This window comes from Sorex fumeus, unplaced genomic scaffold, assembly GCF_029834395.1.
Source record: "Sorex fumeus unplaced genomic scaffold, SorFum_2.1 ptg000043l, whole genome shotgun sequence".
NCBI lineage: Eukaryota > Metazoa > Chordata > Mammalia > Eulipotyphla > Soricidae > Sorex > Sorex fumeus.
Genome location: NW_026606100.1, coordinates 48133680 through 48274029, shown reverse-complemented (window position 1 = coordinate 48274029; position 140350 = coordinate 48133680). Strand labels below are relative to the sequence as shown.

At 54.7% G+C, this 140350-nt stretch overlaps 3 protein-coding genes across 12 annotated transcripts in view; 2 read left to right on the top strand and 1 right to left on the bottom strand.

The window, feature by feature from the left end:
• The window catches only part of TIAL1 (TIA1 cytotoxic granule associated RNA binding protein like 1), a 21920-nt gene extending 14916 nt beyond the window's left edge, over positions 1-7004 (top strand). For 3 of the 8 annotated variants that reach the window (XM_056121034.1, XM_056121036.1, XM_056121038.1), the window contains exons 6-12: positions 268-343; positions 1816-1933; positions 2225-2320; positions 2433-2517; positions 3558-3681; positions 4012-4151; positions 6595-7004. In XM_056121034.1, the coding sequence (XP_055977009.1) occupies positions 268-343; positions 1816-1933; positions 2225-2320; positions 2433-2517; positions 3558-3681; positions 4012-4151; positions 6595-6721 (766 nt within the window). In that variant the 3' untranslated portion in view covers positions 6722-7004. Of the gene's footprint in view, positions 1-267; positions 344-1815; positions 1934-2224; positions 2321-2432; positions 2518-3557; positions 4152-6594 lie in introns of those variants that run through there. The other 5 variants (XM_056121035.1, XM_056121037.1, XM_056121040.1 and 2 more) reach the window with 4 other exon arrangements.
• Positions 7005-33227: 26223 nt separating this feature from the next.
• On the top strand, positions 33228-77667 carry RGS10 (regulator of G protein signaling 10). 2 transcript variants are annotated; one of them, XM_056121042.1, is made up of 5 exons: positions 33228-33387; positions 46975-47093; positions 48324-48410; positions 64965-65108; positions 77315-77666. In XM_056121042.1, exons 1-5 carry the CDS (start codon positions 33339-33341, stop codon positions 77459-77461), a joined length of 546 nt encoding a protein of 181 aa, XP_055977017.1. In that variant the 5' UTR covers positions 33228-33338; the 3' UTR covers positions 77462-77666. The 2 variants fall into 2 exon arrangements, with proteins under 2 accessions (XP_055977017.1, XP_055977018.1); XM_056121043.1 differs by lacking the exon at positions 33228-33387 and adding an exon at positions 41511-41560 and having other exon boundaries at positions 77315-77667.
• A 45705-nt stretch (positions 77668-123372) lies between these two features.
• The window catches only part of GRK5 (G protein-coupled receptor kinase 5), a 141941-nt gene continuing 124963 nt past the window's right edge, over positions 123373-140350 (bottom strand). The window contains exons 5-16 of one of the 2 annotated variants that reach the window (XM_056120974.1): positions 137588-137688; positions 136428-136520; positions 132727-132790; positions 132239-132379; positions 130458-130648; positions 128028-128065; positions 126345-126434; positions 125876-126084; positions 124935-125072; positions 124504-124641; positions 124073-124204; positions 123373-123843 (exon numbers count right to left, since the gene is read on the bottom strand). In XM_056120974.1, the coding sequence (XP_055976949.1) occupies positions 123745-123843; positions 124073-124204; positions 124504-124641; positions 124935-125072; positions 125876-126084; positions 126345-126434; positions 128028-128065; positions 130458-130648; positions 132239-132379; positions 132727-132790; positions 136428-136520; positions 137588-137688 (1434 nt within the window). In that variant the 3' untranslated portion in view covers positions 123373-123744. Of the gene's footprint in view, positions 123844-124072; positions 124205-124503; positions 124642-124934; positions 125073-125875; positions 126085-126344; positions 126435-128027; positions 128066-130457; positions 130649-132238; positions 132380-132726; positions 132791-136427; positions 136525-137587; positions 137689-140350 lie in introns of those variants that run through there. The other variant, XM_056120975.1, reaches the window with a different exon arrangement.

The following is a 140350-nucleotide window of genomic DNA, read 5'->3' as shown; positions in this document are numbered from 1 at the left end:
TCTATTAATCTTCAGATTTGAGCGTTTTAGTTTAGACAGCACAGGCTATGTGATTAGGTTGCATGTTTATTACATGTTTTTGTCCTACTGCTTTTTTCTAACAGGTAAAGAAGCGTTAGGGAGAGTTCAGGAATGGCTGTAGTTAATTAGGGCTAACTGGAATTTTATTTAAAAAAATGCTCACAATACAGTGTGTGTGGTTCCTTTTAGTTTTTATTTTTGAGGATGACTCTTCCTCCCCTCATTGAGCCGTGCTTCTTTTCACAGGGACGCTCGAGTAGTCAAAGACATGGCGACTGGAAAGTCCAAAGGCTATGGGTTCGTGTCTTTTTATAACAAACTGGTACGTTCTCTCGGCCCAAATTTAAATGCGATGCAAAATATTGTCATTAGTCTGAAACGGAACTATTCTTTGATGTCAGCTGTAGACAGCTCTTATCCAAGGTGTGCGTTTTCTTTTTTTCTTTTTTCTTTTTTTTGGGTCACACCGGCAATGCACAGGGGTTACTCCTGGCTCTTCACTCAGGAATTACTCCTGGCGGTGCTGGGGGACCATATGGGATGCTGGGAATCGAACCCGGGTGGGCCACGTGCAAGGCAAATGCCCTACCCGCTGTGCTATCGCCCCAGTCCCTTATTTTTTCTTCAGCTTGAAAATAAGTAGCTAGGAGAGAGTGGGCTGAGGGCAAGGAAGAATATTCCGGTTGCATTTTCACGTGGGGGAGTGGAGGGACGTGTTAGGAGTGAGGCTTAAGTGACCGGAAAACATCTCAGGCCGGAGGGAAGTTGAATTCTGTTCCACTTAACTGAACGTTGCTGTTTTAACTTCTTACAGAACTTTTGTAGCTGGGATGTTCGTGACTAGCAAATTAGGAAATTTAAACAACTCACCTTAATTTTTGTGTAGATTCTTTAAGAAAAGGGCTACCAAACTAATAAGCGTTCCGTGTGAACTTTGTAACATCGAATCGTAAAGTAGATGTTTATGTAAACATTTTAACCTAACCAGTTTTTAAGAGACCATACGGGGTATCGGGGCTTGAACCCACGTTGACCACAAGCAAGACAGGCGCCCTCCCCTCCGGACTATCTTTCCAACTCTAGGTAGACAAGCATTTTTACAGTATTCTGATTCATGATTCTGAAGGCCGTTTTTTTTTTTTTCAAATGAGTTTTCAGGGCCAGAGAGAGATGCCAGTACGTTAAGGTGCTTGTCGTGCCCATGGCTGTCCTGGTGTGATCTCTAGCGTGTGGTCCCCTGAGCACTGCCAAGAGTAACCCCTGGTTACTGGCTGGGTATGGCCCACAATTTTAAAAATAAATAGAATATTTAGAAACGATTGGTGGGTATTGTACCCCTTTAATCAGTGAATTTTTAGTTTGGGGGTCACATTGGCCATTCCTAACTTGGAACTTCGAGTCAGCCCCCACAGTGCTCGGTACTTGCGGTGCTGGGACGAAGCCCAGGACCTTACCCGTGCAAGGGCAGTGCCCCACCACGGAGCCGCATACCTGGCTGTGGGGTGCTGACACTTTTTCAGCCCTCTACATATTTGGATAGGGATCAGTTTCTCTTACCCCTTCTGTCTTGTCTGGGTAATCTGAAATTATGAATCTGAGTGTGTTTTCTGAATCACTGAGGTTCAGATCACTTTCCTGTGGTACTGGGTTGGTTTCCGCGCTGAGAAAGCTTTGTGCTGCCTTCACCAGTCCGCTGTCTTGAGCCCGCAACGTCAGCATTTTCTCTTGCCTGCCTGGGTCTTCCGTACTTGGTGTGTCTCCCGGGTTCCTGATCGCTTTCTTTTCCCTCCTCAGGATGCAGAAAATGCCATTGTGCACATGGGAGGCCAGTGGCTGGGCGGCCGGCAGATCAGAACCAACTGGGCCACACGCAAGCCGCCCGCGCCGAAGAGCACACAAGAAAGTAAGGAAGGTCTGCTGAGTGTGAGAAAGCCTGGGGTCCCCACACATGGTGTTAGTATAGACCTGATTCCTCAGAATTCAAATCTTAGTCGCGTTATAAGATTGTTTCTATTTGTCTGTCATGAGCTCTGAGCCTTCTTATTTTTTATATATATATACATATATATATATATATATATATATACCCAACCTCAAGGAAAAATGCAGTGTTTTTTCCTATCGAGGCGTATCTTATAGTATGTCATGATCGATTTTATAATCCTCGGCAACCACCAGCATTTTCTCTTCTTTCTGCATGTAGATAACACTAAGCAGTTGAGATTTGAAGATGTAGTAAACCAGTCAAGTCCCAAAAATTGCACAGTGTACTGTGGAGGAATTGCTTCCGGGTTAACAGGTACAGTGTTTCGGGTTTTGGTCCCCTTCTCTGGGGAGCCTCAGCACCATTGGTCCCAGTTTAATGATACACCTGACATGCCTGACTATTCTTTGGTGGTTTTGTTTTTCAGATCAGCTTATGAGACAGACGTTCTCACCGTTTGGGCAGATTATGGAAATCCGAGTTTTTCCAGAGAAGGGCTATTCATTTGTCAGGTACAATTAGACACGTGTTGTTGTTGTTATTGTTGTTGTTGTTATTGTTGTTGTTATGTTATTATCAAATCTGATCATTATAATCAGATTTGCTCTGTCATTTCCATTACGTTTATCTCCTTTGAGGCAAGAGCAGTAGCATGGTGGGTAGGGCGCTTGCCTTGCACCTGTCTGACCCAGGTTCGATCCCCGGCATAGGGTCCCCCGAGCACTGCCAGGAATGATCCCTGAGTGCTGAGCCAGGAGTAAGCCCTGAGCACAGCCAGGTGTGACCCCAAAACCAGACCAAACAAAAAAGCATTGCTCAGCTCCTTCAGCTGTCCAAGCTTGTTTGCGTGTGTGTGTGTGTGTGTGTGTGTGTGGTGCGCGCACGTGTGTGCACATATGTATGTGTGTGCTCCCCCTTTCCCGTTTGTGACCGAGATGCCCAGTCACACACTGGTTGTCACGTACGAGCAGCACCACGAGGGTCTCCATGCTGGGGATGGGGTTGGGGGGTCTGACCAAACCCGGGCGCTGAGCTCTCTCCCCAGCCCAGGGTGTCCAACTTTCCGTTCCTCGCATTCCTACCCTAGGAATGTACCCGGTAGACAGAAATGAACGGCTTTCTGCATCACACACTCGTTCTCAGGGGGTGCCTGGATGAGGGCTTCTAAGCAGTGTTTAGGGGTCACTTCGGGCCATATCCGGTGATTTTCTGTTTTGGGGGACCACACATAGCGGTGCTTGGGGGACATGTGGGCGCCCCTGGGATTGAACCCGTGTCAGCCACCTGTGAGACCAGGGCTAGGGAAGATGTTGCTGCTTGGACCCGGCAGTACTGGGGGCCACCATGACCCCAGCGGCGGTGCTTGGGGCACGAGACAGGGCCAGGGGTGAGACGGGGGTCGGTTTCTGACTGGGCACCTGAGAACCTACCTGTGTTGGCTCCCTGACTTTCGAGAAGCAAAGGCCCGAGCTGTGGCCGGGGGTCCTGGCGACCCTACACCTCGCATAGCCGAGGACAGGGAAGACAAACCCTCATTACCTTCCTTTCTTAGATTTTCAACCCACGAAAGCGCCGCCCATGCCATTGTGTCGGTGAATGGTACCACGATTGAAGGACATGTTGTGAAATGCTATTGGGGTAAAGAATCTCCTGATATGACTAAAAACTTCCAACAGGTAATTCCATTTTCCGTACTGCCTTTTAAGGTTTCCTTGCATGTCTACTAAAAGCTTTAGAGACCTCTATAAATAACGAGAGTTTAGAGCATATTGCTGCTTTCGGTTGATTTTGTTAATGCTGTTTCCAAAGTGATTTTGCGGTATTAACTGAATTTTAATACTTTCTTTTCACAGGTGTCACCACCCCAATAAACTTAGACAATGATAAATAACAGAGTCCTATTCACATAAGGGTGCTTACTTAGTTTTTCTCTTCCTTGTCTCCCACTTTCTTCAAATGCTGTGTTTCCTATCTGGCCCCTAAAACTGCCGTTTGCTTTCTTTTAGGTCGACTATAGCCAGTGGGGCCAGTGGAGCCAAGTATATGGGAACCCACAACAGTACGGACAGTACATGGCCAATGGGTGGCAGGTGCCGCCTTACGGGGTCTACGGCCAGCCGTGGAACCAGCAAGGATTTGGAGTAGAGTAAGTTGTTCGGGATTTTCCCTTCTTTTTTTTTTCTTTTTTGTGGGGTTGGCGGAATGCACATCCAGCAGTGCTCAGAGCCTGTGCCCAGCTCTGCGCTTCGAGGTCACTCTTGGTGGGCTTTGGGAGACCATATGTGGTGCTGGGGATGGAACCTGGGTCAGCTGCGTGCGAGGCAGACACCCTCGTGCTGTCCTGTCTCTCTTTCTCAGCCCCAGAAACAGGTTCAGTCCTAAGAAAAATTGTATTTTATCAGAATCGTATCTGTTCCTGTACATTGTATTTTGAACTTGTAGAAATCATCAGAAAAGTGATTTATGGTCAAAAACAAAAATTTGTGTTTTGGGGGGGCTGGAGTGATAGCACAGCGGGTAGGGTGTTTGCCTTGCACGCAGCCGACCCGGGTTCGATTCCCAGCATCTCATAGGGTCCCCTGAGCACCGCCAGGAGTAACTCCTGAGTACAGAGCCAGGAGTAACTAACTCCTGTGCATCACCGGGTATGACCCAAAAAGCAAAAAGTAAAATTTAAAAAATAATTTTTTAACCTAGTTACAAAGGGAATTTTTTGGAAAGTATCTTTGCTAAAATAGGAATGTAATAAAATGTATACCTGTTAGTTTGTATGAAAATTTGTCTGACACAAAGTAATTAACTCTTTTTAAACTGTAGTGGTTTTACTGTTTGGGGGCCAACACCAGGCAGCGCATCAGGCGGTTCATTCCTTGTTGGAGGTGGGGAGGGGTCAGGAGACCGTGCGGTGCTCAGGATTAAAACTGGCCTCCTGTGTGCAGAGCAGTATCTTTGAGCAGTATCTTTGACTCTAACTTTTTTGTTTTATTGGTAGGGTGTTTTCGTCCATTTTTCTCCCTAGGTTAGGCCAGACTTCAATTTTCATTGATTCCCACCATGTTTTAAAAATTCCTTACAAGTTCAAATGATGTTTCAGAGCTGTAGTGCAGTGGTTAGGGCACTTGTCACGGATGCAGATGACTCGATTTGATCCCTGGCACCCTATGTGGCCCCCTGAGCACCACCAGGAGGAATTTCTGCGTGCAGAGCCAGGAGTAAGCCCTGAACATCACCAGGCATGGCCCCAGATTTAAAAAAATAAATCACAGATCACAGATCATCCTGTTATTCGTCAGTTGCCTCGAGCAGGCCCCAGTAACGTCTCCTTCATCCTAGCCCTGAGATTATATTCAAGGCTCTTTAGGAGAATGAGACCCATCATTGTTACTGGTATTTGGCATATTTGGTACGCCACGGGGAGTTTGCCAGACTCTGCCGTGTGGGCAGGCTACATTCTATAGCCTGCCAGTTTGTCCAAAGTAGGAATGAGATAATAAGATGTCGCGCGGCCACGCGGTTCCAGGAGCTGGTTTTTATAGTCTCTGAGTCTTGGCCACTGATGGGATTACACGGCGCCAGGGGGCCAGTTGGTGGGTGTGACCCCCGCCTACTGGAATTTGGAGGATCTGAGTGGAGGATGCTCGACTCCAATCCGAGTAGGCTTGGAGATCTCGGCCCCGGAACCCACGTGGCTTTGTCCCTCTGCCGGTACCTTCAGGTGTGCGGAGAGTGGTCTCAGCATGGTGGTGTCTGGTCCTGGAGGTTGTCGGCTGCTGGAGCCCTGGTCGGGGCGGGGAGGAAAGCTCAACCTGCTCCCTCCAATGGGCCCCGGCGAGGAACAGCCAGGCGCGGGGGCAGGAGACTGCACTGTTCTCCCTCCGGGATCTGGTTTTTATAGTCTCTGAGTCTTGGCCGCTGATGGGATTACACGGCGCCAGGGGGCCAGTTGGTGGGTGTGACCCCCGCCTACTGGAATTTGGAGGATCTGGGTGGAGGATGCTCGACTCCAATCCGAGTAGGCTCCAAATAAATAAATAAATAAATAAATGTATGTCACGTGTGCAATCAGCGTATGATGAAAGGACAGTGCATTGAATCATTTGTTCTCTTTTTTAAAAAGTCACTTTTGAAATACTCCAAAGTCATCATTGTGTTACATTGTGAATATCTTAAAATTTCAAGACTAGGAATTCAGTTCCCGGCGCCATATATGGTCCCCTGAGCACCAGGAAGTGTGGGCCCTTCCCCTCAAAACCTGAAGACTGGTATTAGAATATGCTCTCTACATTGTGTGGATATGTAGCAATTTCTTCTTTGTTGTTGTTTGTTTTGTTTCTGGGCCACACCTGGCCGTGCCTCCTCGGGGCTCACAGCTGTGCTCAGGGATCACTCTTGCTGGGCTGGGGAGACCATTCTAGAGAGGTCACCTGGGGCTTGAACTGGGGTCAGCTGTGTGCAAGGCAAGTGCTATACCCACTGTGCTCTCTCTCGCCCCACATGCAGCAATCCTTTGATCCTTTTTGTAGGTTTTTTGATTCTTGGAGAGGGATTTCTACCTAATAAGTGCCTGTTTTCCTTTCTTCCCTTCCAAGTCAATCACCTTCTGCTGCTTGGATGGGTGGATTCGGTGCTCAGCCCCCCCAAGGACAAGCCCCTCCCCCCGTGATACCTCCTCCCAACCAAGCTGGATATGGCATGGCGAGTTACCAGACACAGTGACTAGCTGGGACTCTGAGCAGAATCACAGTTCACGAGAGCTTCAGTTTCCTGTGACACCCTGAAGACACGAACGGAGACAGCGGAAAGTGGAAATATTTATTTTAAAAAATGGAAATGTTTGGAACCTTTAGGACAGCTTTGCTTGGGTGAAGGACACATGTCTTCTAGTTCTGCCTTTTTAAGTTTTTGTTCATGATGGATATGAACATGATTTTTCTTTGTGTACAAAAACTAAAATAAAGTCAATAAAGACAATTCTGACTAAAAATTTTGATATAAGAAATGGGTAATACATTTTGATTCTTAGATACTATTCCATTTTTATCTTGCTGTTCAGTATTTTAATTCACTGTGTTTTTAAAAGAGCAAAAAAGGGAGGATCGTGAAAATCTGGGAATCACATATAAGTTCATCCTGAGCCTTGATACTCCCCACCCTTACCCCAACCAAGGTGGACCACATTTGAAGTCAGCGGGAAAAGTGAGATATTCAGAAGAAGTGCATGATTTTGGAGTCGCTTTGGAGGAAAATTTTTTCGGTGCCTAAAGAAACTGAAGCCAGACGATAAAGAAATGTTGCCGCCTGAATAAGGACCAGCGCTGAGTTCCTTGAGTGAATGTTGGTGGTCCACAGCAGACATATTTTTTAAATTAAAAAAAAATGTGGGTTATTAAAACTATAGTAAATTATATTTCATTTTTTGGGGGGAGATTCCAAGTATGGTGTTTGTATAAAAATCAGACAGTCCTACTTTTACATGAAGTTTAAATGATATACATTGTAAATACTGAACAATAACTACAGTGTTTTAAAAGCATGCTTCAACATAGAAGTAGCAGCAATATAATTATCTGAAGTAACACTTAAGAACTCACTCCACTGCATTAAATGCAGTGGATTGATAAAAATGTTTAAAACTGACATCTCCAAGGTTGGCTACTATGTAAAATTAAAATTAGACAAATTACAGAAAGCCTTAATTTTAATTTCATACCAATCTTTGATGTATTTTAAATGGTTGGAAATTAGATTTCTTTTGCTTTTTTTTTTTTGCTTTATATCACTTGGTATGTAAATACCTTTATGAAAACCTTATAAACCTATTTCAAGGTTTCAATAGGTTTCAATCAGTTGTATAGTACAAATGTTTTTTTAAAAATTCTTGTGTTTTTTTAAAATCAGATCTATTTTGCCCGGTAATTTTTTAAACAAGAACACTAAAACATCTTGGTTAGTTTAGTGTACCAGTATATTAATTCGATATTCAGCTTAAAATAATACACAGAGTTGCAATTTTCATTTCTTTCTCTCATGGGTATGTAGTGTGCGTGAATGACTAGCCTGACCAGAGACTTTAGTACGTGTGCAGTTTGACTGGACGAGATAAGCTCAAGATTTGTTTCTGGGCTATTTTTCAGGCTATCTGGATAAAATCTGCCTCAAAATTTCTATCAAAACAAGAATGTAAAATAGAGAATATCCTGTGTATTTGAGTTCTGACGAGGGGGGAGGGGTGCAGGTGTTTCAATAGTGCATTTGAAATGGTGGAAACCTGGGCACCAAAATGCAAAAATACTACTTTACTATGAAATAGCAAGATGCAACTGGCACCCACAGATGACTATTTTTTAGACTTTTGAACTCTTAATTAGCTTTAAAAATGATGGTTTTATAAATTGGTGAACAGCACTTATTTTATTATTCCTTACTTTCCCTATTTAGAAGCAGAGCCAAATGTATTCATCACCGTGAAAACCCCCAGGTTCTAGAGTCCCTCATCTTGGAGCCAGTGTTTTTATGCATTTTAGTTTTCACCACCCTCGTCCTCGATCCCATTGTCCCGTTATAAAACCTACCCTTATTCCGTTCCTCCATGACTGATATCTTTGCGGGGGTGTTATAGAAGAGTTACTTTATATTTTGTAAGGAGAACACATATCAATTATGCCTCCTGGTTAAAAATTTCTTGAATACATGTGAAACTTGAACAACTAAAGACTTTTTTTTTATATATATATATTGATAAAAGTCTATTAAATTCTCCATTTGCCTTTTTGGATCTACCAGTAAATCAAGTAGCTTATTGAGATAACAAATATAGCCACAGTGTTTCTTAGTTGTATATTCTATTGATTTAATAAAATTAAACTAGTTATATCGCCATAATAAACGTGACTGAAGTGTCCTTCGTCTTAATCGGAAAGAGCAAGATTTCGAAATAGGTTCAGTTATGGAAGTTATTTCATATGAAAAGAAAAGATTTTTAAAATACAAAGCTACTTATCCAAATGAAGTGCACCATTTTTAAGTATAACTGTCAAGCTAACACAGACTTAAGATTATTTTATAACAAAGTGAAGTCAGTGCTATCTTGATCCAATTTAAGCCTAAGAATCGTTGCCTTTTCCATGTTCATTAAAAGCAGCAGTAGAGATTCTTTGGCATGCAAAAAAATGTTTCTTATTTCATAATACTGAGATTTATTTTGGTGATGTATTTCTGACTGCCGTTTTCCTTGCTCTAATGATCTCTCTCCTAGTATTTCCCACCTTGCCATTCCCACTTGATTTTTCTGTTTGCCGGCAGTGAGAGGCTGAAATGACTGGCCAACTTAAGCCAAAGCTGTAAACCACAGTTGAAGTAAGTCTTTCAATAAAGACTAGACTATGTAAGTGGCTTTTTCTTATTGTCGTTTATTACATCATTATTCCTTCCAGGTGACCGTGAGATACGCAATATGGTTTTCTTTCATTAGTAAGGTAGTGGATTAGACGTCTACCCAGAACTTGCTGGATTAAAGTTTAATTTTCTGAATATGGAATCAAAAACTCGTATCCTAAAATACCTGCTCTGTGGAGTATTATAAAAATCGTTCATTGGAGTCCCCAGATAGAAATACCAGACCATTATCTCCCATATGTGACATTCCCAATGGAGATGTTACTGGTGCCTGCTGGAGCAAATCGATGAACAATGGGAGGACAGAACTATTTCCCATATTGTAGTTGATCTATCTGTGTAAACTGCTGAACAAAAAAAGGAAAAAAGAATAAAGTATCTAGAGGGACTGGAGAGGTAGTCGGCAGGTAAGGCACTTGCCAGGCACTGGGATTCAGGTTCAATCCCCACCTTCCCATGTGGTCCCCCCAAGCTCTGTCAGAAGTAATTCCTCAGTGCGGACCGAGGAGTGACTGGAGCATCACCTGATGTGACCCCAAAACAAAATGTTAAAAATAGATGCTTTTCTGGCTGGTGTCCAAATTAAACCGCACCTATTAAAGCTTTCAATTTTTGAACTGAACTTTCAATTAATATTTTATGTACATTGAATTTGCATTTATAGTATATATTGAAAAGATCAAAAAATGATTTAGACCTAGGCTTTTTTTTTTCTTTTTGGGTTACACCCGGCGATGCTCAGGGGTTACTCCTGGCTTTGCACTCAGGATTCACTCCTGGCGGTGCTCGGGGGACCATATGGGATGCTGGGAATCGAACCCGGGTCAGCCGCGTGCAAGGCAAACACCCTACCCGCTGTGCTATTGCTCCGGGCCCTAGACCTAATTTTTAAAGAATCCTTCAGTGATCTAAATGAATGGGTTTTATTAAGTAGAGTTCTGTGTGTACTAAGAGTGTCCTAATTGGCTTGATAAATTTAAGTGCCATATGAATACCTGGTTTCCCATTTACCTAATTGGGTTTTTTTTTCGGGGAGGGCACACCTACCATTGCTTCCTGTGTGGTACTTCGGGTACTGGACAGTGCTAGGGATCCAACGGTGCCAGCAGGCAAAGTACCTGCTCCAGTCCTTCGGGCCAGCTCCTTGGCCATCTTAAACTCGGTCTGTTTTGAAAAGTAGTTCAGCTAGACCAAGTATTGGAACCCACAAGGTACTGGTATAGATTTATTTTCTTTGAAGTCCTAGAATGACTGCCTAAGGGTGAAAATTTAATTTACATATGGGAAATAGATAAGGGAAGTATGAATTTTATATACGTATGCTTATATAATTTCCAGGATGAGGGGCGGGGGCCCAGCTCTGGGCTCCCACATTCAAAACATGGTCCCTAAAAAAAAAAAAAAAAAAAGTGTTGCCTGCCTCTGAGCCTTCTCCCCGACCTGCCCAGGCGCTTCTGAATAAGATTGTCCGTTGGAACAGTTGACATAAGGTGAAAATGACAGAAGGCCTAGAAAATGCCTTAAAATTCTAGCCCAGTTCTAACATGTCTTCTAAGATTTTAACCGTCTCAGTTGCTGCTTGTTTTTTATTTTTATTTTTTTTTAATTTCAGAAACTGAATAACTAACCCTAACCATTGTTTGTCTGAGCTGTCCCTTTGGGAAAGTGACCCATATCTAATATTTCGAATCCAATACCTTGTTCAGCCTGGAAAATCTGCTTAACGTCAGTCAAACCAAAGAGTGGTTGGATGCTATTCCGAGGAATCACAGGGCGCTTGCCTGTGGAAAACTATCTTCTGGTTGATGTTATTTTCTCAAGTTCCTGCTTTTGTTTATTCATTGTTGCCGCTCAAGGGCTGTGTGACACCAGGAGTCACCTAGGCGCTCCGGTGTCGAGCGCCTGAGGACCTGTCACTTGGACCCCCTTGGGGCTTGCTTCGTCCGTCTGCCCATTTTAATCCTGTTTAGTTCTTGGAAACTGGCGGTTGGTTCTGTGGAATGAATGGTATTTTTACTAGAATTACCTGGATATACAAACAGTAGATAACATAATTTGCCCGGTTGTGATTTTGTTTTCTGTTTCTACATCATTTTCCCTTGGATATCCAAGATTATTAGTTTTGGGAAAGCCAAAACCATCTCGGTATAAAAATGCAAATGTGCCATTGAGCCTTTGTTGAGAACTGATAACAGTATTGTATCAGATCCCAAATATTGTATTGATACTAAATACCAGATTTTCAGAGTTCCTTCTACTAGCTAAAAGTTGAGGGGACGGAAAAAAAAATGTTGAGAGGCTGGAGAGGTAGTGTAGAGGGTAGGGCATTTGTCTTGCACGCAGCCAATCTGGGTTCAGTCCCTGGCACCTGGTAAGATCCCCTGAGCACAGAGCCAGAAATAGCCACTGAGCACTGCCAGGTGTTACATGGAAAGAAAAAAAAGTTGTAAGTTACATTATTCCTTATATGGTTTATGGGATGGCTTTGATTTAGATAAACTAAATTGAACCTGCCCATTTAATCTTAGTTTGTTCTTTCTGAAAGGGACCAAAGTTGGGGAAACCGTTTGTTGGGTGTGGGACTGGGGCAGGAAGCGGGAGGGAGCTACTCCTGGCTCTGTGCTCGGGGGCGGCTCACGGCAGTGTTTGAGGAGATCATGTGTCGTCATGGAACAGGAGCTGGCAGCATGCAGAGTCAGTGCCTTAACCCCTGTCCTATCTCCAGTCCCTTGCAAAAACATTTGAGACCAACTTCCTTGGGTCAGTTTGCTTTTGAGCCTAAGGCCCAAGGTGGTTGGTTGTTTAAGGAGGGCTTGAGCTGGGAAGGGTGCGTGATCAGGGTAATGGAAACGGGGCTGGGGACACGCGACTCCCAAGGCCTGGGCTGGGTGCTCCTGATGTGTGGCACTGTAGCACTGTCCTCCCGTTGTTCATCGATTTGCTCGAGCGGGCCCAGTAATGTCTCCATTATGAGACTTGTTGTTACTGTGTTTGGCATATCGAATACACCACAGGGAGCTTGCCAGGCTCTGCCGTGCGGGCGGGATACTCTCGGTAGCTTGCCAGGCTCTCCGAGAGGGGCGGAGGAATTGAACCCAGGTCGGCCGCGTGCAAGGCAAATGTCCTACCCGCTGTGCTATCGCTCCAGCCCCCGCTCTTGACATGTGAAGTTAGGAATTGGAGATTGCCCGTTTTAGCCAGAAGCCCTGGAGAGAGCAGCTTATGGAAAATAACAATGCCAACTTTGGTTTTGGTTTGGGGGGCACTGTTCGAGCTCTGGGTTCCAAGGGTGCACCCAGCCATGCTTGGCGGGGTTCTGGGATGCCGGGGGTCAAACCTGGGCCTCCAGCTGACAAAGCATATGCCTCAGCCCCCTCGAGCGCTCTCTCTGGCCCCATCTCTTTTGTTTATCAGCTCTGATCATTCCATTAAGGTATTTTATCTATGCATGTTGATCAGAATGTTGCTAGGATGTTTTAAAAGATGGGGCTGGAGAGAAGAGTATAGCAGGTAGGCACTTGTGTTGCGTGCGGCCAACCCAGGTTGGGTCGCCAGCATCTCTGAACCTCGCCAGGAATGATCCGTGAGTGCCAAGCTGGGAATAAGCCCTGAGTACTGCCAGGTCGCTGGAGCGATAGCACAGCAGGTAGGGCGTTTGCCTTGCACGTGGCCAACCCAGCTGACCTGAGTTTGATTCCTCCGTCTCTCTCAGAGAGCCCGGCAAGCTACCGAGAGTATCTGGCCCGCACAGCAAAAGCCTGGCAAGCTCCGCGTGATGTATTCGATATGCCAGACACAGTAACAGCAAGTCTCACAATGTTACTCGGCTCGCTCAAGCAAATCGATGAACAACGGGAGGACAGTGCTACAGGACAGGACTACTGCCAGGTGTTGGTCCAAAACCAAAAAAAAAAAAAAAAGTTTTAAAATATTGTTATCAAGCACATTCGGTAAAATCATGAGTTTAGAATATTCTTCAAATCTACATTTAGTTTATTAAAACCAGAAATATTTTTTGGTTTTGTTTTGGAGCACACCTGGTTGGTGCTCAGGGCTTACTCGTGGTCCTGTGTTCAGGGATACTCCTAGCAGGCTCATGGGACCATGGGGGGTGCTGGGGATCAAGTCCAGGTCAACCACAAATGCCACCCTGCTTTCCTATTGATCCTGCCCCTGGAATCTTGTTTGTGAAATACGAGATTAGCTGCAAGGGAGGTAGGTCAGTATTAAAAGCCTTGCGAGTCGGAAGCCCTGGGTTCAATCCTTGATGCCGCCAATAAATAACGAATCAATGTGGGATGACCTCATTCCCCGATTGCTTTGCTATTTTTGGATCTTTGGATCTGGCATCTTGTTTGGAGTGTAAGCTTTGGGGCTGGAGCGATAGCACAGCGGGTAGGGCGTTTGCCTTGCAGGCGGCCCACCTGGGTTCGATTCCCAGCATCCCATCTGGTGCCCCGAGCACCGCCAGGTGTAATTCCTGAGTGCAAAGCCAGGAGTAACCCCTGTGCATCTCTGGGTGTGACCCAAAAAGGGAAAAAAAAATAGAGTGTAAGCTGCAAGGACTTTGAGTAATTCTACAAACCCTAGGATTACAGATCCATCTCAGCACACAGTAGGTACTCAATACGTGTGGAAGTGCTGGGTGCCTCTGAGGAAGCAGAAGGAAACTGGGGACCAGTACCTCGAATCGTGTCTTCAAACCGGAACACTGCTGCAAGTTCTGCTCAAGGGAAGCTGGGCCCAGACACAGATCCCGCAGCTGAAGCTCCTCTGTAGTAAAATTGACTTGAATTCTTTTTCCCCCACCCAGCTTAACTGGGGAGGGGAGACTCCACTGACCACAGTTATACATTTTCCAGGAAAAACAAGTTTTGTACAGTTCCCCGGGCTCTATTCAAGTACTGTCCCTACTTGGGTGGTCAGAACATGGTCTGGGAGAACCATGTTCTGACCACCCTACTCGGGTGGTCAGAACAACCCCTTGGGGCTGACCACTTGGATGTGGGGGTTGGGGAGGACTGTGCTTGCCCTCGATGTGGCCAGCTTCCAACTCCATCCCTGGCACTGCACAGGTGCCCTGAGCCAAGCAAGGAAGGCACTTGCCTTGCATGTGCCCGATCTGGGTTGGATCCCTGGCATTACCCTACCCCCCCACCCCCACCCCCACCCCCACCCCCAATCCCCTGAGCCAGAGCCAGCTGGGTATGTTCCCCCAGGAAACAAAAAGCCATCTGCATGATACCCTTCCAGTAACAGTATTGCAAACCAGTGACTAAAAGGAAAATAGAGAAAGTGGGGGGGGGGGGGGTACATTAGTGGTGGGAAATGTACACTGGTAAAGGAACAGGTCTTGGAACTTTGTATGACTGAAACTCAGTCAGGAACAATTTTGTAACTGTATCTCACAGTGATTCAATTTAAAAAAAAAATTTTTTTTTAAAGAGCAAAAAAAATAAAAATGTGTAGTGCTGGCGTGTGGTCCCAGGAATTTCACAGTCCTCCCATTGTTCATCGATTTGCTCGAGCGGGCCCAGTAACGTCTCTATCATGAGACTTGTTGTTACTGTGTTTGGCATATCTAGTACGCCACGGGTAGCTTGCCAGGCTCTGCAGTGCGGGCGAGATACTCTCGGTAGCTTGCCGGGCTCTCCGAGAGGGGCGGAGGAATCGAACCCAGGAATTTAGCAAGGGTTATTTTTAGGAAGGGGACTTTGATGACAGCAGATTGGGTTCCTGGACTGGTGGTACATAAGTGTCACATAACTTGGAAGTTGCCGCAAAAAGTGACATCGGAGACTTTAGAAGCAGGTTATTTATCCGAAAACCAAAGTCGCCAGGAGTGATGCCGATCCGTGTTTGAAGGAGCTTTCTCGATTGTTTCAGCGAGAATAAGACAGTTTCCTCATGAAAGACCAGAGCAACCCCCGGAGAACAGTCGTGACAGTCGTGGTGGCTCATAACTGAGCTCATGTTAGCGCACAATTAACGGATATTTAAATTTTGGTTTGCCTTTCTCTCACCAAGCACCAGGATTAAAAGCTGTATCCAAACTCTTTGATTGCTTTCAAAGGGCTCCTGTGGTGTATTGCCACGCACGAAGATTTTTAAAGCAGTCTGGAAATCACTTGTATTTCATAATGTAGCCTTACTCATACTATCTCTTCAGGCAAGTGCCCGAAATACATTTGTTGATTGCATTAGCGTTAATAGTCTAATAGCAAAAGCCCCAAATATGGCATTTAGTAGATCTTACCTGCACTTTCTCTTTCACCCACCTTAGTCCAAAGGTTAAACTCTAAACTATCATATCCCTTAGTTAGTTTGGACTAACTGTCGGGAGAAAAAGAAAATAGTGTCGGTGCAGATGTGGAGAAAGAAGAAATCTACGCTGTTGGCAGGATTTCACAATGGTACAGTCACTGAAAAACAGTAGGAAGTCTCGAGAAAGTAAAAATTAGAATGACTGTCTGTCCATCAAATCTACTTGTGAATAAATACATAGCCCAAAGAATTGAAGCTCTCCACAGAGACGGGTACACCCATATTTATAGCAGCGCTGTGCACAATAGCCAAGAAGGGGAAGCGACTCAGATGTCAAATGAATGGACAGACAAGTACAATGCGATGCCTACGTGGGGACAGTCAGTGGAATAATAAAATCAGCCTGGCCTGCGCCGGCCGAACTGGACCTGGGGTCATCGTGCAAGGTTGGTGAGTCGTCCTTGCCCTCAGATGAGTTTCCTAAAGCTGTTAAATTCTGAGGGATCAAGGCTGGGGAACCCCAGGGTGCAGGGGAAGGGGGAAAGGGAATTACCCAGCCCAGCACTCATTTGCAGAAGGAAAGTGTTGTGGAAACTGTTCCACAACAAACCGAACTGTATGCTTCAAAAGGGTGAAGATGTGAGGCTGGAGTGATAGCACAAAGGGTAGGGCATTTGCCTTGCAGGCGGCAGACCCGGGTTTGAGTCCCAGCATCCCATATGGTCCCCCCCGAGCACAGCCAGGAGTGATTCCTGAGTGCATGAGCCAGGAGTAACCCTGTGCACCGCCAGGTGTGACCCAAAAAGAAAAAAAAAAATAGTGAAGATGTGGGACTGGAGTGAGAGCACAGTGTGTAGGGCATTTGCTTTGCACACGGCTGACCCGGGTTTGATTCCCAGCATCCCGTATGGTTCCCTGAGCACCGCCAGGAGTAATTCCTGAGTGCATGAGCCAGGAGTAACCCCTGTGCATCGCCGGGTGTGACCCACAAAAAAAGCAGCAAAGATGTGGGGCACAAGAGATGTTATAGCAGGTAAAGTACTTGCCCTGCACGTGGCCAACCCGGGTTCCATCCCCAGCATGCTGTAGGGTCCCCCGAGCCCTACCAGGATTGATCCCCCAATGCAGAGCAGGAGTTAGCCCTGAGCACCTCTGGAAGTGATCCCAAAACAAACAGAAAAAGCTAAGATGGCAGGTTTTGTGTCTTCTCGCTACAATAAACAGCACTGCACTGCACTGTCTTCCCGTTGTTCATCAATTTGCTAGGGCAGGCACCAATCACGTCTCACAACGAATTGTGAGACTTGTTGTTACTGTGTTTGGCATATTGAGTATGTCACGCGTAGCTTGCCAGGCCTTGCCGTGCGGGCGAGATACTCTCGGTAGCTTGCTGGGCTCTCTGAGAGGGGCGGAGGAGTTGCACTCGGCTCGACCAGGCCAGTCGCGTGCAAGGCAAATGCCCTACCGCTGTGCTATCACTCCAACCCTATGTCATATATAGATAGCAGGAAAAGATGAGATGGATCATGAGCCTCAGCAATCCTTAGAGGTTCTGAATGTCCGTAGCAGAGAGACTTGTTTACCCGCACATGCCCACATAACCCATAAAGTCGAGAATGGTATGTTTGCACGCAGAGAATTTACTGCTGTTTATGTTAAGGGTGAAAACCTTTGAGGTGACCCTGACTGAAAAAGGTCGAGGGTCGTGGTGCCTGGGAACAGACTCGACCTTAGCTGGCAAGATTGTTTGAGGTTGCAATAGTGCCTGGTAATAAATTGTACCCGAATCCACAAATACCTTCGAAATGTGGACTGGCTCCAGAGTGACCCTTTATAGTCTCATAAATGTGAGTCCGTTATTAAAGTATCTCAGTGCTTATGACCAAAAGCAGATAAAAGCCACGGGGATTCTGCAATCTACAGAGAACCTCCAAGGAAGCTGATAACCAAAATTTTATGGTAATTTATAATCTTTTTATGGAAAGATCTTTGAGCTTAAGGCTCTGGATCTGGGATTTACTAGATCTCAGAGTAGAAATGATACAGTCTCTAAAACGCTTCTTGTCCAGTTCCTAGATCATGTCAACACCAACAACCCTTCATGGCTTCACACCATGCTTACACACCCATTTAAATGTGCATGTGCTACGTGAATATAAGTATGTGCATGTGTGTTCATGTATATATACAGAGATGTATGGAGATTTTTTTCCTGCTCAAGTATCTTCAAAACCTCTGTGACAGCTTTGTTTATTCATTGTTCATTTCTTTATAGTGCCAAAAATTTACATGTATGGACTGAAGTGATAGTATAGCAGGTAGGGTGCTTGCCTGGCACACAGCTGACCTGGGTTCAATCCCCAGCACCCCACATGGTCCCCACTGAGCCTACCAGGAGTGGTTCCTAACCACAGAGCCAGGTGTAAGCCCTGAGCACCTCCTGGTAGGGACCCTAAAATACAACTACAGCAAAAAAAAATTAATAAAATTAACAAATTTGTAGGCTAAGGTATATTTCCTGAGGATTTGATTAAGTCTTTCTAGGAAGAAAAGATTCAGGAAAATTTCCATCTGGCCTAAATAGGAAGCAAGAGGGGCTGGAGCAATAGGACTGTGGGCCGGTCAGTGCTTGCCTTGCACGTGTTTCATGGGGTGCCAGGTTTAATCTCCGGCACCCCATATGGTCCCCTGGACCCTGCCAGGAGTGATCCCTGAGCACAGGGCCATGAGAAAGCCCTGAGCACTGTCAGAGTGGCTCCCAACCCTAAATAAATTAAATTGGGCAAGAATGACATGATTTGCAGACATTTTAGTCAGATGACTTTTCTTTGATGTTTACTACCTTTTGGGGTGGGAGTGGACATCCAGCAATGCTCGTGTGGGTTCCAGGGATCAAACTGATCAAATACAGTCAATGATAAAGAGTTGAAATGATTATTAAGGTATAGATTATTTTAGATAATCAATGTGCAACAGATAGATGGATAAACATACTTGTTGATTTTCTCTTCATAGTTTATTGATAATAGGACATTGTATTTAATTTCATCAATTTGCTCGAGTGGGCACCAGTAACGTCTCACGACAAATTGTAAGACTTCTTGTTACTGTTTTTGGCATATTGAATTTGGACAGGAGCGATAGCACAGCGGTAGGGCGTTTGCCTTGCACGCAGCCTAGCCGAGTTCGATTCCTCCGCCCCTCTCAGAGAACCCGGCAAGCTACTGAGAGTATCTCGCCTGCACGGCAAAGCCTGGCAAGCTCCCCGTGACTTATCCGATATGCCAAACACAATAACAACAAGTCTCACAATGTTACTGGGCCTGCTCAAGCAAATCGATGAACAATGGGAGGACAGTGCCACAGTGCTACAGTATTTTATTTTATTTCTTGAGTGCTTAAAAATATGCAAGGCGAGCACCACAGCTTCTGTACTACCTAACTGGCCCAAAAGGGATTCTTTCCTTAAAACTTTTCTTTGGGGGGGTGCCAAGGGGGGCACTCTGAGCAGTTCTCAGGTCTCTTCCAGCTCATGAGCAGGGGCTTCCTGCATGCAGATCATGTGCTCAGGTCTGTTGAATTCTTTCTGCCCCCACTTGCTGCCTCTTTTTCCCGCTCTTTATACCTTTTCTATGGCTGTGCTTAAAACAAGTGTGAAGTAATGTTTAGGTGAACGTTAACGACTGTTTAATAAAGCTACTTAGAAGTCTGGAGCTGGAGCTATCGTACAGTGGGTAAGTTTGCCTTGCATGAGGACAACCCCGGTTCAATCCCCAGCATTCATTATTCCCAGATGATCCTCACAGCACCACCAGAAGTGATTCCTGAGTGCAGAGCTAGGAGTAACCCCTGAGCATCACTGGGTGTGCCCCCCCCCCCACACACACAAAAGAACAACAACAACAAAAAAAGCTATTTAGAAATCATAAATGGGAAAATTTCATAAAGGAGCTAATCTTTGAAGATTTTTTTTGGTGGGGGAATGGGAGAAAGTTGGGCCACACCAGATTGTGCCTAAGGATTTCTAGCTTCTACACTCAGGTATCACTCATGGTGGTACCCAGGGAACATACCCTGGTATGCAGTACCACAAATCAAACCCAGGTCAACTGCATGCAAGGAGGTTGTCTTACTTCTGTGCTTTCTCTCCAGCCTATAGCTGCATGCTGGACTCAGACAAAGTCTAGATTTATTTCTATATTAATATGGGGGCATTTAGCCAAACCCAGCAGTGCTCAGGGCTAACTCCTGGCTCTGTTCTCAGGCAACCAAGTGTCTCCTTCCCCCCAAATGGTCCCTATAGGGTTCTAAGGATTGGAACCTGGATGAATCATGCGCAAGGTAAATACAGCATTAAAATTACTGTATTTTCTCTCTGCCCACCCCTCCCCCCAGTCAAATGAATTGTTTTGAAGACTCCTTTCTATTTCTTGGTTGGGTTTTATGTTTCTCAAAACGCTGAGAAAAATCTTAGAGATTCGTTTATATGCATAGATTAATAACCAGAAGATAATCAAAATAAATAACAATTAGGTTTGGGTATAAAAATTACCTTTCATTGAATTCTGTTTTATGGAGATGATTAGCTGGCAAAATGTCATCTATTGAGTAGTAAGAAACATTTGTGGGTATTTTAGTTTTAAATTCGATAGCCTGCAAGTTTATCGAATTTACTTGTAGGCTATCGAATGTAGCCTGCCCACACGGCAGAGTCTGGCAAACTCCCCGTGGCGTACCCAATATGCCAAATACCAGTAACAATGATGGGTCTCATTCTCCTAAAGAGCCTTGAATATAATCTCAGGGCTAGGATGAAAGAGATGTTACTGGGGCCTGCTCGAGGCAATCGACGAATAACAGGATGATGAAATGAAATGAAATTAGTTTTAAATGTAAAAAAATCTTATTGATTCGGGCTGGAGCGATAGTACAGTGTGTAGGGCATTTGCCTTGCATGCAGCTGACCCAGGTTTGATGCCCAGCACCCCACATGGTTCCCTGTGCATCACTAGGAGTAATTCCTGAGGGCAGAGCCAGGAGTAACCCCTGAGCATCGCCGGGTGAGACCAAAAAACAAAATTATTGATTGGGCTCGAGAGATAGTACAGCGGGTTGGGTACTTGCCTTGAATGAAGTCAACCCAGGTTTGATCCCCTGAACCCCTTATAGTCCCCAAGCACAGCCAGGAGTAATTCCCAGGTTCAGAGCTAGGAGCAAACCCTGAGCATTGCCAGTTGTGGCAAAAAAATTTTTTTTATTGATTGAGATTTAGTGGTTTACAATACTATTAAGAATGGTTTCTCGTACACATGATTCTGACCCCCACACTACCACCAGTGTATTTCTGGGTATTTTTATAGGCTGACCATACTCCTCAGTCATATAATTTACTGCCTTGATAAAGTGAATCTCTTAGTCATGTAGAGTTTATAGATCCAGAATATGAAATGTGTGTTTATCTTTAAAATTAGGGACTTGGGGGCCAAGTGATAGTACACGCATCTGGCTCTTGCCTCGCAGGTGCCCAACCAGGATCCCATTCCCAAAACCCCAGAGGTCCCCTGAGCTTCTTGAGGAGTGCTCCCTGAGCACAGCCAGGAGTAATCTCGGAGCACCGTTGGGTTTGACGCACGAACAACAACAAAAATGTAGTCACCTAGCACATGTCTCCATGTCTGAGGCTTTGGGTTTTATCCTTTGCATTGTGATTTTAAAACAACAAATTGTCTAATTCTCTTCCTGTATGTGTATGTGGATGTGTATGCATGTGTGTGTGTGTGTGTGTGTGTGTGTGTGTGTGTGTGTGAAGAGTGATCCCTGAGCACAGAGCCAGGAGTAACCCCTGAGCACTGCTGGGTATGGTCCAAACACACACACACACACACACACACACACACATTGTCTAGTTCTTCCCAAATGTGTCCTGTATGTTTGGATCACACCTAGCAGTGCTCAGGGGTTACTCCTGGCTCTGTGCTCAGGGATCACTCCTGGAAGGCTCAGGGGACCATATAGAATGCTAGGGATCTAACCTGGGCCAGCCACATGCAAAGTAAATGCCCCGCCTGCAATACTATCTCTCCATCACCCAAGTGTAGATTCTTCTGAGGCAATTTTGGGGTCATTTTCTCTGCCACAGCAGTCACTTGGCTCAGCTCGTTGATTGCCACAGCTTGGCTTCCTTGCTTTCCCCACCAACATTGCACCCTGTGGTACCTGCCTCTTTGTGCCAGCTTTCATCGAATACCTTCTATAGTTTCCAGGTACCAGTGAGGGGGCCAGAGAGATGGCTCAATGGGCTGGGCCCAGGCTTTGTAGCTGGGAGGGCCCGGCTCCATCCCAGCCTTACGTGGTTCCCTGCCAGGCAAGGGCTCTACCACAGGAACTGTCTCCAAAGCCTTGTTGGTCCAACCCTGTGTCTATATCACAATTTGCTTGGTCGCTTGGTCCTTAATGGCCGTTTGGGTTGTTTCCAGCTTAGGGATATTACAAATAAAGCTGCTATGAACATTCACGTATAAGTCTTTATTTTCATATTCCTAGGACTAATCTGAGGAGTGGAGTATTTGAATTACATGGGGAGTGAACTCAGGTCAGCTACATGTAAGGCAAGTGCCCTACTGTACGATTGTTCCAGTTCCTGACTTAAAAAAAAAAACTTTATTAAACAACCTGGTTTATAAAGTTGTTTTTTTATACGCTCGTTTTGGGCATTCAATGGCCCGACATCAAACCTCACCACCAGCATGGCCTTCCCTCCACCATTGGCTCCAGTTTCCTATCCACCCCCCCTCAAGTCTGCCCCCTTGGCAGACACACAATAATTTATATTGCTTGTTACAGAAAAATGGTAAGTGGAATTATCAAAAAACAATTCCGTAAAAGAAAGTTTATGAAACTTGTTGCATCTCACTGGGGGTTATTAAAGTCCTTGTCTAAGGATTTACGAGGCGTTTGTTGCCAGTGGAGCTTTCTGTGTTATATATATACACACACACATATATACATATATTTTTTTTTCTTATGGAGCTTCGTGCGCCTGCTGAGACTTCAGGCAGTACGAGTGGGGGAGGGTGGGGTGGCTGCCCACCTCCACTCCAAGAAGACCCCAGACTTTTCATCCCCCCCAGATAGGTATATCTGGGGGTTTCATTGACTTGGCATCTTCCAGGGTTAGTCGTGAGGCAGTAAAGTGGGGCCATTTGTATGGTGGTGGCTGTGGGTGTGGGTGCAGCTGCCAGGACTTGGCAGGGTCGGGACCTGGCCTGGACCCTGCCCATGGGCATCCCAGTTTTCAGCCCAGAGACCAGTGTACCCATGAGTTTCACCAGCTTGGATTGAAGTCTCTTCTGAACTTAGTTATGCAGCTGTGAAACTGGGCCATTTACATGATGGCAACTGTCCTCGTTTTTATTTTTAAATCTTTTTGGTGTGTTGTGGTGCTTGTTTGTGGGGGAGAGGCCCGTGTTGCCATGAATCAAGTCCAGGACCCGCATTTGCAGGGCATGTGAGCAACATCCCTGGCCACTATGTTCCACCTTGGTTGATTAGTGGGTTTGGGGGGGAGTCACACCGGTTGCGCCCAAGGGTTATTCCCCAGCTCTCTGCTCAAGGGTCGCCTCCAACAGTGCCCTGGGGGAGTATGAAATGTTGGGCGTCCCTCATGCAAGTCATGCACTGGGCCCCTTTGTGCTGTCTCTCCAGTGCCCAGGTTCAACTTTGGGCCACACCCAGTAATGCTCAGAGTTTACTCCTGACTCTGTGCTCATGGATCACTCTGGCAGTGCTCAGGGACCATATGCAGTGCCAGGGATCAAACCAGTCAGCAGCGTGCAAGGCAAGTGCCCGGGCCTCTCCCCAGCCCTGTCATGCCCAACCGTTGGCATGGCTTTCCCTCAGCTTGCCACGGGGCTCGTACTTTCTTTTCCCACCAACCTTACTCTCACAGCATTTGGTGTTTGAAATTTTATGATGGTGAGCTTGGTGCTGTGGGTTGGTAATTGTGCCCATTCGTGGGGTTTTCAATTTAGAGCTGCCTTTTCTGGAATATCTTTGATCCTTTCCTGTCTTCTTGCTTCCAGATCTTTCTGGAACGCTATTATTAAAATGATTCTCTCCTCTTTTCTTTTCTCCTTTTGTGCATTTCTTCATTTTTTGCTCATTCTTGCCTTTTTCTTCCCAGCCCCCCTTTTGAGGTATTTTGTTTCCACTTTACTTTTTATTCTCCAAGCTGTCTTTTTTGTTTTGTGGGTACGATCACGTCTCAGCTAATTATAGTCTTTAAAAAGAAACATTCGACTCTATTGTCTTTGCCCTACCCTCTGAGATTCTGTTTGTTTGGGTCGCTGGTGTTGGAGGTGATCCCTGCGTGCCCCCCTCAGAGGATGTGTACCCCTCCTCTGAGGGGGGCGGGTGTGGAGCTCAGAGTTGTATGTGTGTGAGAAGCATGTGGACCATGTATTTCTCCATGACTGTTTGGGCTTGAAATGTTGGGAAACTCCTAAAAATGAACAGATCTCTCCTACTTTGTTGTGCGTCTATTTCCTGGGCACAGGGTTTGGATTCGAAAGCCCTCCCTGGGGCCTTCTTCACGAGGCCTGTGCCTTTTGGTGGGGAGCTGGCCTGCCCATACCCCAGCCTGTCCTGCCCAGCACCCAGCTGCCTGGATCTGGGTTCTAGCGGTTTCCTTTGGTTAAATGTTTTCTTTTTTCTCTTTTTTTCTGTGCTCGGGGCTTACTCCTGCTGTCTCTGCTCTTTCTGTGCTCCTGCAGTGCCACCAATCATCAACTCTCTGAGCATTTGGGAGGGGTTGTGGGTGTACCTAGTGGTGCGGGGCTTGCTCCTGGCTCTGAGCTCAGGGATGACTCCTGGCAAGGCCTGGGGGGGGGGGGGACCATATATGGTGCCGAGCATAGAACCCATGTTAGCTGTGGGCCAGGGAAGCACCCTAGCCTCTGTCCCATCTCCCCAGTCTGTTTCTTCTTTCTCTGTTCTTCCTTTCCTGCCTCCGTTCCTCTGGAGCTTGAACCAGAGGAACGGAGGTGAGTTCATACTTCTCACAGACTCACCTTTGCAGACTCACCTTTGGCGGGCGGGGGTTGGGTGCAACTTGAGTCTGTGCGGGGAGAGAGCGTCGCTCCTGGTGTTTGGGGGACCCTGCGGTGTAAAGGAGCCTTCTTATTTTGTTTTTAGGTCACTATTGATGTCTCAATAGTGATGTCTTGGGGCTCTTCCTTGCTCTTGCTCAGGAGTGACTGTTGGCAGTGCTCAGGGGATCTGACGTGGTACAGGGAATTGGAACTAGATTGGCCAATGCAAGGCCAGTCCCATTCTTCCTGTACTGTGTGCCTTATTTTTCACATTTTTCCTGTCAACTGAGTGGAGGTTCAGGAGAGAGGGGAGGCGTCCCCTGCGTGTGGTCATTGAGAGCTTCCGGGGCACTCCCGAGGGTTGGGACAGGAGGGCTTCCACGTCAAGGGGTGGGCTCAAAGCTGGCAAGACAGGACAGGGAGCAGGGGATGGGGGCACAGGAGCCCTGGACCTAGAGGTGCCATTTCTCCCCTTCCTTCCCTTTGCTGATGCTGTGATGACCGGGATCACACATACCAATTGTGGTGCCCACTGGGCGGACGTTGGTGGTGGTGCTTTTACGGTGCCAGCTGAGGTGCCCGTCGGGCAGATGTTGGTGGTGGGGCTCAGATGGTGCCAGATGAGATGCCCATTGGGCAGATGATAGTGGCAAGTGCTTGCATGGTGCCAACTGAGGTGCCCTTCGGGCAGACTATGGTGCCAGCTAAAGTGCCCGTCGGGGAGATGTTGGTGGCGGTGCTCGTACTGTGCCAGCCGAGGTGCTCGTTGTGGTGTCCTGTGCTAGTTGTGCTTGTATCGTGTTTTGGGGGTGCACACAGTAGGGGTGTGTATGCACATTCTTGCTGTAGAGCTCACTGGGGCTCACCTGTCTCTTGTTCCTACACTCACACACGCTGGGGCTGTGACCGTCTGCAGGTGGCGCCAGGCCCTGCTTCTTGGGGTTGCCCTTTAAGCTGCCGCTGATGCAAGTTTAGATACAGGCAGTGCCACTGTGAGCCACTGTGAATCCCAAGGTTGGGCAGGAACAGGCGGTTGGGGGACAGCCGCAGCCTCAGGTCTTTCTCAGGGCGGCCTCCTTGAGGGCTGCCGTTTTGAGCAGAGGGTGGGCGTGGTGGGTTCACTCTGGCTGCTGGGTTGAGAACAGTGCACGCGTGCACGCGGGGGCATCTGGGGGGCACTTGGAGGTGGCTGCAGGAACCCCGGGGATGGGGGCGTGAAGGAGCCGGTGGGGAAGGGAGGGCACAAGCCTGGTAACCAGGCTTGCCTGGAAGGTCCAGCCTGCAGGATGCCTTGGGGGATTTGATGCCAGCAGGGGGCAGGAGGAGGGTGGAGACGTCTCTGGGAGGACTGGTCTGGGCAGCTGGCGCAGCTGGCTCAGTTGGCAGAGGGCTGTGTGTGGCAGAGTGGGGAGGGGCAGGGAGGTGCTCATCAGAGCATCCAAGGACAGTGCCAGTGACCCAGTGGGGTGGGGATTGTGTGTTGAGGGCACCTAGAGGAAAGGTCAAGGGCATCCAGAGGAGGGGTCAAGGGCACCTAGAAGAGGGGTCAAGAGCATCTATAGGACAGGTCAAGGGCATCCAGAGGAGAATACCAGAGGGGGCATAAAAATGACCCCAGGGGCCAGAGCAATAGTAAGCGGGCAGGGGGTTTGCTTTGCACACAGTCAACCCGGGCTTCATGCCCGGAGCCCCCAAGCCTTGCCAGGAGTGACCTCTGGGCGCAGAGCCAGTAGTAACCCAGGAGCACCTCTGGGTGTGGCCCCCAAACAATCAAATGGCAAAACCAAAAAACGGCCTTCAAAGTCAGCTGTGGTGACCCGGGCACTGGCTCGGCCGGCAAGGTGGAGACTGGGGAGCCCGTGCATGTCAGCGGCTGGGGGACACGGGGACTCTGTGCCTCTCTCTCGCTGTGAACCTCAAGGATTCAAGGACTTAAGTGCAGTTGGAGACGGCGGGGGTGAGCCCGGGGAGGCAGTGACAGGGTCCTGGAGCCAGGGGGAGACAGTGACCAGGAGGTTGGAGGGAGGCAGCCACTGAGGTGAGTGTGGACCAGGAACCAGGCACAAGGTGGTCAGGGGGATGCTGCAGGGTGGGACTGAGCCATGGGGTGGGCACGGACTTTTCCTTTTTTTTTTGTTTTGGCTTTTTGGGTGATGCACAAGGATGACTCCTGGCTCTGCACTCAGGAATTACTCCTGGCAGTGCTCAGGGGACCATAGAGGATGCTGGGAATTGAACCCCGGTTGGCCATGTGCAAGGCCAACACCCTCCCGCTGTACTATCACTTTCTGAGAGGCGCTGCGTGAAGTGCAAGTGTCTGCTGACATGAACCAGACAAGCACAGCTTCCGGCTGAAGGGTGAGTCGGCCGCCAGCGGCCCTGGAGAATGTTCTGGATGCGCCACTCCACTCCTGCCCCCGGGCCAGCTGCACAGCCTCTGGTTCCTGCTATGCAGCCCGGCCTGCTGCTGGGTCTAAGGCCGCCCCCACCGGCTGTGCTGGGCAGTGAGGTGCCACCTGAGATGCCAGGGAGCTCAGAGATGGGAGATGCCCTTGGTATCTGCTGCTGCTTCTAGGGGAAAAAAATGGTTTTAAAAAGCAAAATGTGTTGTAAAAAGCAGGCCTAACTATTTGAAGATTGAATCCAGTGAAGTTTTTGTTTTGTTTTGTTTTGTTTCGTTTTGGGGCCACACCTGCCAAGCTCATTGTTTACACTCCTGGCTCCGCTTTCAGGAATCACTCCCGGCGGTGCTCAGGGGTTCATTTGGGATGCCGGGGTTTGAACCTAGGTTGGCCACGTGCAAGGCAAACGCCCTACCCGCTGTACTATCATTTCAGCCCCTCACAGAGATTGTAACCCATTTCTAATTCTTGACTCATCTCTGATGTATTATTTTTATTTTATTTTTTTTCAGTGTCTGGGCTATAGCCAGTAGTGTTTAGGGGCTATCCCTGGCTCTGTAATCGGTGTCATTCCTGGAGGGAGACCAGGGGTCAGCTGCAAATCAGTCAAATCCCTTAACGCCTTTCCAGGTCTTACCCTTGACTATGCACTGCAGAAATGTTGCCAAACAGGAAAAATAAAATAATAAAGATGAGGCACTGTAGCACTGTCCTCCCGTTGTTCATCAATTTGCTCGAGCAGGCCCAGTAACGTCTCCATCATGAGACTTGTTGTTACTGTGTTTGGCATATTGAATACATCACGGGTAGCTTGCCAGGCTTTGCCATGCGGACGAGATACTCTCGGTAGCTTGCCGGGCTCTCTGAGAGGGGTGGAGGAATCGAACCCGGCTCGGCCGGACTGGCTGCACGCAAGGCAAACGCCCTACCACATCCCATCCGCTACAGATGAATTCTAGTAACATTTTGGTCTAGATTCTCACCAGTTACCTGCACAAAAATCAACTCATTCCTTCCCTTCCTGCAGAGAACTATCTTTTCATATTTGTATTCTGATTATTTTCAATGAAAGTGTGGTCGTAAGCATGATTCTACATCATCAAATATCCACCCCGTTATTAAAACTGTCAAATAGTTCATCATACGGAGACACTGTAATTTAGAGCTTCCCACTGCTAGGTAGTTAGTGCTACTTTAAATAGCACCAATAAAAAGTGCTAAGGTCACCCTTACAAATTAGTGGCTGCATCTTTCAGTCCTTCTCTGGGGAGAGTCGCCAGCTGAAGAATTGTTTACTGTTTCAATCAGTCTGAACATGCTGGAGGCTCCTGAGGGGTCACCGAAGGTGCATCTGAAGCCACCTGCCACTCTTTCCTTCCGGAGAGAGGCCTCAGCCGCACACTCTCCCCATCGTCACTTCACTGCTGTTTCGAATCCTGCCTGCCTACCTCTTAGTTTTTAAACCGTCACTTTCCACACATAGCCTAGGGCTAAAATTGATCTTTTATTAAAAAGGCAGTGTAGGGAGGGGAGAAAGAAAGAGAGGGGGTGGAGAGAGAGAGAGGGAGAGAGAAGAGGAGAAGAGAGGGATGAGAGAGGAAAGAGTGGAGAGAGAGAGAGGGAGAGGAGAGGAGAGGAGAGGAGAGTGGAGGGGAGGAGGGGAGGGGAGGGGAGGAGAGTAGAGGGGAGGGAAGGGAAGGAGAGGGGAGGGGAGGGGAGAGAGGAGAGGAGAGGAGAGGAGAGGAGAGGAGAGGAGAGGAGAGGAGAGGAGGGGAGGGGAGGGGAGGGGAGGAAAGAGAGGAGAGAGAGAGAGGGAGGGAGAGAGAGAAAAGGAGAGGAGAGGCGAGAGAGGAAAGAGAAAGGAGTGATAGGGACGAGGGAGGAAAGAGAGAGAGGAAGAGAGGAGAGAGGAGAGAGAAGGGAGAGAGAGATGAGAAGATGAGAGAGGAAAGAGCGGAGAGAGCGAGTGAGCGAGCGAGTGCTCAGGGAGCCCATGCTTTGTAGGTAGGAGGTGGGGGTCTGATCCCAGCTGCACATGTCCCCTCCCCCAGGGGCAGCCCCAAGCACCCAGCCAAGCTCTAGCCTGGGAGCGGGAGAGAGCACAGTAGGTGGGACGCCAGCCTTGCACATGTCCGCTTCAGTCCCGGGCACCCCAGATGGTCCCCGGAGCCCACCAGGAATCATCCCTGAGTGCAGAGCCAGGAGGAAGCCCTAAGCACAACCAATAAAATAAAATAAAATAAAAGTTTTGAAAAAGTCGAGTGTGGCAACAAAATAAGACGAAACAAACAAACAAGCTCCCAGAAGTAGCACTGGAGTGGAAGGAAGAGGGAGTCCAGGTTCCTGTGAAGTTTGTTTACGTCCCGAACATCTCTGCGCATTTATGGGCATGACACCCACTGCAATGTCTCCAGTTCCAGCCTCCAGCCTTTTTTTGCGGGTGGGCTGGGGTGGGGAACACCTGGAGGTGCTCAGAGCTTACTCCGGGCTCAGTGCTCAGAGATTGCTGGGGATTGAACCCGGCTTGGCCACATGCAAGGCAAGCGCCCTACCCACTGTACTCTCTCCAGCCCGGCCTTGTTAAGGGCACACATAGCTGGTCTGCTATAGGCCACAAAGGACGCAGGACTGACCCAAGTCGGGCCCTTACTTTACTTACTTGTTTTACTATCTCTCACCTGCCTCAAATGGCCTAGGAAGTTTTTATTTGAGATTATAAAACATATTTTATATCTTACAGTTCATTGTTAGAGACACACTCCCAACTTACCAGTATTTTTACATTATTTATGGAATTAATAACTTTTTTTTTCTTTTTGGGTCACACCCGGCAATGCACAGGGGATACTCCTAGCTCCGCACTCAGGAATGACTCTTGGTGGTGCTTGGGGGATCATATGGGATGCTGGGAATCGAACCTGGGTTGGCCGCATGCAAGGCAAACGCCCTACCCGTTGTGCTATCGCTCCAGCCCTGGAATTAATAACTTTCAAACTAACGTCACATCATTACTTCATAATCTAAGTGTTAGATGTGCATTATTATTATTTTTACACACACACACACACACACACACACACATATATATATATGATTTTTGGATCATATCCAGTGATGTCCAGGGGTTATTCTTGGCTTGACACTCAGGACTTATCCATGGCAGTGCTTGGGAGATCATATGGGATGCTGGGGATTGAACCCAGGTCAGCTGTGTGCAAGGCCAACACCCCCCCCCCATGGTACTGTCACTCTGGCCCCTCTTACCAATATTTTAAAGTCTGAATAGGATAACAAATATTGAACTCTAGGGACCAGAGATGGTATGCAGCGGTGTCCCCATGTCTCCAGCAGGCAGCCGGCTTTGCTCCTTCCCAGCACTGCACTGGCCCTTCTGAGCATCACAGGAGTGACCCCTGAGCACAGAGCACAGACTTCTGGGGCATAGCATGAGCCCCTGGCACCACGAGGGAATTACTCTTGGCGGTGCTCAGGGGACCATATGGGATGCTGGGAATCGAACCCGAGTCGGCCGCGTGCAAGGCAAACGCCCTACCCACTGTGGTATTGCTCCAGCCCCAATCCTTCGATTTTTTTTTTCTTGGAAATAAAAATTGAACTCGAAGACCAGGGACATCATAGCTTAATGACAGAACATTTGCCTTGCATGTGTGAGGTCCTGGTCTCAATCCTTGACACTGCAATATTTTTTTTTGGGAGGGGTCCCACCTGGCGATGCACAGGGGTTACTCCTGGCTCTGCATTCAGGAATTACCCCTGGCGGTGCTCAGGGGACCGTATGGGTTGCTGGGAATTGAACCTGGGTCGGCCACGTGCAAGGCAAACGCCCTACCCGCTGTGCTATTGCTCCAATCCCGGCACTGCAATATTATTAACAAACTGGACTCTTAAGTCCAGGAAATTCTGCTATACTGGACACATCTTAGGCTCAGGCTCCTGACCTGGTTCCAATCTGAGTGTTATTCTGGCAAACGTGAGGCCAGTGGCTAGGAAGGGGTCCAGTAGCTTGTGAAGGCTGGGTGGGCCCGAGAAGGGGGAAGCCACGCTCTCTCTGGGATACAAGTCTATCAGCCCACCGCAAAGCATAGGCAGCTCGGAATCAGGTGTGTGTGTGTGTGTGTGTGTGTGTGTGTGTGTGTTTCTCCTGAAAACTAGCTTTTGGCTCTTAGGGAAAATTCTACAGAAATTAATGTCCTCCAACAAAAAATTTCAAATTATACGCACAGTTAAACTGAAACACAGATCCTTTCCTGCTACTTATTATCTGATGTGCTCACAGGAGAGTAAAAGTCATTTGAAGCTGTCCTTCCTTCCTAGACTGGGAGGTGGAGTGTGCAGGCCCACGAGCAACCCAGGGTTTTTTTTTCGGAACACAGAGGTGGACCTAACATTCAGCTCTGCACCACCCCCCACCCCCCATCTGCTGCCCCCAGCGCCCGGTCCTGGACTTGTTTGCATGTGGATTGCTCTCAGGACGTTCCTGGATTGTTATGAGAACGGAGCGACCTCCTTCGGATTACAGTGCCCGGGGTTTAAGAGTCCTGGGCAATCGGGCGAGAGTGTGGGAAAACACTACAGAAGTTTGGAGGTTCAGGGTACAGGAATGGAAGCACCAGCCCCGAGGAGGTGCCTCGGTAACACTCTGGCGTTCCTTCGGCTTGGGATGATGTCCCCCTGTGCCCCGTGCCATGGTCTCCACGCCCAGCGCCCCGCTGCCACCCTTGTCAGTTTCAGGAGCCAGGGAAAAAACCCTCCAGCCCAAGGGCGCGGGTAGGGCCAGAGCTCAGGAAAAGTCTGAGAAGTGAAGGGAAGGCGCAGACCGAGGGGGCCGAGGGGCCAGCAGGCTTGAGAAGGGGTGGGGGTGGAGGAGGGGGCTGGGGGAGGCGAAACGGGGGAACAGCGGAACGGGAAGCTCAGAATAGAAGAGATCAAAGAAAGTGCCAACTAGTGAGAACGCGGAGAAAGGGTGGGTGGAGGGGGCCGGCGACGGGCCCGGCTTAGAAAAATAGCAATTAGTACAGCTAAAAATAAAGCCCAATTTAGAGACAAAGCCAGATACACAAGGAGAAAAAATAAGGCTCGCCACAAAGAATCCCTCGCGACCCAAAACGCTCAGGAGAAGGAGGCTGCCGAACACCCACCCACACCCGTGCCAGGGCCGCTTTGCAGAAGAGAAGCGAGTCGGGGGCCCGCGAGGCTGCGGGCAGGTGACGGGCGGCCGCGGCGGGGCCGGGCGCAGCGCGCGCCGTCGGCGCAGGGCGAGGAGGCCCCGCCGGGAGGCGCGCCACGTGTCCCTAAAGTTAGAGACGGGGACCCCCCCACCCCCAGTAGCTGCTGCAGGTGTGCGGACCCCCTGAGGCCCCGGTGCTGAGAGCGCCGGGTTCCAGCGCGCGCCTCGCCAGAGGGCGCCCACCCGCTCCGACTCGGCGGGCTCCGAGCGCCGCCAGCGCGGCGGGGTGCGGCGGCGACGCCCCGGCCGGGGCGGACCGGCCCTGCGCCCCCATCCCGGGCGCGGGGAGGCGGGGGAGCCCGGGGACGGGGGTGCTGCTGCACCCCGCGGGTCTCTACACCGAGTGGTGATCCCCCTGCCAGCCCCCCCGCCGAGGCCGGGGATGCCCACGGCGCCGTGTCCAGCTCCCCGGGGCCGCGGGCTGCAAACGGGACACCGGTGTGTGTGTGTGTGTGTGTGTGTGTGTGTGTGTGTCTGTGTGTCTGTGTGTGTGTCTGTGTGTGTGCGTGTCTGTGTGTGTGTGTCTGTGTGTGTCTTTGTGTGTGTGTCTGTATGTGTGGATGGAGTTGGGGGGCGCACAAGCCCCCGGGAGGCTGCGTGGGGAAGCCCCGCTGGGTCCCCCAGGACTCTCCGAGCGCCCGGGGGAGGTGCCGAAGGCCCAGGCGGCGCTGGGGGCGTCCCCCCCCCACCCCTTCCCGGGCGCGGGTCCGCCCTCCCGGGGGCGGCGTTGGCGGGGTCCGCCCCGGGCCCCCCGCGCGCGCGGGCAGGCAGGCGCCCCGAACGCGCCACGCGGCGCGGGGCCGGAGGGGGCGGCGCGCGGGGCCGGGCGCGGCGGGGCGGCGCCGAGCCGGCTCCTCCCCCGGCGGCCGCAGCCTCCTCGCCTTCCTCCAGCTCCGGCGCGGCTGCTCCTCCTTCCTCCCCGGGCGTCCGCGGCGATGTTCAACCGCGCCGTGAGCCGGCTGAGCAGGAAGCGGCCGCCGTCAGGTAAGCGGCCCCGCGGCCGCGCGGGCCGGGGGTCGGGGCGCCCCGAGGGGCCGCCTGGAGCCGCGCGGGCCCGACCCGCTGCCCCGTCCAGGGCATCCTGCCCTCCCGCCCGCTCTCGGGCGCGGCTCCGCGCGGCCGCCCCGACGGGAGCCCCCCTACCCCACCCCAGCCGGCCGCTCCCACCCGCGCGCGCGCCCCTGCGCTCCCCCAACCGGGGCCACGGCGCTGAAGCCTTCCCCCGGGGAAGGAAGTTTGGAGGAAAAGGGGGAAACCGCGGCGGTTGTCTTTGCAGTGATGGTCTGGGAGAGACCCAAACTTTGGAGATGGCGTGGGCTGGACGCTCTGAAAGCAGAAAGCGCGCCTGCCCGCCCCACCCCAACGCCAGTTCCCGGGGGCTGCGGGCGCCCAGCTGCGCGCGCGCCTCCGACGGGGCGGCTGGGCACCGCCAGGCCGGACTTGGGGCCGGTGAAGACGCGTGGAGACGCGTGGCACCCCGAAGTCCGGGCTGCCTTGACAAGAGGTTCAGCTCGGCTGCTTCTGTGGACCCACCTGCAGCCACGGAGCGGGACCGTGGGAGGGGCCCGCGCACCCGCGGTCGGAGGGTACCAGCTCCCGACGCGGACCCTCTGACTACCTTTTGCTCCGCGTGGTGGGACAGCTGCGTCCCTCTGAGCAAAAACTTGTGCACGGGGGACTTGGGGTTCGGTGAATCCTTCACCCCACGGCGCTGCGCCTGCACAGCAGGGGAAGAAGCCGCACGCTTCAAGGCAGCTGGTCCCAGCCGCAGCCCAGCCGGAGAATCCCCCGGGTTTCGGAGGCGTGGGCTCCCCGCTGCCGCCAGAGTCTGTGCACCGCTGGTCCCAGTCTTGCCCACCTCCGATCTCATTTTTATATGGTGAAGAGCGTGGATGCAATTCAGGGGGGCGGGCTGCGTGGGGAAGCCCACGGTGGAGCGTCTCTGTGAGTTGTTGGGGGCGGCAGCCGCAACAGGAAAGGTAAGGACTGGCTCTTTGCTCCGTGGTGGTGGACGCTGGTTTCCCATCTGTCAAATTGCAGCAAATCACTTCAGGTCCCCTGAGCCCCAGTGAGGGAAGAGCTCAGCCCCCCACCGCGGAAGGACTCCCCGGGGTCATTAGAAAGAGCTGCCGGAGATGGTGGTCACGGCCACTCACAGACCTTCCCAGAGTGCTGGCCACTCAGGTTCACTTTTCCCTCTTGTTGGCTAGTCCCAGCACTGCCGAATCCCCATAGGAGCCTCGGACAGGGCCAAGCTACTGGGTCCCATCCAAGCGCTATCACTCAGTGACCTTGGCCGAGCTGACTTGACCTCCGAGGCAATTGCTAAATGATTAGGAAATTTGGGAACTAGTTACCGAACCATACAGACCTTGAAAGTGATCATGGCGGGGTAGACACAATGGAGGCTGGCAGGTGTTATAATCAGTGTTTCTGGGTAAACCGGAGCCCGGCTCTGCGTTGTGTCTGTTTTCCCACGAGTAAAATGGATTTCATGGGCTTGTGGATTAAATGCACTTAAGTTTAATGAAGTCCCAAGTATAGCACCTGATGCATAATGGCTAATAGCTGCGAGCTCTGGTTTGTTAGGAGTTGCCATGAGCAGACTTAGCTAGTTTGGAGGCTTGAAGTCTTTCGTAGAGAACAAGTGGGCTTGAGGGCAACTCTTGCTTTTGGGGTGCTGTTCGGGTTTGGTTTGGGTCTTGCCCTCCAAACACCAACTTGCTTAGTGATTGGTCGAAATCACTAAGGTCGAAAGTCGACCCCCTAATGGACAAATGTCCCTGGAGGAAGGACACATGAGCAGCATCGGGGACAGGAGGAAACAAAGGGGTGTGGGCCTGAAGGCCACGGGGTCCAGCCTAGTGACCACAAGACTCTGTACTGAATTTCTTTTCTTCTTCGGCATTTTAAAAATTTTGTCTTGGGGCCACCTCTGGAGGTTCTCAGGGCTCACTCTGGACTCTGCATTCAGGGATCATCCTGATGAGCCCAGCTGGGGTGCAGAAGATGGAACTCTGGTCAGCTGCCTGCAAACCAAATTCCCCACCTGCTGTCCTGCCTCTCGGCCCCGGGATTCTTTTTCTTAGAGGCTCTCCAGATTGCAGAAGGCCAGGCCCGACAGAAGCTGGGTCTGTGCAGTAGGAACCTGGTGAGAGCTGACCGGATGCTCCTGCCTCCCAGAAGCGTCTGCTTGAACCGGTCTCTGGTTTTCAGCACAAGATTATCGGAAAGCTGAGGGCTTGGGTACTTGCCTGAGTCCCGTGGTTCGCAGTGAGCCGCCTTTATTCTCCTTCTGGAGGTTTCTCAGAGTTCAGGAACCATTGAAATGGGGTGAGGATGGTTGAAGCGGCTTCATCAGATGCAGCTTTCCAGAGATGCCCACCCCACTCCTGGCACGCCTGCCAGTTCAGCCTTGGGGACCAAGGTGGGAGGACGAGGATGGTGGTTTGTTTTTGGTTTTGATTTGGGGCATCCAGTAGCGGTGCTCAAGGGCTTCCTCTTGGCTCTCTGCTCAGGAGTCATTATCCTTGAGGCTCTGGGACTATATGGGTGCCTGGGATTGAACCTAGGATGGCCGTGTGCAAGGCAAGTGCCCTTCCCGCTGTGCTCTCTCTCTGGCCCCCGAGGATGGTGCCTTTCCAAGCATCTGATTATGATTCTTACTCCTTGAAGTGTGTAGGGCCCAAGAAGGCGCCGTCTCACCCCTGCCTGCACTGTTGATGGCAGCTGCTGCTAGAGGCCTAAAGCCACAGCCTGTACCGTGTCAACCCTCTGTGCCCAGCAGTCACCACCTGCTGGAAAGCAGCGACCTCCAGAAGGGTCTTGTGTGTTGGAACAGTGCTCCACAAGGAGTGATGTCTTTCAGCTGGAGCAGCAGTACAGTGGTTAGGGCACTTGCCTTGCATGCGGCTGTGTCTGCGATAGTCGTCCAGATCTGGGTTGCCCGAGCACTTCCAGGAGTGGCCTCTGAGCACAGAGTCAAGAGTCCCCCGCTGAGCACAGAGTCAGGAGTCCCCCCCCGCTGAGCACAGAGTCAGGAGTCCTCCCGCTGAGCAAAGAGTCAGGAGTCCTTCACTGAGCACAGAGTCAGGAGTCCCCCCACTGAGCACAGAGTCAGTAGTCCCCTGCTGAGCACAGAGTCAGGAGTCCTCCGCTGAGCACACAGTCAGGAGTCCTCCCTGAGCTCCACCATTCTTGCATTGGGGAACTGAGAGACGATCAGAAGGTGCTGCTGGGTTGTTGTCGTTGGATGGAGGAAGGAGGAAGGGGGGAAGGGGAGAGACACACGCAGACAGGGGCGTGGAGATGGGGGTCCTGCCGGCTTCTCAGGACCTGGGTGGGAGGCCTGGGGTTGACCTGCTCCGGAGCAGTCCCTGCCCTTTGGCACCCTCCAGTCGTCCCGGGAGAGATGCAGTGGGCAGGGCTGCAGGGCTGGAACCAGGAGGCCCTGGGGCCAGGCTGAGGGGCATGGGGACGGGGGGCGGGGAGGCATGCCCAGCACTGAAGGTAGGGGGGCAGCCGGGGCATTGGGGCTGGAGGGATGGAGCCCCAGGAGGGGCCCTGAGCACCCCACTGAGGCCTTGAGAGGAGAACTTGTGTGTGTGGAGGGAAATGGGTCCCCGGAAGTCTGTGGGGCTGTTTCGCTCCAGGAGAACCCCTGAAAGGCTTATCAGGCAGCACGGCTGTCACGGCTCCGAGGGCGGCGCGGGGGGGCCGCCAGCCCCGGCCGCTGCAGGGGACAGCTATCTGGGGGAAGCAGAAAAACCGATGAGCATAAATTTAGTGCGGTTTATACCATCCACCCGGTGTCCAGCCAGGGTGCCACCAAGGGTCTTACTCAACTCAGGGTCGGGGGGACATACCCCAGCGGCTTGAAGAAATGACCCTGGCTGAGCCCTGCTTCCGTTTCCAGAATTCCTCTTTCTTTTTCTGTGACCACACCCCGCCGTGCTCCTCTGTGTTCAGGGATCCCTCCTGGTGATTCTCGGGGGGATCATCTGTGGTCCCGGGGACTGACCCTGGGGTGCGTGAAGGCGCTCCCCGCTGTGCTTTGCGCCAGCCCCGGAGGGCAGGACTCAGAGGGGACGTGGAGCCCAAGCGCTGTGCCGGGCGGTGGCACTGCAGTAGTCTGGATGGAGGACGCCCCCTGACCCCCACAGCCCTGCCAGTGATGCCTGCAGAGAAAGTTTCCCAGGGGGCTGGCAGCCAGGGTTCAAGCCAAGACGTTAAATGGCTCTGTCGTCTCATTCGGAAAGAAACACTTGAGCACAGCCATAAATCTGACCCCGTCCCTGGGGCTTGTGGGATCCTGACTGCAGGGAGGCCGGGGGAGGGCAGGGGTGAGGGCTGCGGGCAGGCAGAGGTGCTCCCCTCTGGAACTCTTGAATGGAAGCAGTTGCGGTGTGCAGCCTCAACTCCCCGGGGGGCCGGGAGATCCTGTGGGCGCTAAAACGCAGGCTGCAGAGGTGAGGTGCCGAGTTTGATGCGTGGCACCCTGTGCCCCCCAGTGGCCGCCCCCCATGCGTACTTGCTATGGGCTTCCTCTCAACGCAGCTCCCTGGGGGGCTGCGCCGCTCCAATTGCGGCTTGTGGACAGACAGCCCGGCAGTGGGCCTTGGGTTACGGCTCATGGGCAAGAAGCCCCCCACCCCCGCATTGCTGCTTATCCTCCCCTCCCTACCCCTCCCCTCCCCTCCCCTCCTCTCACCTCTCCTTACCCTCTCCTCCCCTCCCCTCTCACTCCCCTCCCCCTCACTCCCCTCCCCCTCACTCCCCTCCCCTCTCCTTCCCCTCCCCTCCCCCCTCGCTTCCCTCCCTTTCCCTCCCCCCTCGCTCCCCTTTCGCTCCCCTCCCCTCCCCTCTCGCTCCCCTCCCTTCCCCTCCCCTCTTGTTCCCCTCCCCTCTCCTCCCCTCCCCTCCCCTCCCCTCTCCTCTCCTCCCCTCCCCTCCCCTCCCCTCTCACTCCTCTCCCCTCCCCTCCCCTCTCACTCCCCTCCCTTCCCCTCCCCTCTTGTTCCCCTCCCCTCTCCTCCCTTCCCCTCTCACTCCCCTCCCCTCTCCTCCCCCCCTCTCACTCCCCTCCCCTCTTCTTCCATCCTCTCCCTCCCTTCCCCTCTCCTTTTCCCCTCCTTTCCCTCCCCTCCCCTCCCCTCCCCTCCTTTCTCCTCCCCTCCTTTCTCCTCCCCTCCCCTCCCTTCTCCTCCCCTCTTCTTCCCCTCCCCTCCCCTCCCCTCCCCTCCCCTCCCCTTTCTTCCATTCCCTTCCCCTCCCCCGCACTTCCTCTCCCCTCTCCACCTCCCCTCCCCCCTTTCCCCTTCCCTTCTCTTTCCTCCTCTCCCCTTCCCTCCCCTTCTCCTCCCTCCCCTGCCCTCCCTCTCTCCTTTACAGCTGTACCACCTCCAGTGCACCCCAGCTCCTCCACATTCCTGCTTCTTCTTTTAAAAAAGCCAAGGATTTTTTTTTTTTTTGGCGGGACGGGGTGGGGGTGGGGGCACATGTTGAGGCTCGCAGGTGCGCAGGTGGCCCCGTGGTGCTCGGACCATGCAGGCACCTGACCACCCGGGCTGCATCGTCTCTCCAGCCCGGAGCAAGAGGTTTCAGCGCCGGTGCCTCAGTTTCCACATCTGTAGAATGAGCTGATGATGGGCTCAGCTTCGGTGCCTGTTGGGCAGCTGGGGAAGGTTCTGCTCTGTCCACTCGTCTTTCCTCTTCCTTTTGATTCCAGGCGGTGGCGCGCCCAGCGCCCTTGCTCTGGGGCTGCTTTCAGCTGGTTTGTGGGTTGCTCTGGGCCCTCTGAGCATCGCTGCCCCCCAACCTTTTGAGTTTTCTCTTTGGCCCCAGTCCCTTTGTCTTAGCTGCTGTCGTTCCCCTCACTGTCCCCAAGTCTCTCAGGAAGCAGCGGCCGATCCCGGCATGCCAGGGCCACCTCCCAGCCCCCTCACCCTGCCACCTCGGTGTCTGCTTGGCCTCACCTACAAACACCCAGGGGCGGCCCCTGACAGCCCGTGTGTCAGACAGCACCTTGGGGCGCAACGAAGCCAGGGTGCCCATTCCCGTGGGTGCCCGCGTGCTGATGCTCTGAGGGAGACCGGTGCTCGCCCAAGGGGTGCCCAGACCCCGCGGAGCTGGAGGGGGCACAGCGGTGAGGATAGGGGTGCCCCAGGGGGGCTCTAGAAGCACAGGACAGCAGGCAGGCTCTGCACTCCCGCCCCCGGGGGGTGGCCGAGTAGTTTTTTTGTTGTTGTTTTTTTGTTTTTTTTTTTGCTTTTTGGGTGACACCTGGCGATGCACAGGGTTACTCCTGGTTCACACACTCAGGTATTACTCCTGGCGGTGCTCGGGGGACCATATGGGATGCTAGGAATCGAACCCAGGTTGGCCGCCCGCAAGGCAAACGCCCTACCCGCTGTGCTATCGCTCCAGCCCCGGGCCTGGGTAGTTTTATTTCTGCTAGAACGGGGGGCTCTCGAGGCTGGTGATGACACTAGCCGCTTCCTTCCCCCCAGGGGAAACTAGAAACCAGTGGCCATCTGGCGTTTCGGCCACTCAAAAGAGGATGTTGAGGCTTGTTTTGCCTTGGGACCCGAGTGCTCGCGAGCCGTGCAGCCTGGGTCTGTCTGGAGCGAAGCGTTTATGAGACGGCCGCGGAGTCGGGGGGCTGTATGGAGCGTTGAAGGCGGACCCCCAGGCATGGAACGTAAGGAGGAGCCCCAAACCCTCGGGGAGGCGCGCGCAGTTTGCCTGGTTGTCTCTGGGCAGCGGGGGGGCTGAGCCGGGGCCACGGGGAGTGTCCCCTGCACACACGGCCTTCCTCGGGCACGGGGACCACATGTGGACACCGGCCCCCCAAAAACACCCCACAGAGCGACAGCGATGTCGTTTTTGAGCCGAGCTGACCCACTCCCGGCCCCCCCAACTCCCTCCTCCTACCCTCCCAGCCCTTTCCATGCCGGTCGTTGTGTAGATTTCAACTTTTTCAACTTTTTCCTTTTCCACCCTCTGGTTTCCTGCTCCAGACAGTCAGGGAAAATCTCCCCGAGAGGGGACAGCATGCTGCAACCCATAAACACTTTAGGAATATTTAGACAGCACGTTTCCCTGACCCAGTTTCTCCGGAGCCGGGCCCAGATCGTCACTTGCACAAAGTGACTTGTTCTGCTACTAAGGCAGGATGGATGGCCGACTCTCTTCCTTTCTCTCTCCTTCCCACCGTCTCTTTCTTTTTTTCCATCTCCGTTTCTCTGCCTGTCTTTCCCCCTCTTTTTCTTTTTCTTTGCTCTGCCTCTGTCTCCCTCCCTCTCTTTTTCGTCTGTCTCTCTTCAACTCTTTTTGTCTTTCTCCCTCCCTCTCTCCCTTTCTTTTTTCTTTTTTTTTTCCCTGTCTCTCTGTCTCTCTCTCCCAACCTCCCCCGCTTTCTTTCTTTTTCTAAATATAATGTGCTGTGTTTGATGTGGCCCAGGTGATGGGGAGCGGGTGTTGCCTATGTTTTGTGGGGTGTGTACTCCTCCGGAGAATTTTAAAGGAGTCTGGTGTGGGTGTTGGTGTGTGTTGTGCTGAATCAGTGTAGACTTCAGGGGAACGTGTCTGTCCTTCCCGTTTAGTTTGTTTTCTTTTTTTTTTTTTTCTTTGGTTTTGGGGTCTCTCCTGACAGTGTCTGGGGGACTGTATGCTATGCCAGGGGGCCAGCCCAGGTTGGCTGTGTACACGGCCAGCAACCCCACCCCCGGCCCCCACCACTGTGCTGTCTCTCTGGCCTGTTATGTGCATTCTTGAAAAGACTCTGAGTTTTGGGGGGGTTCTGAAGACAGACCTTCAGGTCCTGAGCAGCAAGGACCCGGAGTGTGGAGATATTTCTAAAAGGCAATTTGCAGGGGCAGGCTGGCCAGGCACACACACTCCGCAGATGATGCCCTGTAGAGACCAGACCATGAGCACTAAGCATTGCAGGCGGGTTGGGAATGTGGATGTCCAAGAAATGGGTGTCTGGAGAAGTCTCCGAGAGATCTGACATCATCGCATCAATAAATAATGTGGCCAGGCCATAATCTGTGGCGAGCAGCCTCCCGCTGCCATCTGCGCGCGAGGCCCTGCCTGGCGTGGGGGATAATGGCTTTTGGCTTTCACGGAGCCCAGAAACCGCAGGGAGCGGCCTCAGGTAAGCCGAGAGGGGCTGAGCACTGTGTGTGCGTGGATGGTGCTGTAGAGCACTGTGCGTGCACTGATGGAGCTGTCCCCAGAGCTCGGGTCTGCGTGGACCAGCTCCGCCTGCTTTCCTGCCCTCCCCCTGTAGGCTCTGGCATCCTCCTGCCCGGCCTGGCAATCACAGTGCACAGCTCTAGAGGCCGGCTGAGCTGCCGGAGCAGGGCTGCCTCCTTGAGGCATTGTAAGCCTCAGGGCCTCAGTTTCCTCATCTGCAAAATGAAGGGGGTGATTTAACCCCTCACCATCACCCAGAGCTGAGTGGCTTAGGCCACATCAAGGCTCCAGGCCAAACCCAGCACATTGTCAACGGCCACAAGTGCTGATTTTTAGCGCAGGACAGATTCCCTGAAGACTCGTTTATTGAACAGCGAGAGCTGGGGCTGGGGGTTAGGACCGCTGTGAGGGTGCGGCCTCCTGTGCCCGACCCAGGTTCTATTCCTGGCACCACGTGATATCACCGGGGCCAGGTCTGGACACTGGAACATTTCTGGGTCCCAGCAGACTGCTGGGATAGCGGCGCACACACAGACCTTTGCATTGCATTCATGGCTCCGTTGGCTAGGCTCGAGGACCGCTTGGAAGATCCCTCTGTCCACTGTCCACTGTCCTCCCAGGGGAAGGCCCCTGTTTCCTCCCGGTTTCAGCCAGCACCAGCATTCTGAAGAGATGTCCTCACGGGACAGTTTCTATATATGCTAGGCTCGCGCTGGTTCCTTAGATGGTCTTCTGGCTACGTTATCCTCCTGTCAAAGGGGACAGAGAAGATGACTGGGGTTGGAGGCAGGGGGGGCATTGATTGGGCCATGCCAGGGGTTGCTCCTGGCACTGCTTGGATTGGACCAGGTGGCACCTGAACCTCTGGCCCAGATGACTAGGTGTTGACTGTAAATTTTTTTTTTTTTTTTTTTTTGCTTTTTGGGTCATACCCGGGCTGGAGCGATAGTACAGCGGTAGGGTGTTTGCTTTGTGCGCAGCCAGCCTGGCCAAGCCGGGTTCGATTCCTGTGCCCCTCTTGGAGATCCCGGCAAGCTACCGAGAGTATCTTGCCCGCACGGCAAAGCCTGGCAAGCTCCCTGTGACGTATTCAATATGCCAAACACAGTAACAAGAAGTCTCAAAATGGAGACATTACTGGGCCCACTTGAGCAAATATCGATGAACAACGGGAGGACAGTGTTTGTTTGTGTGTTTGGGTCACACCCAATGATGCACAGGGGTTATTCCTGGTTCTGCACTCAGGAATGACTCCTGGTGGTGCTCGGGGGACCATAAGGGATGCTGAGAATCAAACCCGGGTCGGCCGTGTGCAAGGCAAACGCCCTACCCGCTGTGCTAGCGCTCCAGCCCCAAAGTATGAATCTTTTTGTCCCAATGGCAGCTGGCAGGGGAACGGAACCCGCGAGCAGCGTGACCGCGGCTGAAGGGGGCCTGGTGATGGGGAGCAGGGGGCCGAGGGGCTGCTTTGTTCTGCGTGCTTTGGGCTCTGTGGGAATCCTCCAGCCGTGTTTATGTGCAGGGCTGTGTGGCAACGAACCTCAAGTGTGGTTTGGCTCACTGTTGAAAGTCAAAAGTCGGGGCTGGAGCAATAGTACAAGTGGGTAGGGCGTTTGCCTTGCACACAGCAGATCCGGATTCGATTCCCAGCATCCCATATGGTTCCCTGAGCACTGCCAGGAGTAATTTCTGAGTGCATGAGCCAGGAGTAGCCCCTGTGCATCTCCGGGTGTGACCCAAAAAGCAAAAATAAATAAATAAATAAATAAATAAATAAAAAGTCAAGAGTTGGGGGCACTTTCCGACTGAGGCTCAGATGGGTGGTTTCTGTTGGTTGGTTTTGGGGTCACCTCCGGCCATGCTTGGGGTTTCTGACTCTGGGGTCAGAGATCTCTTCAGGACCAGATGTGGTGCCCGGGATCAAACCCGGGTCAACCCTGCCATCACATCTCGCTGGCCTCCAGCGTTCTGTGGCCGCCAGGGAGAACTGCAGTCACCATGGGCAGGGGTGGCCCCTGGCCCCTGTGCCCCTGTGCCCTGCAGCCTTTCTTTTAGTTCTGTCAGGAAAACGGCATCTGGGGTCCCGTTGTTAAGCCTTGGGGACAGATGGAGGATTAGTCATGAGGAGCTCGGAGGCAGAGATCTCTTTATTGTGGGTGCACCTGTACGTATTTGGGGAGTGCTTCCGGATCTGTGTTTGGGAGGGTCACTCCAGCAGTGTTTAGGGGACCATGCGGTGTCATGTGTAAGGGAAGAGCCTTAACTTTTCCACTTTCTCTCTCGCTCCAACCATCCTTACAATGTAAAAAGTAAAAGTAAAGGCCCTCCCGTTGATCGTCGATTTGCTCGAGCGGGCCCAGTAACGTCTCCATTGGAGACTTTGTTGTTACTGTGTCTGGCATATCGAATACTCTCGATAGCTTGCCGGGCTCTGAATTCAACTTCTCCTTTCTTGGGAGACAGTCAGCGTTCTATTAGCCATTTCAACTTAGCCATTTCAGCATTGGCCAGTTTTTTGTTGTTGTTGTACCCAGTGATGCTAGGGGGTTTAGTTCTGGCTCTGCCTGAGGAAATACTCCTGGTATTATTGTATGACTGAAACCCAATCATGAACAACTCCGTAACTCTGTATCTCATTGTCATTCAATTGAAAAAACAAAATAAAATATAAAATAAAATACTCCTGGTGTTGCTCAGGGGACCATATGGGACCATCAAACCTGGGTTGGGCACCTGCAAGGCAAATGTCTTACCCTCTGCCCTTCGCTGTCAGTTCCATATCTGTGAACTGAATCTTGGCTTTGAGATGCCTCAGGCCCATTATTGGTACACTGGAAGGAGTTGGCTTGGCTGTGAAAACGTCATTCCTGGTTTCCCCATTCTCTGCCTTGCTCCCGTGTGTATTGAAATACAATTCTGCACCAGGCTTCTGGTCTCGCTTTGTCTAGCCCAAGGCAGCCAGAGGGTGTCTAAAATCCAGGTGTCCTCCCAGATGCCGGAGGAATGAATGTGTGTGCTGACCCCAAGGAGACCCCATAAATCGGTGGTGCTGTTACTCAGCCCCACCCAGCCTCCCAAACCATTCCTAGCTGCGGGCACTTGGGGCTTTTTGCAACAGTTAATATTGACAAGATTCATTCATTCTTTGGAAGTGATTTTCTTGGCTGATTTCTTAATTGAAAGCTCATTTCTCTCCTAGATTGAAACTTTTCCAGAAAAGAAAAGAAATAGAAACATGTCTTTACTTTGGAGCAAAAAAAAAAGGCAACAATGAAAGTATAAAAATAGTTCACTGGCTGGAGCGTTCTGTTAGGGAGGGCAGAGAGGAACCAAGGTCTCTTTTATTTTTGATTTTAATAAATTTATTCATGATGATTTCTTACATTCAGTATTCCAACACCAATCCCACCACCATTGCACCTTCCAATCACCAATATTTTCAACTTTCTCACCCACCACCCAAGCCTGCCCCAGTTGCAGGCCCTAAATAATTTATTTTATATTACTTGTTATGAATAATTTGCTAAAAATGATCAAAACAGGTTTCCGGGGCTGGAGTGATAGCACAGCGGGGAGGGCGTTTGTCTTGCATGCAGCCAACCTGTGTTTGGTCCCTAGCACCCCATATGGTCCTCCGAGCATCGCCAGGAGTGATTCCTGAGTACAGAACCAGGAGTAGACCCTGAACATTGCCAGTTGTAACCCAAAAAAGCAAAAAAAAAAAAGTTTCTTTAGAAGAAAGGGCTGGAGCCATAGCACAGTGAATAGGGCATTTGCCTTGCATGCGGCCAACCCGGGTTTGATTCCTCCGCCCCTCTCGGAGAGTCCGGCAAGCTACCGAGAGTATCTCGCTTGCACGGCAAAGCCTGGCAAGCTCCCCGTGATGTATTCAATATGCCCAAAACAGTAACAAGTCTCACAATGGAGACGTTACTGGTGCCCACTCGAGCAAATCGATGAACAATGGGAGGACAGTGCTACAGTTAGAAGAAAGATTGTGAGGTTTGGTTTATCTCACCCAGTGGTTTATCTCAGCCATGAAGTCCTCGTATAGGAGATTCCTAACGTGTAACAGGGTAAGCCTGTGTGGAAACATGGTTTTGGGAGTCCCCCTGCCATGGGCTGTGTTCCTGCAGGAAAGATGGGCATGTTGCTTTGTGTCTACCCAAGATCACCCGTGATCACCCATTTCTAGCCGGCAAACGAGGTTTTAAATCTGGCCTGTGTGGCCTCATCGTGTGGTTTGTCCCCAAGTACTATGGGGGAAGGTACTTTGGTGCTTCCTCCTTGAGCAAAGGCTGGTATATTTTTAACCCCTGTCCTTTTAGCCCCAAACATTTCAAGTGTTTTATACAATAGCAGCTGGGAAAATAGGGGTACAGACATTTTCACATGTGTAGACTTGGGGACGGGCCGTTGGAGACAAGAGTGCAAGTCATACCCACCCCAAGGCTTATTTTTGCTCAGGATGGACTTGCTGGCATTTGCTTTGACTTTTCTTTTCTTTCTTTTTTCTTTTTTTTTTTTTGCTTTTTGGGTCAAACTCGGCGATGCACAGGGGTTCCTCCTGACTCTGCGCTCAGGAATTACCCCTGGCGGTACTCAGGAGACCATAGGGATGCTGGGAATGGAACCCGGGTCGGCCGCATGCAAGGCAAACGCCCTACCCGCTGTGCTATCGCTCCAGCCCCTGGCTTTGACTTTTCAAGACACCGTGCCAACATAATCTTTCCCTGGGTGCCCAAGTGGCACTGCCCCAGATGTTGCACCTGTGGGGGTGTTTCCTCTTCCCGGTGTGGGTCCGTGGTGTGGGTCCCCCCAGGAAGTGAGCTCCCTGCTGGAGAGAGAGATAAGGCTGAAGTTCAGGCTGTGAGGGCCGGAGGTACGAGACGAGGCCGCTGAGTCAGGCTTCCTGGGAGGAGGACTTGGGTGAGCCCCAGGACTTCCTGTGAGCTGAGCAGTGGACAGTGGGTGGGTGGGGGAGAGGTCACAGGTGCCTTCTGAGCCTCAGTTTCCCCATCTGGGAAAGGAAGAGCCTGCCTGCTTCTCAAGGGGGTTTCGGGGCTGGAGTGGGCTCTGGGTGCAAGGTCACGCATAGCTCCTGTGACTCATGGTAACTAGCACAGTGATGGGGGATTGCGGGGGCCTGATGGGGGGTTGCGGGGGTGTGATGGGGTGCGGGGGCGTGACGGGGGCTACGGGGCTGTGGTGGGGGCTACAGGGATGTTCTCTGCAGACATCTGTGGGTTGGGGTCACTTCCAGTGGTGATGGGGTCCCTGGGCACATGCCTGGGGCCCCCACCTGGGCATGCTCTCTGCACGTGGCCAAGTGCCTTCTTTTGGGGTATGCTCAGGCTCCACCTTGTCTTGCAGACATCCACGACAGTGATGGGGGCTCGAGCAGCAGCAACCAGAACCCCAGGAGCACAGCCAAGTGGGCAGCCTCCTTGGAGAACCTGCTGGAAGACCCAGAAGGCGTGAAGAGATTCCGGGTTTGCCTTATTCATTTATTGTCCGGGATGGCTGCAGCATATATATGTGTGTGTGTGTGTGTGTGTGTGTGTGTGTGTGTGTGTGTGTGTGCGTGAGGGCCCGTGTGTGTGCATTTACAAAAACAAAACCACTTTTCCAACTTGAAAGAATAAAATCCTATGTAACCCTGGTTTGGCCCCAGGGGCATGCACAGACTATTTTGGGCTTTTTTTGGGGGAGGGGAGGGGGCTGGTACCTTCCAAGTGATGCTCAGGGGTGCCCAGCGGACCCCTCCTGGCAATTCTCGGCCAATCAAGGCTGAATCACCCCAGGATGCAGTGCCAGGGTGTTGGGACCATCCCCGTGGTTTTTGGGCTAGTTGGAATTCTTCTGAGTGGACTGGGGCTGGGGGAGTGATGAGAAAGAATCCCTCGCTGTGCCCCAGGAGAGGCCTTCGGGATTCACATGCTGGGAAGGTTCTCAGGTGTCTGCGAGTCTCGGGCAGATGATTAGTAGAACAGTGGCAGTAGCCGGCAAGGCCAAGCTGCGCTCCCAGAACAGGGCTGACAGGCGGAAGCATCCAGACAGCCTGGCAGGCATATTTCAGCTCCCAGAACCCAGTGTCAGGGACCACGTGTGCATTTCAGGAATGCTCGGGATTGGCCTGCGAGTGCCACCTTCATGCAGGGCAGACCAGGGTAGACCACAGGCTCCTGGTCCCTGGGGAGAGCCAGTGGGCAGGCCCCTGTGGCCGCTGGCCAGTGCCCGGCACGGAATAGCTGACCCTGTGACGGCCCCCATCATCCACCCAATGGAAACACCTCCAACTTAAAATAGTTCTCCTCCTGCGTTTGTAGACATGCATAATATATTTTCTTTCCTTTTGTTTAAAAAAATATGGGTCTGATTTTGGAGGAATGTAACTTTTGTTTAAACACTGTCTGAAAGGAACTCATAAATCGTCCATTTTAATTTACTTTTTGGTAATTTATTGTCAGCTGTGAATTGTGAGCAGAGCCTCGTGCTCCATTGTGACTCTTTTTTACAGTGTGAAAGCCAAGTTCAAATGCTCACAAAATTCTCAGGTTAATGCTAAACATTGCCCCTCTATTTCGGCCTGGGAACCTGCATTCGGCCCATGCTGAGCTCATCGGGTGAACGTTTTCCTCCATCCTTGACGGGGATGTTTGATTGGTTTTTATTCTTTTTGAAGGGGACTGTTAATATTTTTCTATTCTTTTTATCCCTAGGAATTTTTGAAGAAGGAATTCAGTGAAGAAAATGTTTTATTTTGGCTAGCATGTGAAGATTTTAAGAAAACACAAGATAAAAAGCAGGTATTTCTATTTACTGCTCTTTTTTGTTTGGGGGCACAGCCCAGCGGTGCTCAGGGTTCACTCCTGGTGGTATTCAGGGGATCATACACAGTGCAGGGGGTTGAACCCTTGCAAGGCAAGTGCGTACCCATTGGACTATCTCTTGGGCCCCAAAAAGCAGATTATTTCAATGGATCCCTTTGTTGGCTATTTTCTTCTCTTAGAAACTGTCAGCTGTATTTCCAATAGATTTTGAAACTGACCTAAAAAAGTCAAATCTGTAATGGAATTTTGGGGCAGGTGGTTTGGATCACCCGTGGGGTGCTCATCGCTTACTCCTGGCTCTGCGCTTAGGGATCAGCCCTTGTGGGCTGGGGAGAATGATATGGGGTTCGACCAGGGTTCAGACCCAGGTCAGCCACTTGTAAGACAAGAGCCTTACCCACTGCGCTATTTCTCCGTAATGGGCCTGGGAGCAGGAATGACCCTTCAGGACCTTGACTTGGTGCCCTCGTCATAAATCCAGTGAGTGTGGCGATCCATCTTAATTTTATCTTTATTTTATATTTTGTTTTGGTTTTGAGGGCGGTGCTTAGGGTTTACTCCTGGCTCTGTGCTCAGGGATCACTCCTGGTAGTGCTCAGGGGACCATACAAGGTACCGGGGATCGAACCCAGGTAGGCCACATGCAAGGCAAGCTCCCTGTGGGTTATCCCCTCTCTTAGACCCAGGAATCCTTGGGTCACACCTAGGGATGCTCAGGGGTTACTACTCCTGTCTCTGTATCCACGGCGATGCTTGGGGGACCATATGGGATGTGGGGAATCGAACCCAGATTGGCTACATGCAAAGCAAACGCCTTCCCACTATACCGTCACCCCAGCCACGGGGAACCTTTTTTTTAAAGGGAGTCTTTCTGCTGGACAGATACATAGTGGAGGATTGGCAGTGTGTGTCATTCGGCACTCACAAAGTCTGAGTTCAGGGCTGGAGTGATAGCACAGCAGGTAGGGCATTTGCTTTGCACGTGGCCGACCCGGGTTCAATTCGCAGCATCCAGTGTGGTTCCTTGAGCACCGCCTAGAGTAATTCCTGAGTGCATGAGCCAGGAGTAACCCCTGAGCATCACTAGGTGTGACCCAAAAAGAATACACACACACACACAGTCTGAGTTCTTTAACCATGAAGAGGTTCCGGGCCCATGTCCCCCAGAGCCTGGCGCCACGATGTTGGATAAGATCTCCGGGGAATGGGCTTCCAGCACAGAGTCACCGGTCTGCCTTGGGGTGCAGGGCCACCCACAGGACGGCCCAGGCTGCCCTGGAGGTACATCCCACGGGTGGAGGAGGACGTGTCCAGTGGCTCCCAGCCACATGGGCTACACTGCAGTTGGGGTGAGGGCCAGGGTGACGGCGTGGTTCCGTGAGGCTCCCAGCTGGTACCCATGGTGCCACGGTTCCACTCTGTGTGCATGAGTGAGGCTCAGATTTGAGACTGTGGGTAGGGGTGGGGGGCCGTGGCAGGGGGGGCAGCCTGGTCTCCCCGCAGCGGGCACACTGGGGGCTCTGTGGCCGTCTGGCCTCACTCTGCTTTGAGTCTCCTCGTCCTTAGCTTTGTCCACTGTGGCTTCGCCCCAGAACCCCTGGTGACTCTCACCCCATGCTCAGCCCCCGTGCCGCGGCATCCCAGAGGAGCTGACATCCGTACTCCTCTTGGGTGAAACCGTCTGATTCTGCAGATATTGGAGCTCACTTTTCAAACCTGTCAGACCCGCCCAGCCAAACCAAACACATCTCAGGCAGAGTCCCAGTCCCCGGCTGCCGGGGGCCCCGGGGCCGTGCTGGGCTGTGTTTGCCGACTGCGGCTTGGAAAATGAGCCTCATGGGCTTATTCTAAGCCCCAGCACGCTCCCCCACCCCCGCCCCTGCCCCGGCCCTCGAGAGGAAGCCGGGGGAGGGGGGGAACCTTCCGTCACCCTTCACCCGCTTCCTCTCTGCAGGGGTGAGCACAATTGGGAGAGGGGGTCCCTTGGGCTGTCTCTCCTGGGTGCAGAGTTCTCTTGGGCTTGAGTCTTGGCCCGTGTCTTCTCTCCCCGTCCATCATCTGACCCGTCCTCCTGGTGGGCAGGAGTCTGCCGGCAGGTGGGAGCTGACTCTGGGGCAAGGAGGCTGGACTTTCTGGGGTCATTGTGCCCATTGACCTTTGTCCTTAACCTTCAGCTGCCCCTACCCCTTAATGCTGGACTCGTGACGGATCCTTCCAACCACCTGTAAGACCCCAGCTCTGAGTCCAGCAGGTGGATGGATGACCACTCCTCAGCCGTCACTGTGGCGTGACGGGGGTGAGTGGGGCCTCAGGCTGACCCCCTGCCTTGTGCAGTTCAGGAAGTGGACACCCTGGGCCCAGCAGTCTTGGAGGTGCCCCTGTTGTGTTCGGGTGCCCGTCAGTTTGGTCGCGTTCCTCCCGTCTTTGGGCTACGCTGGCTCAGAGCCAGGCCTGGCCCTTCTGAGATGTCTGGGGACGATGATTCGGGGCCGAGAGCCAAGCTGCTTTGGGGGAACTGCCTCGAGAGGGGAAGCGGCCCCCTGGCTGCTCTCTGCAGGGCCAGGAGCTGAGTTTAGAAACGGGAAGTGTGAGCGACCCGGAGCGGGTGCCGGGAAGGCCCCAGGGGAAGTGAGCTTGAAGCGAACACCTGATGTGGAGGAGGGGTGGGGGAATCTTCTGGAAGAGGGATCCGAGAAGGGAATTTTCTTTTAGTGGGGTGCACAGCTCCAGGGGACCCGAGGGGGTGCAGGAGGAGCAAGTCACATGGATAGTCTTTGAAACTGGGGCAGGGGGCAGCTGGGAGGGGTCTGGAGTCGAGGTTGCAGCTGCCTCTGCTGTGACCGTCTGGCCTCGCTCAAAGCAGAGTGAGGCCAGACGGTCATGTAGACAGTCAGGATTCCACCCCGGGCTCCGACGTCAGAGCACCAGGGTAGGGGAGCCTGGGAGGAAGCTCTCAACCATCTTTTAGTTGAGGGCGGAAGGAGGGGGAAGAGAAAGGGGTGGAGGAGGAGGAGGAGGAAGGGGGAGAAGGGAAGCCTTGGGGAGGGGCGACCCTCGAACTTAGCGGGTTCTGTTCCCGCAGAAAACTGGCCGAGGGTTTATCTCTCCACTGAACTAGGGCTGTGGTGGGATCAACCTCAACGCTTGCCCCCGACATTTGATTTTATTGCTTTCTTTTGTTGGGCCACACCCCCAGCAGTGCTCTGGGGAGCGTGTGATGCCAGGGCCGACTCCCCAGGCTCCCACACATGATCTTTACACTGCAGCCAACGAGCCACCTGCCCTCCCTGGCACCATCTTCAAGCGTGCTGGTTTGTCCGACCACCCCCCCTCATTTGTTTGATTCGGGGCCATACCCGGTGGTACTCAGGGCTGCCTCCTGGCTCTGCACTCAGGAATCGCTCTCAGCGGGGCTCGGGGGACCATATTGCCAAGGATGGAACCCAGGTTGGCCACGTGCAAGGCCAGTGCCCTCCCCGCTGTGCTGTTGCTCCTGTCCTGTTTGGTTTTTTTTCCCCCTCTTTGCCATTGGATTCCCAACCGCTTCTGCCCCTGGCACTGCCACCTGCCCGGTTTCTATCTTGTGTGCGTTTGATTTATTTTTCCGAGTGGCTAGTTAGCTCAGTTTGGTCCAGAAGACGGAAGGGATGCTTGTTTTCTGTCCCTCGCACCCAGCACAGTGCCTGACTTCAGGGTCCTTTACGTCTTCTCCTTGCTCTGCCCTGCGGTACCTGCCATGGTCCTGTGGCCACCACTATCTGCCCACTCGGAGCCTTAGTTTGGGAGTATCTGACACTCTGTGCTGTTGGTGCGATTGGGGGGCTTGGGACTCCCTGCCCACTGGGGTGTTGGAAGCTGTTCTCCTTTCATTAGCAGTTGCCTTTCAAAGTGTGGCTGTGAATTTTTCTCTCAAGTGCCTCTCACCCAAGAATTACCCCCGGAAGATTTGTCTGCTTTCTAAAACAAAGAAATCCTGTTTAGAGATTTTGATCTAAAAAATTTGTCTCTTCTGAGAGAGAATGTATTCATAACTTAGGAAATCTTAGACAAGTTTCCTCAGGGTGTTTGGTGTTTGACTACACCTGAATTCATCCATCCATCCATCCATCCATCCATCCATCCATCCATCTATCCATCCACAGCTTATCTGTGCGTCTGCCCTTCCTCCGTCATTCCATCCCTCCATCCATTACTGGCCCGAGTACCTACCTACTCATCTGTCACCTGTCTATCCATTCACCATCTTTAATATCTATATTCCCCATCCATTTATGTTTATCCACATATATCATCCATCCATCATCCATCCATCTGCCTGCCCATATCATACACCACCTGCGCGTCCACCCATCTCTCTCCTCATCCGTTCGCCCACTTGCCCATCCATCCATCAAGTGCCCATTTGCTCCGTGGTCAGGATTAAAATGAACGGGGCAGTTTGTGCAGATGTGTAAAGACCAAACCAAGAGTTGAGGCAGGGAGGTGTGGAGTAGTGCAGGGTTTCTAAGAATCATAGATGTATGAATGACTTGTACTATATATGTATATATATTATATATGACTTGTACAACATATATAAATATATATAAATGGCTTGTAAAATATATACATACTTTTTAAAATTATATATAATTAAAAATTGAATCACAGTGAGATACACATTTACAAAGTTGTTCATAATTAGGTTTCAGTCATATAATGTACAATGACCTGTCCCTTTACCTGTGTACATTTCCTACCACCAATGTCCCCAGTTTCCCCCCAACACCCCCCCATACCACCTGCATCTATGGCAGGCACCCCTCTCTCCCCACCCCACCCCCACACAACTCCCCAGCTTGGCCTTTCGACAAGGACCTGGCGAGGTTCCAGCCAGATACCCATCTGAGCTCCCCCCTGGCCCTGGGCCTCCACGCGGTGCCCCTGCCTCTCTTTGAGATACCATCTCCTCACTTCCTCCGACCTTGCACCCACGTCCCCGCCGTCTCCTGTGGCTTTCGTTACTGAACCTCGTTCGTTGGTTCCGCTGGACTCAGGCTGCTGAGCTGTCTTCCTGGGCCTTCATTCTGCTTTACTTGTTGCCCGGTCCTTCTACTAGTGCTTTGAGAAGCTTCTTACTCCAGTGGCGGCTCCAGCCCATGGCTCCCAGATTGTGCCTGCGGTTCAGCATCTCCAGGGGCCCCGAGAACCAGCCCTGCCCTTCCCTTTCCCGCTTCCTGCTGTGGTTCCTCCATCCCCTGCCACACCTCCCTCTTTTGGCTGGACCACATGCAGAAAGAGCTATTTGAGGGGCTGGAGTGATAGCACAGCAAGTAGGGCATTTGCTTGCACGCAGCCAACCCGGGTTAGATCGCCAGCATCCTATATGGTCCCTTGAGCATCGCCAGGAGTGATTCCTGAGTGCATGAGCCAGGAGTACATCGCTGGGTGTGACCCAAAAAGCCAAAAAAAAAAAAAAAAAACTATTTGAGAAGGAGGTCATGGCCAGGGGACTCTGAAACCTCTTCCTGAGTGAGATTTCTTTTTTTACCTTCCTACTACCTCTCCCACTTCTCTGATAATCTGGTAGGATATAGAATTCCAGGTTAGAGCGTTCTCAGAATCTTGAAGATGTGATCCCATTGCCTTCCATTAGCCTCTTAGATGCAACTTGTTTTGTTTCTTTGAGGGCTGCACTGGACAATGCTCAGGGCTTACTCCTGGCTCTGTGCTCAGGGGTCCCTCCGGTGATGCTTAACAGACGGTACGGGGTGCTGCTGGGCATTGGACCCAGGTTGGCTGCTTGCAAAGCAAGTACCCACGTGCTGCATTAGCCCTCTGGGTCCAGCCGTCTTGTCTTGTTTGCTTTTGTCTTTTCTTGTTGTAAAGTGCCGGCTTGTCCTTCCATCCCCAATATTTTTTTCATAGTTTTATTTATTTATTTATTTATTTATCATTTTATATTTATTTATTGGATCACTATGGGAGAAGTTACGAAGCTTTCAGGTTTAAGTCTCGGTCATACAATGATCAGACACCCCTCCCTTCACCAGTACTCATTTTTCCCCACCAAAAAGGACTTAATCCAGAGCCCGGCATCCCCAATATTTTGAGCCTGGAGGTCACAGCTGGGGGCCATGGATGGGCTTGCTCCTGGTGGGGGTATTTTTGGCGTCTTTTCACCCTCTGGAAATTCACAATCCTGGGAACTAGTCTTACATTGTCAGTTGTCATCATTATTTACATAATCTTTGCTCTTTTGGGTGCTGAAGATTTATCCCAGGACCTCACACCTGCAAAGCCATCATCCTGCCGCTGAGCCACGAGTTTATTTTTGTTTAAAACTTTGTAGGATCGGAGACATAGTCCAGCAGTTAAGGCACTGGCTTCGCCTGTGACTCACTCTGAATCTGTCCTGGCACCACGCTGCCGGCCAAGTAGCTGAGCCCAGAGCTGGGAGTAGCCCCTGAACTCTGCCAGGTGGGGCCCCATCTCCCCGTGTTTGGCGGGGTCGCACAGTGCTCAGAGGTGCCTCGGGCCGCACACAGTGGGGCCAGGGTCAGATGCGCCATGCAGATGCTCTGCCATGCTGTACCACATCCTGGAGTGGCGCCATTGTGTGTTAAGTGGCATCTTTCTGCCATTTCCGCTGGTCTCTGCCCAGGGATGGCCCCGCAGACGGCACCTGGACTTCTCTTTTCCCCCACCTACGTTTGGCCTTTTGATTCTTCCTTTAAATGGCAGGCTACTAAATGTAACCTGCCCACACGGCAGAGTCTGGCAAACTCCCCGTGGCGTACCCAATATGCCAAATACCAGTAACAATGATGGGTCTCATTCTCCTAACCTGGAAAGAGCCTTGAATATGGCACTTTTTAAAAAATCTCAGGGCTAGGACGAAGGAGACGAAGGAGACGTTACTGGGGCCTGCTCGAGGCTATCGATGCACAACAGGATGGTCGTGATCGTGATCGGTTCTTCCTTTGGACAGTCTCCATTTTATCTTCAGGTGCTCCTGCTGCGTTTTCTTTCCTTCTGCCTCTGTTTCCTCCAGCCCCGGGCACCAGCCTGGTGGGTAAAGTGCACCTGCAGCCCGCTGACTCGGTTCTGCCCCCCTCCTGCTCTGTCCCGTGGCTCCCCTGGGAGTCTCCAGTCTTGGGGGTGACTGGTGGGGGCGGGTAACTACTCGGGTTTGGGGGCCCAGGAGCTGGGGACCTGCCTTTTTTTCTTTTTCTTTTTCTTTTTTTTTGCTTTTTGGGTCACACCCAGCGATACTCAGGGGTTACTCCTGGCTCTGCACTCAGGAATTACTCCTGGCGGTGCTCGGGGGACCATATGGGATGCTGGGAATCGAACCCGGGTCGGCCGCATGCAAGGCAAACACCCTACCCACTGTGCCATTGCTCCAGTCCCCCTTTTTCGGCCATTCTCTTCATCCCTTCCATCTGGTTACCTGATGCCTCCCACCTCCTGCCCTTTCTTCCTGTTTCTTCTTGCCCCCCCCACAACCTTGCAGGGGGCTTGGGGACCCCCGTGTTCTACAGAGTCATCGGCTGCCCCCGGCACTCTCCAGGTCCTGCGTCACTTCTCGGAAATATTCTTGAATCACTGACTTGGTCACTTGGTGGCCTTCTTCTCTTGCTGCTGGGTAATGTGACTAATGTAGCGGTCCTGACCTGCCCCCCGACCCCGCTGGGCCCTCCCTCTCCCAGGGTCCCCAGGCCTGTGGGACATTATGCATAGAGGTCCTGTGGGGTACTAAGGGAGCAGTCCTGGGCAGAGGCAGGGGTGAGGACGGACGGGCACCCAGAAATGTCTGGGAGGGGGCTGACCCTGGTGCTAAGTGTGGGGTGTCTGTGGGTCAACCAAGCCCACTTATCTCAGAATCAGTTGGCTATCAGGCTTGGGGGATGAGGGTTGGAGCGAAATCTTGGCAGACTGTGGGGTTCAGAAAACCAAGGGCTAAGCTCTCTGGGGGACCCCAGAATGTGGGGTGGGGGTAGATGAGATATGGGGATGGGCAAAGGTCAGCTGGGGGACATCGGGGAACCCAAGAGGGCAGCAGAGAAGGCAGAGGGGACAGACTCGGGGTGCACGTTCCTTTGTGATGTTTCCATAAGACGTTGGGGTGGGAGTTCATGGCTGCGGGGATCAGGGGGTAAAAGAGGGGTTTTCTTTGATTTTCCCACACATTTGGTGTGTTTTGTGTGGGGGGGGGAGCGGGGGGGGGGAGATGACCGCACCAGCCCTTAGGAGCCCGGGACAGTGCGGCTTTCAGCTCCACTGAGCCGAGTTCTGTCTCTTTCTCTCTGTTGCAGGGGTGGGTGGACGGGAGGTTCTGCAGTGCTCCTAGAGCTTTGCTCAGGGGGTACTCCTGGAGGGAGGGGCTTGAGGCCCAGGCGGGGCCAGAGTCCCTGACACCTGCTCTCAGGCCACTGGTGAGCACATTTGCTTCTCCCGCGGGCCGCCAGGGCCTGTCCACAGCCCAGGCTCAGAGGGGACGGCCAGGGGCTCCGCCACTTCCCTCGAGGAGACGCCAGACCCAGAATTCCAGACCGGAGACTCCAGGGAGGCCTGAGGGGGTTAATGGGGCTCTGGAAACCCCAGAATAGCCGCGAGCTGGTTCTCCTTTTCTCCGCGCAGTGACCGGGGCCTTCCCGTGACTGGCTCGTGGTCGCCTCTAGTCACGCTTCCTAATTGGCCCAGATAAGCCCAGGGCCCAGAGCTGCCTGTGTGACCAGCCCGAGGGAGGACAGACCCCTAAGGCAGCCCTGGGCCATGGGAGGAGGACAGAGGCCGCCGTCCCTCCTGTCCACCCTCTCCTGCCCTGGCGCCGCTCTTCAGACCCGAGGCAGCCTGACTCCACCTGGTCTGTGTGTCTGTGTGCATGTGTGTGCATTTTTATGTACATGTGTGTACACACGCATGTGCGCACATCCACGTACATGTATGCATGTGTATGTGTGTGAATGTGCAAAGGAGGGGAAGTCTAAAGTGTGGAGGCGGCTTGTCTGGCTGAAGTTCTACTTTTATGAAGTATTGTTAAAACAGGAAGTGGTTTTCCAAATCGGTTCCTTCCCAAGCAGAATTGAGTCTGTGTGTGTGTGTGTGTGTACATATGTGTTTTGTATATGTATATGTATATTTTTGTATGTGTGTATCTGTAGGTGTCTCTGTGTTTTGTGTCTATGCATATATTCATGTGCATGCCTGTGTGTATGTCTCTGTATGTATGCGTGTATATATGAGTCTTTGTGTATGTTGTACACGTATCTGTATATTTGTATGTGTTTGTACTTATGTGTCTTTGTGTGTTTTATGTGTGTATGTACTGTGCATGTTTGGATATCTACGCTTGTGTTTGTATCTGTATGTTTTATGCATGCATGTGTTTGGGTATGTTTGTGTGTCTCTGTGCCTGTGTGCATTCATGACTTTATGGGAGTTGGGGGTCTTTGAGAGACAAGTGGCCTCCAGTGCTCCCCTGGCCCCTGACCTGTTGAAGTTCTGCACACGCACGCACATGCGCACAAAGGTCTACTGACCAGTCTGTGGGACTGCCGTGTCCGTCCTTGTCAGGGGCCCCCTGTGTCTACCTGGCACCTGGTCCCAGCGAGAGCCAGCACTGTGCTGACCCCACCTGCAGCCTTCCCACAGCTGCTGTCCAGGTGTCATCTGGGGAGAGGAGGGTCAGGCCAGGCTTCTACTGACCACAGAGGCTGCCCTTTGGGGACATCATGGCCAGCTCACTGGGGCGGGCTCCTGCTCCAGCTCTTCCATGAAGGGAAATGGTCACACAGAGCCCCCTGTCCGGGAAGCCTTGCTCAAGGACCCCCGGGGTCACGCGTGGTGCGCTGGCCTGCATGGTCCCAGGCCAGCCCTCCAGGAGGAAGGTCCTGCCCCAGCCGAGTGGGTTTTGCAAGCACAGATACACCAGCCTTTCGGGGTGCTCTGGGAATGGGGGGGGGGGGGCTTCCCAGGGAAGTTGTCTCTGCCCCCGCTCCGTCCTGTAGCAGCAAGTGTTCTCTCCCTGGCTTTTTCTCTTTTGGTGTTTTGGGTCACACCCAGTGGTGCCAGGGACCTGTTCCTGGTTCTGTACCCAGGGGCCAGTCCTGGCAGCCTCAGGGGACCATATACGGTGCCAGGGCTTGAACCCAGGTGGGGTGCGTGTAAGGCAAACACCCTCCATGCTGTACCTGCCTGGCTCTTTTCTTAATAATGACATCGTTGCGTGTCATTAGGTATGTGCGGTATGTTGTTTGGCCATTTGGTCCCAGAACTGTCTCTTCACCCCTGCAGAAGCCCCTTCCCCCTTGATCAGTAGCTCCCTACTTCCTCCTCCCCAGCCCCCCACAACCACGCATCTGCCCGTCTCTGAGGGTTTGTCTGTCGCACAGGAAATGGGGTGACCTGGGACATTTGTTTCCCTCGGCATAACCTGCTCAAGGCTCTGCGTGCCGTGGCAGGTGCCGGGCAGGAAGTCCTCACTCCCCCGCTCCCACGGGCTCTTCGACACTGAAACAGTGTCATGAAACCAGTGCGAGCAGAAGCTCATTGATAGAAACCAGACTTCAGTTCCTGAGCATTGCTCTGGCCACAAAACCTCCTTCCGCTTCTCAGTAAACATCGCCCCCCACCCCCCACCCCTGCCCTGCCTCTAGCAGCCAATAATAGCATGTATTCAACTCACTCATTCATTCAAACATTCCCTGCTTGTTTCTGGACAGGATGCCTCTTCTCTTCTTTCTTTCTTTCCTTTCTTTCTTTCTTTCTTTCTTTCTTTCCTTCTTTCAAGCAGTTTTATTGGATCACCGTGAGATACTGTTACAAACGTGCATGGTTACATTTCAGTCACACAATGCTCCAGCACCCATCCTTCCACCGGTGCACATTTTCCACCAATATAGTTCCCAGTGTCCCACCTGCCACCCCCACCCCACCTCACTCCCTGCCTCTGTGGCAGGTACATTTTCTCTTACTCTCTCTCTAATTTTGGGCATTATGATTTGCAATACAGATTCAGAAAGGTCATCATATTTGGTCCTTGGTCTATTTTCAGCACACATCTCTCATCCCAAGCGATCCCTCCAATCGTCCTTAGTGGTTCCTTCTCCATCCCAACTGCCTTTTCCCCCAGCACGTGGGGCCGGCTTCCAAACCATGGATGTCTCTTTCTTGGGGTGCGTCCCACACCCCCACACTCAGCCTAGAACTGTGGAGATGCACCTCTGAATATCACGAACACAATTTTCGGAGTGGCGTTGGGGAGGAAACCTGAGAACTCAGAGAAGAGACGGTGCAGACCCCACGCAAACAGTAGTAGCACCCACCGGGAATCAAGTCGTTTTCTCATCAGCCTTACCAAAAGGTTGGAGCGATAGCACAGCGGGGAGGGCGTTTGCCTTGCATGGGACTTACTCTGTTTGATCTCTGGCATCCCATAACATCCCCCAAGCACCGCTAGGAGTGACCCCTGAGTGGAGAGCCAGGAGTAAGCCCAGAGCATCTCCAGGTGTGCTCCCCTCCTCTAAAAATAACAATGACGAATTGAGGACTTCCTGCTTTACTCTTTTTTGTGTGTGTGGTGGTTGTTGCTTTTGGGGCCACATCCGGCTGTACTTGGGGATCACTCCCGGTGGTGGACTGGGGACCATGTGCGGTACCCACATTGCATCTGGGCTGCTCTGTGCAAGGCACTCTGCTGCTTCATTCTTTTTTGTATGAGACTTGATCAAAGTTGCTCACAATACAGTTGTTTCAGGTGATCAGTGTTCCAACACCAGTCCCACCCCCAGTGTGCCCTCCCCTGCCCCCCGTATCCCATATCCCCAGTTTCCCATCCTGCTCCCTTAGCAGGCACAAAACAGTTTACTGTATATTGCTTGTTCCTCAGAGCTTATTGTCAGATAACCAAGAATTTCTACCTAGGTTCAATTTGAAGGGAAAATCTGCAAGATTTGCACAATCCTTCTTGTGTAAAGCAGATTTAGACTAGTTTTACTTTCTTTCTTTTTCTTTTCTTTTCTTTTTTTTTTTTTTTTGAGGCCACGTCAAACAATAGCATAGCAGATAGGGCGTTTGCCTTGCACGCGGCCGACCCGGGTTCGATTCCTAGGTCCTTCTCGGAGAGCTCAGCAAGCTACTGAGAATATCCCGCCCACGTGGCAGAGCCTGGCAAGCTCCCCGTGGTGTATTCTATATGCCAAAACCAGTAACGAGTCTCACAATGGAGATGTTACTGGCGCCCCCTCGAGGAAATCGATGAACAATGGGAGGACAGTGCTACAGTGCTCGTTTCAATAAGTATCTTGTAATGGGGGGGGGTGGAGCAATAGTAAATAGTCACATGCAAGGGCTTTTGTCTTGCATGTGGCCGACCAGAGTTCAATCCTTAGCATCAGCATCCCATACGGGCCCCCAAGCACTGCCAGCAGTAATTCCTGAGTACAGAGCCAGGAGTAAGCCCTGAGCATTGCCAGGTGTGACCCAAAAATGGCCAAAAAAATTATTATCTTTTATTTTTGTGATTGGGTGAAGGGATAGGTACTCGAACATTGTATGACTGAAACATAAGTAAGTAAGTAAGTAAGTAAAGGCCCTCCCGTTGATCGTCGATTTGCTCGAGCGGGCCCAGTAACGTCTCCATTGGAGACTTTGTTGTTACTGTGTCTGGCATATCGAATACTCTCGGTAGCTTGCCGGGCTCTCCGAGAGGGGCGGAGGACTGAAACATAATCACGAAAAAAAATGTAATCACGAAAGTTTTTAAGTGTAAAATAAATAAAAATTGTTATTTATTTTATTATTATTATTATTATTATTATTATTTGCTCGAGCGGGCCCAGTAACGTCTCCATTGGAGACTTTGTTGTTACTGTGTCTGGCGGATCTAATACGTCACGGGGAGCTTGCCAGGCTCTGCCGGGCGGGCGAGATACTCTCGGTAGCTTGCCGGGCTCTCCGAGAGGGGCGGAGGAATCGAACTCGGGTCGGCCATATTGGCTGCGTGCAAGGCAAGCGCCCTACCGCTGTGCTATTGCTTTTTGGGTCACACCTGTTGATGCACAGGGGTTACTCCTGGCGATGCACTCAGGAGTTACTCCTGGTGGTGCTCAGGGGACCATATGGGATGCCGGGAATCGAACCCGGGTTGGCCGCGTGCAAGGCAAATGCCCTACCCACTGTGCTATCTCTCCAGCCCCCCCAATAAAAAATTTTAAGAAAAGAAAAAAATCTTGTAATGGTGTTGCTAAAGTCCTCGTCTGAGGATTTCCTGAGCTATTTGGTGTGAGTTGAGCCTTCTGTGTTCTTGGTTTCACTCATTGAGCTGAGTAGGCTTCTGTGCAATTTTCCCGTCTGATTTTCCGTGCTTCTCCTGGGCTGTCGGCTCTGTGAGGTTTGGAGGTTTTTCTGTGGCCACATATGCGGCTATTCCCTTCAGGAGCTTTGGAGCTGGGGCCATCAGCGTCCAGTGTCTTGCTGGCCTCTCTGGGGTCAGCTGTGAGCTGGGCTGTTACTCGGGCAGCTGTGGGAGGGTGGAGCACTGGGCCTTTGGGAGGACGGGGACTCTGTCTGCCCCATCCTGAGAGGGCAACAGAGATCTGGCCCACCTGCGATAAATCTGTGCCTGCATCCACCTGATTCCTTTTGAAGTTGGTTGACTTTTCCTTCCAGCAATTGAGTTAGTTCAATGGTAATCGTCTGAAAAACTTTTCTTTCTTCTTCTTCTTCTTCTTTTTTTTTTTTTTTTTTTTTTTTTTTTTTTGCTTTTTGAGTTCCTGCCTTGGCTGGACCCCGGAGGTCTTCAGCTGTTGGGCCCTGGTGGAGACAGTCAGGCACAGGGTAGGAGACCACTCTCCACACACTTGGATGAGCCTCACACATAAAAGAACTGGCAGAGGAACCCAGGTGTGTGGGACCCGGGGCTGAGATCTCCAAGCCTGCACGGTTTGGGACTGGACCTGCCAGTAACTAGACAGTTACACCCACCAACTGCCGTGTAACTCCAACAACGGCCAGGATCCAGAGATTATCACACTCAGCTCCCAGAAGCGCGCGGCCACGAATAATAATGACATCTTATCATCTCATTCCTACTTTGGACAAACTGGCAGGCTACCAAATGTAACCTGCCCACACGGCAGAGTCTAGCAAACTCCCCGTGGTATACCCAATATGCCAAATACCAGTAACAATGATGGGTCTCATTCTCCTAACCCTGAAAAAGCCTTGAATATGGCACTTTTTAAAAAAAAAAAATCTCAGGGCTAAGACGAAGAAGACGTTACTGGCACCTGCTCGAGGCAATCGACGAACAACAGGGTGGTCGTGATCGTGATCGTGAGTTCCTGCACCCAGGAACTCCTCCTGGTGGTGCTCAGGGGACCATATGGAATGCCAGGGATTGAACCCGGGTTGGCCGCATGTAAGGCAAACACCCTCCCTGCTGTACTATCACTCCAGCCCTGTTGTCAGAAACATTGATTTGAGCTCCCCATCAGTGAGGCTGGAGGAGGTTTAAATGAGCTCTGTGTTCTGCCAGGACTTCTGTCCCCGTCTGACAGAGCAGGGGCAAGAAATCTTTCACTCACCATTATTCCTAAAGATTTGTTGGCACTAAAATTTGAGTTTAGGATGCCAGATATTGAGATCTGACCCAATTTGTCATTTTTCAGCCAGCAGTATTCTTTATAATCCGTTAGTCTGACCATACCCGTGCACATAGGATGTTACGTCACTGCTCATACAGTTCAGTCTCTGATCTATCCATTTGTACAGTCTTAAAATAGACACATTTGAGGAGAAAGAAAAATTCACGAACCCTTGAAACTGGGGGTACGAAGGGATGCTGTTGTAGCATGGATGTGTCCATGCAGTTTTGGGTTCCCGAGGGCTGGGAGGAGGAAGGTTGAGGGTCTAGGGGAGCAGAGGACGGTGCGAGACTGGCTGGGCACTGCGCCTTCATTTATTTATTTATTTATTTATTTTAACTATCAAGGGAAATTGCGGAGTTAGGGACAAGAAACAGAATTGAGGTAAGAGCTGTGTGAGATGGCACAGAGCTTGGCCCAACATGTGCTACTTTCTTAGCGAAGTCTAATGATAAATCAGGCTTCTTCGCTATAACAGGTACAGAAGATACCCAGACTAAATTAAGACATATTTCCTCGTGTTTCATAGACACTGGCAGTTCGAATGTTTTCTTAGGCTGGTATCTGAAAGTTTAGTGAAAACCAAGGGCTTCTTTTCATGTCTGAAAGCATACATTAGTTTTTGCTTCAGTTTGGAATTATTACATCTGGGAAACTTATGATTTGAAATAATGGATGAAATAAAAAAAACTGGTTTAAAGAGCAACATTTTTTTTGAGATATACATTTCTAAAAAGGTTATAAATTTGGATATAAAGTTTTACTAAAAGCCTAGCAAGCTCCCTGTGATGTATTCGATATTCCAAACACAGTAACAACTAGTATCACAATGGAGACGTTACTGGGCCCACTTGAGCAAATCGATGAACAGTGGGAGGACAGTGACAGTGACAGTGATTTATTTGGAGAGCCCGGCAAGCTACCGAGAGTATCTCGCCTGCACAGCAAAGCCTGGCAAGTTACCCGTGAGGTATTCAATATACCAAATACAGTAACAAGAAGTCTCACAATGGAGACGTTACTGGGCCTGCTCGAGCAAATCGATGAACAACAGGAAGACAGTGCTACAGAATTGAATCACCATGAGATAGTTACAAGATTTCATGTTTGGGTTACAATCACACAATGATCAAACACCCATCCCTCCACCAGTGCACATTCCCCACACCAATATCCCCGGTATACCCCCCCTTTCCCACCCTCCCCCAGACTCCATGGCAGACATGATTTCCCATAATCTCTCTCTACTTTTGGGCATTATGGTTTGTAATACAGACACTGAGAGGTTATCATGTTTGGTCCTTTATCTTCTTTCTGCACACATCTCCCATCCCGACTGATTCCTCCAGCCATCTTTTTCTAAGTGATCCCTTCTCTATTCCAGCTGCCTTCTCCCCTTTGCTCATGAGGCAGGCTTCCAGCTATGGAGCAATCTATCTGTCCCATGTATCTACTATCCTCAGCTGTCAGCCTCATGTTATGTTATTTTATACTCCACAAATGTGTGCAGTCCTTCTATGTCTGTCCCTCTCTTTCTGATTCATTTCACTTAGTATGATACTCTCCATGTCTATCCATTTACAAGCAAAGTTCATGACTTCATCTCTTCTTCATTCCTTTTAAGAGTGGAATCTGAGACTCCTGGATTATGTTTGCACCGGGTGGGCCCGGGGTGCAGAGAGCTCCTCTCTCTGGGCCAGGAGTCCTGCCATCTCGGTTGCCCAATCCCCAGCCTCCCGTTCTGTGTCAGCAGATGTGGCTGCAGCTGTGTGGGCGGAAGGGCGGGTACCTACTGTAGCCCATGCATGTGGAGCTCTGAGCAGCGGCCACAGCCCCGGTGGCCGACCAGCCCCCACCCTCGCCCTGCCGGGGGTCACAGTGTCTCGCTCTGTCTCTCCAGATGCAGGAAAAGGCCAAGGACATCTACATGACCTTCCTGTCCAGCAAGGCCTCGTCTCAGGTCAACGTCGAGGGCCAGTCCCGGCTCAATGAGAAGATCCTTGAAGAGCCACACCCCCTGATGTTTCAGAAGCTCCAGGACCAGGTACCCTGAGTCCCCCAGGCCCCCCACCCCGACTTACACGGGCTTGTGTTCCACAAATGCTTGGCAGTGTGTACAGAAGATGCTCTGCCAGAGATGCCAGGCTGGGTGAAGGAGAGGCCAGGGTGCCAGGTGCTGGGCTGGCCTTTCCTCCAGACCTGGGGACACACAACCGGGACCCAGCGGGTAGACACATGACTGTGGGTCCCGTGTCTCGCCCCAGCTGAGGAAGGAGGCCAGGACTGAGGGACCCCTGGTTATGGTGGGTTGTGGTGACTGCTGCAGAGAGGGGCTGGTGGAAGGATCTGGAAAGTAGAGCCCCCTCCCCGCCCCCCGGAGCTGTTCTCCTGTAGGTCTCTGAGCATGGCCACCACCATCCAGTGGCCGGTGTCTGGAAGCTTGTAAGGAGACGCCCGAGTCACAGTGCAAAAGGTTGATTCAGCGGCAGATTGCACTGAAGGGAAAGCTTAGGTTCAAAGTCAGTGGCAGGGAGAGGTCAAAATCGTACAGCACTCAGTCACGGGAAATTGAGTGTTATTGATTTATTTTCTGACAGTCCCGTTTGTCATCCCTTTGAGTTTCGTTGGAGCAAGCAATGTGAAAGAAATTTGTTAGATGCCCGCCTAGGGGGCAGCCTTGGGGGCAGGAGGAACCTGGGAATTGGTGCACGGAAGGTCATCGGGAGGTGATGGGATTGGCCCTGGAGCAGTATATGCCTGAAACGCCTCTCTTGTAAACAACTCTGTAAATCACAGTGTCTTAGTAAAAATGAATTTTTAAAAAGTGGACAGGCCGGGAGAGAGAACTCAAAGGGCTGGGCACAGGCTTTGCATGCCGGAAGCCTGGGTTTGATCTTGGCACTGCATGGCTCCCTGGCTGGGCACCACCAGAGGAACCCCTGAGCACTGAGCTGGGAGTAGTCTTTGAGTACTGCAGCATGGGGCCCCCAAATCAGAGCAAACAAAATTACTAGCCAGGCTCCACCCGAGAGGGACCCCCGCCCCTGCCTGGAAGCTGAGCTTTGCTTTGCAAAAACATTTTAGGGGGGGCTACGTTGTAGGTGTTGAGGCTGCCCTTTGGAAACTCGGGGTGCAGAGCTTTGGGTAGCCGTAAGATGTTTGTGCAGGAGCTACTCCCTGGTCTGACTGTCCAGAATCTGGGCCCAGTGGCTGGGGGCCGTCAGGACCCAGCGGTGCAGAGGGCTCTGTGCTGCCGGAATTAAACTCAGGCCTGTGCTGAGCAAATGCTCTGACCCTCACGCCATCCCCCTCGTCCACTTTTTGGTTTTGCTTTTAAATCACTTAGAGGATTTAAGTGCCCGGCTTCCAGGAAGCCTCACCTGTGCTCAGCAGAGATGGAGAACAAATACCAGACAGCAAGAACAAATGGAAGCTTAGCACATTTTCTAACTGACACTGTGCAGAGCATCTCCCTCAAAAATTCTGAATCAGATTTGGGGGTTGGAGTTCTAAGAAGCTCAGGGGACTGGAGGTAGTGATTTTTTTTTAAATGTGTGTGTGTGTGTGTGTGTGTGTGTGTGTGTCTGTGTGTCTGAATGCACACAGGAAGGGTTTCCTGGTCGTGGGTTTGTGGAGGCAAGTGGTGGAACGCACTGGGAGGTAGCAGCTCTCATGACCATGGCCACCTGCTCCCAGATCTTAGAGTCTTTTTTGCATTGTTGTGGGGGCCACACTCTGCGCTGCTTGGGGGCTCCTAGCGTCGTGTATGATGGTGGGTGCTGGGCTGTGAAGTGCTGGGATCGGATCCAGGGCCTTACGCGGCGTGTGCTCCACACTTGGGCCACTTCCTCAGACCTTTTAGAATTTTTTTTCATTTTCGTTTTGTTTTTGCTTTGTTTGAGGGGCCACCCCCACCAGTGTAACTAGCTAACTAACTAGCTCTGTACTCAGGCATCGCTCCTGGTAACCTCAGGGCACCATATGGGGTACCAGGGATCGAACCCGGGTCGGCCGCAGGCAAGGCAGATGCCCTACTCGTTGTGCTGTTGCTCTGGCCCTGCTTTTAGAATTCATTTGTGTGCCGTGTCAGGGGTCAAGCACAGGGTCCGACATGAAAGGCAGGTGCTGTGCCACTGAGCCCCGTCACACCCACGGCCCAAACTCCAGAAGCGTTGGGAAGCTTCCTACAGGGCTTTAAAGTACAGCCCAGGGGTTGAGAACCTGTCCCTGCATTGGCGGCGTCTCGGTAACGGGGATTCTGCGCCATGGCATGCTTCCTTGCCCATCTTCCGTGATCTCTAGGGCGCTGTGTTACCCTGTCATGCTGATGACAAGAGCATCCTCCCAGGGCACTGACTGGTTGGGCAGCCCAGGGCAGGGGCCAGCCCGTCACATGAGCCTTGCTCCACCTGGGGAGACCAGCAGCCCCTGCCTGCGGCCCCCACCCCACTGTCCGGGACGGGCAAGATGGACCCGTGGGCTCCCCAAGGCTCCAAGGTCAGAGTCCCCGTGTCTCCACACAGAACTAGACTCATGTGAGGCGGGCACTCACCCGCGAGTCCTCTATGGACGCGGAGCTGGCACAAAGGAGGGAAACGTGGAGGGAAAGACTCACCCAGCTGTGAATCCAGTATCATCTGCCTGTGCCTGTAGGCTTTTGGCGGAGGCTTCAGAGAACTGCTCCGCAGAGCCGAGGAAGCGTCGGTTCTGATGGGAGAAAAAGGCAGAGCTCATGGGGCCAGCTGGTGGTGTCCTTTCAGGGGAAAACCAGGCTGAGGCCGTGGGCAGGTAACCACAGTTCTGCCCCCAACGCTGCCTGGTCCCCAGGTACCACAGGGAATGACCCTTCCTCCAGCATCACCATAGGACACAAGCCCGACCCCCAAAGAAAGTAAAGGGGGAACCATACACTAGATAGGGAAGTTTGCTTGCCCTGTGGACCAGCATCCAATCCATCTTGGAGAAGTTTGGCCCTGCCATGTCCCTGAGCTCCCCTGCGGGTGTCCGACCAGATGCTGGCTTCCTGCAGGCTACATAGTGGCCAGGCACAGAAGGACCCACCTATGTTCTACACATCTCCTGGCCCCTGACTGCTCTGCCATTTTTGTTCTGTTATCGTGGTGGTGGTGGGGGGGGGGGGGGGGCTGGCAGTCGTACTACTCAGCCACATTGCAATTTCATGATTTGTTTTGTTTGGGGGGGCCACACTCAGTGGTGTTCAGGGAGCACTCCTGGCTCTGTGCTCCGGGAACACTCCTGGCGGTGCTCAGGAGACCCTGTGGGGTGACGAGGATGGAACCTGGATGAACCTCACGCAATGCAGACACCTTGCCTGCTGGACTATCGCTCTAGTCCCAATGTCATGGTTGTCACTATCACTGTCTTCCCGCTCGAGCAAATCGATGAACAATGGGAGGACAGTGAGAGTGCCAGTGACAAGCATGACATTGGGACTTGAGCGATAGTCCAGCAGGCAAGGTGCTTAAAAGAAAAATATTTTAATTATTTGGGCTCGAAAAGATAGAATGGCAGGTGAGGCGCTTACTTTGACCATAGCCAACCTGGGCTCCATACCTGATACTACCTAGGGTCCCCTGAGACTCGCCAGGAGTGATCCAGAGCACAGAGCCAGGAGTAAGCCCTGAGCACAGCTGGGTGTGGCCCTAAACTCCCAAATAAATAAATAAATAAATACATTTTTGTTTAATTGGGGCCGGAGTGGTAGTACAGTGGCTAAGGTATTTGCCGTGCATGTGGCCAACTTGGGTTTGATTCTCAACACCCCACATGGTCCCCGAGCCCACCAGGAGTAAATCCTGAGTGCAGAGCCAAGAGCGTATCCTGAGCATCACTGGGTGTGATCCAAAAGCAAACGAACCAACCGATCTCCAGTTTAATTGTTACAGTGTAGGTCACTTATTTGCAACATTTGCAACAAATGTGCTGACATTTACGGTTTTACACCTTTCCACCACCAAAGTGCCCAACCCTCCACCACAGCTGTTCTGTCATTTCTAGTCCCCCTGTCATTCCCTGCCTAGTTGCTCTCCTGTCAGTTCTTGTAGGCAGGGCCAAGGGCTTCTTAGTGTCTGATACTGTTTATCCCTTGCTTGGTATCTCTGCAGACCACAAACCAGTGAGATTGTTTGTTCTTTGTCCTCCCTCTGACTAATTCAGCTTCCATGAACCCTCCAGTTCAGTCTGAGCTGAGCAAACTGTAGATCCCTTCATTTCTCATAGCTGCATACTACTCCACCGTGGGTCTGTATAGCAAACCTCTTTTTCCCTTCATCTAGCGTTGAAGGTCACCCCTGGCAGTGCTGGGGGTGGGGAGCAGGGAATCTGCAGTGGCACGGAGAGGGGTGCAGGTGGGAAGGTCACGTTTATTGCTAAGGGCAGCCTGAGGCCATGGCTCGGGGCCTGAGCCAGCAGGAGCAAGTGGGAAGGAGCTGGGGCCGCCTTAGGCTTTCCTCGATCCTGGGACTCTGGGGCCTGGGGGGACAGCACGGAGGTCAGGCACGTGCTTTGCCTTCAGGGCACTCTGTCTCTCCCTAGCACCTCTCGGCCTCCTGAGCTTCACTGGGATAGCCCTGGACATCCCTGAGCACCTCAGGGACCACCTCGGTGCCCCCCATAAAGGCCCCAGCAGTAGCACACTCCTGGGTCTGGGTGGCCGAGTAGCACCGGGAGTGACCCCTGGGCCCCTGAGCTCTCTCGGGTCCCCAAGATGATAGAAGGGCAGATTTGGGGCCCTTGCAGGCCGACCTCCCCCCGGCTGAGGCAATGGGGGTTAAGTGAGACCTGGGGAGGACATAGACTGGTGGAGGCGCCACCCCCCCACCAGAAGGAACCCCCAAGCCTCCCCAGACCCCAGGAAGTGAGAGGCGCCTCCTGACCTGACACGGGGGGGGGGGGGGCGGTGGATGGAAAGGAGCTGGTGAGCACCAGTCATGGGGAGGGGCTCCCGGCCTACAGGGGTCCCGCGGGGCCCCTCCCCCCTGACGTCGCTGTGGCTGGGACACCCGGTGTCTCGCGCTTCCCTGGAGCCAGATTCCGGCAGGTTTTTTCCGTCACAGGGAAGAGGTGCAGGCAGAGGGACACTGGGATCACATTCCACACCTCCCAAAGGTCAAAGGCCAGTGGGAACCCTGTCTGTTCCATGTGGGAAGTGCGGGGTTTGAATTCTGGCATGGACAGATGCCCCTCGGACAGCAGTGGACAGGGCTGTGAGGGGCTTCTGTCCTGAGCAGGGTCCCGCAGTCTCTGGGCAGGCCTAGCCCCTCCCCCCCTTCCCATCACCACCACCACAAACACACACACACACACACACACACACTGACTCACACATATACACATGCACACACATACACACACATATACACACACACGTACATATACTCACTCACACATACACATACACACAAACACATATACACACACAAACACACACAAACACACACACTCACTCACACATACACGCACACTTACACATATACACATATACACATATACACATGCACACACATACACACATATACACATGCTCACACACACATACATACATTGACTCACACATACACATACACACAAACACATATACAAACACACACACTCACACATACACTCACACATACATACTCACACACACACACTCACGTATATACACATATACACATGCACACACATACACTCACACACATACATACACTCACTCACACATACACATACACACAAACACACACCATATACACATACGCACATACACACAGGGAGGGAGGGAGACAGTCCAGCTGCGGCGGCACCTGGACCCACGGTCCTGTGCACAGGCAGGCCCAGTCAGTGCTTGACCTCCGGGTAAGGGCTGGCGCCTTCTCCCCCAAACTCCCCGCAGCTCACAGCAGAAACCACCCCCCTCTTTCTGCCATCCCACTGCCGTGCTCACCAGTTCCTCTTGTGGCTGCCAGATGTGGCCCCAACCCTGCTGGGCCACAGCTGTCTTGGCTCCAGAATGTTGAATCAATTCCAGATGAGAAAGCTGCCGACCGCAGATTGAGTTTCCCATTTCCCGGCCATGGGGCTGTGCTGTTGCTCCAAGCCCATGCCCCACTTCCTTCCTTCTCTTCCTGGAAGACAGCTTGAGGTGTGGTGGTGAGGTGAAGCCTCCGGTGAGGCCAGCTCCGAGTCAGAGGGCATCTCCTCAGATGCTGAGGGCTGGAGCGATGCCCTGAGGCCGTGCCTGGTCCCCGGCCCTGCGGGGTCCCCATGCTAGTCCATGTACCAGAAACCCCATGCCCTGCCGGGGGTGCTGCCCCCCAGAAGGAGATCATCCTGGTTTCATAGAATTTTCTGGAAGCTCTGGCACCATCATTTTGTTTGTTTTTGTTTGGGGGCCACACCCGGCAATGCTCAGGGATCACTCCTGGCAGGGCTCAGGGGACCCTGTGGGATGCCGGGGATCGAACCCCAGTCTGCCGTATGTAAAGCAGGCACTCTATCCCCTGTACTATTGCTCCGGCCTTGCCATCATTTTTTTAGGGGAGGTTTTGAGCCTCATCCGGTGGTGCTCAGGGTTGACTCCTGGCTCTGCACTTAGGAATTACTCCTGGCAGTGCTAAGGGGACCCTATAGAACTCTGGTGATAGAACCCAGGTCAGCCACATGTAAGGCAAACACCCTACCTGCTATACTATCACTCCAGCCCTGCCATTATATATATATATATATATATATATATATATATATATATTATGCTCTAGTAGGAATGGAATAGTCCCTCTTGGAGAGCCCAGCAAGCTACCGAGAGTATCCCGCCCGCACGGCAGGGCCTGGCAAGCTCCCCATGGTGTATTCAATATGCCAAACATAGTAACAACAAGTCTCACAATGGAGACGTGACTGGTGCCCGCTTGAGCTAATCAATGAACAAACGGGAGGACAGTGCCAGTAGGAATAGGGTGCCATTAAAGAAAAAAAAAAAGAAGAAAAGCCCACAGTGTTTGTTTTCATAGTGAATGAGTGAGCATGAACTGAGTCCCCTTGGAGGAGACCTTGGTTCTCTCCAACAGCTCCGGAGCGAGAGTCTTAGACCAGCCCCCTCCCCCGCCGAATGGGAACTGCTTCCCCGGCTTCCAGGCATGCCAACTTTCCCTGACACGTAGCCTTTCCCCCCTGTGCCCTCTCTCCCTCCGCCTCATCTTTTCCTTTTGCTCATCTTGTGCTGGCCATGGAAGCCAGGGTCTCAGCCCATCCTCCAGTGCCGACCAGCTCAGCTGTCAGCCTCCAGAAGTTTCTTTTTGAAATGAGAGTAACGATTGGTTTATAAGGTTATGTGGGTTTCAGGTGCACAGTGTTATACATCAGCCTGTCTACGGCAGGTCCCCAAGATCTAGTGTCCACCCCCCCAACACACACACTGGACCACGGACGTCCCCAACCCCCACCCCTTTCCTTTCTGGAAACCAGTGTTTGTTCTTGCCATCTACGAGTTTGTTTTTGTTTAGTTTTGTTTGTTCTGTGCTTTGTTTCTTTATCAGCCACGTTGGAGTGAAGTCATGGGGCGTTTGTCTGCCTCCTCTGACTGACTCCACCAGGCCCAGCACCCCAGGGCTGGCTGGGTCGGATAGAAACCGTCGGCCTGGCTGGCTGGCTGGCCCATCACACTGTGTCTCAGTAGCCGTGACCTTTCCGTTTTCCACGCATCCATGGCGGGCACTCATGGTTGTAAGGAGTGTGGGGCTGGGCACGGGGCATGAATGCATCTGACACTTAGCTGTTGGGCTCAGCTTTGAAGGGTCTGTCCCTCCTGGTGCCCAGTGTAGTCCAGAGTCACCTGAGACCAACAACTGCTTCCAAGTAAGGCTACCTGCGCAGGTGCCGGGGGACCAAAGGCTGAGTGTGTTTGTGTGTGTGTGTGTGTGTGTGTGTGTGTGTATGAGAGAGAGAGAGAGAGAGAGAGAGAGAGAGAGAGAGAGAGAGAGAGAGACAGAGACAGAGGTAGAGAGATGGAGACAGAGAGATAGAGGTTTGACTCTTGCTACACTGGCCTTTGGGGATGTTTATTTCCCATGAAGAGACACAAACACACATTTCCTGGCCATATTTGGTTGCATTGAGGATGCTCTAGGATTCCTAAGACACACACACACACACGCACACACACACACACACACACACCTGTTTTAGTTCTGTCTTCATTGAAAGATTGAGTTCTCCGGGGCCCGAGGAGAACAGGACAGGGGCTGGGTGCACGCATGGCCTGCCGCACCGCCGAGCCCACTCTGAAAGCCAGGACCACGTGGTCCCCCAGCACTGACCACCAGCAGCACCAGGGCGTCTCGTCATCCCAGCAGCCGGGCACATTCTTGTCACATTGAACCCCGACCTGGATGGCCGAGAGCGGCTGGGAGGGACCCCTGGACTTGTACTCAGGCACTGCTTGACAGATGCCCCCCCCTAAACTTATATTCCCACATTCCAAGGCTGGGAATTCCAAGACTTGTGGCTCAGATGTGGTGCCTGTTGGCACCCCCGCTGCCCCCAGTTGAGTCTGGCGGCCTCGCATCAGAGACCCCTCCTCGCACCTTCGAGGTGTTCCAGGGTGGCAACCAAGTGTGGCCCCCAGCCCCCTCCCGACATCCAACTATGAGAGGAACCGGCAGAGAAGAGAAAAACGCCAGAATCCATGGCCTTGGCCCTGGTATGCCAACTTCCGGCTCATGCCACGTCGGGCTGTGTCCTGGCCAGCAGCACGGCTGCAGCGCGGGGCTTCCACCCCTCCGCTCCTGGCAGTGGTCAGCACTGCAGACCTCGCCCCTCGTCCTGGGGGCAGGCAGGAGCTCCGGACCTCAGGGGGCCGGTGCTGGGAGCTGGGGTCTCTGCAGGGGTGATTCATGTGCGGGGAGGTCAGGGGAACTCCACGCCACAGAAGTGCGGGCATGTGACGTTGGGGTCCCGCAGGGAGAGATGGGTCAGGAGACCTGCCGCCCCCTCCCCGGCCCCCTGGTCTTGGTGCCTGATCCCCAGAGACATGAGGGCAGGGTTTTGTGGGTGTGACCAAGGGGAAAGTGTGTGTCTCGCCTCTAGGCTCAGGCTCCAGGTTGGTTCCTGCACCCCCCGTGCTGTGTCTCACCCCAGCACCATCGGTGTGACTGGTAGGGACCCAGCGTCACTGGGCCCAAGCACTGCTGGCAGTGCCTACGTTGTAGACAGAAGCAGGTCCCAGGCTGTGGACGTGACGCAAGGACAGTCTAGCACAGGGTGAGCAGTGCGCCCCTGACTAGATAGTCCCCCCACCCCGGGGTGCCAGGAGGAAGGAGCACGGGGTCAGAAGGCGTGTGTGTCTGGTGGAGGGACAGGTGTTGGAACACTCATCGTGAACAGCTTTGTAAGGGTCTGTCTCACCAGTATTCAATAAAAAAAGTCTTAAAAAAAAAGACATGTGTGCATGTGTGTGCATGTATGTATATGTGCATGGGTGGGTGTGTCTCTGTGCAACTGTGTGCATGTGCGTTTGTGTGTCTGTGCTTGTGTGGATATACACTCCTGTGCATCTGTGCTTATGTGAGTGCATATGTGTGCATGGATGAGTACACGTGCATGTGTATGTGGTCTGTGTAGGCATTATTGTATGTATATAGATATACTTACATATGTGTGCACTGTGTGTCTGCACAAGTGTGTGTGTGTGCATGTGCTGAGTGTGTGTCCATGTGAGACTGCCTCCCTGCTCTTTCACCGGCCTCTGTGCTGCTCGGTGGGGCTTTCTGGTGACCCACCGGAAGTCAGGGACTCATCCACGGTGGCCGGCCGGGCTGTGATCAGCAGCGCCCACTGTCCTGGCAGGGGGTCGGGCCTGGGGGGGGTGGGTGCTGGATTTCACACCCTGTCTGCAGGGAGCCACACCTGTGAAATAGTTTGGTTGTGGCGGGGGCAGCCTGCAGCGAGGTCTCCCCCTCCCTGCACCCTCTCGCCTCCTTTGAAGGGTGACAGGCAAACAGGATGTCCCGCTCTGCGCGTAGACACTGGGGAACTGTACCCTGGCAGCGGGGTTTCCCCTCTGTGGCCACGATGTGGGGGACCTAGAGTGGAGGTGCAGGTCTGGACTGCAGAATAGCACCCTGACCCCCCCCCCCCCCGCCACGAAGTCCCTTTCGTTGGGGCTCTGGGTGCTGGGACAGGGACATTGTCCCTGCGTCTGCCCAGTGCTGTGGTGGTGCAGCCCTGGCGGCTGGAACTCCGCCTCCCTGGGGATGAGCTTCAGATTTCCTAGGAGGCTTGCTTGCTTTCTTCTTTATTTTCATTTTCTCTTGGGGTGCTGGGGGGCTTTTCCCAGCTCATTGCTCAGGGTTCTCCCCAGAATGGGGCAGGGCATCCCGGGACCCCCCAGGAGACTGGGCCATTGCCCACAGCCTAAAGAAAACCCCATCCCGGACCGTTCCCTGGACCAGCCTCTGACTTAGTACAGATTTAGGCTGCAAGGACGGCAGGGTTTTCCCACCCGCTTGAGAACCCCGCCTGGCCGTGTGACATTCTCAGCACGACTGGAACTTTCCGCTGGTGGACCCGGGTTAGCACAGTGAGTGAAGGCAGCGGGTGGGGTTTGAGCTGCAGAGTCCCGGGTGCGGTGAGCAGGTCTCCGAGAGGGAGGCAGGGAGGCCGGTGGCTCCGAACCCCATACCTGGTAGAAAAGCACCTTCCTCTCTTCCTCTCCCTTCTCCATCCTGCGGGGGAGGGAGGAGATGGCAGGGGTACCCTGGCTGAGGGGTGGGTTCTTGGGAACTGCACTGCGGAGGGGTGGGCTCCCTGGAGGGTACAAGGGTACGTGCTCTCCAGTGGGGCCTCCCCCTCCCGTCTAGCTTGCCTTGGCCTCACCCCCCATGGCCCACATGGCTACAGGCTGCAGGTGTGTGAACCTGAAACTAACTGCCCTTAAGAGGCTTCTGGAAGCTTCTTCCTGCTGAGACTGTCACGACACTCCCCTCCCTATCGAGTGGAAGCCTGTTTCGTTTCTCAGCATCAGAATTGTTGTTTGAGGCGGCGGGGAGGCATGGTGGTCCGAGCAGCAGGGTGGGCCTCAGCTGGGCCGCCCAGAGGCTCTGTCTGGCCTTCTTAGAGGCCCTCTAGAGATGGGGACGGTTCTGTAGGGGTGAGTGTCAGCACCTCATGGGGTAACCGAGCTCTTGGGGGAGTCTACTCCCTGTCCGGCCCAGGCTGACTCTCAGCTCTGCTCGGGGTGTGAACCTGTGTCAGTGGTGTGCGAAGCTGATGCCCTGCCGACCGGCCTCTTTCTCTGACCACCAGTTCACAGCTTTCTTGTGTGAGTCTGTGTGTCTGCATCTGTGTGTGTATCTGTGTGTGTCTGTGTGTGTGTTTGCGTCTGTGTGTCTGTGTTCTGGTCTATGCCTGTATTTGTGTGTGTATCTGTGTGTGTGTCTGTGTCTGTGTATGTCTATATGTGTCTGTATGTCTCTGTGTCTGTATATGTCTCTGTGTCTATCTGTGTCTGTGTCTGTGTGCCTATGTATGTGTCTGTGTGTGTTTGTATGTCTGTGTCTTTGTGTGTCTGTGTTTATATCACTGTCTGTGTCTGTGTGTGTCTGTGTCTGTGTGTATCTGTGTGTGTCTGTGTGTGTTTGTATGTCTGTGTCTGTGTGTGTCTGTGTGTTTATATGGCTGTCTGTGTCTGTGTGTGTCTGTGTCTGTGTGCCTGTGTATGTATCTGTGTGGGTCTGTGTGTGTCTGTGTCTATACCTGTATCTCTGTGTGTCTGTGTGTCTCTATGTCTGTGTCTTTGTATGTTTCTGTGTGTGTGTCTGTGTGTGTCTGTGTCTATGCCTGTATCTGTGTGTGTCTGTGTGTGTCTGTATGTCTGTGTCTTTGTATGTTTCTGTGTGTGTGCCTGTGTATGTCTGTGTCTATGCCTGTATCTGTGTGTGTCTGTATGTCTGTGTCTTTGTATGTTTCTGTGTGTGTGTCTGTGTGTGTCTGTATCTATGCCTGTATCTGTGTGTGTGTGTGTCCATGTGTCTGTGTGTTGGTAGCAGGGCCCAGGCCAGGTGGTGCTGGGTGGGAGCTCGTGATCCTGCCGTTCCAACGAGGACCCGAAGCATGCCAGGCGGGAGCCTCAGGAGGCCCTGTGGCTGGCCCACTGTGTGTACTGCTGACTCCTGGGCACAGGGCAGCGAGCTGGTGTGTAGGGACAGGACGGGTGGGCCTGGCCTGATGAGCTGCATCATTCTACTCCCCCCTTAGATCTTCAACCTCATGAAGTACGACAGCTACAGCCGGTTCTTGAAGTCGGACCTGTTCTTAAAGCACAAGCAAACGGAGGAAGAGGAAGAGGAGCCGCCGGATGCCCAGACAGCGGCCAAAAGAGCTTCGAGAATTTATAATACTTGAGTTCCTCCCCTCCCCCAGAGCCGGCAGGACTGGCCACCTTCATAAGTGAAGGAATCCGCCTTCGGGACCATGGGGCTTCTAGACGCTTTGTTATCTAAGGATGGAGATGTACAAAACCCTTCTGCGGGATAAGTGTATTTCATTAACGCTTTGACAAGTAGGTTGTGCATGATTGCTAATCTTTAAAAAAAATTACTCTTCTGATTGTAGAACTCAGACCCCCACACACAAGATATACATAGACATACTCACATGGTGGCAAACAAAAGCTCGTGAACCCCGGGCACTGGTGACTGACGCACAGTTGATTAAACATCACTAGGTCCTTCGGTGGGAACGTGCAGCCTCCTTTTGCCTGAACCGTGTTCCCTGCACCACGGGAGGGGTCGGACCAGCCCCCAGATTCTGGGGCGGATAAGCAGGAGGTGATCAGACAGACTCGGGCCCCTGGGTCGGGTCGGGAGGGGGGCATAAATGCACCTCGAGAGCAAATTCGGTGCTGGGAAGAGAAACCTCATCCCCGGGGCCTCTACGGATGTGGGAAGCCCCATTGTACTGCCTCCCTGGGACCCTCTTTTGGGGGTGTGGGTTTGTCTTGCTTTTGCTTGCGACGTGTGACATTCATTTCATGCTGCACGGATGAACAGAATAGTTCATCTGATGGGAACAACCGGGAAAGAAGGAAGGAAGAAGACAAATGGGGGGCTGTTGGGGTCCCTTGGCAGTGCTAGGTGGTGTGGAATGGGGGTGTGTAGCCATGGCCTCTGTCCATGAAGAAGCTGCAGTGGGTCCCCCTTTCTCCCGAGCCCATCTGGCGGTGCACCATCAAGACTTTTTTCTTTTTTTTTTTCTCTTTTTGCTTTTTGGGTCACACCCAGTGATGCACAGGGCTTACTCCTGGCTCTGCACTCAGGAATTACTCCTGGCAGTGCTCGGGGGACCATATGGGATGCTGGGAATCGAACCTGGGTTGGTGGTGTGCAAGGCAAATGCCCTACCCGCTGTGCTATTGTTCTTTCTTTCTTTCTTTCTTTCTTTCTTCCTTCCTTCCTTCCTTCCTTCCTTCCTTCCTTCCTTCCTTCCTTCCTGTCACACCTAGTGATGCTCAGGGGTTACTCCTGGCTCTGCACTCAGGAATTACTCCTGGCGGTGCTCAGGGGACCATCTGGGATGCTGGGAATCGATCCCAGGTCGGCCACATGCAAGGCAAACGCCCTACCTGCTGTGCTATCGCTCCAGCCCCCAAGCCTTCTCTGCACCCCTCCTTTGCTGGGCTTGCTCCCTCTGGCCCCCAATCTCCCCCTGGTGGGACCAGACACGCTGGGGGGAGGGGAAGACCAGACACACTTCCTTGGAAAGTCTGTCCTCTGGGTGGATGGTCCGAGTGCAGGCCTGCTCACCAGGCTGACCTAGCCTGCCTGGGTACCCCAGTTCCAGAGTGGGGCTCCATCCAGTTCCTTCTCATCACTGCCTCCTGTCCCTCCTGTTTTACAGACTCAGCCACCCACCAGCCTCTGTTCCTAGGAGCCCCCGGAGTTTCTCGTTGACTGACCTTGCTGTTGAGAGTGAGGGCCTCGCACCAGACCAGGACACTGGGGAGGGAGAGGGGGGAGTGCAGTGAGCACGAGGCACCAGGCCTGTTTGGGGGGTGATGCAGTCACGGGCTCACCCTGCTGATGACCCTCCTCGTGCTGGACCCCCATTCTCTAAGCCTGCGGTAGACCCTCCGCTGTCCTCTCGTTGTCCCGAGGAGAAGGAGGGGTCTCGGGGGAGAACTGAGCCCACACTCCGTCCTCTCCAGGGGCTCGTTCTCCAACTCCCGTGTTCTCCTTGTCCCAACCAGGCCTCTGCGCCTCCCGCCCCTCCGCATCCAAGCAGCTGGGCACGAAGGAACACCAAATAAAGGGCGTTGGGAGGATCCTCCCAGGGTGGGAGAAGCATGCTGAAAGTAGACTATAGACCAAACATGATTGCCACTCAATGCCTCTCTTGCAAACCACAGGACCCAAAAGGAGAGAGAGAACAAAAGGGAATGCCCTGCCACAGAGGCAGGGTGGGATGGGGGGGATGGGAGGGTGGGAGGGATGCTGGGACCCGTGGTGGTGGAGAATGGGCACTGGTGGAGGGATGGGTACTTGATCATTGTATAATTGAAACCCAAGCACAAAAAATTGTAAGTCTAAAAAAACAAACAAAAAGGGAAGGACAAGAAGCACAAGGTTCTGTGCCCCCCACCCCCTGCCCAGGGCGCTGAGGGGTTGGAGGGGAGGGTGAGCTGGTCTTTCCGGCACCAGGCTGTGCCCGACAGGCTGCAGTGTCTCCACCTTCCTGCCTGCAGCCATGGCGGCTGCATGTGACGAGGCACGTGCTTGCATCCCAGGTAAGTGTGAGCGTTGCCTCTGTCTAACCGCAGACCCCTCCACCCACTATTGCCTCTCACCAGCCTTTCATGCATTCCTGCTCTGCCAGTAGGAGTCCCGATTCCATCTCCCAGAGGCTGGAGCCCTCCGGCTCCACGCTGCCCAGCTGCCCGGCTTTCCCAGAGTCTGCTGTGCCCGTGGTCCTGCCTCCTCTGAGGCCTGGCAGGACGCCCCGCGCACCCACACAGCACCCTCCCCCCCCCCACACACACACCTGCCTCCAGTGAAAACCCTCTAGAGAGCGGGAGCACAGAGATTCGTCTCACCTGACGGCAAGAATGTGACTCCCACAGCTGCTCCGGATTCACTGGGTTTGTGGCATGGTGCTGGGACCCAACCGCCTGTCCCTTGAGCCCAGCACCCTTTGGGGGGCCAGGCCAAGTCTGGACATGGTCCCCGGGCAGCATGCCCAGGGCTGTGGACAAAGATGTCCCAAGAGCAGCCTGCGACCCTCGAGGCCGGGCTCCAGGCTGAGAAGTGAGTCCTGAGGGGAGCATGGTGTGTGTCCCAGGATGGAGTGTCCCACCTGGACAGAGGGTCTCCCGCACACACGGTGCTCAGGCTCGGCCCCGCCTACCCACGCCTGTGCTCCAGCGGCTGAAGTGCCGAGAAGTGCCTGCTGGTCCTCGCGTAGTAGTCTTCAGTGGGCAGCGACTGCGTCCCCGGCCCAGCGCTGTGGGCAGAAACATGGGCAGAGGGACGAAGGCGGCATCTGGGCTTGGGGTCAGGATGGGAGCTGGGTCTTCGCCTAAATCTGCTGCAGGAAAGGCAGGAGACAGGCTGGAGGGGGGAGGGGGGAAGAGGGCAGGAGATGGAGCGGGAGAGAACAGGGTTGAAGGCATTTGCCTTGCATGACGCCCACCTTAGTTCCAAGCCCGACACGCCTATGGTTCCCTGAGGAGGGACCCCTGAGCACAGTTGGGTGAGGGAGCCTCTCACCACCACCCCTTGAAGAAAGGAGACGGGTGAGTGGCCTGTCCTGGAAGCTCATGGACACTTCCCCTTCCCCAGGAATACCAGGACAGCGGGTACCGCATGACTCTCAGTGGAGACGCGATTTCCGCTCCTGTGTCCTGCTCTGCGGGTGTTCTTTCTCTCCTGCCCTGTGTTGTGACTTCCGGGACATTGTGGCGTGCACACCTGTTGTGTGGGGCGGGAACTGGGACAGACGCTGTAACCCCGAGGGAGAGCTTCTCACTGGGCCTGCTGGGAACTGCAGCCCGGGGGGCCAGTCTTGGTCAGCTCGGGGCCAGCACAGCCAACTTGCGGACATGGTCTGGTCACTGTGTTTCCCGCTGTGCTCAATGTCTCACGGCAGGTGCCGACGGAAGCGTTGAACCTCCGGGGGTTCAACTCCTTTGTGCTTCTCGTGATTAGTTTCTTCTGAGGCATGATAAGAGGTTGGCAGTCCAGGTAGGGGGCAGCTGGGGGCTAGACCAGGGTGGATAGAGCCTCCAAAATGTAGGCAGAACCCGGCGCTCTCCTTGAATCGCTTACCGGTACCCCAACTTTGTCCTCAAGTGGAAACCTGGGGGCCTGCATCCTGGGGGCGGGGCACTGCAGATTGGTGGGGTTCTTGAATGGAGGGGCGTGTGGCGCAGCAAAGACCTGCAGGTCAAGGGGCTTCTTCCAGTTCCCACTGCCCCCAGGAGGGCATCTGGAAGCGGCCCCAAGGGTCCCCTTTGCTAAGAGCTATTGGTTCATCCCCTCAGTTCTCCCAAGTACAGTTCAATGCTTCCCTCCTTCCCGCCTGTCTCTAAGGTCCCGTCACCTTCCCCCCTGTAGACTTGCTCCCCTTCTCCTGCCCCAGTGGCTGGGACAATCTCCTTTTTATTTTTTATTTTATTTATTTATTTTTTTTGATGAATCACCGTGAGATACAGTGACAGACTTACACACTTTCGTGATTACGTTGCAGTCATACAATGATCAAGTGCCCATCTCTCCACCAGTGTCCGTTCTCCACCTCCAATGTCCCCAGTGTCCCTCCCCCCACCCCCACCCCGCCTCCGTGGCAGGCACATTCTCCTTGACTCTCTCCTTTTGGGTGCTATGGTTCACAATACGGGTACTAAGTGGCCGTCATGTTTGGTCTAGAGTCTACTTTCAGCATGCATCTCCCATCCCGAGGGAGCCCTCCAGGCATCCTTTACTTGGTGGTCCCTTCTCGGTCTCAGCTGCCTCTTTCCCCAGCATGTGAGGCTAGCTTTCAAGCCATGGACCAATCCACCTGGCCCTTATCTCTACTCTCCTTGGCTGTTAGTCTCCCGTTCTGTTACTTTATATTCCACAAATGAGTGCAGTCCTTCTATGTCTGTGGGACAGTCTCCTTGCTGCTCCATCTTCCCTCCACACCCACTCCCATACTCACTGGCACCCCTCTTTTATGGTTATTGTGGTATGTGTGTTTGGGGCCACACCTAGCAGTGCTGGGGGCCCCTGCAGTACAGGGGATCAAGCCCAGGCTTTCTGCTTGCGCCACACATGCGCAGCCCATTGAACCATCTTCCTGGCCCCCAGCACAGCTCTTTTTGGAGCCCGTGTCTGGCTCTGCTGCTTCCCTAGAAAAGCCCGCTGCGCCCTGTTCTCAGAGTGAACGTTTAGACCGGTCACCTCCGGGAGCCCAGCCGCTCCCTCCTGCCAGGTGCTCACCTGTAGGGTTGGCAGTTCCCGCGGAGACTGCATGGAGTTGCTATCCAAGAGCGGTTGTGACATCTCTCCCTGGGCACATAGACACTGCCGTGTGTGTGTGTGTGTGTGTGTGTGTGTGTGTGTGTGTTTCTCTGTGTTCCCAGGGGCAAACCCCAGAACCACCCCAGAGCAGGCGCTTTGTAACCAGGACCAAATGGATCACAGGCTCAGAACTTGGTAGCTCTGATAGCTTGGAGCCTCTGTGTGAGCCTTTCCAAGGTCTTGCCCTTGTGACGGGTCATGAAAACCAGAGCTGAGGAGATGGGGATGCCCTCTGGGGCCTCGTGGCATGGAGCTGTGGAATGTATGGCTCAGGGACCCCTGAGAATGAGACGTTTAGGGCCACTATGGCCAGCTGGCACCAGGACAGGAACTGAGATATTTTTTTTTAATTGACTTGTTGGAGACTTCCGGGATGCTCAGAGGTCCCAGGGTCAACCCCAGTGAGGGTCAGAGGCTACAAAAGCTCCCTCCGATGGTGTGGCCAAGGCTGGGTTGCAAACCTGGGCCTCATGCATGCAAGACACGTGCAGTGGCCCTTGGGGTCATCTCCCGGCTCTGGACTCTGCACTCCACCGTCTTTCCCCCACCAGGCCGGGGCCAATGTCAGGGCAGACAAATCTTTGCCTCTTTTAAGCTGAAAAATGGGACTTGGTTCCCTGGGGAGAGAGCCGGCACTATCTAGCAGGTCTTGACCCATTTTCCCTTTGCTTCTTCAGGCCGTGCCCAGGGGCCCTCCTCCGGGCCTGGGAGGTGGAGTTACACGTCTTTAAAAAGTCTGCTTTTGTATTTACACTGGATATTTTTTTTTCCTCTTTAGCAATATATCATCACCATCTTTCCGTGCCAATAAACATAATTATGCACATAAAAAAATAGTCCGGTTTCCAGATTATCTAAGGAAGATAAATGTTTCCCTTGTGCTAATTCCAGCACAGTTTATATGCTGTTTTGCAATGCTGGCCAACTGTTTTCTTCTTCGTTGAGCATTTAAACTCTGTTTTTTAAACTGTTATGGCATACAGAGCGCCTAAGAGTAACAGATGTCTGCGTGATGGAGTCATTCCACGGGAAAGAATGTGCAGCTTCTCGGTTCCCCAGGAAGGATGTGGCCCTGGGCCCAGGTGTCCCCCTCGCCCGGTCAGAAATGATGCCTGGGGCCTCACAAGGCCGGGTGGCTTACAGAGGTGAGCCCCCTCCCAGGGCGTGCTCAGGATTTTCTTAAATGGGCAACGCCCCTCCTCTCACCTGGGAGGTGAAATGTGGACCTTTTACAAATGCTGCAGGTTTCCCTAGAATCTGAGCAGTAGGAGAAACTCGTTTAATAACATCACCATCACCATCACCACCATCACCATGATCATCACCATCATCACCATTACCACCACCACCATAACCATCATCACCATCACCATCACCATCATGACCACTATCACCACCATCACCATCACCATCACATCACCATAACCATCATCACCATCATCACCATCACCACAATCACCACAATCACCATCATCATCATCACCATCACCATCATCATCACCATCATCACCATCACCACAATCACCATCATCATCATCATCACCATCACTATCATCATCACCATCATCATCACCATCATCACCATCAACATTACCATTTCCACCATCGCCATAACCATCACCACCATCACCACCACCATCACCACCATCACCACCACCACCACCACCACCATAACCATCAACACCATCAACATCACCATCACCATACCCACCATCACCATCATCACCATCACCATCATCACCATAACCATCATCACCATCAACACCATCATCATCACCATCATCACCATCAACATTACCATTTCCACCATCGCCATAACCATCACCACCATCACCACCACCATCACCACCACCACCACCACCACCACCACCACCATAACCATCAACACCATCAACATCACCATCACCATCCCCACCATCACCATCATCACCATCACCATCATCACCATGACCACCATCACCATGACCACTATCACCACAATCACCATCATCACCATGACACCATCACCATTATCACCATCACCATCATCACCATCACCGTCCCCACCATCACCACCATCACCAGCAGCATCATTGTCATTGTCATTGTTATGGGTTAGCCTGAGAATTTTGCTTAATATTTCATGGAGAGTGGGGAGTTGACTCAGTGATCCCTGAGGTTTTTCCCTGGCTCCTGAAGGCCACTGAGCATCCCCAAGCCTGGCCCCTATTTATAGACGAGCACAAAGAGAGAACTCCATAAGGTGAGTGCATGAGGCCTGGATTCTCTAAGTGACCCCTGAACACAGAGCCAGGAATAGTCCCCAGCCCTGCCAGGTGTGGCTCCAAAGGCATCCCTGGTCCCCCATCCCCCATACCCCCCACACCCACACATACCAAAATTGCATCGTGGAAGTACCTGCCTGCGTTCTAGTCCAGCAGCTTCACTGTGATCTGGAGCAAGTCTTGTCTTTTTCTGGTGGGTCATTTGTGATCTCAACACAGGACCTGATATGGAGTCTCCACAGGGGGACAGGATCCAGGGAGGGCCCAGAGAGGCACAAGATCTGCTCACAGTCACCAAGGACAGCAGAGGAGCTTCCCGGTCTGGACAATTCCTGCCAGGGCTGCTCCCCAGGTCCTTGGTGAGGCCTCAGCAAGGGCCCGGGGACCAGGAGCTGGGTCCTGATGTGGCTCTGAGGACCAAGTCCAGAGATGGGTCAACCCTCTCAGAACAGGAGAGGGTGAGACTGACCTGGGGGGTTGGGGTGGGCAGGGGCTCCGCAGCCAGGAGGTCCTGGCTCCCAGCCAGGTTCCTAGTTGACCAAGGGGCCAAGAGGCAGGCGGGTGTGATGAGTCCCTGACAGTGATGGAGTGGGCTGGTGTCCAATGAGGGATTGGCTTTGGGAGGCTTTTGCATCAGAAGGAAGAGGATCCAGGGGATGTCTTTGGGGGAACCCCTGTCTTGGTTGGCTTTACCTTGGCACAAGGGAATGAGGCTTTCCTGGGCAACCTGCTTTCCAGAACCTACTTTCCCCCAGCTCCTGGATACTCAGAAGGGCTGGAACCTCTGGTCAGCCTTCTTGAAGTTCCAGGCTCGGACTCAGGGGGGAGCTGATGAGCCATGGAGGGAGGGAGCCACAGGGCTTCCTGCCCGTCGCTGCAGCTTGGGGGAGGGGCCACCAGCACCCAGGGGTCCACGCCCCACACCCCACAGGTGCTCTGTGATGCCCCTCCCCACATCTGACTGTAAAGGGCCTTGGTGCTAATCTGCTTCCAGGAGCTCAGGGCTGGGGAAGAACCCCAGACATGGTCAGGTCATGCCCTGGCTTCCGGGGTGAGTGGCACCCAGGCTGGGCCGGGCAGGAAGGGAGGCAGCAGGGCCCTTCCAAGGCCCCACAGACCTCGCCGGGCAGGAGGTGGTTTGAGTGCCCAGGGGTGTATGTGTGATAGTACCAGTGTCTGACCCTGGTCCTAGGGTTCCAGCCCGGAGAATGAGGTCTCAAGGTACTTCTCAACTCACAACCAGATTTTGTTTTTTCTTTTTTTTTCTTTTCTTTTTCTACTCCTGGCTCTTCACTCAGGAATTACTCCTGGCAGTGCTTGGGGAACCATATGGGATGCTGGGGACCGAACCCAGGTCGGCCGCATGCAAGGCAAAAATGCCCTCCCGGCTGTACTATCACTTCGACCCCTCAGCCAGCTTTTCTTTTGCTTCTTCTCTCTGGTTCTTTTTCGGGGGGTGGGTGGGGGGAGTTGGCTATACCCAACAATACTCAGGGGTTACTCAGGGCTCTGCACTTCAGGAATCACTCCTGGCAGGCTTGGGGGATCATAAGGGATGCCGGGGCTGGAACCCAGATCAGCCTCATGCAAGGCCATTGTCCTCCCCGAGTCCTATGTCTCTGGCCTCATTAGTCTGTTTCAGAAGGGAGACTCAGAAGAGCACATGAGCACCTTTGGTGAGCAGGACTCAGGGGTGCAGGGAGCCAGCAGGTGGGTCCCAGCTGGCACTACTCCCCGGAGGGGTGCTGGCAGTGCCACCCCACCCAGAGGACATGGCTGTGAGCCCCTTCCCGGATGCAGCCCACGACTCACAGGCAGGAGATGGGCGGGCTGGCGTAGGGTCTCCTTGGCGCTGAAGGCCCACTAGGGCAGCAGGTTGTATGGGGCCCGCCCCTTCCACGTGTCCCCAGGACCCCCCTCTCCCTGCTACCTCAGACTCCAGGGAGTGCCCCTGGGCCACCCCCTTTGGGGCCATGGGCCAGTGCTACAGCTGGTGGAGGGAGTCCCCCTTGGAAAGCTCAGAGAATCTTGTGGTCAGTGGGCTGGGGCAGGCTGGGGTGCTGGAGCCGGGTCCAGCTCAGTGACCAGACGGAGATGGGGCTTCCTGGCCCAGAGCTGTTCTTCCTAGTGACTGGGAGGACCAAGGAAGCTACCAGAGGGGCTTTGGAGCCCTGCAGGGGGGCCTTGGGGAGACAGCAGGGATGGGGGTGGGGGAGAGGGAATAGGAAGTCCCTCCCCGCCCTTCTGCGTCCCCCAGGGCTGGTGGGTCCTCACTTGAGCCTCCCGCAGATCAGTGGGAGAAAAGCAGGTGCATGAGGCCATGTGACTGTGGGGTCTAAAGCCAGCGGAGCAGACGAGGGGCAGAGAGAGAGAGAGAGAAAAAGAGAGAGAGAGAGAGAGAGAGAGAGAGAGAGAGCGCACAGTGGGGTCGGGCGCTGGCCTCGCATGTGGCCCATCCAGGTTCCATCTCCGGCATCCCCTAGGGTCCTCTGGGCGCAGGAATAATTCCTGAGAGCCAGGAGTAATCCCGGAGCACAGCTGGATGTGGGCGCCCCCAAAACAGAGCCAAATGAGGGGCTGTGTCCTGCAAGAACGACTCGGCCCCAGGAAACAGCCCTTCAACATGGGCCTAAGTGTGTGGTGTTGGCCCTGCAGAACCCGGGTGGCACCGTCAACCCAGCAATCTCCATGGGTGGTGAGGTCAAGCCCTGCCTCTTCTCCCACCTACCCTGTCCCCCCCCCCCCCCCCGCCCCCCGCCCCAGGGAGGAGGAAGGTTTTTCCTTGCAAATCCCGGAGCACAGGAAGGAGAGGACTGGGGTGGGAGTGAAGCCCAGCTCTTCACAAAGTTCCCAGAATTTGGGGCTTTATATCATTTAAAAGGTGGTTTGCGGGGGAAAGGGAAGAAAATATTTTGGGGTCTGTGTCACCCACACAACTGCTCAGAGGCTGGACCCTGGGGGTCCTGGGCTTTGTATGTCTGACTCAGTTCAGTGACGCTCGCTCAATGGCTTATCCAGCAGCTGAGTTGATGCTCAGAGGGGCTCCGCCGCTGGGTTGACCCCGAAGCCCCCATAAAGATCACAAAGCTCTCTCTCGGTCACCTCCTCAAGTCCGCACAAGCCTAGTGCTGACACACAAGGGAGAAGAGCCTCAGGCCAAGCTGGGGAGGCCCAGGGCTCCCTTCCTTGGCTGTGGTCCCCATCAGCTGCTCTGCGGCCACCAGGCTCCCCATTCATCCACCTGAGCTGGGCCGGGCAGGGTCATCAATCAGGTGGGTCTGCATCCCCGCCTCAGAGCAGCCTCCAGTCTGCAGACTGTGAGGCTGAGCGGCCTCTGTTTGTTGTGTGCCTCTCTCTGCTTGCGGCAGGCGCTTCTGAGACACGGGGGTGTGGGCGGCTGTATCCTAAACTCCATTCTGTGCTCACAAAGGAGCAGCGGTGTGAGTGACATCTGTCCCGCACCGTCGCTGGGGGATTGTTTATGGTGCTGTCAGCTCGGGCTCCTGGGAAGGGGAGGAGGAGGAGGAGATGGAGAAGAAGGAGGAGGAGGAGGAGGAGGCACTTTATTCTTCCGAGGTGTTTAAAAAGGAGCCAGTCTGGGTACCATTGTCGAAGTTCGTCTTTCCATTTTGTTCTGTTGGGAGGCGGCCCAGGGAACAGCAGGAGGGGGTGCTCCTTGGAAGCACGTGGGGGGCGCACACAGTGTGGATGGACGGCAACTCAGAAACTTCTGGGCTGCGAGTTGCAGCGAGTTTGAAGTTGATGTTAGGAAGTGGTTGCAGGTCCCGGTTCTTTTTTTTTTTTTTTTTTTTTTTTTGCTTTTTAGGTCACACCTGGCAATGCACAGGGGTTACTCCTGGCTCTGGCTCTGTACTCAGGAGTTAATCTTGGTGGTGCTCAGGGGACCATATGAGATGCTGGGAATTGAACCTGGATCGGCTGGCTGTGTGCAAGGCAAATGCCCTACCCGCTGTGCTATCTCTCCAGCCCAGGTCTCGGTTCTTTTTTAAAAATCTTTTTTTTTTTAAATTTTGGTTTTGGGGCTCAAGGTAAAGGCCCTCCCGTTGATCGTCGATTTGCTCGAGCGGGCCCAGTAACGTCTCCATTGGAGACTTTGTTGTTACTGTGTTTGGCATATCAAATACTCTCGGTAGCTTGCCGGGCTCTCCGAGAGGGGCGGAGGAATCGAACTCGGGTCGGCCATGTTGGCCGCTTGTAAGGCGAACGCCCTACCGCTGTGCTATCGCTCCACACCTGGCGACACTCAAGGTTACTCCTGGCTCTGCAACCCGGAACTGCTCCTGGCAGTACTTGCAGGTATTACACAGGATGCCGGGGATCGAACCCAGGTCAACCGCGGGCAAAACAAGTGTCCTACCTGCTGGGATACCACTCCAGCCCAGCATCAATTTGTTGAACAGATTTGTCACGGCGGCATTTGCCCGAGACAGTGCCCCATCCCTAGGTTTGCTGCCGTGTTCCCAGGCCACCAATTCTTCAGTGTAGACACTCTGCAGTGGCCGCCTTTGCTGCCACTGGACTTTGCCCCTTGGGATAATTTTCCTCCACAGTGGAGACAAAGCTTTATCAGGTCAGTCTGTGTGCCAAAAAACTGGGTCATGTCAAAGGTTAAAAATAATCTTAGCTGGGGCCGGAACATAGTACAGGGGTTAAGGTGCTTGCCTTGCAGTGCAGCTGACACTGATCAGACCCCTGGCACACACATACGTACCCCCCAGACACCACCAGCGCTGGGGGGCACTCCTGACCACAGTCCCAAATCGTCCCTTAACACCACCAGTGATCCCTGAGCACAGAGAGCAGAAGCTTCCAAGCACCACTGGGACAAAGGTAAAAGCAAAACTGAGAATCTCTGCTGGAGTGACTCAACCCAGTGAACACTGACCCTCCTGGATACGCCTTCTGGGCTGGGGGAAACACTAACCCCAGAATCTGTAAAGAAACTCAGAACTCAACAGTGGGGAGGGGAAAAAAACAATCTGGTGAGAAAATGGCAAAAGATATGCCCAGTTATTTCCCCAGAGTGGATACACAGATGAAATATAAGCGCATTGGAAGATGCAGTGACCATCAGGGAAATGCAGATGAGGACCACAGCGAGACGTGGCATCGGAACGGTTGCCACAAAAGAGTGACAACATCGAATGCCGGGGAGGGCTCGGAAATTACTCATACTATTCTGGTGGAAACACAAGATGATAGAAGAAAATGTGGAAAACATTTTCGCCCATCTTAAAAAACTGCATGGAGGGCGGAAGACAGCCAGAGGGCTTGGTGCTGGGTGTGCAGCGACAGAACCCAGGGGCTCTCCTCAGAGCCGCCTCCTTCCTCTCCTCGTGCTCTTTCTCCTCTTCTTCCTTCCTTCTCCCACTCCTCCTCCTCCTACTCCCCACATCCCCCTTAGGGGGAACCCCATGGTCCCCCTCTCCTCAACACCATGCTGGGAATAGCCCATAAACACAAGGATGGGCTGGGTGTGGGCCCCCACTCCCCAAACACACACACACACACACACACACACACACACTGCACTTACAACTCCCATACAACCAGCTACTATTGTATTCTGGATGTTTATCTCAGAGAAGTGAATATATATATATATACGAAACCCTGCGAACAAATACTCATTGCTAATGGATTTGCTGTAGCCTCACACTGGAACATCCTAGGTACCTTCAATGTGTCACTGATTGATTGATTGGCTTTTTTGGGGGATGTCAAACTCGGGAATGTTCAGGGGTTACTCCTGGCTCTGCACTCAGCAATTACTCCTGGCGGTGCTCAGGGGACCATATGGGATGAGGGGGATTAAACCCAGGTTGGCGTCGTGCAAGGCAAACGCCCTCCTCACCGTACTATTGCTCTGGCCCCATACTGCTTTAACAACCTGTAGTCCATGCAAACTAGGCCGCACTATGCAATCGTGAAACAGGAAGGGTGCTCCCTGAGGATGGTGCTGAGGAGAAAGGCGGCAGTCTCGAGGGTTCTGTCTATGTGTTATTCTCTCCTGGCGGGGCATTCCTGGTTTGATTCCCGGCATCCCTGATGGTGCCTGGAGCACTTCCTGGAGTGAGCCCTGAGCACAGAGGCCCGAGTGGTCCCTGCTGGTAGCAGCATCAAGAGGGCACTGGGTTTCCTCCGGGCACGGCAGGGCTGGTCCTGTGACCATAGGTCAGCTGAGAGCAGCTCCACTCTTTCCTACGCTACACAGCGCTGCCCTCTGCCCCTCTCCCTGAGGGATGGGCTTGTTCAGTCCACGGCCCCCGCCCCCGGGAAGTGCCATGTGGAGACCCCTGGGACGGCTCCCCTCCACGGGACACAGACTCGTGGAAAGGCCATGTGGGTCAAGGGACACTGGGTGAGACCTGGACCCCAGGCCGTGAGCTGTCCCCTCTCTCCCGGGGCATACGAAAACCAGCTCGCTTGGGGAAACCATCCACGGCGACCTCTGAGGACTCAGAGACTGTCCGATGGGGCCAGAGGTCCCCCTCCCCTGCCCGAGTGGACACCCCCCTCCAGTCCTAAGCCCAGCCCAGCCCAGCCCATGACCTTCCTGGGCCGGGCCCCTTGTGGCCAGCCGCCCCAGGGAGCGCGTTTCTCCGAGGCCAACGCCCACTTCCTTCCCTCACTCTCACTTGCAATAACAAGCTCATATTTTAGCTTTACATATCTGGACAAGAACAATAAATTTATTTGGTCTGGTTTATAAATCTGAAAAACACAAAACACCGAAAACCCAGCCCATTTCTCCGGCCGGGCTCAGCTCACGGCGGGGCAGGCTACTGGCCTCTGATGGCCTTGTGGAAAGAGGAGGAGGAAGAGGAGGAGGAGAGGAAGCTGCCTCCATCCCCAGCAGCCCACTGAGAGTAGAGACCCAGGGGGGCTCCCTGCCCCCGAAGTTCATGTTCATCCCATCATGATCCCCCACATGCCCCGTGAGAAGCTGGAATCTGTGAATACGAGGCTCTGTGCCCGGAGCAGAGTAGCCTTTCCCAGTCTGCCCCCCACAGAGCCTGTTCCCTGCAGTTCCCAGCACCCCACTCTGGACCCTCAGAGTGACCCCACCAGGGAGACCCTCGGGGCCCCATCTGGGCAGCCCAGCCGCAGAGCCTGGACTTCCCACTAATTGACCTGCTGGTCCGTCTGCAGTGGCCAACTCAGAGCTGAATTCCGAAGGCAGCACCGCACATCTTTAGGGGGGAGAGACTGGCAAGTGTGGGAGTGTCTCGGACCTCGGCCCAAGGGGATCACAGCGCCGAGCCCTTCATCAGAAGCCTTGGCTTAGGCTGCAGTGAGCTCAGAGGGGGCGCCCTTGCTTGCACGTGTAAGGCAAGTCAGTCTCCAGGGAGGAAGAAAGAAAGGAAGAGAAGGAGGGTGGGAGCCCGGGTCTAGATGTCCAGATACCGTGAAGTGCCCAGGGGGCAGTCAGGAGAAAATTTACTGATCTCTGGCACCCGTGACCGGCAACTTTCCCTCCCTCCCTCCCTCCCTTCCTTCCTTCTTCCCTCCCTTCCTCCCTCCCTCCCTCCCTTCCTTCCTTCCTTCCTTCCTTCCTTCCTTCCTTCCTTCCTTCCTTCCTTCCTCCCTTCCTCCCTCCCTCCCTCCCTCCCTCCCTCACTTCCTTCCTTTCTTCCTTCTTTCCTTCCTTCTTTCTTTCCTCCCTCCCTCCCTTCCTTCCTTCCTCCCTCCCTCCCTCTCTCCCTCCCATCCTTCCTCCCTCCCTCCCTTCCTTCCTTCCTTCCTTCCTTCCTCCCTTCCTTCCTTCCTTCCTTCCTTCCTTCCTTCCTTCCTTCCTCCCTCCCTCCCTCTCTCCCTCTCTCCCTCCCATCCTCCCTCCCTCCCTCCCTTCCTTCCTTCCTCCCTCCCTCCCTCCCTCCCTCCCTCTCTCTCTCCCTCCCATCCTTCCTCCCTCCCTCCCTCCCTTCCTTCCTTCCTTCCTTCCTTCCTTCCTTCCTTCCTTCTTCCTTCCTTCCTTCCTTCCTCCCTCCCTCCCTCCCTCCCTCCCTCCCTTCCTTCCTTTCTTTCTTCCTTCTTTCCTTCCTTCTTTCTTTCCTCCCTCCCTCCCTCCCTTCCTTCCTTCCTTCCTTCCTTCCTTCCTTCCTCCCTCCCTCCCTCCCTCCCTCCCTCCCTTCCTTCCTTTCTTTCTTCCTTCTTTCCTTCCTTCTTTCTTTCCTCCCTCCCTCCCTCCCTCCCTTCCTTCCTTTCTTTCTTCCTTCTTTCCTTCCTTCTTTCTTTCCTCCCTCCCTCCCTCCCTTCCTTCCTTCCTTCCTTCCTTCCTTCCTTCCTCCCTCCCTCCCTCCCTCCCTCCCTCCCTTCCTTCCTTTCTTTCTTCCTTCTTTCCTTCCTTCTTTCTTTCCTCCCTCCCTCCCTCCCTTCCTTCCTTTCTTTCTTCCTTCTTTCCTTCCTTCTTTCTTTCCTCCCTCCCTCCCTCCCTTCCTTCCTTCCTTCCTCCCTTCTTCCCTCCCTCCCTCCCTTCCTTCCTTCCTTCCTTCCTTCCTTCCTTCCTCCCTTCCTCCCTCCCTCCCTCCCTTCCTTCCTTCCTTCCTTCCTTCCTCCCTTCTTCCCTCCCTCCCTCCCTTCCTTCCTTCCTTCCTTCCTTCCTCCCTTCTTCCCTCCCTCCCTCCCTTCCTTCCTTCCTTCCTTCCTTCCTCCCTTCCTCCCTCCCTCCCTCCCTTCCTTCCTTCCTTCCTTCCTTCCTTCCTCCCTTCTTCCCTCCCTCCCTCCCTTCCTTCCTTCCTTCCTTCCTTCCTTCCTCCCTTCTTCCCTCCCTCCCTCCCTTCCTTCCTTCCTTCCTTCCTCCCTCCCTCCCTCCCTCCCTCCCTCCCTTCCTTCCTTTCTTTCTTCCTTCTTTCCTTCCTTCTTTCTTTCCTCCCTCCCTCCCTTCCTTCCTCCCTCCCTCCCTCCCTCTCTCCCTCCCATCCTCCCTCCCTCCCTTCCTTCCTTCCTTCCTTCCTTCCTTCCTTCCTTCCTCCCTCCCTCCCTTCCTTCCTTCCTTCCTTCCTTCCCTCCCTCCCTCCTTCCTTCCTTCCTTCCTTCCTTCCTCCCTTCTTCCCTCCCTCCCTCCCTCCCTCCCTCCCTTCCTTCCTTCCTTCCTCCCTCCCTCCCTCCCTCCCTCCCTCCCTTCCTTCCTTTCTTTCTTCCTTCTTTCCTTCCTTCTTTCTTTCCTCCCTCCCTCCCTTCCTTCCTTCCTTCCTCCCTCCCTCCCTCCCTCTCTCCCTCCCATCCTCCCTCCCTCCCTCCCTCCCTTCCTCCCTCCCTCCCTCCCTCCCTCTTTTCTCTTTTCTTTCTTCTGCCACACCCAGCACTGCTCAGGACTTACTCCTGGCTCTGTGCTCAACACTGGCAAGGCTGGGGGTCCATATGTGGTGCCAGGGATAGAACCCAGGTTAGTTATGCCCAAGGCAAATGCCGCCTTACCCACTGTACTATTGCTCTGACCCCAGCACACACTTTCCCAAACTGCTGGGAGGAGGCTGAGAGCTAGGAGAGCAGGGCAGTCAGCCCACACCAGGAGTAAGCCCTGAGCACCCTCAGGTGTGGCTCAAAACCCAAAAACAAAGGGCCGGAGAGATAGTACAGAGGGTAGGACACCTGCATTACGCATGGCCCACTGGGTCCGATCCCCTGCATCTCATATGGTCCCCTATGCACTGCCAGGACTGATTCTTAAATGTAGATCCAGGAGTAACCCCTGAGCATCTCTGGGTGTGCCCCCAGACACACACACACACACACACACACACACACACACACACACACACACACACACAAAGCCCAAAGCAAAGCCGCAAAAGTATTTCCCAGTTCATTTCCTATATGAACCATTTCTTTCAACCGTTGGTAGGACCCCAGTGCTCCAACCTACAGGCTCGTTGCTGATAAAGACCCTCTCCAGCCACCAGCGCGTGTCCAGACGCATCAAAGCTGGCTCCAGCGAGTACGGTTGCGTCAGTGCAGGTGTGTGGGATTGTGGAGATCTAGGTGGGCCGGTGGATGTTGGGTAAAGCACGCATGCCTGAGCCCAGGTGCTGTTGCCAAGTGCATGTGGTGCCCAAGCATATGTGTCACCCGCCTCTCCCCTCCTGACATGAGGACTTACTTTCATGCTTTCTTATCTAGTGCTGGAATATGCACGGGGACTCCCTCTCCACTCTAGAGAAGGCCATGTTCTCTCTTGAGTGTGCTCTCTGTCTCTGTCTGTCCGTCTGTCTGTGTCTCTGTCTCTCTCTCTTTTTTCCTCCCTCCCCTTCCTCAAAATTTCCAAATAAAACCTGCTTAAAGAGAAAGATATCTATCTATCTATCTATCTATCTATATACATGTATAAATATATCTTGGTATATATTTAATATATAGAGGTAGGTTTCTATCTACATTGGTATCTGCTGTAGATTTTGATGTCAATCTATCTGAAATCTGTCATCTAGCAGGGGGACACCTTTTCTTCTTTTCCCTTTTTTTTTAAAAAAAATTTTGGTTTTATAAAGTTGTTCACAATGATTTATTACATTAAATATTCCAACACCAACCCCCACTACCATTACACCTTCCCATCACCAGCATTTCCAATTTTCCCAACCATCACCCAACTCTGCCCTAATAGCAGATTTTAAATTCACTGTCACTGTCACTTTCGTTGTTCATTGATTTGCTCAAGTGGGCCCAGTAACGTCTCCATTGTGACACTCGTTACTGTGTTTGGCATATAGAATATGAGACTTTAAATTATTCACTAAAAAAATGATCAAAAAAGATTTCCTTCGAAGAAAGTATGTGAAGATTGTTGTATCTCACCCTGGAGCAATTAAGCTCCTGGATAAGTGATTACTAAGTGACTAAGATAAGTGATTATGTTGTTACAGGTTAAGCCTTGTGTGTTAATATTTTCTTAATCGAGATCGGTTTCCTTCTACCTTACATCCCATCCAATGTGGTGTGATACTCCTGGTACATCAGTGGTGCAGCATATGAGATGTCGCGGGGACACATTTGTGGCCACCTGCTGGGGGACCCTTTTTCTTTTATTTGATTTTGGGGCTACACCTGTTGGGTGTTCAGGGGGCTTACCCTTAAATCTGCACTCAGGAATCACTTCTGGAGGTCCTCAGAGGATCACATGGGATGCTGGGGATCGAACCCAGGTCAGCCGTGTGCAAGGCAAATGCCCTCCCTGCTGTGCTATTGCTCTGGCCCCAGAAAGGATCCTTTTGAAAAAGCAGAAATGCTTCCTCTGCTGAGGAGAAACCAGTGGTAAACTCAGAGCTGGGATGCAAGTTGAGAATAGGGACCGGGAGATAAATGCTAACTATATAATAGTGGCTGAGATCTCCAAGCCTGCTCGGATCGGGGCTGAGCATCCTCCACCCAGATCCTCCATATTCCAGTAGGCAGGAATCACACCCACCAACTGGCCCCCTGGCGCCGTGTAATCCCATCAACAACCAAGACCCAGAGACTATAAAACCCAGCTCCGGGAAGCGCGTGGCCACATTTGCAGCCACGTGACATCTTATTATCTCATTCTTGGTCACGGTCACGGTCCTCCCATTGTTCATCGATTTGCTCGAGCGGGCCCAGTAACGTCTCCATCATGAGACCTGTTGTTACTGTGTTTGGCATATAGAGTACTTTGGACAAACTGGCAGGCTACCGAATGTAACCTGCTCACACGGCAGAGTCTGGCAAACTCCCCGTGGCGTACCCAATATGCCAAATACCAGTAACAATGATGGGTTACTCATTCTCCTAACCCTGAAGGAACCTTGAATATGGCACTTTTTTAAAAAAAATCTCAGGGCTAGGACAAAGGAGACGTTACTGGGGCCTGCTTGAGGCAATTGACGAACAACAGGATGGTCGTGATCGTGATATAAAAGTACCGGTTTCAGATACCTGCAGAGCTCAAATCATCCTTTAGAGGATAGGAACAGTTTCATGTGTTTTGCTTGGGGGCCACATCCACCTGTGCCTAGGGGGTGGCTGCATCAGAGGCTGGTGCGTCTCTCTGACCTCAGAAATGACTGTGTAAATCTTTCCTTTCTCCCGCCTGTTTGGAATGGCCGCACTCCTGTTGCAAAGAGCTGGGATGTCACAAGCCCTCGGCCCTCTGGTCCAGCCCCTGCGCCCAACTTAAGACCCACTGGATCCATGAGGCCCTTTCCGGTGTCTCTGCCCTGAGCCAGGGTTGGGGGCTCTGGGGTTGGCTGTTGATTAACTCGCCTGAGCTATCCCCTCGCTCTTGGCAAACACCCTACCCGCTCTGCTATCGCTCCAGCCCCCAAACTACACTTTCTGACTTCAAACCCACTTGTTGCTGTTGGTGATTGCGGCCGGAGGAAGGAGCGTGTGGCAGCCTGGTCAGTGACAGCCCAGAGACTGCTGCAGCCGTAGATAAGTGCTTCTCCTGACCCCCCAGACTTGGATGCCCCTACTTGTTGGTCTGCTTGTTTGCTGCCCTGGGCACCCACTGCCACCCCCGGCCCTCTTGTGTGGCTTTCGAGGTTGGCTCTGAGCGCCTGCAAAGCCCCGTCCTTCCCTCCTTCCAGTGCCAACGGGGCCTCGGCTGTTGGAGACCTGGGCATTGCCCAGTTTGACCCTGGCAGGTCCTGGCTGACTCCAAGAGCCTCCCAGGGGCACGCCTGGAGCATGCATGGGTCCTCTGGGTACGGCAGTCACAATGACATGCCCCCGCCTTGCTAGTCCAGTGGAGGTTAGTTGAGCCGCCAGCCCTGACCGAGCATGGTGCCCGGGGCAGCCCCCTTTACTCCCACCCGAGAAGAGCCATGTCACTGTCACCTCAGGCTCTACAGATGAGGACCTCCCCCCTTACCACCCCCACACATGCTCCCTGGGTTCCAACATGCATGACGCCATTGAAGCCTGGTGTGTGCCCATCTCAGCCGATTCCAACCAAGGTGGGCAGGCAGGGATGCAGGGAGAAGCCGGAAGGTGGGAGTCGTCGCTGAGCCCCCCTTCCCCGCCCTGGGTCCCTCCGCTGTTTGTCGCCTCAGCTTGGGGATGACAGCTCCCGCAGGAGAGGACGGGCTGTGTTTTGTGACCCACGTGGGACAGTCAGAGCCGCGAGTTCAATAGGCCTCAGGAAGGGGTGGCTGAGGGTTGATGGGTTGGCGGGGGTCAGCCTTGGAGTCCCCCAGACTCCACCTTCCTGGAGTCTTGAAGAAGGAGGGCTGGGAACCTGAAAGACACCAATTTTCTGAGGGAGAAATACCCGGTGGGGGGAGATAAGGGAGGAGGGAGAGACTGAGCTAGAGAGATGGAGGATGAAGGGTCAGGACTGACACACAGAAGGGACAGACTTGGGGACAGGGACGCAGAGCAGGACCACATGGAACAAAGCGGGAGTGGGAGAGGGGAGGAGAGGGTGCGAGAGAGCTGAGCACCCCCAGTGAACAGGGGGTCCGCTACCTCCCCCCTCCATGGCACCTTCTAAGATCCAAGGGTCCCCTCAGGGTCCCCTGAAGGCTTTGGGAAGGAAGCCCACTTTCCCTGCATCCCTTCTCTGCCCTGGAGCGCCCCGACCATCTAGGGGTTCGGGGAAGTAGACACCCCCAGTCCTCCTTGGCGCCTCCCTGAGACCTGGCTCTGCCTCAGGCGGTCCCCCCTTGCAGAGACAGTGGGTGCTCCCCAGGTCTGCAGTGTGGTGCTCCTCCAGACCTAGGGGTTCCGGGCTGGGTGAGGCAGGGCGGGTGGGTCAGTGGGGACCCAGCCTTGAAACTGCGAAAGTGGAGGCCAGACACACCCCTAGCAGAGCCGAGACAGACTGTGGGTGTGCCCGGGGCGGGGGGAGGGGCGCAGGGCGCGAATTCATCAATGAGCGTTTATAGCTGGGACCAGCGGCAAGGGGAAGAGGCAGAGAAAGCCGGGAAAGGAACCCGGCGGCTCCCATCGCTCCAGGATGCTCGGGGAGCATCCCATTAGCCTGTCAGTCTCCTGCTACCTCCGTCACCCCTCCCCCCGCGCCCCCCGCGCTCCCGGGTTGTGCAAGGAGCACCCGCACCCTTTCCAACCGGACAAGCCTGGTGCCCAGGGCGCTGCATTTCTCACCGTGACCGCACGAGGTCGCTGTCGCCATTGGATCCACTTAACAGAGGCAGCGGCTGGTAGATTGGGAGCTGGCCTGAGAGCTGGCCTGGGAGCTCGCCCCAGGCCCCCAGCGGGGACCGCACCCCCCTTCCCCCCCACCCATCAGGTTCTCCCCAGCGTGCATGCTGTCCAGCTCCAGGCCAGAAGGCCTCGGCCCCAAAGACTCGGACACACGTGAGAGCCGTGGGGTGGTGTGACTGTAAGGCCATGAGTGGATCTGCATGGCAGGACACAGGCTAGAGGGTGACTCACCCCTCGCAGCCCTGCGGGGTCCTGGGTTCACCCTGGGAGGGGGAGCAAGTCAGCCTTCAGCACCTTGAGGCACTCACGGCCACCACGTCCATCTCCCCTGCTGTGGCCTCCGTGGGTGTCATCCACCATTCAGCCTGGTCCACACAGCTGCTCTGCCTGGGATGAGGACTGTGTCCCAGAGGTGGGGTGCACCCACACTGCAGGTGCTGGAGGTGTCACGGCTCCCGCCCACGGGGACCCTGGCTGCTGGGGTCAGGGCTGGGGCAGGTCAGGCCCGTGGGCAGGGCTGGGGCAAGCCTGGGCTTCTCCGAGATCCCGAGCTGCCTCCCCCGCTCTCTGGGTGGTGAATCATTTGCCCCAGAATCTCGCGCCTCTGCTCTGCTGCCGGGGAAACTGGCCAGAGCACTGCGCGTGACGCAGGCCGGGCCTGTCCTGGGCAGCTGCCGGTGCCCTCGGCCACCTCAACAACTCACCAGGTGGTATTTCCCTTACCCCGTTTTACAATCGAGAAAACTGAGGCTGAGAGTGGACAATGGCTAGCAGGTCAGTCCCTGGTGTGCTGCAGCCAGGGTTCGACCCGGCTTCCTGGTCCCCACAGCCAGACTCTCGGGGTCCCACTCAGAAGGATCCAGGGCTCTGAAGTCCCCCAGTTCCCCCTTTCCAGCTTCTCTTTGTGACTTTGTAGAGCCAGTTAGGGGTCACTTAGGTTCGAGGTCTGGATGGAGGCGGCGTCCACCTTTCATTTAGTGTCCAAATGCGTCCTGTCCCCAGGCCCACTGCAAGGCCATGACTGAGGGTCACCTCCCATGGGAGGTCACGGCCCTGGGGACCCCACTCCCCCGTCACAGTGCTGCAGAGGAACACTAGCAAGAAAGGTCGAGGGGTCGGAGAGAGATAGGACAGTGAGAAGAGCACTTGTCTTGCCCGCGAACAACCCCCGTAGTCCCCCGAGTTCTGCCGTGAGTGAGCTGAGCACTGCCGGGTGTGGCCCCCAAAACCAAAACCAAAAAACAAAGAAGGGAGGTCAACTTGAGGTTCCTAAATTGGAGAAACAGATCAGAGCTCAGGGCCTAGGGGAACGGGTTGCTCAGTGGTCAGGGCACCACAGCCACACTTGGGGGCTGCATGCATTTCCTCTGCCTCGGAGCAGGCGGGATGGTGGTTCCTGTGTGCCTCCAGGAGGACAAGCTACCGGCCAGGGCCCTGCCCTCCATGGACCTTGCGACCACAGGAGGTCTGAGGACTCAAGCCCGTCACCAGCTAGGGGTCAGCGACTGAGACCAGAAGTAGGAGTTCCTGAGAGGTCCCTCCCCGCCCTCAGGGCCCCACCCCACTCAGAGAGGCCGTGTGGGGGCTGGTTGGGGGTGGACACAGCCAGGACAGGGTTTGGGGGAAGAAATTCTGGAGCCCACATAGGTTTTTGTTTTGTTTTGTTTGCTTTTTGGATCACACCTGGCAATGCACAGGGGTTACTCTTGGCCCTGCACTCAGGAATCACCCCTGGCAGTGCTTGAAAGACCACATGGGATGCTGGGAATCAAACCCGGGTCGGCCATGTGCAAGGCAAACGCCCTACCCGCTGTGCTATCGCTCCAGCACCCCCACATAGGTTTCATAGGTAGAAAATGGGCTGAAAGAATCAAAATGACCAGTGTGAAAATTAATACACAAAAATCGTACTAAGTGAGGTTGGGAGGGTAGTGAGTGCCTCCAGGCGCACAAAATCAGCCAACCAGGATCTGATATGCCTTGCAGCTCCAAGGGAATGTGCTTCCCAGCCCTTGGAGGAGGGAAGGAAGAAGGAGGTTCCTTTTGGCCATGAAGCAGCCCGGCCGATGAGGAGAGGGACAGAAGCCAACCAATGAAAAAGCTGCCGTGAATGCTTTGGTTACAACAAAATACCTAAACTCTATATAGGCTGGTTCAGGGGTTTGGTTCTGGAGAAGGAGGTGGGGTCTCGTCGTGGAACTGCAATTTTCATGTGCTTTTTTTTTTTTTAAATCTTATTTATGTCAGGTTCAATTCCTCCACGATTCCTCCACCCCTCTCGGAGAGCCCAGCAAGCTACTGAGAGTATCTCGCCCACACGGCAAAGCCTGGCAAGTTACCAGTGACATATTCAATATGCCAAAACACAGAAACAAGGAGTCTCACGATGGAGACATTACTGGGCCCACACGAGCAAATCGATGATCAATGGGAGGACAGTGCTATTTATTTTTATTTTTTATTTTAATGAACCATCGTGAGATAGAGACCACTACAGACTTTCACAGTTGCATTTCGGTCAAACAATGTTCAAGCACCCATCCCCCCACCAGTGCCCATTCCCTACCCCCAATGTTCCCAGTGTCCTTTCTGCCACCCCCACCCCTTCCCACCTCCTCCTGCCTTTGTGGCAGGCACAATTCGCCCTACTCTCTCTCTCCTTTTGGTATTACGATTTGCAATACAGGTAACACACAGCCATCATGTTTAGTCCATAGTCTACTTTCAGCATGCATCTACTATCCCGAGCGATCCCTCCAACCATCATTTACTTAGTGCTCCTTTCTCCTTCCCAGCTACCTTTTCCCCTAGTGCATGAGATTGGCTATCAAGCCATGGGGCAGTTCTCCTGACTCTTATTTTAACTGTCATTAGGTGTTAGTCTCCTATTATGTTACTTTATATTCCATAAATGAGTGCAGTCCTTTTATGTCTGTTCCTCTCTTTCTGACTCCACTTAGCGTGATACTCCCCATGTAGATCCACTTGTATGCAAATTTCATGACTTCATCTTTTCTAACAGCTGCATAGTATTCCATTGTGTAGATATACCAGTTTCTTGACCCAGTCATCTGTTCTAGGGCACTCGGGGACTTTTCCAGATTCTAGCTATTGTAAACAGTGCTGCAATAAATATACAAGTGCATATGTCATTTCTACTGTACTTTTTCGCATCTCTGGGATATATTCCCAGAAGTGGTATTGCTGAGTCAAATGGCAGCTCGATTTCTAGTTTTTTTGAGAAATGTCCATACTGTTTTCCAAAAAGGCTGGACCAACCAACATTCCCACCAGCAGTGAAGGAGAGTCCCTTTCTCCCCACATCCATGCCAACACTGGTTGTTTTTGTTCTTTTGGATCTGTGCCAGTCTCTGTGGTGTGAGATGACATCTCATAGTTGTTTTGTTCTGCATCTCCCTGATGATTGGTGATTCATGTGCTTTTTTGTTGTTGCTGAAGAGATTCTTTTAAAGAAATGATCGTCTTTAGGTCATGTGTCTATGATGGTGTTAATGTTTATAGTTTTGAGGTAGGGCTCCCACACGTCGCCCCCACCAATGTGCCAAGACCATTGCCAACATCCTTATGTTAATTTGAGTCTATCTCTTCCTTCCAAATTATTCCCCTCCCCCTCCCCCCAGTACTGGGGGTGGCACCCAGGACTTCGTGCATGTGGAGCTAATATTCGACCTCTGAACTGCATTCCTGATCGAAACTCTTGTGCTGTGTGCATGCGCGTGCATGTGTGTGTGGAATAAGAGGCTGCCCATGTCTGAATCAAAACCACAGAGAACGGTTTCTGAGCAGGCAGGGAGCAAGGAGGTGAGTCTGCACGCATGATGGGAACCTCTGCAGACGCTTGGCCAGGCGAAGAAAGCCCCCGGGTGCAGTGGTGTGTGCTAAAGCTGTGCTGAGTGAGAAAGGGAACGCGCTGAGAACTCCTAGTCACACGAGAGAAAAACTCTCTGCTGCCGACGAAGGAGATCCTTGGAGGAGAGAGAAAGGAGGAGGGGGGGAGAAAGGAAAGAAGGAAGGAAGGAGAGAAGGAAAGGAGAAAGAAAGAAAGAAGGAAGGAAGGAAGGAAGGAAGGAAGGAAGGAAGGAAGGAAGGAGGAAGGAAAGGAAGGAAGGAAGGAAGGAAGGAAGGAAGGAAGGAAGGAAGGAAGGAAGGGAGAAAGAAAGAAAGAAAGAAAGAAAGAAAGAAAGAAAGAAAGGGAAGGAAGGAAGAAAAAGAAGAAAGGAAAGAAAGAAAAAGAAAGGAAGAAAGGAAGGAAGGAAGGAAGGAAAAATAAAAGAAAGAGAAAAAGGAAAAGAAAAGAAAGAACAAGGAAAAAGAGAGAAGGGAAGGAAGGGAGAGAGGGTGGGGGAAGGGGAGTGTCCGGGTGGGACTCTCTCCAGCTCTTTGACTCATCTCCGAAGATAGAGGGCTTTGTTTTTGTTTCTTGTAAGTATTGAAGATTTCAGTATTTGCATAGCTCCCTGGCCTGCACCCCTGACTGAGCCCAGGCCTTCAAGGTCTCCCCTGCTCCCCCAAGCCCCAGGGGCCCCCAGTCCCGGAAACTGTGAAGGAAAGAAGGAAGGAAAAAATGGTGAGAAAAGCAAGTGTCCTGGGCAGAGGCGGTGGAGGGTGTAGGCTCTGCTTCCATCCCCAGCTGGAGACGATCCGCGTTTCCCAGGGAGGGCCAGTGTCACTCCCAGTTTGCCATGAGTCCGTGAGGGGCTGAGACACAAGACTTGGGGGTCAGCCTGTAGGACGGGGCGGCCAGAGGAAGGGCAAGGTGGGAAGGGGGCCACGGTGAAGAGGGTCGAGAAGAGCTGGGCTGTATCATCCTGAACCTGTGTGTGTGTGCGTGCATGAGTGCCCATGTGTGTGTACATGCGTATGTGTGCATGTGTATCTGGTGTGTCTGCATGTGCGTGCATGTATGTATATGCATGCCTGTGTGCGTGCATGCTTGTGTGTGCATGTGTGTGCGCATGTGTGTATATGCGTGCATGCATTAGTGTGTGTGCCTGTGTGTGCGTGTGTGTACATGTATGTGCATGCATCTGTGTGCGCATATGTGTGTGCGTGCGTGTGTGTGCGTGTATGTAAAAGAATGCATGCATGTGTGCATGTCTGTGTGCGTGCATGCTTGTGTGTGCATGTGTGTACATGTGTTTATGTGTGCGTATGTGTATGTGTGTGTGTGCGCATGTGTGTACATGCATGCATGCATTAGTGTGTGCACTTGTGTGTGTATGTGTATACATGTACATGTACATGCATGCATGTGTGTATATGTGTGTGCGAGTGTATGTGTGTGTATGTGTGTGCCCGTGTATGTGTGTGTGTGCGTGTGTTTATGTGGACAGCAGACACAGTGACCCCCAGAGCACAGAACCCTGTGCAAGGGCCAGCCCGTGCCTAGGCAACTGCCCACTGCGCTACTCCACCAGCTCGGGGGCTGAAGGCCGGGGACCCAGAGAGAAAGTAGCCCCAAAGTAACGAGGTGCCTCTCACCCAGGCAGGGTGGCCCCCTACCCCCGGCTGCCTTCTGAAGCAGGAGTCTGGGGGTCTCTGTGGGTGTGAGGGGCAGCCCATCCTGGGTTCTTGGTGGGGGGCGTGGATGTTGTCATGGGGCCCTTTTCAGGCTTTTGGGGGCTTCCTTGGGTTTGTCTGGGGCAGGAGAGGAGATACAGCTGCTCACACAGGGAGGGGACAGCTGACTGGACACCCCACTGCCCAGCCCAGCCCCCCACAAGCCCAGTGCGGACAGGAGACTTCACACAGTGCAGCCTGGGAGTGAACGGCCAAGCGGTGAGGTCAGGACCAGGTAATTCACCACGGACGGGAACTAGCCATAAGTGGGCAAAGCCTGTCCAGGGAGGCGGGTGTGAGAGAGGGCACACGCTCCGCACACACCAGCTTAGGCTCCCTGCCCGGGACCAGCCCCGTACCACCAGGCATGACCAGAGACCCCTGAGCCCGCTTGAGGGACTTCCACCCCCCATATGGGCAAAAGAGGAGAATAAACCCTTCTCTGAAGAGGAGGAAAACTCTCAGCATCACTGTCTTGCTTTTGTGTGTTGGTTTGTTTGGGGCCACACCTGGCAGTGCTCAGGGCTGACTCCTGGCTCTGTGCTCAGGGGTCCCCCCTGGTGGTCTCAGGGCACTGTATGGAAATCAAACCTGGTTGGACACGTGTAAGGCCAACGCCCTCTGACCCCTCATTATCACTGTTCCGGCCTTCCTTCCTGCTTTGCTTTATATTTTCTTACACACACACACACACACACACACACACACACACACACACACACACACACATATACACACCCCACATTTAAAGAAACTTTCCATTGGGGATCAGAGAGACAGTACAGCAAGTGGGGCACTTTGCATGTGGCCAACTCTGGTTTGAGACCCAGCACCCCATATGGTTTCCAGAGCACCTCCAGGAGTGATCCCTGAGCACAGATCCAAGAGTCAACCATGAGCACCGCTGGGTGTGGCCCCCAGGCAGATTCAAAACCAAAAATCCCATTTTCAGAGACTGGAGAGAAGCTTGAATGTGCCAAGCACAGGGTCTGCCTGCCAGAGGCCCGGAGCATCCCCGGAATGTCATCAGGGGGACATTCCTGGGCAACTGATATGCGTGTCCCGAACAAACAGACAGACGATTTGGAATTTGAAAATAATCAGAGACTCACCACAAATTCTAGGACAGTGAAGAAGGGCTCCAGGGCAAGTGCTCCCCACCCACGAGCAGGATGTGTCCAGCTGAACACTGTCCATTGTGCATCGGACACACACATACACACCATCGTGGCCTTGGGAGCGGCCTGGACGTGCCACATGTGGGAGGGCTGGTTCTTCCTGCCCACACACGCTCGGACTCTACGCTTTGGGGGGGGGGGGGGACACGCACACTTCCCATCCCCCAGGCTGTTTGCTCCTTCTCTTCTGGGAGTTTTGTCGTTGTCGTTATAGTTGGTTTGGGGGCCTTAGTCAGCGGAGCTCAGGGCTGACTCCTGGCTCTGTGCTCAGGGGACAATCCCGGCGGGGCATGGGGGGCCCTAGGGAGGTCTGGAAATGGAGCTTGGGTCGGCTGTGTGCAAGGGAAGTGCTTTACCCACTGTGCTGTCTCCAGCCCTCTCCTCTGAGCACTTTGTATGGATACACAGTGCACAAGTAGTGTGTCTGGACCCTTCCCTTCCCTCTGTTGGGGTCTGACCACCAGGGTCACATGTCTGTTTGGTGGTGGTACTCACTGGGGCTGACACGTCAGCTGCTCTGTTCATGCAGTTCCTGGGCAGGTTGTGGAGAAGGTGTTCATGCAGTTCCCGGGCGGGTGAGGGAGAAGGTGTTCCTGCGGTTCCTGGGCGGGTGGGGGGGGGAGGTGTTCATGCAGTTCCCGGGCAGGTGGGGGGAAGGTGTTCATGGGGATTGTGCCTTTAGTTGCTGTGTGTGGGCTTGGCCAGAATTGGTTTCCAGTGCCAGGAATCAGGCAACAGGACTGCCTGGATTGAGTTCAGTGCATGTGGCTTGCCCTGGGACTTGAACTCATGACCTTGCGCTTGCAAATCAGGTGCTCTAACTGCTGAGCTACCTCCAGGCCCGTCTGGCTGGTCTTACTTGTTTTCTGGACCCCTGTGGGAGGGAGGCCCAGAGAAAGTTTCCAGTGCCAGGAATCAGGCAACAGGACTGCCTGGATCGAGTTCAGTGCATGTGGCTTGCCCTGGGACTTGAACTCATGACCTTGCGCTTGCAAATCAGGTGCTCTAACTGCTGAGCTACCTCCAGGCCCGTCTGGCTGGTCTTACTTGTTTTCTGGACCCCTGTGGGAGGGAGGCCCAGAGAAACAGGGACTTTTGCTGCTTTGGCTTCTTGTTTTGTCTCTTGGGACAGGGATAGCGACGGTCCCCGAAGGGACTGGAGGAGGGCATGTGTATGCGTGCGTGCGTGCGTGCATGCGCGTGTGTGTGTAGGGGTGAGTTTTGCAGAGGGCGAGAGGATGAGGGCCATGCTAGGGGCCGGCGCCTTCCCCCACCCCAGGCTGGCCCAGCTGCTCCAGCAGTGACCCAGCGGGGAGGGCGGGCAATGTTCCCTCCGCTGAAAGCCCATCAGAGGCTGCTGTTGGGGCTTCACTGACAGCCACGGAGCCCCAGGGACACACACAGGGAAGTGCCAGCACTTAAGAAACAGCGAACTTGAAAAGGAAAATAAAATTCCTTTGAAATGAGGGAAAATGTGATGAGATCAAACACGTCAAACACTTGCAATGCTGCTGGGGGCATAAGGTGTATGAAATAGCCTCCCTCTCTCTTCCTCCCTCCTTCGCTCCCTCCCTCCCTCCCTCCCTCCCTTCCATCTCTCTCTCCTTCCTTCCCTTCCTTCCTTCCTTCCTTCCTTCCTTCTCTCCTACCTTTCTTCTCTCCTTCTTTCCCTCCCTCCTCCATCCCTCCCCTCCTTCCTTCCATTTTTGTTGGACTACCCTTCCTTCCTTTCATCTCTCACTCCTTTTTTCCTTCTCTCCTTTTTTCTCTCCCTCCGTCCCTCCCTCCCTTCCTTCCATTTTTGTTGAACTTCCCTCCCTCCGTTCCTTCCTTCCTTCCTTCCTTCCTTTCTTCCTTCCTTCCTTCTTCCATCTATCCCTTCTTCCTTCCTTCTCTCCTTCCTTCCTTTCTTCCTTCCCTCCCTCCTTCCCCCCTCCTCCCTTCCTTCGTTCCTTCCTTCCATTTTTGTTGGACTTCCCTCCTTCCTTCCTTCCTTCCTTCCTTCCTTCCTTCCTTCCTCCCTCCCTCCTTCCCTCTCTCCCCTCCCTCCCTCCCTCCCTCCCTCCCTCTCTCCCTCCTTCCTTCTCTTCCTTCCTTCCTTCCCTCCCTCCCTCCTTTCTTTCTTCCCTCCTTTTTTCCTTCCTCCCTCCTTCCCTCTCTCCCCTCTCTCCCTCCTTCCTTCCTTCATTCCTTCCTTCCTTCCTTCCTCCCTCCCTCCCTCCCTCCCTCCCTCCCTCCCTCCTTCCCTTTCTCCCCTCCCTCCCTCCCTCCTTCCTTCCTTCCTTCCTTCCTTCCTTCCTTCCTTCCTTCCTTCCATCCTTTCTTCTTCTCTTCCTTCCTTCCATCCCTCCTTCCCTCTCTCCCTCCTTCTCAGCTACTAAGTGCTCACATGTGACTGACCCACGTCCAAATCCGATCCAGTGCTTTATCCTGACTGGCGGCGTTCCTGGCCTGCCCGTGGGGGTCTGGGGAAGAGACAGGTGAGCACCACAGCTATGGGGGGTGGGGAGGCTGCCCAGCGCCTGCCTGGTGGACACCCTGAGCCAGTGCCCCCCCCCCGACTTGCCGTGGGCTACAGGAGCTGGACGATGATGCACACCCAAGGGGCAGGTCACAGAAGCGGAGAGGACCCGGGACTCACCGCTGTCCAAATGGTCTGCACGTGTCCACCCCTCTCCTGCCCGGCGGCCGGCAGCAGGGCAGTCAGGGGACAGAGGGGGCAGGAAGCCACTGAGGCTCTGAGGATCAGTATGGGGTCCGGGGTAGGTGTGCAGGGGAGCACGGGAAGGGACGGGGTGGCCGCCCAAAGGCGGGGAGAGTCACAGGCTGAGCAGGCCCAGGGGGTGGGGGGGGGTGAGCTCCGGGGCCACCAGAGTCCAGCTCACACCTCCTGAGATTCGTATCCGGGACTCTGGACTCCCCGATTCCTTTCTCCCGGTGGTCATGAGCCCCCCAAGTCCCCAGGTCTTAGTGTGGTGCCTCAGGAAGCGAGCCCGGACCTGACCACACACCCACGCTTGATGACAGAACATTCTAGAGGCTGCAGAGGCCGGGGGGTGGGGGTGCGGTGGGACCTGCCCAGCCCAGGTGAGCCAGAGCCCTGGGCAGTGCCAGAGGGGGTGGGACACTTGTGCTGAACCCTGACTATACAGACCCGCCCCCCGTGCCGCCCCCATGGCCAGCCCCTGCCCACCCAGAAGAGAAGGAAATAAAGGCAGAATTCAGGAGACCCCAAGGCTGGGCGTTAGGTGTCACCAATGCTCGTGGGTCACAGAAGCGAGTTCCTGCAGCCCGGGAACTCTGTTCCTGCAGCACGTCCCTCTGTGCCCGGCCATGGGGGCCCTGAGTGTCTGTGGGGCCAGCACAGGGCTGCCGAGAAACGGGGCGTGTCGGGTCAGTGCCCCCCGCCGTGTGCTGTGCCCAGTGCTCGCTCCCGTGCTCAGGGGTCAGCCGGCCCCCTGCCCCAGGGCTGGTTTGTGCAGCTCGAGAAGGAGAGTCTGCAGCAGGGGAGTTTGGATGCACCGGCTCACGGTGTTCCACAGAGCAACTCCTCGGGGCCGGAGCAATAGCACAGCGAGTAGGGCACACAGCTGACTGGGGTTCGATTCCCAGCGTCCCAGATGGTCCCCTGAGCACCACCAGGAGTAATTCCTCAGCGCAGAGCCAGGAGGAACCCCTGAGCATCGCTGAGTGTGACCCCAAATGTAAATAACAAAATGGATAAAAACACGTAGTGAGTGCTCGTACGAAAGGCCCCACACAGCCCTGACCGGGGGTGGGGGGGCTCTCGGCTCCAGCATGCAGGCACCAGGCAGGAGATTTGCTGCCATGGCAGAGCTGGTGAGCGGCTGAGTTAGAGCCGGGCAGAGCTGGGCATGGTCCCCACACTTTTGTCCTGAGCAGATACTGTCGCTTAGGCCTGGGGTGGGGGTGGGACTGGGGGCCAGCAGCGGCCTTGGAGACCCTGGAGTGCTCAGGGGAAGCAGCAGCAGGAGCAGGGCTGGGGTGAAGGCTGGGGCTCAGGGCCTTGCTTGTGTGAGGCTGTGCGTTCAATCCCCAACACCCGGGAAAGAAGTGTGGTGGGTGATCAGGGGGGTTTTCTCTCCCCTGAGCCGCATCCGGGCTGTGTGTGGGGTGGCGGGTTCAACGACAGTCCCTAAGGGTCGGGTCTAGTAGTTGCAGAGAGAACATCCTTCCTGGGGCCGGAGAGATGGTACAGTGGGAGGGGATCTTGCCTTGCACGCAGCTGGCCTTGGTTCTATCCCCGGCACCTCATATGACCCCCAAGTACCTCCAGGAGTAAGTCCCGAGCACAGAACCAGGAGTAAGTCCTGAGTACCCGTGGGTGTGGCCAAACCCAAACTGTGTCCTCAGCAGGCAGACCTGCAGGGGTGTCTGTGTGGAACATGCACAGATCTCTGTTTTTGGTCATTGTTGCAGCTACTCGCATAGTGCTTCTGTCCTGTGGGTCTTCTGTGGTGGTCTCAAGCCTAAGGAGGCTGCGTAGGCGCCAATCAAATGCTGTGTCCCTTATATAGGGCAGCTGAGTGCGGATTTGGGCTCTAGAGTGGGCACAGCTGTGTCTGTCCTGTGTCTGACTAGAGTCCTCTGCCCCCAGAGGGCATTTCCTGTCGGTTCCACCACCTTCCCGTCACTCTCCGGCTCTCCGGGAATGGGGGTGTCTTCTCCAATACCCCAACATCCTTGCTGGATCCTTCCAAACAGAGGCAGAGCTGCCTCGAGACTGTTCCACTGTGTCAGAGACTGGAGAGCAGAAACACCAGGCGGGCGGTGAGCTTAGTGAGCGAGACACCCCGTGCCTGAGTGGGCTGAGTTGGGGGCCCCCCGTGCGAGACAAGTTATAGACAGAACCAGGTGTTTTACTGCTTCTCACACAGAAAGTCAGTCATGGGCAATACGGAGCTATAGAAACAGATTTTCTGGGGAGGTGCCAGTCAGTAGAATGGGAGAGTTTATAAGACCTAAACCACCCTCTTGTGGGCCGGAAGGATAGCACAGTGGGTAGGGTGCTTGCCTTGCATGTGGCCAACTCGGGCTCAATTCCTGGCATCCTGTATGGTCCCTGAACCTGCACTGAGTGATTCCTGAGTGCAGCACTTCTGAACATTGCTAGGTGTAATTCCCAAACCACCATTTCCCTGAGTGTAAGCACTGGGCCTTTTATTTTTTGTTTATTTGGGTTTTTTTTTTGCTTTTTGGGTCACACCCGGTGATGCTCAGGGGTTACTCCTAGCTCATGCACTTAGGAATTACTCCTGGCGGTGCTCGGGGGACCATATGGGATGCTGGGAATCGAACCCGTGTTAGCCATGTTGGCTGCGTGCCAGGCAAACACCCTACCCGCTGTGCTATCGCCCCAGCCCCAGCACTGGGCCTTTTAAAGGGCACGAGAACCTGACGGAGGGCCAGGTGCTCCTCATTAAGCATCTCCAGCGTCATTTTGATGAACAGCCTCGTTCTGGCTGACTTGATTCCCTTGCAAACGGCTGCTGCCTGGATGCTTCAGATTCCAGGAACGGTCTCAGAATAGGTTGTCTGGTGCCAGTAAGTTGTGTGTCTGTGTGTGTGTTTGGGGTGGGGGCCAGGGGGAGGGAAGAGGTTGTGCTCAGGAAAGGTTTGCCAGCATAGGAGAAAAGAAAGTGGCTTTCCTGAGCTTTAGGCAGCAGTGGTGTGAGGAATGCCAAGCCCTCTGACCCCAGGGAGATTTCTATAGCAACGCACTGGGATGCTCGGGCATTATCTGGTTGCTGATTAGAATCAAGAGATTCCCTGGGTCTGCTAGTAAGGGACATCTGCTCAGAGGGTCAGTGGGCATCGCATGAGTCCACCCACCCATTCATCCTTCCTTCCTTCCTCCCTTCCTTCTTTCCTTCCATCTTTCCTTCCTTCCATCCTTCCTTCTTTTCTTCCATCCTTCCTTCCATCCTTCCTTCCACCATTCCTTCCATCCATCCTTCCTCCCTTCCTTCCATCCTTCCTTCCTTTCATCCTTCCTTTATTCCTCCCTTCCTTCTTTTTTTCCTTCCTTCCTTCCTCCCTTCCTCCCTTTCTCCCTTCCTCCCTTTCTCCCTTCCTCTCTTTCTCCCTTTCCCCCTTTCTCCCTCCCTCCCACTCTTTTATCCACCCATTCTATCATCCACCCATTAGGCAGAGATGGGGAACTTTGCCCATCCCCACTGTCTGTAAAACACTCATGAACATTGGGGCCAAGGTGGTCCCCGGAAATGTGTCTCGCCTTGGGCCTGTCTCTTTCCTCTGTCCCATGCAGGAAATGAGGCAGAACCAAAGGTCCTGTGAGTGATTCTTGTTTGGGCTTTGGTCCACACCTAGTGGTGCTCAGGGATTCCTCCTGGTTCTGCACTCAGGAATTATTCCTGGAAGTGCTCAGTGGACCATATGGGATGCCGGGGATTGAACCTAGGTCAGCCACATGCAAGGCAAATGCCCCACCTGCTGTACCTTCTCTCCGGCCCCCTGTGAGTGGTTATTTTGTTTGGTTTGGTTTTGGAGCCGCACCCAGCAGTACTCAGGGCTGACACCTGGCTCTGAGCTCGGGAATCGCTCCTATTGGTGCTCTTGGGACCATGGTACTAGGCATGGAACCAGGCCTGCCACGGGCAAAGCAAAACTCCCTCCCCACTATCTATGGCTCCGGCCCCTCTGCTGGTGATTCTATGAGTCATACGAGTAGAAACAACTTCAGAGACAGTTGAGCCCAGTCACTGACATTCCTCAAGTGGGTGACGTAAGCCTCAAACTATCTCAGAGGAACGCTGGAAACTACACACGAACTACTGGCTAATTATTGATGAGACCCTTTGTCTGCCGAGTCCGGGGTCCCGGGCACAAGTGGCACAGCAGGGTGGGGTCATCACTGTCCTGAGGAGGGCAGGGGACCAACAAAGCGAGAGGGCAAGAGGTCCTGTCTGGGAAGGGCGCGCCCTCAGGCCTCGCCTTCCCCTTGGTCATCTCGGACCCGCCGAGCCAACAGAATGCCTCCACGCCAGTGCAGAATAAACATGTATCGAATATTTATAAACTCATCCATGAGGGAACCAGTAGGAAAGTAAACTAATTCCAAGTGTTACTCTGGGTGGAAGGTCTCAGGGGTGAGGAGTTGGGGGAGGATTTTTAGAGCAGGTAACTGCCCCACATGGGGTGCACACTGGGTCTCAAATCTTGGTTAAAACCCAGCATGGAGTCCTCATGTCAGTCAAGGGTTTCCCGTGCATCAGAGCTGGTTCTTGAAGAAGCATTGCCACCATGCAGGATGTGGAGAAGAGGGGGAACTGGGGAGAGAGAGATGGGACCCACCCTAACCAGTGGGACGCCTGGCCCATTCTCAGAAAATATAAAGCTGCAAACAAGACAAGCTGTTGGTCGTGTTACGGCACTCTCAGAAAACAGCTGCTCCGAGACCAGCCCCGTGGGCGTCGGACAGGCAGAAACCCCACGGCGTTAAGAGCGAGCGGGGCTCCTGCAGGGAATTGCTGGCGTCTCTGGTCTCTGTCGGACAGAGCTGTGGCTCCTCACAGACGTCGGCGGGAAGGAGCCCATGGTGGGTGCAGAGGGGCCGAGCCGGAGAAGGTCATTTTCCTCGGAGTCGTCGGGGCCAGCACACAGGGCACCGGGGCAAGGCTGCGTGGTACCGGGGTGAGCTTCTTGGGGTGCCAGCTGCCTGTCCAGCAAGGGAGGTCCACCCCTGCCAGGGGCCCCAGTTATCCCGCTCCTGCCTCCAGAGCAGAGAAATGGGAACAGTCCAAATGGAGACTTTGGCACGAGGGTCGTGGTCGCTGTTGTCTTCACAGGGCCAATTGCGAACGATACCCAAAGGGCCACCGATGTTTTATTTTTATGAGTGTCCGTGAGATACACAGTTACAATGCCGCTGATGGTCAGGTTTCAGTAAGACAACATTCCAGCACTGGCCCTTCACCAGTGTCTGTTTCCCACCACCAATGTCCCACCCCACACCTGACAGCCTGCCTCGATGGTAAGTTCTCTCTCTCCCTCCCTCCCTCCCTCCCTCTTTCCCTCCCTCCCTTTCTTCCTCTCTCTCCTCCCTCCCTCCCTCCCTCCATCTCTTCCTCTCTTTCTCTTTCTCCCTCCCTCCCTCCCTCTCCCTCCCTCTCCCTCCCTCCCTTCTTCCCTCCCTCCCTCTCCTTCCCTCCCTTTCTCCCTCCCTCCCTCCCTTCCTCCCTCCCTCCCAGGCATTGTGGTTTGCAACACTGAGAAACCGCGAGTCCCTCATGCCTGGTCCTTCACCCATTTTCAGCACGCAGCTCTTGTCCAGACTGACCACTTCCAGCCATCGTTGTCACACCTGCCCTCTCCCCCAGCACTTGAGGCAGGCTTCCAACCATGGACTAATCCTGCTGATGGCCACCAATTTGCAAGCAGGTAACAGTCCACCTTGACCTGTGCATCTGGAGCAGTCAGGAGCCGTTTCATGCAGTGGTTCATGAGTCTCCGTGGCGTTAGGACAGAATGTGGTTTGCTTCCACTCATGCAGAGTCTAGAAAAGGCACCGGATGTGTCTGGAACAATGGTTCTGGGAGCCGAGGAATGAGGGGCTGCTTGATAGCACAGGGGCACAGGAGAGAGGCTGGAGTGAGAGCACAGTGGGGAGGGCACTTGCCCTGCACGTGGCCAACTCGGGTTCGATTCCCGTCATCCCATATGGTCCCCTGAGAACCGCCAGGAGTGATTCCTGAGTGCAGGGCCAGGAGTAACCCCTGAGCATCGCTGGGTGAGACCCCAAAACAGAAAAAAAAAACAGGACATGAGAGAGATTTTCAGGGTATCCTGGTGTTGATGTGCAATTTTCATGCTGGTTAGACTGATTTGTCTGCCTGGAATGGTTGGGCTGCCCTGCCCATTCTGAGCACTGATAAAGCCCACAGAAGTCATCCTAGGGCGGGCTGGCAGTGCTCTCTGGCCGGGGAGCACTCGCTGTTCTCCTGGCCCTGTGCCTCTGTTTGGGGCAGTGTTTATTAGCTGGGGACAAATCCAGTTGGCCCTTCTCCTGCCGACTCTGACACTGCGTGCAGGACTTCTGGGCTTGGCGCGAGTCCAAACCCCAAGGCATTAGAACAACGGGCAACGAGCCTATTAGCCCAAGACGGCAGATGCTGCTTTGGCCTCCGCTCACTGGGACAAACACGGACAGAAAATTTTCAGATCGGATTTAAAGGACTGTCTCAGCTGAAGCAGAAATCACTGCATTTCAGGATTGAGCAACAGAAATCACCCACAAGGAATCACCGACAGAGAAGGAAGTGCAGTGTGGGGAGAAGAGCACATCGGAACAGTGTCATTTATACGAAGACTCCGTGTGTGGAAGGAAAAGAGAGGAGTGAGGAGACGTATTTAAAGAGCCTGGAAAAGAAGTTTGCAGAACGAGTGACAAAATTTCACAGATTTAAGAAGTTCCGAGGAAACAGAACAGGACAAAGCCCTGTATCAAACTGTACCTTCGCATAACACACTTGTGATGTGAGAATCCAAGACAGAGAAAATCTTGGGCAGAGAACAGTTTGACTACGGGGTACTTGCCGTGCATGTGTAAGGGCCGGTGTTCAGTTCTGACACTGCTAAAAAAGGCAGAAGACATCAATAAATTACCCACATAAGCACACCAGTGAAATGACAGCAGCGAGTTCACTGAAGTTCATCTCCAGAGAGAATGGAGCGGAATCTTTAAAGTTTGGGTGGGGAAAGCCCATCAATGCAGATGTTAATGCCCAAATAACTAGCCTTCAAAATAAAGGGAAAATGGACTTTGTCACACAAACAAAAACCTGGAGAGGGCTCATTGCCAGAGGTTCCCTCCACAGGAAGTGATAAAAGAAGTTTGTCCAGGAGAAAGATTCAATGAAGGTCAGAAACTTGACTCTGTACAAAGCAATGCAGAACATTGGATAAAGATGTGAAAAGAACGAACACTTTCGCTGTTTAATTTCCCTAGAAGATAACTAGGGCTGGAACAATGGCACAGCGGGTAGGGTGTTTGCCTTGCACGCGGCCGACCCAGGTTCGATTCCTCTGCCCCTCTCGGAGAGCCCAACAAGCTACTGAGAGTATTCCACCTGCATGGCAAAGCCTGGCAAGGTACCTGTGATGTATTTGATATGCCAAAAGTAGTAACCACAAGTCTCACAATGGAGACGTTACTGGTGCCTACTTGAGCAAATCAATGAACAACGGGAGGACAGTGATACAGGGCTACGGTGCAGAAAATAACTAAATTTTGAGGAGGTGGGGAAGAGTGTGGCATTTTGGGAACATTTTTGGTGCCCAGGTTGATTCTGAGCAACAAATGATTCATGGGTATGGCCGTGTGTGGCCTTAGAGACCCACAGCTCCATCTGGAAACTCCTAGCCCTGCAGGGTCACCTGGGAGACCCCAGCCCTGCAGGTGAGTGGGTAACCTCAGCCCTGCAGGGTCACTTTGGCACTTACTCAGCTCAGCCTCCGAGGTCACCCTGCAGACCAGGTCTCCCTGCAATGCTGAGGCCACACCCGAATTGAATCCTCTGCACTTCTCAGCGTAGACCTGGAGACCCCCAGGTACCACCGGGTCCGAGCAGCAAATAAGGCAGTGGGTTGGCCGAGTCACTCTAGGGGTGACACTTGAGCCCCCCTAATCATTGCTTGGGACACTCTATCCTGAAGAATAAAGAAAAGAAAGGGCCACAGCACTAGTGCAGGGGTTAAAGCGCTGGTCTCACATCCTGCTGAGTCAGGATTGAGTCCCTTGTACCACGTACAATCCTTGAGTAACACCAGGGGTCACTCGTGACTACCACCATGTGTGGTTCAAACACCCACCCCAGCTTAAAGACATTGGGGCAGTATTTATAGCAAAGGGTAAGGTGTTTGCTTTGCATGTGGCTGACTCTGGTGCGATCTCCAGTACTGCCCATCGTTCCTTAAGCACTAGGAGTGACAACTGAGCACAGAGCCAGGAGTAAACCCCGAGCACTGCTGGGTGACTTCCAAAACAGAGGGCAGGAAGGAAGGAAGGGAGGGAGGGAGGGAGGGAAGGAAGGAGGGAGGGAGGGAGGGAGGGAGGGAGGGAGGGAGGGAGGGAGGGAGGGAGGGAGGAAAAGCAAGCAAGCAAGCTCTGTGTGGCGAATATTAAACATATGAAAGCTGAGAAAACCGTGTCATAAGCCTGTCCCCTAGTTTCACACACTCGTGACCGGTTGGATGGTGTTTATTACCCACACTTGCTTTCAACCCCCCTTCCAGCTCACTTTGAAGCAAAAGTGAGGCATGATACCGTTTCGTTCATAAATAACTCAACAGTGCTAACAGATAACTGAAAAACCCCATAGTCATTTGATTTTCCCATTTCAAGTACAGATGTTCAGTGGGCCAGGCTCATTGGCTGGGAAGGGTTCCCTTTCCCTGCTGAATTGCCGGCCCGCTTTTGTCGCCATCAATTGGTTGCACAAATGCCAGTCTATTTCTGGACCGTCTGTTCTGTTCCCCATGTCTATTATCTTGCTAATGCTAGTGGTAGGCGAATCTCAGTCAAACGACCGCTTTATAGTAAGTCCCCAGAGGGGTTGTGCCAGCCTTCAACTCCATTGCGGTCCTATGCTGTTTCAGTTATTTGGAGGATTTTACATATATATATATGTATGTATATATGCATATATATGTATATATATATATTGCTTTTGGGGTCACACCCGGCGATGCTCAGGGGTTACTCCTAGATTATGCACTCAGGAATTAGTCCTCACGGTACCCGGGAGACCATATGGGATGCTGAGAATTGAACCCGGGTCGGCCGCATGCAAGGCAAATGCCCTACCCACTGTACTATCCCTCCAGCCCCAGGATATTATAATATATACTTATATGTGTTGGTTGATCACTTGATATGAAATTTCTGCTAGGACTTGACTCTGTACTGCATGAGATTTAGAGTTCAACTTGGAGAAAATTGATATCCAGGTAGTACTGAGTTTCCCAATTCATGAGCACAAATCTTGATTTTTTTCCTTTTAATTTTTATTAAGACACTGTGATTTACAAAGTTGTTCATAATAGAGTTGGTTCAGAAATACAATGTTCCAACACCAATCCCATCACCAGTGTCCCTCTCCCTCCACCAATGTCCCCAAATTCCCTCCTACCCCCCGCCGACCCCCTTGGCAGTATATAAAACAAGTTTATTTCATATCATTGAGCATGAATATTTTTATGTCCCTTAATTTATTTCAGGAAACCCTTTAGTTTTTAGTGTTGTGGCATTCTGCATGTTGAGGTCCCATAGATCTCTAAGTATTTAGCTTTTTTTTCTTTCAATGTGGGTCGCCAGGGATTTGAACTCATGACCTTGTGTGTGCTAGGCAGGTGCTCTGAGTATGGCACTGTTCCCCTTGACCTCTGCACTGTCCCTCTCAGCCCTGCACTTCCCCCCTTGGCCCTGCGCAGTGCATATTTGATAAAGAGGAAGTTTATTTTGTGGTGACTTACAAGGCCTCAGTTAATGTCTTTGATTGCAGCACTTAATTTTTTTTCCTCTCACAAAAATTAAAACTTTTGATTAAAATATTTTGCTCATAACGACACAACCACTTGCTTTGCACTAGAATGTGTGGATAATTGCAGTAAATGCGATACAGGGCAGGGACAGAGTTGTAGCTGACAGCGCTCCCACTGACCCCTACATGCTCAGGGTGGCAGGGAGCAAACACTTCCCGCCCTGGAGACGGTCCCCTTCTCCCTTCTCAGCCCTTGGCAACATGCCCCAGGCCGCCTTATACCTACTGCGTCCTCAGACGGGACCTTTAGAGATGCTTTCGGGATCTTGGTTTTGGAATTTAGCCCCTCCTTCCTGCCTACCTGCCTGCCTGCCTGCCTGCCTTCCATGCTGGGAATCGAACCCAGGTCTGGTGTGTGCAAGACAAATGCGGGAGCCACTGTGCTCTCTCCACCTGGAACTGAGTGTTTATAATGATCTAAAACATTTACATGCCGTATTGCTGGGTCTCAACCATGCACCTGGAAAACAGTTTTGATTCCAAGAATCCCCCTTTGTCCCTGGGGGATTCTGGAGAGATCTCTTGTTCCCCAAACTGCCTTTCAACCCCCTGGCCTGGACACAGCCCCCAAGATGCCCTGAGGCCCCCAGACCAGGTCAGATGCAGCCCCTCCGATGTGCCCCTGCTGGTGCCCACGGGTGCCCCGGATGTCGGGCAGCTTCTCTGTTTTTCTCCCAGTCTGGCCGACCTTGCCTGCACCCTTGAAAACAGGTTTGCCAGGGGGGCCGAGAGGGTCTTCTCTCTCGACAACAGGGCTGGGAATATCCAGCCTCAGGCCACATTGATCCTGTGAAATCACCACCCCAGTGGTGAGGGGTGGATACGGTGCTCCTATCAGTGACCCGGGGCCCCCAGCCCATGTCGTGTGGCCCTCGCAGGTCATTCCAAACACTGAGAGTTGCTAATACCGAGCTGGGGCTGGGGGTAGCGGCCTAAGACTGGGCATGAGCTGGGACATGGGTGCAGCTGAGGTGGCACCGGCAGCAGGTGTCAGGCACACTGCTGATAGGGGATGCTGTCTGCAGAGGCTGGCATGACCCACGCAGGCGGATGGGGTCCTGCAGGGACCAGGTTTGGGGTGCAGAGGCTGGGGGAGGGGGCTTCTCTGTACAGCCGGTCTCTGTACCACGGCCTCGGGCTATTGAGCATGCAGAGGACACCGGGGCCCGCTCCCCTCCCCCTGTGTCTGCTGGGCGTGACCCAGTTGGAACACATCTTGGTTCTGGAACGAGGGCTCAGTGGAACTGAGGTGGGTGCAGGTGCACCCTATCCTGCAGGGCTGGGTCTGGGCCACTGGCAGCCTGGAGGTGGGGGGAGGGGGCGCGTTGGAGGGAGGCTAGTACTGTGGAAATGTCACCGTGAGCTCAGGGGACCCCCCTGAAGTGTCACCGTGGAGCTCAGGGGACTCCCCTTGGTGGCTGTTCAAGCAGAGAGAGGAAACAAACGCTTGAACAGGAGAGAGACAGCTGTTCTCAGGGAGGGGTTTATTTCGCTCATAACAACAGCAGCAGCAGCTCGACCACAGCAGCACGCCACAGTGCAGAGGGGACAGATGCAGAGCGGCCGCGGGCACCTCGGGCCACCGCCTCCCACCCCCCAGGCACAGCCAATGCTTCTGCGTTAACACAGACAGCCACCGCACCCTCCTACAGATCCGCTACAAACCCACTGGGTAAGGATGCGGGAGGATGCAGGAGGATGTGGGGAGGATGCGGGACGGATGCGGGAGGATGTGGGAGGATGCGGGATGGATGCGGGAGGATGCGGGACGAATACGAGAGGATGTGGGAGGATGCGGGAGGATGCGGGACGGATGCAGGACAGATGCGGGAGGATGTGGGACGGATGTGGGAGGATGCGGGACGGATGCGGGAGGATGTAGGACGGATACGGGAGGATGTGGGAGGATGCGGGATGGATGCGGGAGGATGCGGGAGGATGCGGGAGGATGCGGGAGGCTGCGGGACGGATACGAGAGGATGTGGGAGGATGCGTGAGGATGCGGGATGGATGCGGGAGGATGCAGGAGGATGCAGGAGGATACGGGAGGATGCGGGAGGATGTGGGGAGGATGAGGGACAGATGCAGGGAGGATGTGGAATGGATGCGGGAGGATGCAGGAGGATGCAGGAGGATACGGGAGGATGCAGGGAGCATGTGGGGAGGATGAGGGAAGACACCTCCATTCCTCCTCGGAGAAGCGTCTTTCCCGCACTGAGGCCTCTGTGGAAGGAGCAGCGTGTTTGCCGTTCGCCAGGGCAGTGGGTTCTGGTGCTGAGTTCTGAGGCTTAAGTCTGGAAGCGGGTCCTGGGGTGTTGGCCAGTGAGTTCTCGGCTCATGACTCAGGGTGAGGCTGGACCCTGCACCAGCACTGCACAAGGTCGGGAGGTTCCGCCATGCAGAAAGGGACTGGAACCTCACAGGAGCAAAATGGGGTGTCCCGGCAGGATTGAGTATACAGTGGGCCGAGAGGGGAGCCCTGGTCACGCCGACGGGTGCTTCCACTTCATCTCAGGGGTCCTGGCTGGGAGATGCGGCTGGGCTGCCTTGGCAGGGCACGAGCCCACGTGCCGTTCCTCTGGGGAAGGGCTGCTGGCGATGGGCACAGCGGGGAGCCCGGGGTGGCCCGTGTCCTGCCTTGTCAGCTGCGCCACTTGGAGAGGAGAGTGGAGACCCTCTACCAGGCCCCGCATCCCCCAGACCCTGTTCTCTCAAAGACTCAGGCTAGCGAGCACCGAGGGTGGCTCAAACCCACGTCCTGTCTTGGCCTCATCCCGCAGAAGGGAAGGAAGGAAGCTCTTTCCTTTCCCATCAGAAAACCTCTCTTTAGGGGCCTGAGCCATGATCCAGTGGGGAGGGCACTTGCCTTGCATGCGGCTGACCCAGGTTTGATCCCCAGCACCCCATCTGGTCCCCCAGAGCCACCAGGGGAGATTCTTGAGCACAAAGGCAGGAGTGAGCCCTGAGCACCACCAGGCGTGGCCCCGAACCAAACGAGCTCTTCAAAATGCAGCTTAGATAACAGGCAGGCATGGGGTGAGGGGGCACCCGACTGTTCTCAGGCGGCCTGTCCGGCGGGAAGCAGAGGCTCAGGAAGGGGAGGACAGTGACTCTGGTCCCGGGGCCTCTGGACACTCAGGACCCAGAGGGGTCATGGCGCCACAGGAGCTGCGCCTTGGTGCCCGTGACCCCCAGCCGGCCCACTGAGACTGTCCTTCCTGCTCTGCTGGACTGACACGTCCGGGCAGCAGTGGGGACAGAGGCCACGTCTCAGCACCGGCCCGAAATGCTGGGTGCCAGGATGCGGGGGCCAGAATGGCACCTGGGAGACGATTGTCCTGCTCTCTAATCAGAGGGTCGGGTGTAGCTCAGTGAAAGCATGGAGGACTGCAGGGAGGCCCTGGGCCCATCCCTGCACACATGCGTGCACACATACAGACATACATCCACACACACACACTCATGCACACACGCGCTCATGCACACATCCACAGATACCCCCCCACACACATATTCATACACCCATTCACACACCCACACACTCATGCATGCAGTCACCACCAGACAACCACACACTCATACACCCACACACACCTACACATTCATACACCCATTCACACTTCCATACCCCCATACACACACACGTTCACACACACACACATGCTCACACATACGTGCACACATTCTCATATGTACACACACCCACATGCTTATACACACTCACACACATACATGCACACACATACACGCACACACACTCACACACACGTACACACATACATGCACACACACATACACACATGCTCTCACACACATACACACATGCCTACATGCTCACACACACATGCTTATACACACATGCGCACTCACACACATGCACACATATGCCTGCCAGGCAGGGAGCACTGGGCACTGGGCTCTGCTGTCTCTGAAGGACCAGCCACAACCCCAGCTCCTTCCTGCATTCACATGACCTCAGCACGGGGACCAGAGGCCAGGACCCTAGTCCTGGAGCTGCCAAGGGCCAGGCACCGGGCTGACCCACTGCATCCCCCAAGGTCAGGCCCCAAACAGCTGGGTCACTGCAGACATACCTGGGAGATGGGCAGTGACCCTCCCACTCTGGAACCTTCCATCCGCCCAGGAGGCTTTTAAAGACGCAGGTTCCAGTAGCCCCTCTGAGGCAGGGCTCACACTGGGGGCACCGCTCTGAGACAAGTGAGGGCTGGGCCGGTACCCAGGGGCAGGGCAAGAGAGGCTGGTGGTTCCCCAGGACGGGACCACCCTCAAAAGGCCCAGGGACCCCTAGTCTGACCAAACCCACCAGGGACTCCGTGGGTCTGAACCTTGAGGGACCCCCATAAGAACCAGCCCTGGCCTCCCGTCCTGGGAATGACCATGAATTTTCTTGGTGGGCTGGTATGCCCTCTGGCACCCGGGGACCAGAGTCGATCCCAGGGGCCATGGGTCAGTGCAGTGAGTCCTGCCAGACCCAGCAACCCAGGCCAGAAAAGGGGTCCTGGGGGCTATCCCGCTCGAGGCGGCTGGCCGGCCCATGCCTGCTTTTCTCCGAGAGAACAGAGGGGCTGGAGAGAGACAGCAGGAAGGACAGTGGCCATTCATATGCACCAGCCCAGGCTGGATCGACCCTGGCACCCCATAAGGCCCCCTGAGTCCCACAGGAGAGATCCCTGAGTACAGAACCAAGGAGCGGGCCCTGAACACCACCCAAAAATGAGAGAGAGAGAGAGAGAGAGAGAGAGAGAGAGAATGCATAGAACCTTCCAGAAGGAGAGCAAGTGCAGGTCCAAGACCCCACGGAGCACCCCCCCAGCCCGGGAGCAATAATGGATTCGGGGCTCACAGGGGGTGGGGGACGGGGAGCCCTTTCAAGGTGAAACGTGAATCATTTTCCTCATTTAATAGAAACATTTTCTCATTGAGGCGCTGCAAGACCCCAGTCACATTGTGAGTTGTCCCCTCCCCCGCCCCCACCCCATCCCCACCCTCCTGCAAAGGTCTTAAAACACATGGCTTAGCAGTGGCTACACAGAAAATATACACCCTGGCAGTCTGACTTTCATTTAAATACAAATATACAAAATGTAAACTGAGACAATAGAGAAATTTACAAAACTTTTCTTTAAAAATAATAAAGACAAAATTCAGTTCTAGTTAGGATGCTATGAAAACGCGTGCAAGTCGTATCCGGCAGGGTTGTATTGCGAGGGTCGCGGAGACCCGGCCGCCGGGAGAGCCGCCCTGAGCTGAGTCTCTTGGAGAAGGCGGGGACGGGGCGGGGGGGGATGCCCCGTGTCCCCGGGGCCAGTGCCCACTGTCCGCTGTCCGGGCCGCGTGGCTGCCAGGCCCGGGCTGGGACTAGCTGCTTCCGGCGGAGTTGGAGCGTACATGGTTGGAATGGATGTGGTGGTTGAAACTGGCCTTGGGGGTGGTCGAGCTCTTGGAATTGTTCGGGTGCTGCAAGAGAGCAAGAGAAAGCAACTGAGTCCTTGCAGGGCCGGCTGGGGTGGGGGGTTCCCGCGCTCCGACCTCTGACCCCGACCCTTCCCACCCACGGAGGCTGTAAAAGGGGTTCGGCCAAGGCAGTCCCTGTCAGAGAGAACCTGGGTTGGGCCCGGGGGAATTGAAGGGTTTGCATGCCAATGGCCAGGCCCCTGCGCCCCGCTTCCCAGAGCCCTGGGGTCACCTGCCGCTTGAAGATCCTCTGAAGTAGCCCCCTCCTGGGGGGGTCCGGGGGGCGGCTCCTGTTCAGGTCGGGCGAGAGGGCGCCGCTGGGCCCGAACACGTTCAGCTCCTTGAAGCACTCGGTCTCAATCATCTGTGGGTGCAGGGCATGGCGTGAGACCCCCACGGCCCACCCCTGTAGTTCACGGGGCCGGCAGCCCGGGCTGGCCTTCCTGCTCAGCCAACCAGCCCGGCCTGGCACCCTGAGCCCTGGTGCCCCTCGTCCCAATATCCCCCTAACCCGGTGCCCCCCAGTCCGGTGTCCGGCCCTCTGGTAACCCCCGATCCCAGCATCCTGCCCCCCCCGGTATCCCCTGATCCTGGCATCCTGCCCCCCTGGTACCCCCACCTCTTGGTGCCCCACTCCCGGCAGCCCCTCCCTGCCCCCAGCACCTCGCTCTGCCACGGGATGGACACGGAGCCGGTGGAGAACTTGGAGTAGAAGTCGTCGTCCGTGTGGTCCAGGTTGACGCCCTTCACGGTGGAGAACTGCTCGATGTCCAGCACGTCCTTGCAGTACACGGCCCGGGGCTGCGAGGCAGGACGGTCAGCCCCGTCCTGACCACAGGCCGCAGCCCCAGGCCCTTCCCAGAGCCCTCCTCGGAGCTGGCACAGGGCAGGGCAGGAGGGAGCCGTGTGGGGGTTCCCCAGCCCCCCACCTCCCCTGTGTACCAGTGCCTGGGCCCGCCCTGGCAGCTGGTGCTGAGACCCCTGCTGGGGTTCCCGGGGCTTCTGGCACCGGGCCAGGGTCCCCCAGATGCTGTGGGGCGGGGGATAAGGTCCCATGGGCAGAGGAGCCCCGGGCATCGTGGGGAGACACTCACATCGGGGACAAACGGGGGTTCCAACATCCCGGCTTCCAGGCGCTTGAAGTTGACGCTCCGGAAGAAGGGGTGTCTCTTCACCTCTGCGGCCCCCTCCTCCCGGCACCCCAGCCGCTGCTTGGCGTCTTTGGTGAGCAGCTGTGGGGAGGGTCCGTGAGGGGCGGCACCCTCCCCATGCACCCCCGTCTCCCTGAGACCCCCCAACTGAGACCGGCCCTGCTGCTCAAGGGGCCGCACACTCATGGCGTCTGCACGGGGTCGGGGCACAGACAAAGTGCTGGGACCCCTGTTCCGGTCATTTGTGTAAGGACGGAGCCGGTGACAGGTGGAGAGGGACGAGGGGACACAGGTCTGACACTGTCCCCACTAGCCAGGTCCCCCAGCATCTCCCCATAGTGGCCACCAGGGGGCAGCAGGAACAGCAGTGCCCAAAGCCAGAGAGATTGGGGGTGCGGGGGAGGGGGGTCGGGACCCTGAGCACCACTGGCCCCTCCTGCACCCCCCTGGGCACCCCAACTCTCATTCACCCCCTGGGTCCCCCTCTGGGGGTGCACGTGCCCACTGCACGGCAGACCGAGGTCTAGGCGCATGGGGTGGGGGGGTTAGACTCTCCTTGGGCGGGAGTAAAGTGGATCCTGCGTCCAGCCCCTCACCCCTCATACCCTGAGCTGGAAGCCCAGTTCCTGGGCATCTGACCCTTCACCCCCACCCACTGCTCCCCTAAACCTGGCTCTGGAGGCACTGGGGCGGGGTGGGGGCAGGTCCACGGGGAGAGGAGACCACAGAAGCCTGGCAGGAAGTGACCGTCTCCCCACAGGGGGGCTGGTCAGGAGGGGGTCCCGGCTGTCCGTTCCCACACCAGCCTCCACTGTCACCAGGGTGGCCTGAACCCGGTGCCTGTGGGGTCAGGGGTCGTGGCCGGCGCTGGCCCCAGGACTCACCATCTTGCAGATGGACTTGGCCTCCTCGGAGAACTTGCTGGAATAGACCTCATCAGTGTCCAGGACGCGGCGGTCCACTTCCTCCCGCTTCACCTTCTCCTTGCGGCCGCGGAAGGGCGACTGGCCCTCGATCATCTCGTAGATGAGGCAGCCCAGGCCCCAATAGTCGGGGCTCAGCCCGTACCGCTGGTTGTTCAGGACCTCCGGGGCTAGGGGCAGAGGGCAGCAGGGGTGAGACAGGGCTGGGGACAGGGGCTCCGGCCACCTCACGGCCCAGCTCCCAGGGGCAACATTCATGGGCCAGAGTATCAGGGCAGGGCCTCTGTCCCTGCGAACTCCTACTCACCAGCTGCCCTAAATGCCACACCTCCTCCAGGGAGCCCACCACGCGGGCAACAGTGCTCACCCATGCAGCCCAAGGTGCCCGCATTCACCTACTCACCCAGCAGCCCACAGTACCCGCACTCACCCATGTAGCCGACAGTGCCCACACGGCCGCGGATCAAGTCTCCTTCTGGGATCTTCACGGCCAGGCCCAGGTCGGAGATCCGGATGTGGCCTGTGGAGGGAGGAGTGGGGGGTGGTCAGAGATCTTGGCTCCACCCTGGCACGTCTGTGTCCCCCCACCCTGGGCAGGTTCTAACTTGTCCTGGGGCCCCTCTGCCAGCCACAGTGGGCAACCCCAGTGGAGACAGGCGCAGAGGACACTGGCTCTTAGAGGTACACAGAGGTGCCCGTGGCGGGGGGAGGCCGGCACCTCGCCTGAGTCAGGGGCTGCTTCGAGGGGACTGAGACCCCCGTGAGCCCTGGCCTTTGTCTGAGGGAAACTCTGAAGGTGGGGATGGTGCCGTGGTCCCTGGCCTTTGGGGCCTGTTGGGCTGCTCCAGGGAGAAGGAAAAACTGGGCCACGGAGTCCCGAGAGGGAGTGGGGGGCCCATTCAGGACAGACCCCAGGAGGGGATGCGGGGGGACGAGCTCTGCCTCGGCCTGAGGCTCCCCGGAGGGTTGTGGGCAGAGCGGGCCCTGCAGGAAGGGACACACCACAGGCCAGCTCACACACGACACATGGACATGTGCACACGTTCACACGTGCACACACACACATACATGCACACGCAAACACAGGCACACACTGCGCATTCACACCCATGCAGCACACGCACGCACATGTGTGGTACACTCACACACACGAACCTATGGCACATTCACACACACGTGAACACACGCACAAAGCACACATTCGTACACGCATGCAACCCTATGAACAAGTACACACTCATGCACGCACACACACCCATGAACAGGCCACACGTGCACGTGTGCACAAGCACATACACACATGAGCTCACTAAGCACATCCACAAACATGTATGCACACAGGTACACACATGAGTACGTTCCACACATTTACAATCACGCGTGCACTCCCAGGAACACATACTGCACATCCACACAGGGATGCATACCCATGCATACACACACGGCAACACCCAGGCCCTGGACAGCAGGGAGGGCGCTTGCCTTGCACGTGGCTGACCTGGGTTAGATCTCCGGCACCCCACATGGTCCCCTGAATCTCGCCAGGAGTGATCCCTGAGCACAGAGCCGGGAGTCAGTCCTGAGCACTGTCAGGCATGGTTTGGACCAAATAAACACCCAGGCACTCACACTCACACGTGGACACACAGCGCACACTTGTGTGCATACCTGCACACACAGGCACACAGAAACCACAATGTTCACACAAATGTACACACACACGGTACACATTTGCACACACAAGGGAAGTTCTGGGTGGAGCCGTGCAGAGCCCGTTACCTTTGGTCGGGGTTTGCGCTGCAGCTTCTGGAAGGGTCTTTCTAGAACCTCGTCCCCCCCTCCCCCGGTGCCCCCAGGAAGTGGGCACGTGTGCACAGCCACCATTCCTCACCATTCCTCTTCCCCACCAGGGAAGGGGGAGCACAGAGCAGTGCACTGGCTCAGTCACTGCGTCCCCATCCCAGCCTCTCGACCTGCGGGATCGCTCTGTTCTTGCAAGAAGGAGCCTCCCTGTGCCCGCTGCGGTGACCCACCCTGGCGGGCCGCCCCCCTGCCTGCCCCCCCACCGGGCCCCTGGGCTGCGGCAGTTGCACACAGCGGCTCCCTGACTCACCATAGTCGTCTAACAGGATGTTTTCCGGCTTGAGATCCCTGGAAGGAGAGACGACAGACGTGAGACCTGGCAGGCTCGGAGGCGAGCGACTGCCCGGGGGCCCAGCGCTGCACCCCTGTCCTGCGACCTCCTGGCGCGAGCCGTCTGGTCTCTATCTGGGTCAAGAGAGTCTTGGGCTCATTTCTCTGCTCTCGGTAATTTAAAACAAATGCCGCCGCTTGCCGCAGGCCTTTTCCCAAGCCTGGAGAGGGCCGGGACAGAGGTCAGGTAAGGGCCGAGGAGGCGCGGGAGGCGGGTGGGGGGGTGGGGGCCGGGGCAGCTGGTCCCTGGCTCCGGATGCAGGAGACAGACCAGGGCTGGGAGTGCCATGTTGGGGAGCCAAGAACGGGACACAGAGCTGCCTGGAAGAGGACAGCGACCCCCCAGGAGAAAGGACCTCTGGGGAGTGGCCCCTGGGCTGGAACACGGCCCCCCCGCTGCCCTGAGTTGCAGCCCGGGAAAGAGCACAGCAGTGCCCTCCTCGCCCCCCCCCCCCCCCGCCCGGGAGCGTGTCCCTCCCCGAGGGGCCACTGGGCATCATCTCCAGGATAAGGGTATAGCCTATTGGTGGTGCCTGCAGCTGGCCAGGCGCACAGCAAACTCGGCACCTGGATCCTAGCTCGGGCTCTGGACTGGGCCACGGTCACGGCTCCCAGCTACAGCCACGGCTCCGTGGGTTTCACTGGAGGAGCGGCCCCCGTCGGGCGGGGTTCAGACTCAGCCAGGGCTGGTACTTGGCTGCGTTTGTTTTGGGCCCTGGCATGCGTTTGCTGTGGCAACATGTGGCAGCAATCCCACGAGAGGCAGGAGCCATCGTGAGGACCAACAGTGACACCGGGGTGCAGGTGCCGAGCACAAGGGGGGCCCTGGGTTCTCGTCCTCCCGCCCCGAGCAGCTGAAGCTGGGAGACCTCCCGATTTTTTCAGGCGAGAGGCAACTGAATGAAGCTTCTTTCTGGTGTTATTCATGGCTTTTTTTTCTTTTTCAACCTGTAGGGAAATTTTTCTGACCCTCCTCTCACTCGAATGATACAAGGCCGAGATTGGCCCCCCAGAGCTGCCCTCTGGCCAGAGTCTGCACGGAAGCAGGGGGCTGCGTGGGTGGGCGGGGCCATGGTCCGGCACGCTGGTGGTCTCCCCCACAGAACTCCCGAGCTGCAGCGTCCACAAACTCCATCTCCACCCGGTCCAGCCTGACCCCCTGCGAGCTGTCCCCGCCAGCTGCCCCATCTCACTAGTTCCTGCGCCTCCCCCCATCCCCGCCGTGAGAAAGCGCCAGGTCCTCAGAGACAGGTGGCCACTGCCCAGTGCCACCCAGGAGAGTGGGCGGGAGGACCCCGGCCAGCAGGCAGGGCTGCGTGGCCACGGGAAACAGCCTGCTGGGCCCGCCCCATAGTGCTCAGGCTGGCGCCCACCCAGTGAGCTCGGCCTGGTGGAGCCTCAGGGTCACCCCCAGGGTGCCTCAGCTCAAACTCAGGGCCCTGCCAGGCACCTGCCTCAAAGGAAATGCAAAATAAATCGTCTATGGGTCCATCTACCTCTTTCAGGACTCAGTGAAAAGCTTTAAAGCACATGATACACCATGTGGGGACTGGAGCCATACATAGCACAGCGGGAGAGCGTTTGCCTTGCACGCGGCCAACCTGGGTTCGATCTCCAGCATCCCATACAGTTCCCAAGCATGGCCCAGAGTAATTCCTGAGTGCATGAGCCAGGAGTATCCCCTGAGCATCACTGGGTGTGACCAGTGAAGCAAAAATTATTTTAAATAAATAAATAAAATGTTCTGGAGCGATAGTACAGCGGATAGGGTGTTTGCCTTGCACGCAGCAGACCGGGGTTCGATTCCCAGCATCCCATATCGTCCCCTGGGCACCGCCAGGAGTAATTCCTGAGTGCAGAGCCAGGAGCAACCCTTGTGCATCGCTGGGTGTGACCCCCCCCAAAAAAAAATTTTAAAAAGATACGCCACGTAGCAGCACCCTTCCAAAAGACAGGCAATGCCATGGGGGGCTTCCTGGGTGCTCCCAGATGCGGGGTCCATCCGGCCCGCAGGCAGCATGAGGCCAGAAAACCACAGACCCCAGCCCCGGCGTCTGCCCGAGGCCTGTCTGCTGGCCGGTGTGGCCCAGGAAGGCTGCCAGAATGGCCTCTGGGTGGTGGAACATCCCCAGCCTTAGGGGGTGGGGGGAGGGGGTGGAAATGCAGCAGCCTCGGGCGCTGACCTGAGCAGGAGGGGCCCGGGGCCGCCTGAGCACTGCTTGAGAGTTCCCCCTCTCCATTCAGTGCTCTACTCGGTCAAAATTTCAAAATGCCAACCTTGGCTACAGTTCGCCCCGGCGACCCCCACACCCACTCAGCGCAAAGCCCAGGGTGGGCTGCCCTTGCCCACCTGTACACGGTGTTTTCACGGTGCAGATCCTCCAGGCCGCACAGGATCTCAGCCGCGTAGAAAAGCGCGCGCTCTTCCTCGAAGCCGGGCGTGCCCATGTTGTAGATGTGGAACTTGAGGTCACCCCCGTTCATGATGGTCAGGACCAGGCACAGCGCGTCCTTGGTCTCGTAGGCGTAAGCCAGGTTGACCTGGAGCACAGCGGGGGGCGGGAGGTTGGTGGCAGGTTGGCGGCGCCCTCGCTCGGGCCGTGCAGGGAGGGGGGGACCCAACAGCCCCTCCTGGCTCACCCCTGGGAGTCCTGGGTTTGATCACGGCATCGCTAGGGGTCAGCCCTGGGAAAATACCCCCGCGGCCTGGCTGGCCCGTCCAGGACAGCTGTGTCTGGGGAGCCTCGAGTGGAGCCCCGGTGTTCAGGGGATGGGCAGGGAGATGGGCATCGTGCGGGGTGCAGGGCAGAGCTTGGCAAAGACCATCTGCTCGCAGGGACAGGACACACCCGGGCCCCTGGCCCAGCCCAGAGCAGCACCAGCCTCTGTGCTGAGGGAGCGGCCCCCTACCCGGAAGGGCAGAGGTTGTGGGGGGAGACGGCAGGAGCTGGGGAGGACACTGGGCAGTGCCAGGGTACCCACTCTGGGAGCCGGCACTGAGAACTGGGGACAGCACAGGCCTCGCTGGGCCCTGTCCTTGGCACAGAGCAGTGGGGTCCTGTCTGAGGCTCGGGGATGGGAGGAGCGAGCCCAGGTCTGGCCCCTGCACCACACCCCTGTCCAGGGAGTCTGGAGAAGGCCAGCCGCTCCCCGCACGGGGACCCGCCAGGGCTGTGGGTGGGCTCCGGCACGCCATGCTGGCTGAGGGGAGCTGGCAGCACGGAGCAGGAGCATCTGACAGCAGGGAGGGCACTGCCTGGCACACGGCCAACCTGAGTTCGATCCCCAGCACCCTGGAAGGTCCCCATAAGTCTGGGGGTGGGGGGTGCAGGCCCCTGGGTGTGGCCCTAATGAGCCCTGTCAGGAGTGACTCCCTGAGCACTGCTGGGTATGGCTAAAAGCAAAAAAAAAAAAAAAAAAAAAAGAAAGAAAAGAAAAAAGACCAAAACACACATGGCCCAGGGCCAACTGGGGCTGCCGCTGGCCTCACCTGCTGCCTCCAGCGACTCTCCCTGCCCCCTGTGGCCACAAGGGGCACCTGCTGTCCCTGGGCAGTGCCAGGTGTGTCGGTGGACACATTTTCGGGCACTTGAACCCGGCTGCCATCCTGGGGGGGCGTTTGGGAGGGGAAGTGCGGGAAGGACCCCTGAAACAACCCAGGGGAGGCCCCTGGCTTGTAGAAGCTTAGCTGGGGGAGAGCCCCTCACCCCTGGCCCCCCTCTTGGCTCTGAGGCTGGGAAGTCGCCCACACGCAGGCTGACAGGGACTCTCCTTCTCCCCAGGGACAAGCAGCAGAGACACTGGACCTGAGCATGGTCACAGTGCTGCTGCCAGGCCTCCCGCAGCGGGGGGGTGTAAGTGGGCGGACACACACAGGGAAGTGACCTCCACCCCCACTGCACAGGGGCCTTGGTGAGCCCCCAAAGTATGGCCCAGAGGCTGCGAGAGGGGGTTCACGGAGAGCCCACCTGTCAGGAGATAAGGGGGCAGCTGGAGCGGGGGTCCAAGGGAAGGGCTCCCGGGGGTGGGGAGGGCCGCTGGCTCTGACTGTAGCCCAGGCCCCCTCTGGCTGCCTCCCCAGGGACCCCCTGCGTGCCGCCCACCCCGGGGGCTGCCGTTCCTGCCACGTACCACGAACCGGCTGTTGACCCGCTCCAGGATCTGCTTCTCGTTGAGGGCCATGGACTCGCCCTTCCGCTTCTTGATGCGCTTCTTCTCCAGCCGTTTGCACGCGTACATCTTCCCCGTGGCGCGCACCTGGCAGGCGCAGACCTGGCGGGCAGGGGTGCGTGTGAGGGAGCCCCCCGCCCACCCCGCACCCGGCCCAAGGACACGGCCCAAGGACCCGGCCACCCCGGGCTTCGCCCGCTAGTCCCGGCCAGGGTCCTGGGGAACCCCCAATCACGAAGGGGCCCAGGCGGGAAGGACTGACTGTCCCGCAGAGACCCCCCCCCCAACTGCCTCCACCCCCAACTTCCCAGGGGACGCAGTTTACCAGGCGGGCAGGCTGCACCCTCCCGCTCCTCCACCAGGGGGCGCAACGCAACAGCAGCGCCACGGGGTAGGGGGACACCCGGCAGGGCAGTGGGGGCGGGGCGGGGGGGGCGATGCTCACTCACCTCCCCAAAGCCCCCTTTGCCAAGTACTCGGTATTGCCTGAATGTGTTTTTGGTCACTGGTTGCCTGCGGGGAAAAGAAACGCAAGAATCTTGGTCTCCCAGCAACAAGAGGCTGAAGGCCACCAAGGCAGAGGCTGGGGCCCGTGGGGGGCCCCCAAGGGTGGCCTGGCCCTTTCCCCGGGGTCTCCCTCCATCCTTCCGTGTCCACTACAGAGCCTGGGGTCTCTCGGAGAAGCACAGGGAGAGGCTGCTGCGTGTCTCAGCCACCGGGGGAAGGAGGGGTTAGGGGAGGGGGGGTGGCCTCAGGCCTCAAGTTGGGTCATTTCTGTCCTTCCAGCTAGCCCTGTCTGCCCAGTGCCGCAGTGGCTGCGTCTCCCAGCTGCCCTCACTGACCCGCACAGCCACTGACAAGGTCTTGTCCAGCCCGGGCCAGCGGGCACAGGCAAGGGGGCTCCCAGCAAACATCTGGACACATCAGGCTGCAGCTGCCCGGGCTTCTCACTGCTGGCCTGGCCGGCCGAGAATAAGCAGCTCCCCCAGCTCTACTGGCCTGGGGTGGACGGGCCCAAATGAGGGACGCACATGCACGCGCCATCAGGCTACTGACACCGTCACCTCAGAGCCCCTTCCTCTCCCTCTCTCCCTCCTTCCCTCACCCTTTCCCTCTTTCCCTCTCTCCCTCTCTCCACTTTCTCCCCCTCTCTCATCCTCCCCCTCTCCTGCTTCCTCTTCCTCTTCTCACCCTCTTTCCCTCTCTCTCCCTCTCCCTCTTCCTCACCCCTCCTTCCCTCCCCCCTCTATTCACCAGCCGGCAGGTGCAGGGTTGCCAGCCCTGCAGAGCTCTGCCCGTGGACTGAATCTGTCCCGGGCAGCCTCTACCGTGTCCTCACCCCACCTCCCCGCCCTGCTCCTTGCCACCGACTCCGCTTCTTGGTTCTTGGGGTTTGGGTTTTTGGTTGGTTTGTTTGTTTGGGGGTCACACCCTGTGGCGCTCAGGACACTTCTGGCTCTGGGCTCACTCTCGGGGCGCCCGGGGATCAAACCCCAGGCTGGCTGTGTGCAAGACAAGCGCCCATCCCCCCGCCCCCCCATCCCCTGCCATCCCACTCCCCATCCCCATCCGCTTCTGGGGCTGAGTGACTTCAGACTCCACACTGCCGAGAGCACCCGCAGGAGCAGCTGCAGGGATCTGGCTGGTTTTACCAGCCTGGACCCCCCAGGGCCCCGGGCCCCCACCCCCACCAGGTTCCCTCCCTTAAAAAGGCTCAATAAACTCCCACTGTGCAGGCATGTGATCAAACACGCACATGCACACACACGCACACACATAGATACGGCCTACACAGACACACACACACACAGTCACACAGACACACACACATATATACACACTCACACAGACATACACACAGTCACACACACACTCACACCAGTCACACATATACACAGAGACACACAGACACAGATACACACTCTCTTACACACTTACACATACACACACACACACACACACAGGTCTCAGTAACATCCTACAGTGCTGGTGCAGGCGAAGCAGATCCCATGGCCACAGAACAGCCCCCAGCTTGTGGTGCTGGCCTGAGCCCCAACCCCGAGCCCCCTGTGCCCGGCCCGGCCCGCCAGCCTCTCCAGGGCTGTTGGCCTGGGGTCTTGGGGCCCTGCGGGCACCGTGACTGCATGGGGAGACGTTGGCCGAGGAAGGCCCGGGCCACGCCCGCGGGCGGAAGGGCACTGCCGGCATCGGAAATCACGTTTTCCGCGCACGCCCCGCCCGAGGAGCCTGGGCCCGCAGCCCGTCTGGGATGCCGGGGCTCTGACTCACGCCCTTCCTGCCAGCTCCCTGGGAAGCCGCCACCCTGCCCGGGACCTGCCCGCCGCCCGCCCTCCGCACGCGGCCCGGCAGCGCGGCCCAGGGCTGCCCCGGAAACCACATGAAGGCGGCCGGGCTGGCAGTTTACGATACACACAGAACAAACAGGCGGCCGCCGAGGCCGCAGAACCCCTCGCGGGGGGAAACGCGTGTAATACAATTTCCCAGGAATTTCTCGGTTAACCTTGGGAGGGGAAAAAAAAAATCCCTTAATATTTCAGCTGTGCAGCCCAAGCAGGCTGTGGTCTTGTTGGGGGGAGGCAGAGAGGAGCCGGCTATAGGAGGAACAGGCCGGAACCCTCTGGGGGCCAAGGGTGACGCCTCTCGGGGAGGAGTGTCCAGAGCCCGCTCAGGTCAAGTCCCCTGCTGTCTGGCCACTCCATGCCATGGACAAGTTGGATGAACCAGCAGTGACAGCTAAAGAGTTCCAGGAGGTTTGGAGTGCTGGGCGAGCCCAGGGGGAGGAACTGGGTGACCCTGGGGTCAGGTTCCAGTCTTCCCAGCTCGGGCGGTGTGACCCAGGGCTGATTTATCAACTTCTCTGGGCCTTGCATCTTCAGAAAGATGCTGATGTTAAAAAGCCTACCACCTGAAGGCCTTAGTGCGTGGCTGTGTGTGCCCCGTGTCATTAGAACTCGAGAAACAAAGGATGAGCCCCCACACCGGACAGTCATGGTGGCAACACTGTCCTCAAGAGTTTGCCTTTCATGGGGCTGGAGCGATAGCCCAGCAGGAAGGGCGTTTGCCTTGCACGCGGCTGACCTGGGTTCGATCCCCAGCGTCCCATATGGTCCCCTGAGCACCACCAGGAGTAACTCCTGAGTGCTGAGCCAGAAGTAACCCCTGTGCATCGCCGGGTGTGACCCAAAAAGCAAAAAAAAAAAAAAAAGAAAGAAAGAAAAAGTTTGCTTTTCAGGCATGAGGTTGTGGGTTCGACCCCCGGCACCCCCACATGAGATCCTGGCAGTGCTTCTGAGAACCCCCAGCCCTGAAAATGACTCTAGTTGTAGCACAGCTGTGTGTGCGTGAGCTCAGCGCCCCTGGTCAGCACCCCAACTAAAGTCGTCACTCTGGGGCCAGAGGGAGCGAGAACACAGGCTCAGCCACGCCTGCCTCAATCCCCAGCCCTGCAGAGCACTGCCAGGAGTGATCCCTGAGCACAGAGCCGGGAGCAGGGCCTGAGCCCCCGAGAAGGGGCTGTGCGGCCACTGCGTGCACACGAGAAGGCCTTGTGCATGTGGGCGTGTGCCATCATGTGTGTCTGCAGCAGCGGGCAGCGTCTCGGGGATGCCTAGGAACAGCCACAGCATGAGGAACGGTGGATCTTTGGGACCCCGGCTCTGCGGAAGCCCCAGATGGACTTTCCCATACGGACTTTCACCCCCCCCCCAAAAAGAAGCAGGTGCACACACAGGCATGCACACGGGCACACACATACACAGACACACACGGGCACACACACACAAAGGCACGCACAGGGCACACGCACAAAGAGACACACACGGGCACACACACATTAAGGAACGCACATGGGCACACGCTTACACAGTCATGCACATGGGCACATGCACACAGACACACACGGGCACACACACACAAAGGCACACGCTCACACAGGCACACACACGGGCACACGCACGCACAGGCACACACACGGGCACACACACACAGGCACACACACGGGCACACACTGACACACATGGGCACACACACCGGCACATTCTGACTCCCGCACAGGCACCCACACAGGCACCCAAGCACACGGGCGCGCACACGGGCACACGCGGGCACTGCCTTGGGCCACGGCGCTCACCTCTCCAGCCACTTCCACTGCAGGAAGCGGTCGAAGTACATACTGAGCAGGTATTCCTGGAACGGCTCGCCCCTCAGGTAGTCGTGCACGGACCTGGCTCGGAGGAACAGGCAGGTCACCGCCCTGTCCTGCGGGACGGGCAGGGCGTGAGCCCCGGCCCAGGGACGGCCGGCACTGGCAGGCGGCCCAGCCACGCCTCCCTGACGGGGGTGGGAGGGGCACTCAGGACGGGCCTCCTCGCTGCCCTTATCGCCCTTATCGGGGTCACAAAAGAACCTGGCAACAGCCAAGGTGAGTGAACGCTCACGGCGTAAAGTGGGTTCTGGCCGGTGTGTATGAGCCCCGGGGGTTCTCGGGGACAGGAGTTCAGAGATCCCCCCCACCCCAATCCCACGGGGACAGCTAGGAGCTGGCGGCTGGCTCTGGAGTGGGGGACGGGCACGACTGGCAAGGGGGTCCCCAAAGCAGGGGTCTCCAGAAGAACTGAGGGGGCAGCGTGGGGTGCCAAGGGCATCTGGCCGAGAGGCCCCGAAGCCCAACGCTGAGCACTGCGGCCCGAGGGGACACATGGGGGCGTGTCCTCTGAGCCCGAAACAGAACTGCTGGCCCCCAGGCCCAGTGCTGCCCCCCACCTCGCCCCCAGCTCCGAGGTGCTGGCTTCCTGGGGCTCTGTGCAGGCAAGTGGGGTCCCCACGACACCCCAGCACTGCCGGGCAGACAGCTGCAGCTGTCGGATCGCCTGTGGCACCAGGACTGAACGCAGGGCAAGGAGCGGCTGCCTGGGGTGCACGCGTGTGCCCACACCCGGCTGTCTCCCAACCCATCAGCTTGCTGCCCCCGGGGAAGGTGGGTGTGATGGAGGAGGAGCCCCAGGTGGGGTTTGACCGAGGAGGCAGCCCAGGCGCAATGGGTGTGACGGAGGAGGCAGTCCGGGCAAGGTTAGCCTGACGGAGGAGGCCCCAGGCGCGCCTGGCAGCAGCAGGCCACTGGCTGGTGGGGATCCGGAGGCCGGGGAAGGATCCAAACCACCTGGCCGGCCCGGGAGCCGCCGCTGTCATCGCCCTTTGAAGCAGTGTTTCCCTTGGCCGCGGGGCCCGTCTGCTGCCTTCACACGGGCCCAGCCTGCCGGGCGCGGGGCCGGGGGGCACCAGGGCACTTACTGGGCGCAGGCGGAGAACACTTCCTTGCAGGGTCTCTGGAGGAGCTGCTCTTCCGTCTGCGAGGCCAGGTCCTGGCCCACTTGTGCAATGAAACCGGGGGACTGGTGGGAGGCAGAGAAAAGAGAGTTAGTGGGGCAAGGGGAGGGGGCAGGCACACAGCTTCTGTCCCCTGGCAGGTGGCAAAGGAGCCCAGACCTGGGCTGACCCCAGCCCCTGCCTTCGCGGCCCTTGGCTGCGCTCACTGATGTGCTGGGGGGGGGGGGGCCCGGGGGCCCCTCCCAGCCTGCCGGGTCCCGCAGCTGCTCTGGGGACATGGGTCGTGCCCAGCCAACCTCAGGGCCTGTGCCAGAGGGTCTAAGGAGGGCAAGAGGAGGCACGGGGTGCAGCTTTTCTGGGGGTTGCTGGGCTCGGGGCTCTGGGGGGGGTGCCTGACCCAGGAAGCAGGTGGGGACGGCATCTCTGCAGAGCGGCCCCTGGGCAGGGGGGTAGTATAGCTGGGAGGGCGCTCGCCTTGTGCGTGGCTGAACCGGGTTCAATCTGCAGCGTCCACCTGGTTCCCGGCCACGGTCAGGAGTAATTCTTGAGCACAGAGGCCAGAGTAACCCTGAGCATCACTGGGTGTGGCTCAAAAGCCCAATTTTTTTCTTAAAGGGCAGCTCTGAGTTTCTGCGTGGACACTGGGGCAGGAGCCCCGGGGTTTCTGCACGGGCGGGGCCCACGCCAACTCCTTCCTGCCACCCCCTCCGCCAGCTATTACCTCTCCAGCTGGCCCAGGGGGGTGTCATAAATACAGGGATAATTGAGAAAATTGCTGGGAGTGGGCTTGGAGAGACGGGGCGTGACGCGTCTCTCTCCCTAAGACACTCAAGTACGGAAAGCGGCTTTCTCTCCCGGCCCCTGAAATGGGGCTGTGGGTTGACGGCTCTCAGCAAGCACCCCGGGGTGGTGGTGGGGGGAGGGTAAGAAATCAGCAAAGCAGCGAGGGAGCCTGGCAGGACGCAGAGCAAGGAAACAGGTTCTGTGTCTCATTTTCCACCTCCTGGAGGCCCACCGTGCTTTCCTTCTTCCTTCCCTCCCTTCCTTCTTCCCTCCCTTCTCTCCCCTTCTCTTCCTTCTTCCTTCCCTTCTCCTCTTTCCCTTTCTTCCTAACTTCCTCCTTTCCCTCTTTCTTCCTCTTCCTTCCCTCCTTTTCTTTCCTTCCTTCCTTCCTCCCTCTCTTCCTTCCCTCCTCCCCTCCGTCCTCCCCTCTGTCCTCCCCTCCGTCCTCCCCTCCGTCACCAGATGGTGCTCTCCACTAGCTCCAGCCAGCAGCCTGGCTGTTAGGTCCCTTTCTCACACTCAGCTCTTGGGATGCTTCTTTCAAAGGCTGGGGGGAGGGGGGAGGGGGGAGGGCATTGGGGACACATGCACGGGGGTGGGGGGAGATAAGTAAGAATCCATGCTGGGGACCACCACAGACACCCCACCTCCTGATGGTCCAGGTCACTGGAGCCCACCACCTAGTCAGGCTCCCTGTGCCCCTCTGGGCTCACAAGTCCACCCTGTGACTCTGTGGCCAATTCCTGGGACAGCTTAAGGCTGCGGGGCTCGCCCTGGCTCTCTGCATCCAAGAAGGGCGCTTGGTGTTCCCTGAGCCCTGTGGGGCTCCCGGCCTGGCCCCCATCTCCTCCGGGACTGAGTCTCTCAGCTGGTGGCATCACTCCCCTCCCGACACACACACACACACACACACACACACACCACAGAGGCAAGGCCCAGGCTGTGAAGGGGCCGGAAGGGCGACCATGTGGCCCCTCCCCTGCGCACCAGCTCTCAGCAGTGGGGTGTCCTGGGGTTCAGCGGGGAAGGGCCTGGGCCAAATTGATTCTCCCTGACGCCTCACCGCCCCCCCCCCCGGGCCCCTGCACCGCCCAGCGATGAGACAGCAGCAGGTCCCGGGGGCACAGCTCAGCGGCCACCTCAGTCCCCCCAGCTGCCCCTCCACTCCCGTGCCGGCCCCCGAGGTCCCCATGGCGGCTCTGCCCGGAGCAGCTCAGCCCCCAGAGCACGTCGTGGGGCCCGGCCCGCTCCCCCTTCCTGCCCTCGCTCGCTGATGCCCAGGCCCCATGCATGCCATCACCTGGGCCTGCTCCAAGCTCGGCAGCGCTGGGCCCGGGCTCATCGGCTGGCAGGGAGCCCTCGCCGCCCCGAGATGGCATCACTGCTGGGTCCCACCCAGCCTCGGGGCCTGCTTCCAGGACCGCCCGGGCCAAGGGAGCCGCAGCCCTCCCGGGATGACGCGCGCCGTCCCCCCTCCCTGCCACTCGGAGCACCCACACTCTCCGCCTGGTCCGCGGAGCTCGCCTCGGGGTCCCCTCGTGGAACCCACCTCAAGCAGGCCTTTAAGAACGAGTATCCCCATGTGCCTGGGGGCAGGAGGAGACTCCGGCTTGACCCCCAGGCTCCACCCAGACCACCTCGGACCCAGAGTGCTCGGCTCATTGGAGACGGTGGGCCTGGGAGGGGGCCGTCGAGGGAGCCCGGGTGGGTGGTGTGGGGGGGGGATTGGCTAATGAGCTGCCCGGACGCATGTTGGCAAACGCGCTCTGTACAGCGCTGGGGCACGGGCTCCCCCCGCCCCCCGCACGCAGAGGCTAATGGCCAACATATGCTTCGCCTCAACATAGGAAAACATCCCACCGAGAGCTCGGGCTCATTAGCGCTGGTGCCGTCAGTGGACAAAAGGTCGGCCCAGGAGACCGTCCGCCCGCTCTATCTCCAGAC

Excerpts from the sequence above, each read along its gene's own strand:
- RGS10 (XM_056121043.1), top strand. The coding sequence starts at position 41,512 with ATGGCTTTTGGCTTTCACGGAGCCCAGAAACCGCAGGGAGCGGCCTCA. Across the intron at positions 41,561-46,974 it reads ACCGCAGGGAGCGGCCTCAG|ACATCCACGACAGTGATGGG; the intron begins GTAAGCCGAGAG and ends CTTGTCTTGCAG. Across the intron at positions 48,411-64,964 it reads AAACACAAGATAAAAAGCAG|ATGCAGGAAAAGGCCAAGGA; the intron begins GTATTTCTATTT and ends CTGTCTCTCCAG.